Below are 144,179 nucleotides of genomic sequence, written 5' to 3'. Positions count from 1 at the left end.
TCACCTCTCTGCTTCGACTAACGTTTCTGTTTTCACAGTTTCCTCTCCAAGGTTAAGTTATTTGCTCTTTGGCCTGCTCAGTGAAAGCTTCCTGCTTACTTCTGTCTCACTTCACGAGCAGGTGTGGCTAATCTGCTTCTAACTGTCATTAAGTTCTTATGAGGTCTGTTTTGACAGAAAGATTCCTTTGCCATCACTCCATGTACAGCCAATTGATAGCCTTTCATTTATGGCCAATTATAACAGTTAATTAAGCTTCAGTAATTTGATTTTTAAAACCCTTCTTTTTTATAAAACAAAAAGTAAATCAGTTTAGTAGAAAACATAATTTTTCTTTCTCTTCTATTATTTAAAGATCCTGTGAAATAGTACTCATTCTCTTGTTTTCTGAAATTACAAAGAGCTTTACAAATATTTTAAGTGATTTAATTTTGATTCTTTTCAATTGATTCATTTAAATTTCACACGTTTTTGGAACTCCAGCATGGAAGCCCAACAAAGGTACAATATGCAGGTTCTGACTTCAAGAGTTAATGATCTCTCAGGGAAGATCATATACACAATTATAATGGGGGACAGAATCTATAAAATTTTGGAAAAAATAACATACACTGCAAAAGATGGTCATTAAGAAAAGTTCAATCCAGCTTTGGGGGAGAAGAATAGGGAAGACTTAAGAGATGAAGTTGGGGAAAAAAGGATAGAATTTTGAAAGAAGAGCAGGAATGGGATAGAGAAGGCATTTCAGGTGAATAGAACAGAAAAGACAAAGAAATGGAGGTGGGAAAGAGTAGCTGTATCCTGGGAGAGCCTAGGTTAGCCAGACCTTGGAAGGTGAGGGAGAAAATGTCTGGAGGTGCAACTTGGAACTTGGTCATGAGCTGTGATGTGTTTATGTAACCAGTTTATACTTCTTTCCACAGTGTGTGCAGAGCTACTGAAGATTTCTAAAAGAAATGATACTGCTAGAGTGGTGCTCAGAAAGCTTAACCTGGTGATACTGTTTACAAGCCTTGGTTATCTGTGGTATTATTGCATGCAGGGCCATTAGCAGTGGTGGGCGAACTACAGCCCATGGAATTCAGCCCACCTCTTATGAGCTAAAGAATGGTTTCTGTATTTTCACTTGGTTGAAAAAAAATCAAAAGAAGCATAATTGTGACAAATGAACGATATGACACATGAAAATTATTTGGTATTTAATTTCAGAACCCATAAATAAAGTTTTACTGGAGCATAGCCACACCCATTTATTTACTTACTGTCTATGGCTGCTCTATTCTACTCTGGTGGGGTGGAGTGATCTCAACAGAGACTGTATGGTTCACAGAGTCAGAAATAAATGCTATCTGGCTCTTTACAGAAAAACTTTAAAACCCCTGGTCTAGAAATCTAGTTAAAAGAAATCATATAATGGACACCTAATAATACTCATAAAAAATATAAAATATTTCATTTTTACATTTAGTTTTTTGAAGCCTAAAACTTATGGCCCTATCCTAAATTATCCAATTAACCAGCTTACTCTTAAAACTGAAGACTCCAAAGTAGAAAACAAAAGTATAATCTCTAACACTGAAGGCAAAGGCAAAGGAAGCACCTACTTTTCCTTTCCCTTTGGAAAGCAAAGTTAGGGTTGAGGTGCCACCACTAGCTGTGGCTTGGGAAAGCCACATAACTTCTCCATTCATTTTCTCATCTATAAATTGGATTAACAAAGTCTTCCTTTCCTACCAGAAACCAAGTTAACAAAGTCCTTCCTTTCCTTACAGAGAATGAGATTAATACAGGGGACAGTGGTCTATAAACTTCAAGTCGAAACACTAAACATAATGGTTCATTCAACAAATGTTGAGCAACTACTGTATGCCAGGCACCATTAGAGCTTTGTGAGTCTTGTAGAACAAAATGAAGATGCCTGCTCCTATGGGACTGTGTTCATGGTCCAGGAGATGACAGTCTTGCCTCTTTTTCTCTTATCTATCTGTCCCTCTCCACTGGTAATTCCAATGCTGTGGACAACTGTTCTGATTAGACTTAATTGTAATAATCTTCTATTGGAGTTATTACATGATGAATCCAATGGACTCTGACCTGACACAATAGTGCTTTCCCCAGTTACTAACTCTGAGCTGGAAGTGAAACTGCTATAAATTATTGTTGACTTCAGAGAGGGAAACTGGGCAAATTTTCTATCCCTGGTAAGAATCAATCTAGTTCGTTCAGATTTGTCTGAAGCTTTTAGTCATGGAAGATGTAAAGATTCTTTCTTAAGTGTGGACAACTTTAATTTCTCTTTGCCAATAGCAGATAGCTCAGTGATGCCTTATACAAACTCAGATGGGCTCTCTGGAAATGATCCCAAAAGACATATTCTAAGATTATGATGCAAAGTAACAAGTTAGCTAAACAGTCATACTGAAGTGTTTTAATAAAATTTACACCAAGAAGACAACTTCTGCCAAAATCTTCTTTTAGATGTACTCTGAATCCCTAAGTTGGGAAATATTTTCTATTTTATTTACTTTCATGACTTGTTCAAATATGAATTTTTTTCTCCTTTTGGGGGAGAATGGACATGAATCACACAAGGCAGAAATTTATCTCAATCTTATACAATTTTCTCTAATAAATCAAGATCTAAGGTAGCACTAAATTTAGATTGTGATGTCCTTAAGATGGAGTCTGGGAGGCAGTTGTATTTTTCTAGTGGTTGGGAAAGAGATATGAGCTGGAGAAAGAGGGGGACTTACAAGATGGGCAAGGATGAACTCAGCCAGGTAGAGCAGGCAGAGTGAGAAAGGAAGAAAGCTAAGCTGGAGCCCAGACCCTGACATTTAAGGGAAAGGTCTGGGGCAGGGTTGGATCCTGAAAAGTGGGCTGAAAAGAAGCTGAGAGGCCAGTGGGAAAGCCAGGAACATGAAGTGCTGTCAAAGTCAAGAGGAGAGAGTGTTCAAGAAGTTCATGGTCTCAAGAGTCAAATTCTGCTGAAATCTGACATGGGTAAGACCTGAGAAGTGCTCTCTGGTATAGCACTAAAGGGCTCCTGGGACGACTTCCAAAGAACATTTCCAGTGGTACGTTGGGTGCAGCCAGAATGTGGTGGTGGGAAGTGAGGGAGGGAGTGAATGACAACTGGACAGATGGCGTTAGGGAAAGTGGTGAGCTCTGGGGAGGAAGAAGCAGCAGATGCTCACTAAATACCTATGATGTGGCAAGAGGCGGAAAAAAAAAAATAAGAGATGAGAAATGCCTTCCAGTATTTGCACTCAAGGAAAATGTAAGAAGTTTGTATTTGAAATGCAAACATCACTGACATTGGCTGAGGTAGAAATATAAAGAAAATACTTAAAATACTAGAAAGGGCACAAATAGAGAGATAATCGCAGTTTGGGGTTCACACTGGAGAACTGTAAGGGACAGTGTAGGGTGCTTTGAGCTGAGTTTTGGAAAAATTAGCTAAAATTAACCAAGTCATCAGAGTAGGGAAATCCAGAAGTAGGAACCCTGGTTAGGCAGCTGCCTGACACAGACACTCATTGGTTCATTTAAACATCTTTAGACACCTCCTGTTTTCAGAGTCTTCACCACCACCAACTGGACTCAGTCATGTTCTCCTTTCACAATGAAACATTTTGAAACACTTCCCACTCATACATGCTGCTCTCCTTCAAGTCCTTACTAGTCAGAAGTTTGAGGTCCTATTATTTACCCCAACCTATTTTTAAAGTTGTAGCTCCAGGTGCTTGTCCACGGAGGCAGTGGGATGGAGCAAGAACAGGGAGCGCCACCCAGCATGGGCAGGCTTTTGAGCTCCTGCCCCATGGTGGAGGGGTTCTCTCTGCTCCCCTGACTGCTGCCATCAGTTCCCGCCTCTCTCCACCCTCAGTTTTCATGTCATCCAGCTCCCTTCCTCTTCAGTCTCCCAAGTAGTTTTAGAAAACTTTGTTCAGTGCTGGTCCCTGTCTGATATCTTTGCTGTTATAGGTTTATTGTTTTACTATGGGGCATTGGGAGGGATTGATTTTACTTTTTGGTATTGGGGATTAAACTCTGGGTGCTTAACCACTGAACCACATTCCCAGCCTTTTTTATTTTTTATTTTGAGCGAGGGTTTCAGCCTTACTAGGTTGCTTGTAGTCTCGCTGAGTTGTTGAGGCTGACTTTGAACCTGTGATCCTCCTGCCTCAGCCTCCCAAACTGCTGGGATTATGGGCATATGCTACCACATCCAGCTTGATTTTATTTTTGAAAGTACTCTAAGAGAATAGGAATAAAGAAGAAAATAGTTTTCTTTCCCTTTCCAAATTCCTAATAGCATACCTTACGGTGGAGTTATATCTAAAAAAAACCTCATCTCCAAGTTCTAGGCTGCCACATGCTAAGCTTCTCCCTCTTTAGGATCTATGCTTCAGCGGCTCCCTCTGACAGGTTGATTTGCTGCCTCCTTTCATTCAGGACTCTACTCATCTGTCACCCTTCAGAGAGCTCTTCTTTAATAAACAGCCTATCCCTGCCATTGCCCGTGTTTGCTATCTGGGAAGCAGTTATCACTGGTCCATTCTGAAACATTCTTAGTCTAGCTATATTGAAAAAAATTTAGAGAGCCTGTTTATAAGAGAATATGAAGGGTGTAGCCAAATTACCATCTAACAAGATTAGCCCATTGAGATGAACTTGTAGGGATCTTGCCACCCTTGTTCACTGTGAAGTCCCAGACCTGGGATAGTGACTAATCACCTCTGTGTGCAATCAATATTATATTTAATTGGTTCATCTTACAGGGTACGTTCATAATGGTTATAACTTTATGGAAAGCTTTGGAAATGGGCGATATCCTTTCCCTCCTTGTAAAAAAATCAGAAAATGTGGTTTAAATGGTCAATTTTAAGTCCTAGTTTTCTCTGAAAGCTTCAATAATCATGCCATACTTCAATTCAATGAAAATTTACTAAACACCTACTGAGATGAGGCTTAAGACACAGAGAATTAAGGGACAGTCACTGAGTTCCACTGGATGGCTCATGTTCTGACTTGGCTCCAGCCTTCTACTCTTATCACTTGACCACACAACACTTTCCTTCAATGTTAGGCAGGTGCTTGAACACCAAGCTACATCCATGTCCCAACTCTCAGATAAAATATCACTTAAATCAGATATGGGTGAGACACACTCAAGATGTGATTCATTCTGAGGCAAATTGTTTGTTATCTGTGAACCTATGAAATCTGACATGTTATGTGCTTCCAAAATGCAATGGTGGGACAGAAAGTCCCATTCTAAGGGAGAAATAGTAAAGAAGGGTGACAGGTCCCAAGTGAAAGGAAAGCGAGAACCAGGAGATGGGTGAGCAAGAAATGAAAGATGGAGACCAGGCAGAGATACACACAAGAGTTTATTTGTCAGAGTTGATGAATAAAGGCATATCTCTCCATAGACCGAGAGAGGCAAAACAGGCTTGGGGCTTGGGACTTTTATTAGAGCAGGCTCAGGGATTAGACCCCGTGGGTCCTGATGTGGGTGGTTATGTGTGGGGTTGGTATGAGGAGTGGCAAGCCTTTCTCAGAAAGGTCCTTGGACAGAAAAGTGGAAATTTTCTTAAAATGGGGGCTGTCACTTAGGATGGCCGTCTAGATGCTAAGCAAGGACCTTACACCAAGAAAGTCCGAAACCTTATGGTTCAAGAATCATCTTTGTCTCCATGCTCTGCCCTCAGGCCCACTGGGGCTGTGGCCTCACTTTCCAGATGCAGAGCATGGAGACAAAGACATTGTCCCAACAGGGGACTCTGTGGTGACCCTGTGCTCACTGGGAGTTTTTTACTCTGAATTTGAGATAGGAGCTCTCTGAATTGTTTTGGGGGATCATTTTATGTCTTGGACAATACATTGTAGCATTTGTTTAGATTAGTGACTAATCTTGTTAGATGGTAATTTGGCTGTACCCTTCATATTCTCTTTTAAGCAGGCTCTCTAAATTTTTCCAATATAGCTAGACTAAGAATGTTTAAGATCTTTTGGTTGCTGTTCCCTTTTGATGATTAACAAGTCCATCTTTAAATAGTTTTTTACTTCTTACATTTTACTACAAGTCGTCGAAGGAAGCCAAGGTGTATCTTCAACATTTTCTATAGATATTTTCTCAACCAAATACTCAATTTCGTGGGTTGGAAGTTCCACCTTCCATAAAATGTTAGACACAAATGCAGCTCCGCCAACTTCTTTCCCACTTCATAATAAGGATGACCTTTCCTCCAAGGTCCTATACTGTGTTCCTCATTTCCACATCTGAGACCTCATCAGAAAGGCCTTTGTCATTCATATTTGGATCAAAATTCTCTTCAAGATTATTTAGGTATTCTCTGTGAGGACTGAAGTTTTCCCTACAGAATTTTTGCCTTTTTTGGGGGTGGGGTGGGGAGGTGGAGCGGGTGGGAGTGGATATTTGTTTGTTTTTCCTGAGCCCTACCAGCATTGTCCTTAATTGTTTATTTGTGGCAATGTGGGCTTTTTTCTAATACACCCCTCAAAAATTTTCCACCTTTCACCACTAATCAGTTTCAAAGCCACTCCCACAGTTTTAAATATTTGTCACATTAGCGACCCACTCTTGGTCCCAATATTCTGTTGGTCCATTGGTGTTGCTATAACAAAATACGATAGACTAGGTGGCTTGTAGACAACAGAAATGTATTTCTCACAAGTGTAGAGGCTGGCAGTTCCAAGGTCCTGGCACAGGCAGATTTGGTGTCTGATAAGGGCCTGTGTTCTATATGGGCATCTTCTCACTATGTCTTCACCTTATAGAAGGAGGAGTGATTCTGGCACCTCTTTTGTAAATGCACTAATTCCAATCATATTGGGAATTAGGATTTTGACACAGGAATTTGTAAGGACACAAATGTTCAGACCGGGGCTGTGGAGTCAATGGGGAGAAATGAGTTTGCAGCCTGCTTGTGTTTTACAAGTCAAGCACCTAAGCATATGTGTGTGCGCTGCCCAAATTAGTGCTGGAAAAGAAAGAACACCAGAATGGTTGGTGTCATAACGCCAATATGAACATCTGAACAGAAGAAGAATTCAGTCAGTTTTGCAGATGTTTCAAATACAAAATGCCAAATATCCCAAGCTGTGGAAACATCCAATGGTGATTTTTTTGATGTTTTGTTTTTGTTTGTGTTGTTCCTGAGATTTTTTTTTTTTTGGCAGGCTACAGTTGCAGTCTGATTTGTCAAGTTGAAGAGCTAAAATCACAACATTTTCTATCTGAAATTATCAGGCTGAAACTCTGAAAAGGATTTTCGTACCCTGAAGATTCATATCTTTTTCTCTTATAGTATTCTTCAAACAGGAATTATTCACCTTATTTTTATTACTTATTTAATCAGAACACAAAAAATATCAACAATATAAACAAATTCTCAGAAATTGCTGTAGAAATAAACAAATATGCATTCCCAAAAACAACTGGTATAATCTAAGACAAAAAAGTTTAAATAGATTCAAATGGCCCCAAGTGCAGGGGATGTATAGGAAGTAGAAACTTATGATTACATTTTCTCACATCAACATATTAAGTGTTGACAACACATCACCTCCAAACCCCAGTCTATTTCAGGAATGCTCTAAGTTGGCTCTAACCATCCAGGTCCTCAAATACCTGACTCTCAGATTCCACAGTTCAATTTTATACCAGTGCTACTTGATCCTAGGGTTCCATCTGGAATTTTTCGTGCAGTTAATCCCACCCAGCCTCCCATCCCTGTCATGCTGGGTCACTGCCCAGATGGCAAGCGTTGGAGTCATCTACCCTCTCCTTTACTCTGCCCCAAACTGCATTTGGTTTTCTCTCCCATAAACCATCCTACCAACATTCTCCTCCTACCTGAATCTCTGATTGGGTGGAGGGTGAGATGAGGTGGGGGGAGTAAGGAATGAAGTTTCCTCATGCTCATTTTTGAAAGTGTTGAGGTTCTTTCCGATTATTTTACTGTTTTCTTAAATAGATTTTATTGTCACTGTGATTAACTAGACATGCAACTGTTTCCAAGGCACCCATGCATCTCTCTTAACAAATTTCCTCTGCTTGGCAGCTATTTTTTTTTAAACTTTTCTTCCAAAATTGGATCCTAAATATAGAAATAGAAAATTTCATGCTATCTTTTATACCTAAAACTATCTTTGGGATATCCCAGATGGACCCTAAAAAATTATAGGTATCATTTCTTTCACTGTGAAAAAAAAGAGACAGTGGAAATAACTACATCATTTGACAAGGGCGAGAGTTTTCAAGTCACAAAGGACACTTAGCCATCCCTAAGTTAACTTTGTAGAGGTAAAATTTTATTAATATATATTTATCAGAAATTGTGTGCTTTATGGGAAATCCTGATGTTTGTCAGTACTTTTCCTGGCCATCATGTTTTAATACTCAGGGATTACACTGACCAAAGCTCTAAGAAGCTGTGTTGAGTTTTCTATAGATATCAAAGTCCTGGTAGTGTTTTGCTCAATGACCTGATGGTACTAGGTAACCACAGTGTTATTGGTCATCATTTCAGTTATTATTTTCAAGTTTTATTTGACTTCAACGTCTTTCACTTTAACGTAGCACCTTCTGGTCTAGCTGCTCACAACTAGGAATGCACATCAGACTTATGGAGCTTTATGATTATAGAGCTTTCTACATTTTATGCAGACTTCGTGAATCTCTTGGTATTCTTTGTGTATAAATCAGAATGATCATATATTATATCTCGATTCAGCTATAGAACAGGTAATTTCAGGCTGCCATTCGCCTGTGTCTCACAGACAAATTACTCAGGCTCAGTGCTAAAGAACCCGCGGAAACTGCTTCTTGGAGCCAGCTCCTATCAGAACATACACCAAGCCCGGAGCAGCCGAATTCCAGCTCCTGGGACTGCTCTGGCCCAGGGCTAAAGAACCCGTGGAAACTGCTTCTCGTTCTGGGTCCTGCTGAATACTGTGGAGGTAAATACCAACCGAGCCTTCATAGGCAGTGGCAACAGGATTGAGATGGGGCTTGTGAGGGCCAGTCAGGACTCACCTGTTGCTTTGGTCACCCGGCAAAGGGAACGAAATGCTGCCATTTGCATGGGATACCAACATGGCAGAGATCTGATGTCATCAGAAAGTGGTGGAGGAGATAACTTCATCGATACCAGCAGTGACAGAAACAGTTGGTCTCCTGGTAAAGAAAGTGAGTCACATACATCCGAGTCTCTCTCACTTTGTCATCAAGCCAGAGGGGCAGAGCAGAGCCACCGCCTGCACCTGGAAAAGGCCCAGCGACCTGCCGGCGTGGTAGTCATGTCACCCTAATTGGAGTAGGGGCAGAGCAAAGCTGCCGCCCGCGCCCGGAACAGGCCCAGTGACCCGCCGGCCTGGTATCACGTCACCCCAACTGGAGTAGGGGCCGAGCAGAGCCGCCGCCCGCGCCTGGAACAGGCCCAGGGACCCGCCGGCGTGGCAGTCACGTCACTCCATTTGGAGTAGGGGCTGAGCAGAGCCACTGCCCGCATCTGGAACAGGCCCAATGACCCGCTGGCGTGGTAGTCACGTCACCCCAATTGGAGTAGGGGCAGAGCAGAGCCGCCGCCCGAGCCCGCAAGGTAGGCAGACCTGTGACCAACTGGCGGAACAGGCCCAGTGACCTGCCGGCGAGGTAGTCACGTCACCCCAATTGGAGTAGGCGCAGAGCAGAGCCGCCACCCGCGCCCGGAAGATAGGCAGACCTGCGACTGACCGGAGGAAGAGGCCCAGCGGCCTGCTTGCATGGTAGACAGGTCACCCCAATTGGAGTAGGGGCAGAGCAGAGCCGCCGCCCGTGCCCTGAACAGGCCCAGTGGCCCGCCGGCGTGGTAGTCACGTCACCCCAATTGGAGTAGGGGTAGAGCAGAGCCTCCGCCCGCACCTGCAAGGTAGGCAGACCTGCGACCGACCGGCAGAACAGGCCAAGGGGTCCGCGGGCGTGGTAGACACGTCACACCAATTGGAGGAGGGGCAGAGCAGAGCCGCTGCCCGCGCCTGCAAGGTAGACAGACCTGTAAGCGACAGGCAGAACAGACCCAGCGGCCCGTCAGCGTGGTAGACAGATCACCCCAATTGGAAGAGGAGCACAGCCGCTGCCCGCCCTGCAAGGGAGACTTTTCAACTATACAAGAGCAATATAAATATATAGGGGGAAAATTTCAAAAACACAACAGTTTCACCAAGCAGAAAGAAACGTGAGCAGTATGAAACGACAAGGAAAGAAAGGACCACAAGCAATGCAGGTCAACTCAACTTTAGAAGAGATAATAGCTGCAGCAGATGGAATGTCAGATAAAGAATTCAGGATATACACGCTTCAGATGATCTGGAGTCTCAAGGAAGACATGAGACAGCAAAATCGGACAATGAAAGATCACTTGAACAATGAATTACATAAACAAATCCAAGAAGCAAAAGATCAACTATACAGGGAGATAGAGGTTATAAAAAACAAACAAACAGAAATCCTAGAAATGCAGGAAGCAATAAACCAACTTAAAAACTCAATTGAGAATACTACCCGCAGAGTAGAACACTTAGAAGATAGAACATCAGACAATGAAGACAAAGTATTTCAACTTGAAAAGAACATAGACAGCTCAGCAAGACTGTTAAGAAACCATGAGCAGAACATCCAAGAAATATGGGATAAAATAAAGAGACCAAACTAAGAGTCATTGGGATACAGGAAGGTATAGAGGTCCAAACCAAAGGAATGAGCAATCTATTCAATGAAATAATACGAGAAAACTTCCCAGACTTGAAGAATGAGACAGAATCCCAAATCCTAGAAGCCTACAGGATGCCGAATGTGCAAAATCATAAGAGACCCACACCTAGACACATTATAATGAAGATGCCCAACATACAGAATAAGGAGAGAATTTTAAAAGCTAAAAGAGAAAGGAAGCAGATTACATTTAGGGGTAAACCAATCAGGATAACAGCTGATCTCTCAACACAGACTTTGAAAGCTAGAAGATCCTGGAATAACATATTTCAAACACTGAAAGAAAACAGGTTCCAACCAAGAATCCTGTATCCAGCGAAATTAAGCTTCAGGATGGAAGATGAAATTAAAACCTTCCACGATAAACAAAAGTTAAAAGAATTTGCAGGTAGAAAACAATCTCTTCAAAACATCCTTGGCAAAACATTACAGGAAGAGGAAATGGAAAATAACAATGAAAACCAACAGTGGGAGGTAGGACAGTAAAGGGGGGAAAATAATCAAAGAGGAAAACAAACCATGTTTAGTAACATAAATAAACAAATATGGCTGGAAGAACAACCCATATCTCAATAATAACCCTAAATGTTAATGGCTTAAACTCACAATTAAGAGACACAGGCTAGTAGAATGGATCACAAAAGAAGACCCAACAATATGCTGCCTACAGGAGATGCATTTGATAGGAAAAGACATACATAGACTGAAGGTGAAAGGTTGGGAAAAATCATATCACTCAAATGGACTTCGGAAACAAGCAGAATTGTCCATACTCATATCAAATAAAATAGATTTCAAGCCAAAGTTAATCAAAAGGGATAAAGAGGGACACTACATACTGCTCAAGGGAACCATACACCAACAAGACATAACAATCATAAATATATATGCCCCAAACAATGGTGCAGCTATGTTCATCAAACAAACTCCTCTCAAGTTCAAGAGTCTAATAGACCACCATACAATAATCATGGGAGACTTCAACACACCTCTCTCACCACTGGACAGATCTTCCAAACAAAAGTTGAATAAGGAAACTATAGAACTCAATAACACAATTAACAACCTAGACTTAATGGACATATATAGAATATACCACCCAACATCAAGCAGTTACACTTTTTTCTCAGCAGCACATGGATCCTTCTCAAAAATAGATCATATATTATGTCACAGGGCAACTCTTAGACAATATAAAGGAGTAGAGATAATACCATGCATCTTATCTGATCATAATGGAATGAAACTGAAAATCAACGACAAAAGAAGGAAGGAAAAATCAGGCATCACTTGGAGAATGAACAATAGGTTACTGAATGATCAATGGGTTTTAGAAGACATCAAGGAGGAAATTAAAAACTTCTTAGAGTTAAATGAAAACACAGACACAACATATCGGAATCTATGGGACACATTGAAAGCATTTCTAAGAGGAAAATTCATTGCTTGGAGTTCATTCCTTAAAAAAAGAAAAAACCAACAAATAAATGATCTCATACTTCATCTCAAAATCCTAGAAAAAGAAGAGCAAAACAACAGCAAAAGAAGTAGAAGGCAAGAAATAATTAAAATCAGAGCTGAAATCAATGAAATCGAAACAAAAGAAACAATTGAAAAAATTGACAAAACTAAAAGTTGGTTCTTTGAAAAAATAAATAAAATCGACAGACCCTTAGCCATGCTAACGAAGAGAAGAAGAGAGAGAACTCAAATTACTAGCATACGGGATGAAAAAGGCAACATCACAACAGACACTTCAGAAATACAGAAGATAATCAGAAATTATTTTGAATCCTTATACTCCAATAAAATAGAAGATAGTGAAGGCATTGAGAAATTTCTTAAGTCATATGATCTGCCCAGATTGAGTCAGGAGGATATAGACAACCTAAACAGACCAATATCGATTGAGGAAATAGAAGAAACCATCAAAAGACTACCAACTAAGAAAAGCCCAGGACCGGATGGGTATACAGCAGAGTTTTACAAAACCTTTAAAGAGGAACTAATACCAATACTTTTCAAGCTATTCCAAGAAATAGAAAAAGAGGGAGAACTTCCAAATTCATTCTACAAGGCCAACATCACCCTTCCTAAACCAGACAAAGACACTTCAAAGAAAGAAAACTACAGACCAATAGCTCCAATGAACCTAGATGCAAAAATCCTCAATAAAATTCTGGCAAATCGGATTCAAAAACATATCAAAAAAATTGTGCACCATGATCAAGTAGGATTCATCCCTGGGATGCAAGGCTGGTTCAATATACGGAAATCAATAAATGTTATTCACCACATCAATAGACTTAAAAATAAGAACCATATGATCATCTCAATAGATGCAGAAAAAGCACTCGACAAAGTACAGCATCCCTTTATGTTCAAAACTCTAGAAAAACTAGGGATAACAGGAACATACCTCAACATTGTTAAAGCAATTTATGCTAAGCCTCAGGCTAGCATCATCCTGAATGGAGAAAAACTGAAGGCATTCCCTCTAAAATCTGGAACAAGACAGGGATGCCCTCTCTCACCACTTCTGTTCAACATAGTTCTCGAAACACTGGCCAGAGCAATTAGACAGACGAAAGAAATTAAAGGCATAAAAATAGGAAAAGAAGAACTTAAATTATCACTATTTGCAGATGACATGATTCTATACCTAGCAGACCCAAAAGGGTCTACAAAGAAACTATTAGAGCTAATAAATGAATTCAGCAAAGTGGCAGGATATAAAATCAACACGCATAAATCAAAGGCATTCCTGTATGTCAGTGACAAATCCTCTGAAATGGAAATGAGGACAACCACTCCATTCACAATATCCTCAAAAAAAATAAAATACTTGGGAATCAACCTAACAAAAGAGGTGAAAGACTTATACAATGAAAACTACAGAACCCTAAAGAGAGAAATAGAAGAAGATCTTAGAAGATGGAAAAATATACCCTGTTCATGGATAGGCAGAACTAACATCATCAAAATGGCGATATTACCAAAAGTTCTCTATAGGTTTAATGCAATGCCAATCAAAATCCCAATGGCATTTCTTGTAGAAATAGAGAAAGCAATCATGAAATTCATATGGAAAAATAAAAGACCCAGAATAGCAAAAACAATGCTAAGCAGGAAGTGTGAATCAGGTAGTATAGCAATACCAGACTTCAAACTATACTACAGAGCAATAGTAACAAAAACAGCATGGTACTGGTACCAAAACAGACGGGTGGACCAATGGTACAGAATAGAGGACATAGAAACCAATCCACAAAACTACAATTATCTTATATTTGATAAAGGGGCTAAAAGCATGCAATGGAGGAAGGATAGCATCTTCAACAAATGGTGCTGGGAAAACTGGAAATCCATATGCATCAAAATGAAACTGAATCCCTTTCTCTCGCCATGCACAAAAGTTAACTCAAAATGGATCAAGGAGCTTGATATCAAATCAGAGACACAGCGTCTGATAGAAGAAAAAGTTGGCTATGATCTACATCCTGTGGGGTCAGGCTCCAAATTCTTCAATAGGACACCCATAGCGCAAGAGTTAATAACTAGAATCAACAAATGGGACTTACTCAAACTAAAAAGTTTTTTCTCAGCAAAAGAAACAACAAGAGAGGTAAACAGGGAGCCTACATCCTGGGAACAAATCTTTACTCCTCACACTTCAGATAGAGCCCTAATATCCAGAGTGTACAAAGAACTCAAAAAATTAGACAATAAGATAACAAATAACCCAATCAACAAATGGGCCAAGGACCTGAACAGACACTTCTCAGAGGAGGACGTACAATCAATCAACAAGTACATGAAAAAATGCTCACCATCTCTAGCAGTCAGAGAAATGCAAATCAAAGCCACCCTAAGATACCATCTCACTCCAGTAAGATTGACAGCCATTAGGAAGTCAAACAACAACAAGTGCTGGCGAGGATGTGGGGAAAAAGGTACACTTGTACATTGTTGGTGGGACTGCAAATTGGTGCAGCCAATTTGGAAAGCAGTATGGAGATTTCTTGGAAAGCTGGGAATGGAACCACCATTTGACCCAGCTATTCCCCTTCTCGGTCTATTACCTAAAGACCTAAAAAGAGCATGCTACAGGGACACTGCTACATCGATGTTCATAGCAGCACAATTCACAATAGCAAGACTGTGGAATCAACCTAGATGCCCTTCAATAGACGAATGGATAAAAAAATGTGGCATTTATACACAATGAAGTTTTATTCTGCTTTAAAAAATGACAAAATCATAGAATTTGGAGGGAAATGGATGGCATTAGAGCAGATTATGCTAAGTGAAGCTAGCCAATCCCTAAAAAACAAATGCCAAATGTCTTCTTTGATATAAGGAGAGTAACTAAGAACAGAGTAGGGACGAAGAGCATGAGAAGAAGATTAACATTAAACAGGGATGAGAGGTGGGAGGGAAAGGGAGAGAGAAGGAAAATTTCATGGAAATGGAAGGAGACCCTCAGGGTTATACAAAATTACATACAAGAGGAAGTAAAGGGAAAGGGAAAAATAATACAAGGGAGAGAAATGAATTACAGTAGAGGGGGTAGAGAGAGAAGAGGGGAGGGGAGGGGAGGAGAGGGGAGGGGAGGGGGGATAGTAGAGGATAGGAAAGGCAGCAGAATACAACAGATACGAGTATGGCAATACGTAAATCAATGGAAGTGTAACTGATGTGATTCTGCAATCTGTATACAGGGTAAAAATGGGAGTTCATAACCCGCTTGAATCAAAGTGTGAAATATGATATATCAAGAACTATGTAATGTTTTGAACAACCAACAATAAAAAAAATGAATTAAAAAAAGGAGAAACATATATCTCATGATTTTTTCTCTATAAGAATTATGTTCACCCATTTGTATAAACCAGATATAACATTAATTGATAATGTACTTAATTATTATCCATAGAGACATTTTATTTAAAAACTTAATAACTTTATTACTTTTGCTATTTAGTAGTAACCTAATTATACAAGTAAGTTTCATCATATTCACAGGTCCCACCCACATCCAAAGGGAGGTGATTATATCAAGTGTGTACACCTATGGACAGGAATATTGGTTTTGTGGGTAGTGAAGGGAGTACTGGACACTCTAAGTATTGAACACAGGGACACTTTGCCACTGAGCTATATCCCCCATCTATTTCATTTTTATTTTGATATGGGTTACTAAGGGTATCACTAAACTGATGAGGTTGTTGTTATTTGCAATCCTCCTGCCTCGGCCTCCCACATTGCTGGAATGACAGGCATGAGCCACCATGCTCAGTCTTGGGGCAGGAATCTTGGAGGCCATCTTAGAATTTGGTCTATTCCACTTCTCCATCCATTCCCATCAATATTTATGTCAGCAGAACTTTTGTCTTTTAATTTACAGTGCAATTTCCAGCCTTAATTTTGATGATTTAGTATTCATTTCTTTCTGTAACCTTGTAATTGCAGGTTGGAGGAGACATAAGGGTGATGTAACTTTTGCTTCCTCGTGACACCACTCTCTCTAGCTGTCCTCTCCTTTCCATTCTGTATTGTTGTTGCTCTCTGTCCTCATCACTCCTCTCATCTTCTTGGATTTAACTTTAGCTGAATGATGTCATCTCCTCTTCAGCTCCCATCTCCATGTAATGTTTCTCCACTTGGTATCCCTGGCCCAGGCATCTCTCCTATTTAAATATTATTATCTTGATTTTTTTTTCATGTAAACCAAGCCAGCTGTTAAAATGTTATTCACGATGTTTATATGTCAGAGATTCTAATAATCTGCACTTTCTATGACACTTATAATCTTGATTTATTTAAAAATCATTTTAATGTTGCTATTGATTTTATTAATAATTTTATTAATAAAGTTTTAAAAAGTTTTAGTCTATATTTGCTCAGGAACTGATAAATGGCATAATTATCATATGAAAGCTATGCTGGAAAACCAAGGAGCTCCTTAAGACATTCAGATAGGACAGTTAAGAGGCATTGCCACAGGAAATATTTTATTCCTGGGAGTCTTTGTATTATTCTCAACAAGGCTTGGAAGGTATTCTCTATCATTAATCAAAAGGTCTAAAACAAAAGGTTTAGGATAGTAATTTTACAAGACTTAGGTACCAAAAATAAAGGGCAGACAGGTTCTTTTCCACTACACCTCTGCTTCATTCTTTCTGGTATTCCAATGCCCTCTGTCACTCACTTGGAAACACAGTTTGCATTCTAGAAGGATGTTTAGCAGGCAGCTAGAAAATGCAGTGTTTAGAGGATGAGAATTTTCAAACTAGTTGGAAATAGCAAACAGATCAAGGCAGTGAGGTTAGATAAGGAGAAGAAGTTAAGAAGTCACACAAAGAGACAGAAAAATAAAGAAGGGAGGCACCCTCAGAAAGAGCCAGAGAATACTTTGCAGGAAAATCCTCTAATAGTCACACAAGACGGGGATCTGCTTCAAAATTATGATGTTCCAGAATTAGAAAACCATCAGGCCAAAAAAGCCTTGTCAGAATGAGTCAGTATGAAATGAAGTGGAGAAAGAAAATCTCATCAGTCTTCCCAGTTTGCATTAAGAACAATTTTTTTGATCTATTTTGTCCAACACATTGAAAAAAATGAAAGTTAATAAATAGCAATAGATGCTCAAAACTTAATATTCTTGCCACATGTAAAACTATGAAAGACAGATAATAACTGACTAGGCATCTATACAGTGCCTCTTCCAAAGGCCAAAATATCCTTTAGATCTTAAGGTTAACTGCAAAGAAGATTACACAAAGCTGACTATGTACGTGCCCTTCTAAATTTTTTTTTTTTACTCAGTATGCTTGTAATTTTATTTTACTTTTTTTTTATTGTTGGTCGTTCAAAACATTACATAGTTCTTAATATATCATATTTCACAGTTTGATTCAAGTGGGTTATGAACTCCCATTTTTACCCCGTATACCGATTGCTGTATCACATCAGTTACACTTCCATTGATTTACATATTGCCATTCTAGTGTCTGATGTATTCTGCTGTCTATCCTATTCTCTACTATCCCCCTTCCCCTCCCCTCCCCTCCCCTCCCCTTTTCTCTCTCTACCCCCTCTACTGTAAATCATTTCTTCCACTTGTATTATTTTTCTCTTACTCCTCCTTTCCTCTTATATGTAATTATGTATAACCCTGAGGATCACCTTCCATTTCCATGCGATTTCCCTTCTCACTCCCTTTCCCTCCCACCTCTCATCCCTGTTTAATGTTAATCTTCTTCTCAAGCTCTTCCTCCCTACCCTGACCTTGGTTACTCCCCTTATATCAAAGCAGTCATTTGGCATTTGTTTTTTAAGGATTGGCTAGCTTCACTTAGCATAATCTGCTCTAATGCCAAGACCACAATCTTGCTATCATGAATTGTGCTGCTATGAACATCGATGTAGCAGTGTCCCTGTAGCGTGCTCTTATTAGGTCTTTAGGGAATAGACGGAGAAGGGGAATAGCTGGGTCAAATGGTGGTTCCATTCCCAGCTTTCCAAGAAATCTCCATACTGCTTTCCAAATTGGCTGCACCAATTTGCAGTCCCACCAACAATGAACAAGTGTACCCTTTTCCCCACATCCTCGCCAGCACTTGTTGTTGTTGGACTTCATAATGGCTGCCAATCTTACTGGAGTGAGATGGTGTCTTAGGGTGGTTTTGATTTGCATTTCTCTGACTGCTAGCGATGGTGAGCATTTTTTCATGTACTTATTGATTGATTGTATGTCCTCCTCTGAGAAGTGTCTGTTCAGGTCCTTGGCCCATTTGTTGATTGGGTTATTTGTTATCTTATTGTCTAATTTTTTGAGTTCTTTGTATACTCTGGATATTAGGGCTCTATCTGAAGTGTGTGGAGTAAAGATTTGTTCCCAGGATGTAGGCTCCCTGTTTATCTCTCTTATTGTTTCTTTTGCTGAGAAAAAACTTTTTAGTTTGAGTAAGTCCCATTTGTTGATTCTAGTTGTTAACTCTTGTGCTATGGGTGTCCTATTGAGGAATTTGGAGCCCGACCCCACAGTATGTAGATCATAGCCAACTTTTTCTTCTATCAGACGCCGTGTCCCTGATTTAATATCAAGCTCCTTGATCCATTTTGAGTTGACTTTTGTGCATGGCGAGAGAAAGGGATTCAGTTTCATTTTGATGCAAATGGATTTCCAGTTTTCCCAGCACCATTTGTTGAAGATGCTATCCTTCCTCCATTGCATGCTTTTAGCCACTTTATCAAATATAAGATAGTTGTAGTTTTGTGGATTGGTTACTGTGTCCTCTATTCTGTACCATTGGTCCACCTGCCTGTTTTGGTACCAGTACCATGCTGTTTTTGTTACTATTGCTCTGTAGTATAGTTTGAAGTCTGGTATTGCTATACCACCTGATTCACACTTCCTGCTTAGCATTGTTTTTGCTATTCTGGGTCTTCTATTATTCCATATGAATTTCATGATTGTTTTATCTATTTCCACAAGAAATGCTGTTGGGATTTTGATTGGCATAGCATTGAACTTATAGAGAACTTTTGGTAATATCGCCATTTTGATGATGTTAGTTCTGCCTATCCATGAACAGGGTATATTTTTCCAGTTCGATTCTTGACACCGGTCGGACCATGGAGGAGGACAGCAGCCGCCTTCTAAATTATCTATATTTTTGAATGGGAATTCCTGTATCAGGAGCATAGGAATTGAGCTGTTATTCACACAGAAAAGTCTCAGTATTTGAATGACATTTTTAAGAAGTGACATTATTTGTTCTATGGAAACTTGTTCTGGAAGTTTTATGCATCTGTCCCTAAAAATATATGCCAGTTGCTAAGTGTTATTGCTTGGATTTGAGGTGTCTCCCCAAAGCTCATAGGTGACACAATGCAAGCAAGGAGACTTAGAAGTGAAATGATTAGGTAATGAGAACCTTGACCCAATCTGTGAATTTATCCCCTGATAAGGATAACTGATTGGTAACTGTAGGCTGGTAGGGTGTGGCTGGAGGAGGTGGGTCCCTGGGTACATGACTTTGAGGTATACATTTTGTCCTGTTGAGCAGAGCTCTCTTTACTTCCTGGTGCCATGTGCCCAGCTGCTTTTCTTCGCCACACTCTTTGACCATGATGTTCAACCTCACCTTGAGCCCTGAAGAATGGAGCTGACCTTCTATATAGACTGAGACCTCTGAAACCATGATCCAAAATAAACTTCTCCTCCTCTAAAATTGTTTTTGTCAGGTCTTTTGGTCATAGCAGTGAAAAAAAACTAACTAAAACACTAAGTATGTCAACATTGGATTTTTTTTAACCTCAGAATAACAATAACAACAAGAATAATTGCCAACATTTACTGAGCACTTATAACGTGGAAGGTATCATTCTAAGCATTCCATGTGTAATAGCTCATTTAATTCTAACAAAAGCCAAACCGTGTTCAGTATTAACATTACCCCCATTTTACTGATGTTAAAAGTAAGACATAGAGGGGCTAAGTAACTTGCCTAAGGCTACCCTGTTACTTATAAATGACTGTTTGGATTTGAACCCAGGCCCCGTGTCTCACAGTGTGTTCTTAATCAGGCTCTTCAGTCTCCGAAGGCAGCCAAGGCTGTTTTGATATCCAATAACTCTTCAGAGACATTTTTGGAAGTGCTTGGCTCAATAGTGACAGTGTGATGTGTGCCCAGTACTAAACCAACTGTGTTCCAAGAGTATAATTTATGACTATCTTGGGGTGGGGGGTATGTGTGTGTTTGCACATCCATGTAACATTTAGTCCTGGATCTACTATCATAAAATACAACTTGTTTTTCAAGCCTGAGTCTTGCTTAATTCTATAGTACAAAGGCCTGGCTTACTTTGTTAATTCCCCAGGATCACTCTGATTTAGAGATTTCTACCCCCACTCTCCCTTCCCAACCTTAAACTCCACAAGCAGATGTCTCCTTTTTGATGTCTATCCCCAATGGAACCACTCAATTCAGACTATTGTTACTTCTTCCCTGAAACGAGAAATGACCTTATCATTCTCAGTTTTTGTCACCCTCTATATACTGATTCCAGGCATATTTTTCCAAAGCACAATGATGATCATTAAATCTGAAAATTTTTTGCATTACCCCTAATTTTCAAACAAAATTAAATGATGTTGTTTATACAGCTTCTCTGCATTCTGGCCTCTACCTGTGCAGTTTTGCCTCTATTTGCTACAAACACCTGGTACTCCAGGTAATTTGGAATTTTCTCTATCACACCGTTTAGTCCCTGTAGTTGTACTTCTGCTCATGCTGGGACATATGCTTACAATATCTCTTACAACATTTCTTCCATTCGGTACCTGGTGTGGGTTGGATATTTGTCCCTTCCAAAACTCATGCTGAAAGTTAATCACCAATGTCACAGTATAAGGAGATGGGGGTTTAAGAAGTGATTAAGCCTCTTGGATGGGCTCAGTGCTTTAATAAAGGGTTTTTATTAAGAGCCCAGGAGTGCCCTGTCTTTTTTTTTCCCTTCTGCTATGTGATGTCTTCCACCATGTGATCACACATCAAGAGGGCCCCTGCCAGAAGCCAGCGTCTTAATCTTGGCTTTCCTAGCCTCTAGAAATTTCTGTTCTTTATAAAGTATCCAGCGTGTTAAAGCACTCTGTTAGAGCAGCATCACATGAACTGAGACAGTCTCCAACTTATTTAGTTCCAAAACTAATATCCTCTCTAAAACTTTTCCTGATACCTCTGGCCTTACTCTCATCCCCAGGAGAATGAATCACCTCCTCTCCCGTACTCCCCTGGGACATTTTCATCCTTGCTGTGTAACTTTGTCTTATACTTTGGTTTCCCTAGTGTAGTGTTTTGTACAGTACTCAGCAGGTACTTCACAATGCTGAGTGCACACATCTCCTCCAACGGGATAGAATTTATTCCTCCTCAAACCACAACATTTAACAATTTTTAAAATCCAACTTACTTTAACCCTTTTTTCTGTGGTTTTTGTTCCCTCATCCTTGAACAAGCTTTCCCTACAGTCTCCATGTTTCTTGACACGAGGATCTTATTTGATTCACAACACACAAAATCTGCATATAAGGAAGGCACTTGGTAAATATCTGTGAAATGGATGGGAATGAAATCTACTCCTGTCAAAGAATTCACAATCCTAAACAAGGATATTTTTAAAACAATCCATCCTAAGATAGTGTCTCCTATGCTAGATCCCTAATGACCTTATGCTCTGCCTGGCTGGGGTGCTATGGTTCAGATATGGTTTATCCCCCAAGAGTTCATGCACTGAAAGCATGGTCCCCAGTGTGGTAGTGTTATGGCTGTGGGAGCTTTAAGAGGTGGGGTCCAATGGAAGTGAGAGCTCCACTTTTATGAATGGATTAAACTGTCTCGCAGGAATAGATCAATTCTGATAGGAGTGCATTGATTCTTGTGAGATCAGGTTGTTAATTTTTTTTTAAGACAAACCTGACCCCTCCTCGTTTTTCTTTTTTCTTGCTTGCACACATGCAAGGAAGCCCTTGCCAGACATACTGCTATGTCGTTTGGAATTTTCAAGACTCCAGCATCGTAAGCCAAATAAAACTCTTCTGGGGGATAGTAGAGGATAGGAAAGGCAGCAGAATACAACAGACATGAGTATGTCAATATGTAAATCAGTGGAAGTGTAACTGATGTGACTCTGCAATCTGTATACGGGGTAAAAATGGGAGTTCATAACCCACTTGAATCAAAGTGTGAAATATGATATATCAAGAACTATGTAATGTTTTGAACAACCAATAAAAAAAAAATAAATAAAACTCTTCTAACTGGATATGTTGGCGCATGCCTGTAATCCCAGCAGCTAGGGAGGCTGAGGCAGGAGGATCACGAGTTCAAAACCAGCCTCAGCAACTAAATGAGGCCCTAAGTAACTCAGTAAGACCTTGACTCTAAATAAAATATTAAAAAGGGCTGGGGATGTAGCCCAGAGGTTAAGTACCCCTGGGTTTAATAAAATAGATGAATGAATGGATAAATAAATAAATAAATAAAAATATGAAACCCTTCTCTTAAAAAGTATCTAGCCTCAGATAATTTTTCATGGAAACATAGAAAATGGACTAAGAGAGTTAATTATATGAATATTATAATTATGCCCCTTTCCACTTTAGGCAAGACCCATGCTCTAAGGTTGTATAGATATAAGAATTTGCATATATTTTAATAATGCAGTAAATAGAGGTTATCTGAATGAGGGAACCTAGGAGTCCCAGAGAGTGTTAAGTGAGAACCTGTCTGAGAAGTTCACTCTTTTACAAAAGAAAGTTAATAATGCATTGGACCAAGAACATAGGAACCCCCAAGAATGATAAGCTATGGCTTTGACAAGGGTAGGCAAATTGTTGTCTTCAAAGATTGTGGCATCCAGGGGACTAAAGAATAGGAATGTGTAGGGATAGAAACAGTTGGCTCTTCAACTAAGAGTGGACAAGTTCTTCATCATGTCAACAGGAACTGACAGAGCCGGATGAACACATTAGGTCACATGAAATCCAGAGTCCTGACTACTTTGGGCTGGATGTGGTTTGTGCAGTGGAATCCTCAAGTTATGAAGGAGCTGATTGCTTATGTGTTGGGATTTAGGATGAAGGCACCTACTGAAGGGGCAGTCATGATTATTAATCTCAGGTGATCCTAAAGATCTGGTATGAAGAGGGCAATTCCATTGTTCTCCTCCAGATAGCATGGCCTTGCAAGATTCAGAGAGGATGAGACCAGGGTGTATACTGATGCCAGGGTACTTTTAACACATGGCCCCGGGCAAGCCCCTACGGTGACTATTGCTGCCTGCTACTCTGCACTCTGTCTTGCTTATTCTTCTACCTGGCAGCTCCAGGCTTTGAGACTGGCACGTTGACATAGCCATCCTCTGTTTTATTCCTGGAGTTCCTCCTGATGCACACTGGTTCTTTTATGGGAAACCTTTTCCTGGTTATAAAATACCTCAGAGAGCCAGTATTCAGAGGGCTTTTCTTAATCATGGAATGTCTGTCTTGTAATCTAGAACTACTATTCTTGGATAACAAAGAAGTCGATAAAAGGTCTATATATGTTGTGGTTAAGGATCTTTTCCAAGATAGTTCAAATTGAAACAGTTTGACTTTCATTTTGCTGATGGTCTTCAAAAGAAAGGAGTGTGTCCGAGAAGGGGAATAGCTGGGTCAAATGGTGGTTCCATTCCCAGCTTTCCAAGAAACCTCCATACTGCTTTCCAAATTGGCTGCACCTTTTTGCAGTCCCACCAACAATGAACAAGTGTACCCATTTCCCCGCATCCTCGCCAGCACTTGTTGTTGTTGGACTTCTTAATGGCTGCCAATCTTACTGGAGTGAGATGGTATCTTAGGGTGGTTTTGATTTGCATTTCTCTGACTGTTAGAGATGTTGAGCATTTTTTCATGTACTTGTTGATTGATTGTATGTCCTCCTCTGAGAAGTGTCTGTTCAGGTCCTTGGCCCATTTGTTGATTGGGTTATTTGTTATCTTATTATCTAAAAGACCTAACAAGAGCATGCTACAGGGACACTGCTATATCGATGTTCATAGCAGCACAATTCACGATAGCAAGATTGTGGAACCAACTTAGAAGCCCTTCAATAGATGAATGGATTAAAAAAATGTGGCATTTATACACAATGGAGTATTACTCTGCAATAAGAAATGACAAAATCATAGAATTTGGAGGGGAATGGATGGCATTAGAGCAGATTATGCTAAGTGAAGCTAGCCAATCCTTAAAAAACAAATGTCAAATGTCTTCTTTGATATAAGGGGAGTAACCAAGGACAGGGTAGAGACGAAGAGCTGGAGAAGAAGAATAACATTAAACAGGGATGATAGGCGGGAGGGAAGGTGAGAGTTAAGGGAAATTGCATGGAATTGGAAGGTGAGCCTCAGGGTTATACACAATTACATATAAGAGGAAAGGAGGAGTAGGAGAAAAATTATATAAGTGGAAGAAACGATTTATAGTAGAGGGGATGGAGAGAGAGAAGGGGAGGGGAGGGGAGGGGTGAGGGGACAGTGGAGAATGGGATAGACAGCAGAATACATCAGTCACTAGAAAGGCAATTTGTAAATCAATGGAAATGTAACTGATGTGACACAGCAATCTGTATACGGGGTAAAAATGGGAGTTCATAACCCACTTGAATCAATCTGTGAAATATGGTATATTAAGAACTATGTAATGTTTTGAACAACCAACAATAAAATAAAATTAAAAAAAAAGAAAGGAGTGTGTCTTTTCTGACAGCCTATGTTTATGTCTCTCTGTACCACACAGTGTGTTTTTCAGTGCTGCAATGCCCTAGTGGAATAAGAAAGACTTTATCCAAATTAATACATACCATGTTTTAAAAAACTAAGCAGTATGAAACACTTGTATTAGAAAACAGCAGAGGGGGTTGGGGCCGTAGCTCAGTAGCACAGCATTGGCCTTCCATGTGTGAGGCACTGGGTTCAATACTCAGCATCACATAATAATAAAGGCATGTTGTCCATCTGCAACTATTAAAAAAAAAAGAAAAAAAGAAAATCCAGCAGTGGTGGTACATGCCTATAATCCCATGACTCAGGAGGTTGAGATAGGAGGATCACAAGTTCAAGAACAACTTGGGCAATTAGTAAGGCCCTAACCAACTTCGTAAGACCTTGTCTCAAAAATTTAAAAGGGCTGAAGATGTGGCTCAGTAGTTAGATGCCCCAGGTTTAATCCCTTGCACCAAACCAGAAAACAAGAAATAAAACAAACAAACAACCAAAACCTCACAAACAACATCAACAACAACAACATCAATACAGAAGTTCCTTAACCCACGTCTCCCCATCACTCTGCAAATCCTTAACTTGCAGCTTCTTTGTTTCTTCTTTCATGTTTTTAAAATGTAACTTCTCTAACTGAATTTTTTTTCAGCTTTAGACAATATTTATTGTTGAGATTCTGTAACTGTTTTACAAAATCTAACCTCACTTAACCACTTCCACTTGTCCCATTCTCTCAACTGAACTATATCATAGTCTCTAAAATCAAATCATTATGACCCTATTGTAACTAGGTAAATATCAGCCACTGCAGAGTCAAACATTGCAGTCTGATAAGATTTCTTTCTAGTATAGCTCTGCACTTCCTATATTTTGTGTGTGTTTGTGTGTGGTTTCTCATGTGTCTATCCAACTGTTCCCTGAGACCTGTCAAATATCTATCAAATTATCAAAATGCCTACATTAGTTATTGAAGTTAGCACCTACCGCCCATCTCTGTGAAATCTCCATCCCTGAGTGAGGATTCATTTCTGCTGCTGTGATTGATGTGAGTTCATTTCTAGTCCAGAGCAGAGCTTATCCTGACCCCCCCTTCCCTTAGCTGCTTTCCTCTGGGGAGTCCCTGGTTTCCTGGAGCCCATCTTTCTTAGTTGATTTTTTCATTTTATAAAACATGTTCTTTGGTATTTTCCTAAGAAAGGGCTCTTGGGTAGTTATTTTTATGAGTTCTAATGTATCTCCCCTTGCAACCCCATTCGTACTAGGGATTGAGGGGCCTCGACACACACTCTACCACTGAGCTACACCTCCAGCCCACCTTCCACACTCATAGACAGTGGATAGACTGAATATAGACTTTCTGGCCTACAGTGTCCTTTATTCTCTGAATTTTGAACACATTGTTTCATTGTTTTCCAGTTTCCAGTCTAAAACTGAGGAGTCTGACACCAATCTTTCTTGCTAGTTTTATTTTACTTCCCTCCATTTCCCCTGCTCTTTCTTTCTACAAATTGTTGAAATTCCTGGGTTGATCCCCTCGTACTTTTATTTTCTCTCATTTGTTTATAGAACTTTCTCTTTTTATTCCACTCTTTGAGATGATTCCTTGATTTGGTTGTAATTGTGCTTTTATTTTGGGTCACTTTCTTGCTCTGTGGGTAGGTAGTCTTTTATTTTCCCATAATACCTTGGTCTTAATGTACCAAGTCAGTATTTTCTTTCTTTGAAGAAACTGATAAAATCTCTTATTTGACCTTTTTTTTTTTTTTCTGTTTCTTTCTTTGCTTCTTTTCTATGCAGGTTCATTTTTGTGGTTTATTTTCATTACCGTCTTTTGTGCTGGAGGCTCTCTACAGGTGTTTGATCTGTGACTGTCCCTTCATATTTCAAACACTTTACATACCATGCAGTTCGCCTCTTTAAAGTGCATACTTCTGTGGCTTGTGGTGTGTTTACACAGTTGTGCAATCTGTACTGTAGTAAACTGTAGCATATTCTTAAAGTCCCACTCAATGCAGCATTACTACTTTTTTTCCTTTTTATTGCTAAATAACATTCCAATCTATGTTGAGACCACATTTTGTTTAAACATTCATTAGTTTATGGATGTTTGGGTTGTTTCACTTTTTGATGATTATAAGGTTGCTGTGAATAGTCATGTACAAGTGCTCATATGGACATATGGTTTCATTTCTTTTTGATCTTTGTTAGGAGTGGAATTAATTCTAGGAGTGGAGTCAACTCTATTGGTAACTTTTTAAGGAATTTCCAGAAAGTTTCCCAAGTGCAACAGCATTTTGCACACCCACCAGCATCATGTGAGGGTTTAAAGTGTTCCACATTCTTGCCAGTGTTGTTATTATCCATCTTTTTGATCATAGTCATTCTAGTAAGTATGAAATGGCATGTCAGTATAGTTTTGATTAGCATTTCTCTATTGACTAATGATATTAAGCATCTTTTCCTGTGCATTTTGACCATATATGTATCCTCTTTGAAGAAATGTCTCTTCATATAGATCTTTTGTCAGTTTTTTTAAAATTATTGAGTTGCAAAACCTTTTTTATCTACCCTAGATGTGAGTTCCTTATCAGAATATATGCTCACATTTATTTTCTCTCTTTCTTTGTCCTGTCCTTTCAATTTCTTGATAGTATCCTTTGATGAGATCTAATTTATTTGGAGGAATATATATATATATATATATATATATATATATATATATATATATATATATATATATGGTTTGCATTTTGGTCATCATATCTAAGAAGACATTGCTTAACCTACATCACAAAGATTGACTCTTATACTTTTTTTCTATGAATTTTATAATTCTACATTTAGGTCTACCACCCATTTGAGTTATTTTTTTGTGGGTGGTATCATGGGGTACATTCTTTTGCATGTTTATAGCCAATTGTCCCTAGTATCATTTGTTGAAAAAGATTTTTTTCCATCCATATTCAAGAATGAAATACTAAAAGACTAAATACTAAAAGACACTAATTGGTCGTGTTGGGTGCACAAGAGGGGCTAATTAACTGGTAAGTTTCTATTTGAGGGTACCTGTAGTGTGTTGTCTTTTTCCTTGAGTCCCCTGAAAAGGTAATAATCAAAGATATCATTCGGTTTTGAACTCTGAAGCTTCTCCCCATTGCACCTTCTGCTTCCAGGTCCAGAACTTCTCCTGCTCAGTTTCTACAGAGAACTCGCTAGTGGTCATCTGGGGAGAAAAGAAGTAGATGGGTAGGAGAAGGTGGTCACCTGTATGTGTCGGTTGGAGAGAATTTGGGGCTGTTGAGTTCCATTAAATGCAGACTTCTGATGTGTTCTTCTGATTTTAATATTTTGCTATATCCACTGTTCGATGCTTGCAAGTCCTGGAACTTTTTCATGGAGCAAATGGGCTCTCTCCTCACCAGCCTTCCTTTCAAGAGGAACTTCATTTTTTCTCCTCTACTCTGTTAACTCACTTTCCCCACCTCTTTTTAATTTTGTCATCTGAAAATCTGCTGAAAGGCTTTGCTGATGATCCATCTCCCTTTCTTATTTTGGCCATTTGTCATTTTAATGGTGTTCAAGAGCTAAACAAGACATCCATGTGATAAATACACCACATTTAGCAGGAAGTTTCCCTGCAGTTCTGACTATGCACACCCCTAAAAAGGCCACATCAAATCAGATTATAGTGTAATTCATGTTATGGTTGGATATGGGTGCCCCCCCAATTCTTATGTTAATGCAGGAGATGAAGTGATTGTATTATATAAGCCATAACCTAATAGTCAATTAATCCATTTGGATTAACAATTTGAATGAATTACTGGGTGGTACCTGTAGATAGGAGGGGCATGGCTGGAGGAAGTGGGTCACTGGGGGCATGCCTTGGGGATTATATATTTTATCCCTGGCTCCTCTTGCTCACTCACTTCCTGACTCCCTTGCAGTGGGCAGCTTTCCTCTACATTTCCTTCCACCCTGATGCTCCATCTTACCTGGGTTCCAGAGCAATGGAGTTGGCCAACCACAGCCTGACCTCTGAAACTATGAACCCCAATAAATTTTTCCTCCTGTCAGTTGTCCTTGTCAGGTAGTTTGGTCACAGTGGACTAAAAGCTGACATACAACACTTCAGTAGGAAAGTCTGACCAAGCAAATCTAAATTTACACTTAAGTAAAGATTAGCAAGAGGAAAAAACCGTTTTGGTTTTTAACTAGAGTCACCATCCCATATTAGTACGATCCTATGATCAAAGATGTCAATAGGATGCTGCTACCCTGTGGGCAAGGCTTAGCTTCCCGACGGCAAGCATCAAGTGTCTGCTTCAACCTGGATTTTCAAAGCTTACTACAGTAGGGAGCACTCAATAAAATGTTCACTTCATAAATGAAGGATTAATAAACACCTACATGACATTGAGCAAACTTTCCAAATACCATCAGTTGCCTTTGGTTATACAGTAATTTTTTCAGCATTTAAGCACTAATTTGACTTTTACATCCTGATTTGGGGGAGGCAGATGTACTATATATTTAATTTCTCAACTACTGCTCCAAAGTAAAGCTGTATTTTACTAATATGGAAGTCAAGCCAGAGTGACTAGATGTAAGAATGTACTCCCTGTTCAAAAGAATCTGACCATAAAGCAAGTGGACCTTTTAAATTATCTTTCCACATTCTTCCTCCCTCCAATCCCGGAAGACAAAGTGTCATTGTTCACCAAAATAACTCTAAAACTGAATTGAATAAAATCAATCCAGCATGATAATTATAAAAGATAACTAAATTCATAACAGGATGCTCGTATATTACCACGGTGTCTCAAAATTTCTTATCTTTTTGATAAATAAAATAAGTTATTCAAAGTTGAAGAAACAGGAGAAAATAGGGAGTGTTGCAACATTATATGGGTATAATTTTATGTGGTTTCACTAACCATATTTACTAGACCTGGATTTAATCTACTCATAAACTCTGGAAATAGAAAATGCAAAATAGGAGGTGTTGATTATTTGAATTCTTGACATCCTTAGTTTGCTGAGAAAGTTTCAGGTAACTTTTAGATTCAGCTCATTTAAATGGTTAAGTAGGCCCCGGGGACCTTATCTTGGATTGCTGCCTAGAAATGTCTTCAGTATTTCTGGAAGGTGTTGTTGCTTGTCTTTTCAAGAATAGTTGAGACATGAACGCAAAAAGACCATGTTCCCATTATGCTGAAAAAAATGTAGAAGTAAGGATTTTTCTCCCTAAAGGGAGAAAAAGTTGTTTGATCTAAGTCAAGCTCTGCTTGATAACTGCAATCTACTTTGTTTTGTGTTGGCTTAAATCACTTTTAGTGGCACCTATTAATTTTCTTTGTTTTCATCCATTAGATATTTTCTCAAAATTATATAACTATGACTTTTCAAAATCTCAGATAATAATAGCAATTTGAAAATTGGTTTATAGTGCATTACTTCCAATACTAGGATTATGTAAATATTTTATCTATAGAGCCAAATACTAAGCTTGGAGTTACAGAGAAGTAAATATATTATTATCTTTTATATTTTTCTGAAGGGAACTTTTCACAAAGCTCCAGTCTAAAGGGTTTTCTTTTAATTTTTTTTTCTAGCTTCTTTCACTTCAAAGTTACACTCAAGTGTTGATACTTCTTGTGTCTCGGTCTTCTGTTTCTTAGAATAGTTTTATATTTTGCTGGTTTATCTATTTGAGGGCAATGGATGCTAGACTTTCTAAATTTTTGCATGTCCAAACGCCTTTCTTTTTCCTTCTCTTTTGATTAATATTTGTCTGGGTATAGAATTCTAAATCTGAGCCAGGCACAGTGGGGTATGCCTATAATCCCAGTAACATGGGAGGCTGAGTCAGGAGGATCACAAGTTCATAAACCAGCCTCAGCAACTTAGTGAGGCACTAAGCAATTTAGCAAGACCCTGTCTCAAAATAAAAAATAGAAAGGGTTGGGGATATGGCTCAGTGGTTAAGCATCCCTGGCTTCAATCCCTGGTACCAACACACACACACACACACACACACACACACACGAATTTTAAATCTAAAACTTAAGAATTTACAAATAATTATATTGTTGCTACATATGAACCATCTATGCAACTGATTTATAGTACTCTGTATACAGTTGTTTTTCCTCTCTGGAGTTTTATGGTTTTCTTTATCTTATCGTGCTAAAATTTCACAAGTATGTACCTCGACGTTTTTTTCCCCAAAGTTATTCTTGGGCCCAATGTGGTGGTGCACACCTGTAATCCCAGAGACTCTGGAGGCTAAGGCAGCAGGATTGCAAGTTCGAGGCCAGCCTCAGCAACTTGGTGAGAATCTGTCCCAAAATTGAAAAATAAAAAGGGATGGGATGTAGCTCAGTGGTGAATTACCACTGGGTTCAATTCCTAGTACTCTCCTTTACTCCAAAAAAGGCATTTTTAAGAATCTGCCGAATTTTTTCTCAGCTCAATACATTTCTACTGGTTTTTTTTTTTCCTCAATTATTTTCTTCCTTCTTTTCCCTGGTTTTCTTTTCAACCCCAGGTAGGTGGTTATTGGACTTCCTGAATACATCCTCCATATCTCTTAATCCATCTCCTACATTTTTTATTGGTTCATGATAGTTATCCATAACAGTGGAGTTTATTTTGAAATAATTAAAATGCATAGTATAGTTTGTTCTAATTAAGTCCCCAGTACTTACCCTTGCCTTCCCTCTTGTTCCTCCCCCTGTTTCCTCTCCTCTATTTTATTTATCTTTCTATTTGTTTACATTTTTTAAAAAAAATTAGAGTCTTGTGGATATACATAAAGAAAATAGACAATGTAGAATATTCATTAAGAGAAAGGTCTGTTGAGTCAGATTCCCTGGATTTGAATATCATTTCTGCTATCCATTATCTGTGTGACTTTAACATGTTCCTTAACCTTTCTGCATATATCATCATATTTCTTACCTCAGAAGGTTACTATCAGAAATAATTTGCCAGGTGTGGTAGCACACACCTGTAGTCTCAGCTACCTAGGTGGCTGAGGCAGGAGTTTGAGATCAGCCTGAACAACTTAATGAGACTCTATCTCAAAAAGGCAAACAAATAAATAAGCAAGAATTAAATAAGTTAACTAAAGCACTCAGGATATCCTGATATATACTCCTTTGCTCTTAAATCCTTACAATTGACTCTGTGTGTGTTCTAAAGAGTACTGTGAATTTACCTTTATATGATCAATTTGCTTGACTGTCCAATTCACTATCCAGCTCATTGACTAATTTCTTTTCATTTGGGCAGTTGTATTTTTAATCGCAATAAACTCTTTCTTTTTCGAATTTCTCCATTTTCATAGTAGCCTGTTGTGATTTCTGTTGCAAACTATTCTTAATTCTGATGTTCATATTTTTCAGTGTAAGTTCTTGTTCCCCAAATTATTAACTTTCTCTGGGGCTAGTTTTTCTTTTGTTTATCTTAGCCTTTGTGTTTTGAGGCATTGGTTTGGCTCAAATTCCTGGTGACTCTGGATCTCCTTTGCATGTTTACTACTGTCGGTGAGTGTCATATGAGCTCTCGGGTCCTCTTGCTGTGTTCAGCCACACTCCTTCTCAGTCTGTAATCAGCCAGAGTCCAATAGGAAAAGAGAAACCACTCTAGTATTTCAAACATTAATACAGATCAAATTTAATTCAGAGAGTCTTTCAGAGATTGTCAGAGATTCTGGAGGAGCAAAGACAGTAAGGTTAAGTTCCTCAAAGATAAGTAACTATAGGAAACTGGTACTTTTTATGTGCTGAAGAAGAAAAACTTTGCCTAAGGGCCAGGGGGCATGTGCTGCTGAGGTTCCTGCTGTTGCACACAAGTTGCAAGAGGTGAAACCCAGTATTTTAATCTAGATGGTTGGGAGTGGGTTCTACAAACTTAAGTGCCTTCAGGGGCAGGGCATGAAGCGTGTGGGTCAGGTGGCGGAAAGCAATGAGGGTGGTGGGGGACTGTGGCTGGCTGGAGAATGAGTGTCCTGCCAATGCATTTGTATTAAAATTTTACATTTTTACAAAATATTATGCTCTCGAACAAAACTGATTTTCATCTAGATCCTATGACTGCTGCTTTCCCCACCTCTAAAGAATATTTAGAGTCATTTCAGAGAAAAATTATTTTCATTTTTACTCTAGAGAGAATGAGTTTACTATTAATATTCATGGGGTTGAACGTGAGCATCTTCTATTTTATCTCTTTATCATCATCAAATAATATAGTATGTTTTGGTCATACTGATCTAAGCATTCAGTTGTTTTTTATTTAGTTATTTTTGAGGGCATGGGGAAATAATTCTGTTACTTTTAATATGTTATAATCTTTTCTGTGTAGTCCTAACAGTCGTGAGCTAGAGTATCATGGTGCTTTGGATGCTTTCCAGGTATGAATATCACTTTTCAGACCATAAAAGGAGCCTTAGGGGTTTTGGCAAATGAACTGGAGCTGACTGAACCTCAGAAGGACTAATTTTATGCTGACTGAAGCAACAGAGAAAAGAAAACAAGAAAAAGTAAAGGGGACCTGTCACTTATTCAACTTAAAATTTTCCATATGCTATTACACTTGGGGAACAATAAACTTACACCAAGACCAAGAAATTATTTTCGACCTGAAGAGAAAGGAACTGAATTATTGTATGACCATCTGACACATGCCGGACCCATATATGGGTTATTATGTTTTTCTAAAATCAATCACATAAGGCAAGGAATTTAGCCCATCTTTCAGATGGAAAAACTAAGGTTTGGGGAATTTAAGCACCCTGAGCAAACAGATATTAAAGTGGTGGCACTTCTGATATTCAAACCTAAATCGATCTGATTCCAACAATTTAGTCCTTTGTTCCATGTTATCTTTTATAAAGTCAGAAGTTGGTGAGAAATTTCATAAGACCTCAGGGAAAATACCAACCAAGAAGACTTTTCAAGAGCTGTCAATTTTCTTCTAACAATGTGTTGAAAAGTATTATAGTTTTTGTCATTTTGCTGGTTGATTTGCAAGCAGAGCTATACATGAGTAGAGTTTATTTCAATTTCACATGCACTCAGATAGCTATGGAGCCAAGTCAGGCCCCAAAGATCACCTGGCAGTCTTGGCCTATTCCACAAATAGAGTGGTGATGATTCATGCTCTTGTAGTTGATATTAAACGCTCACTTGCCCACATGCCCCCAGCCACAGTTCCCAATGACACTGCTTCTCTGAATGTCAGTGGCAGCTTCTAAAAGCACAGCTACTAGGAATAGAAGGATCCTACGAAACCAAATACAGCTCTCAACTTCCAGAACCCCCACAGCAGCATACTGGAAAAACCAGAGCAGGTTTCCTTCAATAGGCAGCTGCATGCTTAAGTTCTAGAATGGTGGTGTTCAACTTGGAGTGTGATTGTTCACAGGGCAAGCAATCCTGTGCTTGTAGTAAATATGAGGCCCCTGAAAGATGGCACTTCACAAGCCCTGTCTGGTTGTATTCCTTTCCAAGATCAACATGTTGATACCTTTATGAGCATATAGTGGGCACCACCTAACACCACTAATTGCCACTTAGTGTTAATCTTGGGCTTTATTTCTTCTGTGTACTTTCTGATCTCCTAATTGGTTAATTAGAGCAGCACTGGGCTGTTCAGGAGCTCAGCTGGTATTCCCATCTGTGGTTGCAAGTGAGGAGCTCCAAGTCAATAGCCACTACCCCATGGAGACTTCACCTTTGCCATATCCTGCTTTGAATTTAGGGGCACTTGGGAGGCCCCTCCTACATGTTATCATTAAATAAAGATATCCTACCTGACATCCTAACATACACTCTTGCCTCCCCTTAGTTCAATGGGTAGTGTGCCTGAGAATCATTCGGCACCCTTATTAAAACACAGATTTCTGAGTCCCACCCTGAGAGCTTCCCATTCATTAAGTCTAGAGTGGGACCCAACGTATGCATTTCTAGCAAGTCTCCAGGTGATGGTGATGCATCCCCTGGCTGGGGACCATCCTTTGAAAACCACTGCTCTAACTGGATACCTCAAAGCTTCCCTAGTAGACAAAGGCATGGCAGTCTTCAAAGACCTGGCCTTCAGAAACCCTTGTGGAGGTGAAGGGCTTTGTGAAAGAAACAGAGAAACAACCAGGATCCTGGCTTCTCTACCTTTTAAATGAATAGAAATGAGGGGACAGTTACAACAATACCCCCTCCCCCACCCCTGGCCATTCCTCCTTCCCTCTCTCTCTCTCTCTCTCTCTCTCTCTCTTTCTCTCTCTCCCCCCCCCACCCATGGTTATAGTAAAAGATATCTATTAAGGAAAAAAATATTAAAAGTGAATATTCCAGAACTTTTCTCCATACCAATGAACATTGAGATCAAACATATCTCACTCTCCCATGCTAAACAAATTCTACTTTTCTATTTTCATGCTAAATAAAACTGATGTCACACAAAAATACTTCAGCTCCTTGCTCCAGGAAAAACCTACTCCGTGGAGATAAGATTTGGACCTACAGCTTGCACATCAAGAGCTCTTTCAATACTCCTCCTCACCATGCCCACCAATCCTGGTCTAGAATGTCATAAAATCTGTAGAATCCCAACTAGTGTGCCCCCTTGAAATGACTGCCTTAAATTATCCTATAAACCTTGTAATTATTCTCTCCTGACAACCTCTTTCTCAGTTTAGACACTACTAAGACTCTATCAAGGTGATATTCTTGATCAATAGGTTTTTTTGTTGTTGTTTTTTAATTATTATTTTTGTGGTAAATTTTGGAGATTCACAGTTGAAAATCCTCTAGATTCTACCAACATGAACCGTCTCAAGATCCTGAATTGGAATAGTGAAAGAGGAGACCCTTTGAACTCCCGGTCCGCAGCCTCCCCAGTAGTGATGGACAGATAGTGTGTTCCTCCGTGTGACCTTCTCATGTAATGCTTCTCAAAGTGGTTCCCAAACAGAGTTTCAGCATCACCTGGGAACTTGCTAGGTAGGCAGCTTCTCAGGTTCCACCCTAGACCAGCTCCATAAGAAATTCTGGAGGTGGAGCCCCACAATCTGTTTTAATAAGCGCCCCAGGCACTCAGCGTGGGAAACACTGCTTCCAATCCATTCTAAACTTGACAATCACAGCAACCTCAACTGAAATTTTTGTACTAATCATAAATTCACAAGTAGTTGGAAGAAATAACATAGGAAAGTTTCTTGTACATGTATTTCAGTTCTCCCCAGTGGTAACACTTCGAAAAACTACAGTGTAATCTCATAACCAGGTTATTAACATGGATATAATGCACCTATTTTATTCAGATTTAATTTTGTGTACGTGTGTGTGTGTGTGTGTGTGTGTGTGTATTAAGTTCTGAGTTCTATGCAATTTTGCCACCTAGGTTGTGTCCCTAGCACCAGAGTCAAGTCCACACACAGCAAGTCTCCACTGGTTTGTCCTTTTATAACTGCTCACCTTCCTCCTGCACACTCCCACCTTCTTCATCCCCTGCCGCTGGCAACCACTAACCTACTTTCCATTTCTAAAACTTCCTCATTTCAGAAATGTTATATAAAAGCAGGTAACCTTTTTTTAAAAAAAATTGTTCTTTTTAGATTAATGGCAAAAAAAATAATGAAAATGATAAATAGTGTATCATACATTTCAGAATTGCTAACAAAGAAAATTTCAAATGTTTTCACCACAAAAATGTAAGTATTTGAGGTAATGGATATACTTATTTACTTGATTTAATTATTCTATCTGAATTCATGAAGCATAACATCACTTTATATCCCCAAAATATATTATTATAAATTATCAATTTAAAATAAAATTTTTTAAAATTAAAAAAAGCAGGTAACCTTTTGAGATTATCTTTTCCACTCTGCATAATCTCCTGAAGATTCATTCAAGTTGTTTATTAATAATTATTTTCATTGTGGAATAGGATGCTGTAGTTTGTAGCACAGTGGGTTTAATCTAAATTCCCATTAAAGGACATCTAGATTTATTCCAGTTTGGGGTTTTTACAAATGAACATGTATATTCTGGTTTTTAAGTGAGCATACGTTTTCATTTTTTCAAGGGGCTTAATACCCAAGCATGCAATTAATTGCTCAGGTGGTGTGAAGTTGCATGTTTAGTTTTATAAGAAACTTCCAACCTGTTTTTCAGAGGCTATACTGTTCCACTCCCACAGTAAACAATGAATAACCTGGTATTGCCTTATTCTCACTGGCACTTGGTGTTGTCACTACCCTTCTGTTGGGTGTGCAGTGATACCTAATTGTGGTTTTAATGTAAAATTGCCTTGATGGTTAATAATGTTGAGTATCATTTCATGTGATTATTTGCCATCTCTTTATTCTTTTCAGTGAAACATCTGTTCATAACCTTTTTCATATTAATTTTTAAAAATTCATTTATTATTATTATTATTATTATTATTATTATTATTATTAATTATATGTTCTGGGGCTGGAACCCAGGGCCTTGCCCATGCTAAGGAAACACTCTATCACTGAGCTACACCCCCGACTTTTTGTCCATTCTCTAACTGCATTATTTTGTTGTTGTTGCTTTTACTGTTGAGTTTTGAAATTTCTTTTTACATTCTAGATTCTAATCCTTTGTTGGATATAAGGCTTTCAAATATTTTCTCCTAGTTTGTAGCTTGTCTTTTTCGTCTCTTTCACATGTACTTTCACATGCATAGAATACAAGTTTTTTTTCTATTTTCATGAGGTCCAATGTACCTTTTAGAGCAAAGTTGCCCATAATGACTTCAGAAAAATATTGTGGTCAAGTATACGTGACATTGTGATCTTTTCAACTTTCTAGGAGGAACTTTTAAAGCACAAATCAAATTATGTTGCTTTTCTATTGAAAATCTTTTAGTGGTTTCCCACTGGCCTCAGGATAAAGTAAGGCCCCTAATGTGGATCACAGCCTTGCAGGATGTGGCTGCACCCCTGTCGCTCTTCTCTGAATTTTCAAATATTGGGAACTACTTCAGTTCCTCTGAGACCTCTGGCTTTCTCTCCCCTCCTCCTGGGACCATCTTCTTCTGTCACTCCCCCCTCTTCAAATTCTTTCAGGACTTAGCTGCTGCTTCATATTGTGAGGTACTAACATCTCCACTCTCGAGACCCCAATTAGACGTTAAGTGCCCATCCTCTTGCCACCCCCTTTCACTAAACTCCTCAAAGGGAAGAACTGTTTCTTCATTTCTGTCTCTGCATTGCCTGTCCAAATGCCCGCCACATAGAAAACCCAGATCTACATGACTTACTTCTGGGACTTGCAAGCCTCCTCATAGCACCAAGCTGCAAGGAAAGGAGAAAAAATCTAACCACACTGTTTACTCCCAAATTAGCATCACTCACATCATTCTCTGGTCAGCTTTCAAAACATTCTGCAGTGACAAAGCAGCCTTTATTTTTGAGCCATTGGGTGGTATGGTATTTTGGCAAAGTGTTTTATAATTAGCTTGTCAATTGTCTCTCTAAACCCTTAATGAGAAATGTTTACCCTGTCTCAGGGATTAGGGAACTGAGCCCAGATGGATCAGAAAAACCACATCTAAAATCAGATGGCAAATCATTAAGCTTCACCAAGGTGGCTTTGTCTCCCCAGCTTTGACCCTGACATGTATTGCGACAGCATTGGCAAAGTCCATGAAGCCCTGGGACACCCAGAGAGGATCATTCGATAGAACTTTATCTTTTAGACCAACAAATATTGAGTGATCATTTTAATTGACGGTTGAATATATGAATTGAACAATATATCCTTATTTTTTTTGTTAATTATTTAAAGCAGTAGACCCTTTCTGCATCCTGGATTACTGGATGGTTTCTCATTTATGGAACAGACTTTAAAAATTAGTGTAATTGACTGGGCAAAGTGGTGCACTCATGTAATCCCAGCAACTCGGGAGGCTGAGGCAGGAGGATCTCGAGTTCAAAGCCAGCCTCAGCAATTTAGCAATGCACTCTAGCAACTCAGTGAGAACTTGTCTCTAAATAAAATATTAAAAAGGGCTGGGGATGGGGCTCAGTGGTTAAGCACCCCTGGTTTCAAGCCCCAGTAGCTCTCCCACCAAAAAAATTAGTATAATCATAACTATAGCTTTTATAACATTGAAAATAGAGAAAAAAATCTTCAGAAATGGAACTATTTTTCTTTATTTTGCAAAATTTGATCTGGATTTCTTCTTTATTAGCTGATAAATATTAAAGAAAATCATTATAAAGTTAACCCACCCACATTGTCGGACCAACTTGAGCCTCCAATGAGGCCCCTCATGAGAATGAAAGTCCTTCTCAAAGGGAATATTAGACAACAAGAAAAATTTAGAATACACACACCTAGCCTCCTCATTTAGATCTAAGGTAGCCCATTCCAAGAGTCCAAAGACTCCCTGGGCACAGCTGTGATTCCAATTAATGTAGGATTAGGATCACTTCTTGCATCCGGGTTGGACTGCTAGTACATCTCCATCCCTACCCCCTCGTCAAGAGGGAAACCAGAAACAGATCAGTCTGAAAGCATCATCTGATGCAGTGAGCCAGGTCCAACAGCAGCCCCAACCCACTAGGGGCAGGTCTCACTCTTCATCCACCTACCCAAGTAGCACCTGCTCGTCACTGGTATATCTGCACCAGGGCTCTTGCATCAGCAGCAGAAATTCACTTTGTGTACATAGATTTTCTTTCTCCTAAACTCACTCACCCTGAAATGGGCTCAATGGTTTGAAATTGCTTGTCTGAAGATAACATTTAACTAATATTGGATCTCAAAACATTTTTGGTCTGGTTTTATTGACCAATATAAAACTGTTATTCATTTATTTATTCAACATTTACTTACTGAGGACTCCCTCTGTGCTCCTTCTCTCTATTTGGCACGGAGGCTAAAATGGTAAACAAAATAAGCAGGGCCTCTGCTCTTTTGAAGCTCACAGTGAGGTAGGGGAAGAGCCTAAAGTTTACCAACGCCACTAGTACACACACACATCTCCTTTAAAGGCAGCCTCTGCTGTGGCACTGGGTTGGGATAACACTGTTAACATCTGACATACACTCTATTGCAGCACCCCATTGTTTTCCTAGACTCTTTGAGAGCCAGCTTGGACAATGGAGATTCCATGCACCCACCACACAGCAAAGACCCTCGGCATGTGCTTCTCAGGACCACCACAATGGCCTTTCCTTTATAGGGTATTCTGGTGAGTCATTTTACTTAAAATACCTGACCAAAAATTATGATGATGTTCTACTGTGACAAAGAAATAAACACATGGCAAACTTATGTTAAACACCTAAGTGTGGGAACAGTTAGAATCCATCTTTAATGATGGTCAGGAATAGAGAGCAGTAGCCAAGAGGTGAGTGGACTTGGAGGATTTCCTCTGACATGACAGGATGTCAGAAGCATCCCTGAAATCTCTGAGGGTTGAATACTATTAGTGTGGTACGAGTTGTATCTGTTAGAGACTGGAAGAGACTTAATGGAACATGTCATGGTGTCAGGGTCCCTGAGGTGAACAGGAGAGTGCCTACCCACTGCAGTGGCAATAAAAATGTATCTTGAAAGTCCTCTTGCTGTTAGGAACTTAATTACCAGGGCATCAGTGGCTACGCATTGGAATCCACCACTGTGCACATTGGGGCTCTCCTGTGCACTTTTCCTAAACATGTGTTTGACCAATAATGAAGGGAAGATTATTACTCATTGACTGAGTGTGGTGGGCATAGACAGTCAGATCCCAGGAACATGTGTCATCAATCTTTGGCTCAAGAATTTTGTAAGGGCTTTTAGAATTTAGGAATTACTCTTTCTTAAGACTAATGCACCTGAGGTTCCATCCAGCCTTTTTGCCCTTTCTCCTTAAGTTGGAGCCAGGCTCCCCCTGATACTGACAGCTCTTTCAGCCTTCACCAGTTCCTTCTGTTCCTTTGCATCCAGTCTCTCTAATAAAGCTCTGGCATATTTAGTTCTGTCTTTATTTCTGTTTCCTGTAAGACCCAGACTAGAACACCATCCTACTAGGATTTAAACTATAACCACCAAGGACTGACTCCGTATGGATATTTCTAGGAATTCTTCCCGCCCCCCGCACTAAACCCTATAATTATAGATTGTTGTAAATATTATGAAGAAAAAGAGCAAGGTACTCATTAATAAAATAAAAATTTGGGACATCAGGGAATACCACTCTAAGGAAGTCACATTTAAACTGAAACCTAAAAGATAATAATGAATTCACCTATTCATTTATTCCATAAATGTTGATGGAGCACCTACCACGTGCCAGGCACTCATTGTTCTGTATGCTGAGGATACAGCAGTGAACAAGACAAACCCCTGCCCTCATGGAGCTTGTATTCTAATAGGGAAAAAATTGCCAAAACAAGTATTCAGATGGCTTATTTACATCTATAAGTTAAATAAATTTAATTTATTCCTTCTGTAGGTCTACAGAAGGAAAAAATAAAATATAAGGAGTCGAGGAAAAGAGGAAGACAGGGACTAAAAAAAAGTCTAGGCCTTACTCATAAGGTGACCTGTAAGAACAGTCATAGAGGCATAAAAGGAGGTAAGGAAATGAGCCATGATACTGAGAGCACAAAGCCCAAGGCATAGCATGACTGACAGTTTGGATAAACCAGGAACCAACAGGACTGGAGTTGAGGAAGAGTAGGGAGATGAAATTAGAAAGGTACTGGGGTGGCTGGGTGGGGGAGAGGTGACATCTTATAAGACTTTATAGGTCTCCCTCAGACTTTGTCTCTTTCTCTGAATGGAATGAGAAGTCCCTGAAGAGTTTTGAAAATAAAAGTGATAAAATCGGCATTAATATTGTTTAAAGATCATTCTGGTTGCTGTGTTAAAAACAGATTATAGGGATGCTTTGGCAGGCAGAATTTCAAAGATGTCCCCTAATAGTCCCATCTCTTAATTATTCTTCATCCCTCAAACACTAATCTAGGCCCTTCTCTGAAGGGACTTTGCAGACGAATTAAGTTTACGAACCAGAAGACCTTAAAATAGTAAGACTGTACTAGATTATTGGGGTGGGACCAATCTAATCACTTGGGACTTTGAAGAGGAATGAAGCCCTGTTGGCACCTTCGACTTCATGAAACCCAGAGCAGAAAGCCAGCCAAGCCTATTGGACTGCTATGAAGTTGTGAGATAATAATTAGTTTTGTTTTTAGCTGCTGAGTTTATTTAAACTATTACAACGGGAACTGAAAACTAATATAGGAGTAAGACCCTTAATTAAGAAATTATTGCAAACTTCTAACAAGAGCTAATGGCGTGGACCAGGCAATAGAATGGAAGTGACACAAAGTGGTCAGATTCTAAATATATTTTGAAATTAGAGCTGAAAGGATTTGCGGATATGGCTTATGACTGGGAGGAGCTGAGGATGACTCCAAGGTTTTTGTCTGAGCACATGGAAGGATGGAGCTTGCTATTGGTGGAGACAGCATCAGCTATGGAAGGAAGGGTTTGCAGAGAGGAATTTTGAGAGGCAGGAAGGAACCAACTCATATAGAGTTTTCTGAGACAAGAATTTTGAACTTTATCTTAAAAGTAAAGGAAAACTACTGAATAATTTTAAAAGTAGTCAAAAATAAGAATTGGATTTGGAACTTTAAAAAGAACTCTCAGGAGTCCTTATGGTGGTGAGTTGTATCTACACAATGAGGTAACTGGAGAGATTTTTTTATCCCATATTTAAGAAAAGCAGCAAAGCCAGGGTCTCCCAAAGAAGAACCAAGGAGAGTCTCTTAGCTCATAGGAATGGAATTTCTCAAATATAAGTAATAAAATGACAGGCTGTTTCAAGAAAAAAAAATCCTCATAGGGCTCCAGGATTTTATTTAAGCTATTTTAAGCATAATGAACTAAGCATAAACAATGTATAAATAGGACTCTTATACTTCAGTATACATATAAAGTGAACATTAAGAAAATTATAACTAAAATTTAAAACATTAATCTACATTATGTAAGATGTTTTGTGGAAACTAATTGTCAAAATTTGATTTAATAACTGAAAGATGCAATCTGGTTTCTTCTTTTTTCTGTCTTCCTTTTATTTTTTTCTAAACATCAACAATACAAATGCAAATGCCTGTTGAAAAATGTACGTGCAAAATGCTGTTACCAACATCAAAGTTTTGCTTGCTAGTTCAAAATAATCAGATATCATATTAGTCAAAATTTTGCCAATAGGCAGTCTTCAAATGGCATTTCTAATGAAGCACAATTTAATAATTTTGTAAAGTTTTTTGCTGCCATAAAGATGACATAGCATTGCAACATCTTAGAAATCTTCATTAGCATGATATTTAACAGTTTTGTTGAACATCTTTCATTATATATTTGTTTCTGCATGATTACCAATAAACTATTGCAACTGGACACATTTAAAGGTGGAATTTATGTGGTCCATCTACTTAACAACACAACAGATTTTTCAAATTTAGAAGTCAATAAGCAAAAAAGATTAAGAGAAGAAATTAAAAGGATTAGAAAGGAAGAAATGAAATTGAATCTATTTGCAATTGTTTCAATTTTGTGCATAAAAACTCTAAAAGAAGATTCAGATAAGTTAGTAGAATTGACAAGAAATTAGCAAATTTGCTGAAAACTAAATCAAATAAACATTAGTATGCATCTCACATACCAGTAGTGGTTGAAAAATAAAATTAAAGTGATATTATTTTAAATAGCACCAAAATACCAAATAATGAATATGACAGAAGATAGGCAAGTCCTTTCTGGAGAAATATGTAAAACTTTTCTGAACAATATCAAAGAAATTCTAATTATATGGAATGATGATCATGTTCATTGATTAGAAAATAACATTTTAAAAAGGTCAACTTCCTGTCATTGGTTCAATGAAGTACTAATCATATCCCCTATACACTTTCTTTCTTTTTTGGAAATTGACAAGTTGATTATGAATTTTATATATTCAAAGATCCAAGGATAAAAATGCATTTTAAAAGAAAAAACATATGGGAGTGACACCCCAAGTAAACATGTTTTATGTAAGGCATTATTGAGCTAAAGTAATTAAGACCATAGGAATTGTTATAGGCCGAGAGAAACAGACCCTAGAGAGACACTTGAAGCAAACCCATAAATATGTTTGAAACAAGATAAGGGTCATATGTAGATCAATAACGACATGATGCCTTTTTGAAAAAAAATATATCATTCTTAGAAGTTGGTTATCCTTTTATACAAAAATAAAGTTGGATATCATTCTTACATCATAAATTTAAAAAAATAACAACTGGATTAAAACCCAAGAAAGCCAAAATTACTGAACTTTAAAAATAGGAAATTTTGTGATGTCATGATAGGAAAGAATATTGGAAATATTACATAAAGAACATAAATCATAAAAGACTGATAAATTTAATTGCATTAAAGAACACTAGAGGGCTGGGGATGTGGCTCAGCGGTAGCGCGCTCGCCTGGCATGCGTGCGGCCCGGGTTCGATCCTCAGCACCACATACCAACAAGGATGTTGTGTCCGCCGAGAACTAAAATAAATGAATAAAAAAAATATTAAATATTCTCTCTCTCTCTCTCTCTCTCTCTCTCTCTCTCTTTCTCTAAAAAAATAAATAAATAAAAAAATAAAGAACACTAGAGCCAGACATGCACCTTAGTCTCAGTATCTCTGGAGCCTCAGGAAAGAGGATCACAAGTTCAAGGCCAGCCTCAACAACTTAGTGAGACCCTGTCTTCCCCCCAAAAAAATAAAATAAAATAAGAACTGCTATTTATCAAGAGACCCATAAAGAGAGAGAAATGGCAATGCACAAATTGGGAGAGGACATTGATAACACATTGATAAGATGGGAAAAATGAGGATTTTTTATTAACATAAGTGAGATGGAGGGTAAAGAGATGTGATAATCAGTAGACTGAGGCCTCTGGAGGGGACAAGGTAAAAACACCTAAGCATTGCCTTTGATAACAGTGGAAACTCTTGCCCACTAGCAGGAGGGAGGAGAAAGAAGAGGGCTACAGGTACAGAGTAGTCGTAGACTTGGTGTGAAGAAGCAGGAGCTCCTGAGTGATGGTTTCTATTTGTTATGGATTTTATGAGGTTGTCTCAAGTTAGCATTGAGAGTTTAGGGAGGTAAGATGCAAGGTTGAAGATCCAAAGAGGGGAAGAAGTCATGGAATAGTTGTAGAAGGAAGAATGATTTTACTTCTGAGCAATGTTGGAACATGTAGAGGTACCATTTTTCACAATTACATGAAAATGTTTCTGGTATTGTTCATTCTTTGAATATATGTTCAGAGGATGCCAATGTTTGTGTTTCTCTAGGGTTGGGTTTTTCCAGGTAGCCATGACAGCAAATACCTAACCTGTTGCAGGTAAAATTTAAAGTGTTTTAGATACACTGATATTTAATTCTCCTAATGATCCTATGATATAGGTACTAATATTAATCTCATGTTACAGATGAGGCAATAGGGTTTTAATTGTGGCAAAAGAGACTAGAGATTGCCAACGGAGAGAAAGTATGATGGGTCATGGAATCAGTGCCAAATAAGGAGCTAACAGAGATAGAAGGGGACTTAGAAATCATCTGGGTCAATGAAATGGGAGTCTTAATGAGGTTAAATATGATTTCAGTAAGAGTTCATAAGTAGGCCACCAAAGAGAGTGGGTTGTGCTGGAAGAAGAACTTCAGAACTTGTGATTTCAGGGGATGGCACAATGAAAAAAAAGTAAGTAAGTATCTGAGCTAAAGGAGAGGAGGTTACTGAAGGGTGTTGGACCTGGATTTCAGGTAGGAGGATACAGTAACCCTATGCATTGGGATGGAGGAGAATATGAACCAGATGCTGATGTGTCAATCAGTGAAACATTGTGCTTGGGAAGTTCTGAGATGAAGGCAATTAGACAGAAGTTGGTGTAGCCAGATAGCACAGCCTCAAAGATAGAAAATGCCTGAGAAAGAAGTGGAAGATATAAAGAAGACTATTGATTGCAGGGTGAGTGTTCAAAGCCATCACAGGGGCTGGGAATGGGAGGAAGGAGAGGAATAGGGATGGGGTTAACAGGACACAGAACACAGCATGGGAATGAAAACTCAATAGATGGTACATGCCTAGAGGTGTCTGCAGTTGCTTCACGGTGAACCATGTAAACTCAATCAGGAGGCAGGTGCAGGAGGTGAGCACCTAGATTGAGGTGAATTCAGCTGTGTCCTTGAAGGAAGCTCAGTGACTGTGTAGGGGCTCCATGTATGTGCTTTTATTAGTAATAGCAGCCACAGTAACTCTGGAGGAATTAAACAAAATACACAGGATGGCTTATAGTCATAGGTGAGAGATTGGGATCTTCAGTAGCCCAATTTACTCTTCCCATGAATTTTATTTGCTTCATGTGAATTCAAATAGTTTCCTATGTACATGCTCATAATTATCATCCCCCCTCCCCCAAGGCAAGAGAAACTTAACTTTTTAATCTCTCTCATTTAAATACTGGGAGTAATTTAAACTTGAACATGAATGTTTAAATTTTAAGAAAACTTATTATTTATTCTGGGTTAGTAGATCAAGATTGAATGGATATCAAACCTTCGCTAGTTGTATTATGTTTTGGGCAGATGCAATGGGTTCTTATTCAAGATAAAAAGGCAGTATACACATAAAAGTATCCTGCTATGTTTTAAAGGACATATAACACCGTGGAAAAGTTTATGGATATGAGTAGATAAGTGTGGTAACCTTAGTGTGTGTGTGTGTGTGTGTGTGTGTGTGTGTGCGCACGTGTGTGTATGTCAGCAAGGCAAACTCTAACTAGTTTAGGCAGAAAACATATCTAGCAAAAGAAGCACAAATAGCTGAGGTCCCTCTTTAAGGGTAGAGGCAGAGCCACCAGATGGTGACAGAGCCATGCACCTTTGTCTTTTTTACATAAAGGTCCTTAACAGACCAATTGTGGCACTGGGGGAGAATCTGGTATATGTGACAGAATCTGGAAAATGCCCCCATCACACCAGGGCCCTGGTCTGGAGAAGCCATCTGGGCTCTGCCCACGCCACAGGCGTTCCTGCCACTGTGGCCAGAGAGAGTGTCCTCCAAGTCTCTGGCTGTAGGGTGGGGTGGTTGGCTGTAGTTGCAAAGGAGGCCTGGCAAGCAAGTTTCTGACATAATCAACTTTATTAAGGAGCAGTGTGTGAACCACCCACCAAGGCCCAGAAGATGAGGAATTCCCCAGAACAGGGAGAGGTCCAGATGCTGGCCATCTAAGAAGAGAGACGCAGCACTTATTGTTGCTGTTGTTTTCTGCCCTTGTGTTTTCTCATTTTCTTTTCTTTTCTTTATTTGCTTGCTTGTTTTTGAATTTACTTTTACTTTTATTTTCCTTTACCCTGACATTCTAAAACACAGGCAGATGAGATGGTGCTTCAGTGCAAAAGAAGACAACTGGAATCAGCCCAAGGTTGAAAAAAGGATCAGCCTATGGATAAGCAAGAAATTAACTGAAAGGAAGAACTGTTTTTGCAATAATCATATGGTGCTTTAGACTACTGATATTCACTCCATTTACAGGGATCACTGCATGAATGAGGCAATGTGAAAACTTAGATGGTAGTTTTAAATGAAAGCACTAAATATGAATATGTTTAACTCGATTTTTCACTTATTAAAATTTGACCATGCAATATTATTATTATTTGTACTATCTACATCTATAGTGGATCATGAATGTAGGTGCCGATGTCCATACTTGCAAATGTCTCTTCATTTTTCTTCTCTTTTCTCATTTTGTCTTATCTTTTACCCCCTTTCTTTCCCTTAGTACTGTGGATTTAACCTGCCACCATAGCAACATGTACCTCAACCATCAACCACACATCCTTGATCCTGCCTCAATTTAAATCAGTTCAATAAATATTTATTATTTGCCTATTGTGTGCAGCACATCAGAGCTGTTATTAAAAATTCAGCAACAAATCTTTTCTCTCCTTGTCTCCCTCATCACAGCTTATAATACAACATACTGTGCCAAATACATACTTGATAAAAGCAAATTAGGTGAATGGAGAGATACAGTCAAGATGCACACAAAACAAATGAATCAAAATTATCCACAAGATATCAGCAAAACACTCTTTTTGTCACAGTTTCTTTTTTTTTCCTGTTGCTGTTATCTTTTAATACCCGAAAACACCCTTATTTTAGTACACAATTCAAGAGCAAACTATAAATGCATCTAGAATTCCCCATATAAAAGATAGAACCTGTGATGGATAAATAAAAGAAAGTACACTTCATACAAGAGAAAAATGTTAGAGATGGTCTTCTTATTTTTTATTTTCTTTTCTAATATTCTGCAAACATTCTCATAAAATAGTGAATAATTTTAAGAAATGTGTATTTGAGGTTAGGGAAAAAGTTCTGAGGCACTTATAATTTGTAAGAATGTAATTAAGAGGTAATTGTTAAAATATGTTAGTTGCAGTTAGAGTCCATTTGTTGATAATCCACTCTTGACACTTAACCATGGCGCTAGTGCCTATGCCCTCGGAATGCAACTGATAGAAGCTTGTCAAAGCCCAGGGGAACAGGGCTCAATGGCTCCTGTGAGCATCATTTTAAAATCTCATAAGGAACCTAATAAGAACACAGTTGTAGCTTTCCATCTAAACATTTATCTTGTCACTTAACAGGTCTATAGACATGGATTAGTTCTTTCTAGTACATTTAGTGTGAGTTGAAGATTATTTCTGCAAAACACAGCTGTTGGTAATGCTGGGATAAACACAGTGGTGACTAACAGACACTGGAAGGAAGAGTCTGCTGTTTTAAAGACAAACATGTGACACACATGGCCAGCTTGAAAACATGTTCCGGGGTTTAAATTTGGAGACATTCAAGCAGAGTACGCACACTCTTGTGGGGTTACACCGCCTAGATCTGCCTGGTCTCCCCTTCCGGAGAGCTGCCCTTTCTACCGTCATGTTCCTTTCAGGTCACCTATGGAATTCTATCACCCTTCGAACAAATCACCTTGCCTCCTGCCTACCAGTATGTGTCGGGGGGAGCTCTCAGGGTAGAACTCCCCTAAAGTTCCAACTTCATAAATAGGTGTGTGATTATTGATTTAACATCTTCATGTCTCCCTGGGTAATAGAAAGCTTAATGAGGTCAGGGATGAGCCCAGTTCACCAGGGTCACCAGAAGCTAGAACATGCTCTACCAGTTCAATAGGTATCTGCTGCATAAGTGAATGAACATATGTCCTTTGCTCACTTAAAATTTTTGTTTTAAAAACGAGTTTTTAATGTAATATATTATCCTGGCAAAATCCCCCCCCCCCAAGTACCACATTTTATTAAAGGAAATGTTAAACCCCTTCCTCTGTGCATCCTGCTGGAGCCCTGCCTTGGCCTCTTCTTCTCCAGCCTGAGAAGCCCCCCCTCCCTGTGTCCCAGATTTCCTTCTCTTGCTGTGATCTTCTTTGGGAAGCGCTTCTCCCCTGAGTGGACCATCAGGGAGGGGGCTTGGCAGGGCAGTTACTCAGAGTGGCCAAAGGAGTTGCAACAGCTGAGGGCGAGGGCGGCAGTGTGGCCAACAGAGCAGTGGCCAAGTGCCAGAGCAGCTAAATCAGTCATCGGATCTTCAGGGCGAGTGCAGGCTAAAGAAAATAAGAGGCAAAGCAAAAGGTCAGAGAGATGTAGGGGGGGTCAAGAATGTCAATGCAAAGTAAGACCCCAGGCAAGGGCCCAGGGCCACACAGGAAAGGGAGAGCTGAAGGTATATGTGTATTTGGTGGCGGGAGTCTGACTGGGGCTCATCAGTGGGTCACGGAGCTCAGGGCTGGCACCCTAACACCTCTTCAGATCTTCAATTCTGTTAATTATCCCTCTCCTTCCAGTGCATTGGACATCTTCCTTTCCTCTAATGAATTCTTTCTCAGACTATAAATAGTTGCTATCTCTTCTAACTAAAACAAACAAAAAGACCTCTCTCAACCCTGTCTCTCCCCCTAATTACTTCACCCAATCTCTCTTCTGCCAATTCTAGACACATTTCTTGAAAGAATAACATAAACTCCCTCTCTCTGCTCCTCCCTCCCACACACTGCTCAACTCCGGAGTTCTAGCTTCTGCCCCAACACTTTTGCTCAAAGTAAGTTTTGCTAATGTCACCAATAGCACCCCCACCCCCTTTCAGAAGCACAGATTTAATTGGGAAAGCAGATTCCACATTTCAAGGGAGAATGCAGGCTATCCCAGCGGAGAGATATCTTTGGGGGTAAAATAAAAAATACACCTTTAAGGGAAAATGCCAGCCATCTGGAGAGTGAGAGACTCCTGGAGTAAAAGAAGGGGTACACCTTCGAGGGAGAATGTGGGCCATCTCCAGAGGAAGAGGCAGCCACCCACAGCCTTCTGACTGCTAACATTAGATAGGGATGACGTTGCATTTCTATCTGAATCGACTCTGATGCAGTGGCCCACTTCCTCCTCACATGGCCTCTCTGAGATTCCCCTCTGCTGGTTCTGCTCTGTGACTTACCACTTCACTTCCTCTGTGGGACCATATTCATCCACTCACTTTTGTATGTAGTTGCCATGGACGCCCAAGTCATACTGTGTGGCAGACTGGTTGTATGTGGCTCGCCCTCTCCAGGCACCATTCCCTGGTATTAAACCTCCTCTGGGTTATTGTTCAGGATTGTTCCACCACTTACTTCCAGTTTTCTGTTCCTAGGTGATCTCACTGCCTCCTTTTTCTTACAAGAAAGCATCTTTGTCCATCATTTTTATCACATTATTTTAATGGCTATGGTTCATTGAACGCTTCCCGTTTGCTAGGGGCACATCTGGGGACTTTGCTGTCACTATTTATTCAGAATCTTTGGTCTACAGATACTTACCAACTCATTATGGTGCAGGCACTTTGTGGATATGTAATTCCTAGTTATCACAACTAATTTAGAAGTCAGTATTTTGTTATTTTACAGGGGATGGGAGTTGTATTGACCTCACCTCTGAAGATTACGTAACAGGTAGACCAAAGATTTGAATTCATAGCATTTTCCATTTCATTAAGATACCTTAAGAAAAGTATTTTATCTTTCATCAAGCTTTCTATGCCAGCACCTCTCCCAACCTTTATCTCATTATACCAGTCAGATCATTAGCCTATAATCTGATGTTAGTTTTAAAACATTGAAGAGAGAGAGATTCACAGCACTAAAACCCCAGAATTCCACAACTTTGTCATCAGCACCATCAAACGTGTTTCCACAGATCCCTGACAAGGCTACTCATAAATCAGGTAGCTTGAGATTCACTAGTTTATTCATGTTTTCCTGGAACTTACAACACAGTGATAGGGGTAGGGTGTATTTTTTTTTACATCTAGGAAAAGTACCAGGGAAGAAAACAGTACAATTAAATAAGAATGGATAACAGAGAGATCTGATCTCAATTGAGGGCTCAAGGAAGCTTTCTTAACAAGGTGATATGTGAGTCGAGTACTGAGTGTCTACTAACCCCATGAACAGAGGAAGGAACAATTCGAGATAAAGAAACAGGATGTATAAAGTGGGGAGGAGGAATCATAATATTTTTCAAACCCCAAAAGGCTACACCAGAGAATGTCAAAAGAGGCCAAGAGAGGCAGGCTGGGCCAGACCATTCAGACCCGACACCATTCTTAATATCTCAAGAATCATGGTCCAGCAGAATGGGGGTCACATCAGCAAATTTGTTTTGAAGAGTGGCTATGATGTAGAGAACCTGTTGAAGGGGCCCAGGAAAGATGCATAGAGAATGTCAGAAAGCTATGACCAAAGGCTGAACAGGAGATGGCAGGGGCTGGGACCAGTAGGGTAGTCACAGAGGAAGAGAGAAGTATATTAATTTGACACATATCAAGAATGTGGAATCAGTAGGACTTGCTGACCAATTAAATAAGAAGTGATAGAGAATGAGGTATGAAGGCTAAATCCTAGGAGTCTGAGATGCCTAAGGGTGAGCCATGGTGTCATGGCTAAGAGAGGGATAAATGGAAGTCAGTGAATGTCATGGACTGGTTGCTATGTGGGTTAAACTGAGGAGTTTGCAGCACAACAAGACAATCTCTGTTATGTACCAATGTGAAACTACAAGGAAGGTTGAGGGCATGGACTTAGGTGAAAGCAACAATGCTGTAATAATTGAGTCATGAACATGGATGAGATCAAGTAGGGAAGAAATACAGAGTGAGAAGAAGAGGGCCCAGGGGGAGTCATCCAGAATGCCTTCCTCTACAGGATCACTCTTACTCATGGAAAACATTTTCTGAAAAGATGCGTGTATTTATTAAAATAAAATTTCTCTTAACTGCTTTAAAATCTTAACCTCAACAAGAATTTTTAAAAAATATCTGCACCTACCTGTCCTCAAATGACTCTGTATTGCCTTGTTTATTAAAAAATAAAACTTGCAAAATATTGGTATTTTTAAAGTCTGGGGTGAACACATGGGTGTTTGTTATAGGTCTCTGTATTTTTTTATATGAATAAAATATTTCATAAATAACAAGATCAACCACAAAATATCCTAGGAAATAAAACCTAAATCAATAAAAACTCAGGATAAAAATAAATGCCAGAAGGCAGTTAAGTGAAGAATAAAGGACTAGGGACATTGCCAAGGAGCCTCCTGGCCCCAATAGGAAAGGCTTTAGGCTCAATATAAGAAGATGTACCCTGAAAGATTCTACTGGTAACTTCATAGGACAGCAATTTCTATTGCTATAGAAACCATAATAAAAACCTTGGCTTTATTTATATTTCAGGGTAATTAGGACCAAGAAGTTGGCCAATATTATTTGCTTTGGCTGTGAAGGAAGGCAGTTAGCCAGTCTGCCTGAATGGATGCTACTTTTGTGAGCCATACGCATGGGGATATTAGTTAAAATGTGGGGCTTGAAATGTAGCTTAGTGGTAGAGCACTTGCCTAGCAGGCACAAAGCCCTGAGTTCCATCCTAGTACCATAAACACAAATAATAATAATAATAATAATAATAATAATAATAATAATAATAATAATAAAATGTGAAGCAAACTTGGTCTAAAAGAAGAGCAGTGATCTCCAACTGAGCTCTAGTTGGAAATAGCTTGGTAATATAACCAAAAACAAAACTACTCTCTCCCTTATCATCTACTGCTACCACCACTACCACCATCCCCTCCTCACCACTATCCCCAAGAGATAATTTTAAAGGAGTGCTTTCTCGAAGGCCTTACTCAGGCCCGTAGAGTAAAGGGCATGTGACTCAGTATTGCACATTTTCTCATACTACCTAAAAGAACATAAACTCCACTACTTTGATAAACTCTCCTTAAGAGAATGACAGACAATGAGCAGGGCCGGGGGAAGGAGCACAGCTGTAACTTGCAGTGGTGTGATTATTTAAAAGGAACCAAGCATGGAGAGCTACACCTTGCCCAGATTATTCTATAGGGGTATAGGGGTAGGGATTCCCAAGCCCACCTTGAACACCCCGTTCCAGGCATCCTTGAGATACACTCTAGTAGTAACCAACTCAGTCTTTAAAAAATAGCCCATGATGATGATCATTCCACAAACAATCCAGTGGGGAAAGGAAAGATTCCCAGGGCAGAGCCAGGGCCTGGAGTCCTGAACTGTGAAGGCTGAAGAAGGGAGCCACCCACAGGGCTCCCAGACTCAAGGAAACGGGCCTGTGTTAATCCATGGGGTGATGGCTGTGAAGGTTTAATTTTTTGAAGACTCTTACTAGGTACAGGAAAATTAGGTGTAACCTAATTATTTTTCCCTCATGTGTTGTAGCTCCTTTTGATTTTTACCAAACTTTCTCAAAACCTGATTTATCATATAATAAGGGTAGGCCAAAAATGGAAGAATTTGTTCACCCCCTCTTGTTGGGGATGCAAATCAAGTCAAGATGGCACCTGGCAGTTTGCCAGAAGGAGTGGTTTGTGAAGCAAAGCCAGCGAGCCATTAAGACGATGAGGATTCCTTATTGGCTGACTGCTGTATCTAGATGATGTTAATTGAGTCAAGCTGTGTGTAATTAGTTAGGTATATATACCTCTGCTGTCCCGCAGAGAGGTGGTCCCGCTACCTTAGGAGCCCGCTACTTTGAGTTCTCCCTCAGTTCTGGCTGAGTTCAATTGCAATAAAGTAGTTCCCATTTCAACCTTCAAGTTGCTTGTCACCTCCCGGTTACTTTGCCCAGCCAGACTTTGGCACCCTCTGACATAATCATATATACATAACGAAAGGATCTCTGGATGAGATCATTCTGGATGGGGTGGGCCCTAAGTTCAAAGACTAGTGTCAATATACACAATAGAAAATGGGAAGACACAGAGACAAAAAAAAAAGAAAAGAAAGAAAAGACTATGTGAAGATGGAAGCAGGGATTGGAGAGATCCACACACCAATAGCCAAGGAATGTCAAGGATGGTCAGCAGCCTCCAGAAGCTGGGAGACAGGCGTAGACTTTTTGGAGGATTCCGTGCCTCCAAAAAGAACCAACCGTCAGGCACCTTGATTTCAGGCTTTTGGCTTTCAACTATGAAAGAAAATGTGTCATGTTTTAGTAAATCATACAGTTTTTAGTACCTTGTTATAGCATATTTGGAAAACCAATCCACAGAGATTCTTGAGGAGTGACTGAAATCATTGAGTTTGGGGCTGTAAAGAGCAGGAGACTAGGCAGTGGCCCAGACCAGTGTCCAGGAGCCAATGGCCTAGAGGAACATGCAGCTTGAAGGCTCAGTCGTCCACAAGACCACTGCTATAGTTTGGATCTCAAATGTCTACCAAGTCCTACATGTTGAGGCTTGGTGCCCAGAGTGGTGCTCTTGGAAGATAGTGTAGCCGTGAAGAGTTGGGTCTTAATGAGAGGTTCTTAGGTCACTAGGGATATGCTCTTGAAAGGAACTGTGGGACCACAGGAGCTCAAATAAACTCTTTCTCTTTGTGAGTTAATTATCTAGGGTTATTTCATTTTATTTATTTTTTACAATAACAGAAAGCTGACCACCACTTAAGCAGCCACAGGTCAAAGAGGAAAGCGTTCCCCTTTCCCAAAAAAACGTTAGAGAGAGGGGATTCAAAGAAAGAGGAAAAAGCCAGTGCCTGTCTTCTGTTAGACTCTCCCTTCAGATTGCTGCGTGATGCTCCTCATATTCTCCTCCCTTCCTCTTTTCTTCTAATGACCTTCAGACCTCTATGCTTGGTGGATGCATATGTCTCACTTATACCTACATTCGTCTTGCTCTGAAGATTATAAATAATTTGGGGTAAACAAGCTTAAATTTCTACTAAAGTCACACAGAATTTCTTGGGAATTGTCAGAGACCACAGTATCCAGAAAAGTACTATTTTTTTTTTTACTTAAAAAGAAAAATACAACTTTATTGAGATCAAATCATATACCATATAATTCACAATGTATACAATTTAAAGTATACAATTCTATGGTTTTTAGCATGTTCACAGAGCTGTGCAATGATTACCACACCGATTTAAGGACGTTTTCCTCACTCCATAAAGAACTGTTGTATTCATTAGCAATCATTCACGATTCCCCCAACCCCCATCAACAGCCTAAGGCAACCACCCATTTATTTTATGTCTATGTAGTTATTTATTTTATGTCTATGTAGTTACCTCTTGTGAACATTTCCAGTAAATGGAATCATACAGTGTGTTGGGGGGGGGGGCTAACTTATTTTACTAAGCATAATGTTTTCAGTGTACATCCATGTCATAGCTCACATCAATATTTCATGCCTTTTATTGACAAATATATTCCATTATAAGGACATATCAATTTATCCATTCATAAGATGATGAACACTTGTGTCTACTTAATAGTTATTATAAATAATGCTGCTATGAACATATCGTGGACATATATTTTCATAGGAATGAAATTTCTAGGTCATGTAGTAATTCTGCTTAACTTTTTGAAGAACTGCCAGGCTGTTTTCCAAAGGAGCTGCCCCAATTTTATGTCTCCTCCAAGAATCTACAAGGATTCCAATTTCTCCATGTCCTTTCCCACACTTGTTGATTAAACTTACCCTGTGTGGGAAGTCATACCTTATTCTGGTTTTCGTTTTAATTTCTCTAATGATTAATACTATTGAATATCCATTTATGTACTTATTGGACATTTGTATATCTTATTTTTGGAGAAATGTCTGATCAGATCCTTTGCAAAATTTTAAGTTGGGTTATTTATCTTTTTATTATTGAATTGGAAGAGTTCTTTCTGTTTTTTAATGCCTAATAAGGTAAGTCATTTACCAGAATTTTCTCCCATTTTATATGCTATCTTTTCACTTTCTTATCTGTATCATTTAAAACACAAAAGTTTTTATTTTTCATGAAATTCAATTTATCAGTGTTTTTCCTTTGATGGTTGTAATTTTGGTATCATATATAAGAAAACAATATCTAATCTAAAGTCATGAAGATTTCCTTCTCTGTTTTTGGGTTTCCTTCTCTGTCTTAAGGGTTTTATAATTTTAGATCTAACATTTAAGTATTTGATCCATTTTAAATTAGCTTTTGTACATGGTATGTTGTAGGGATCCAGCCTCATCTTTTAACAGGTGAATAATCAGTTGCACCAGTATCACTTGTTGAGAAGGCTCTTCCAACTTAATTGTCTGGTCACTATTATTATTATTAGCATTATGTTGTATTATATTTTGGGGGAACAGCTTCTAAAGAATTCATTGGCACTGATTCCTCTGTAAATGTTTGGTCTGGAGCTGGGCTATCTAGACTTGGGCTTTTCTTTGTGGATGGTTTTATGATTGCTAATTAAATATATCACTTGTTATAAGTCTTATAAGATTTTCTATTTCTTCTTGAATCAATTTTAATAGTTTGTGTCATTCTAGGAACATACTCTTTTCATCTGGTTTAGCCAGCTTTTTTGCTGCTGCAACCAAGAGACCTAACAAAAATATTTTTATTTTAAAAATAAACTTTTAAAGAAGAAAAAAGTTTATTTGGGGGCTCACAGTTTCAGAGGTCTCAGTCCATAGACAGCTGGCTCCATAGCTGGGCCTAAGGTGAGACAAAACATCATGGCAAAAGAGCATGGTGGAGAAAAACAGCTCAGGACATTGCACCCAGAGAGAGAGAGAGAGAGAGAGAGAGAGAGAGAGAGAGAGACATGGACAAAATATAAACCCAAAGGCACACCTCCAAGGACCCATTTCCTACCTGCCTATAGTTACCACCTAGTTAATCCCTATTTAGGGTTTAATGCACTGATTGGGTTAAGGCTCTCTTAACCCAGTCATTTTAGCTCTAAACTTTCTTGCATTGTCTCACACATGAAGTTTTGAGGAACACCTCATATCTAAACCATAACATCATCTAAATTATCTAATCCATTGGTATTCAGTTTCCTTGTAGTATTTACTTATTTTAATAGTTCGTGTCATTCTTTGTGTTTTTCATTTCTTTAAGGCCTGTGGTAATATCCCCTTTTTGTTCTTAATTTTAGTGTTATGAAATTTATGAATCAAAAAAAAATTTGGATCTTCCTTTCTCTGCTCCTTCCTTTGGTCAGACTAGATAAAACCCTGACAATTTTGTTGTCTTTTTTTCCCAAAGAACCAACTTTTGTTCTTCATTTATTACTTTCCACACTAATCTTTATTATTCCCTTTCTTGTCTTTTTTTTTGTCCTTCATTTTCAGTGTCTTAAGCAAAAATTAGATTGAGTTGAGATATTCCTTTTTCTTTTAATATAAGCATTTACAGTCATAAATTTCTCCTTAACAACTAGCTTACACACTTCTCAAGTTTTAGTATGTTGTACCTTCACTTTCACTCACTTAAAAATATCTTCCAAACACCCTTATATTTTTTTAAAGTGTATTATTTAATTTTCATATATTTGTGAATTTCTTAAAATTTTTTCATAAATGAAACTGAAAAACATATTTTATATGATTCCAATCCCTTTAAATTTATTGAGATGCTTTTTATGGCCTAATATATATTCAATTTGGAGATTTTTCCACATATACTTACAAGAATATGCTTTTGGCTCTTGCTAGGCACAGTGCTCTGCTAATATCTGTCAGGAGCACTGAAGTCTTCAACTATTATTGTTGCATCATCAATTTCTCCCTTTATTCAGCCAGTTAGTTTCCTGTATTTGGGGGCTCTATTGCCAGATGCATACATATTAATGATTGGTATGTATTCCTGATGGATTGATCCTTTTACCATTGTAAAATGCCCCTCAAGCTCCAGAAACATTTCAAGCATTTCTGATATTAATATAGCCACTCCAGGTTTGATATGCTTACAGCTTGTATAATAGAACTATTTCCCCATTTGTATCTTTGAATCTAAAGTGTGTCTTCTATAGACTACATACAATTTAATCTGTATTTTAAATCCAATAGGATAATCTTTGCCATTTTATTGGCTTGCTTAATCCGTTCACATTTTGCATTTTTTTTTAGATTATATATATATAATTTTTAAAAATTTAAATTATATATATATGTATATATAATTTTAGCTGTTGATGGACATTTATTTTATTTATTTATTTATATGTGGTGCTAGAAATTGAACCCAGCACCTCACACAAGCCAGGCAAGAGCTCTACCACCGAACCACAACTCCAGCCCTACCCTTTGCAATTTTGATAATAGTTGGAGATACGTCTTCCCTTTAACTTTTTTTCTATATTTCTCATGTCTTCTGCTCTTCTTTTTCTCCTTTTCTGCTTTCTTTTGCATTGAAAGAATATTTTCTCACGTAAGATTTTAATTCCTTAAGGAGTGCTGCCCCCAACCTGTGCAGGCAGCTGAACTTAAGGTCGCTGGTGTGAATTCCCAGGGACACCAAATAAAACACAGATACACACTTTTCCTTTACACAAGCTTCAGGAGGGATTCTCTTCTCTTGGCCTCAGGCTCCCCAAATGGGAGAGCAAGAGAACGTCACGAGAGGCTGGCCAGAGAGAGGGAGCACGTTTGGAAGTGGGCTTTTATTGGGGGGACGCTTGTTCTTAGAAAGTTCCATCCAAAAAAGGCCAGAAGGGTCAGGGTTACAAGGGACAGGTGAATGTAATTCAACCCAAGGAGTTTCACCTACATCTGAAGACACACCCTCAACTTTCTGAACCAGGACAACGCCTAAGTCACTACAAAATGTAATTATCCGTCAAAGCCTCTCGCTTCAGGAGGGACGGCGGGAGTCATTCAGAGTGGCTCCCCACAGAGGAGTTGTAGGACTCTAGGACTCACCCTACACATCCTAATTTATGAGACTTCAATTCAGTTTTATACTAACTTAAGTAAGATACAGAAATAATCCTCTAAAGCTCTGTTCTTTCTTCTGAGCTTACTGTTATGTATATTGCATTCATATATTTGAAAGATCCCAAAATATATTGTTATAATTGTTACTTATATTAATTTGTCATTTTTAGAGAAAAAGTGAAATCAAGAATATTTTTATAGAGTATGTTCTACTAACCTTCTTATTTTCCATTTGTGGTTCTCTTCCTTCCTTTCTGTGAATTTGAGTTACCATGTGAAGTAATTTCCTTAGCTCACTACAGCTGTGCTCCTAACCGCCACTTTTCAGCTGATTTTGTTAAATATATTACATTTCTGTATGAGATAAGAATATAATAAATATTGTTTTATGCAGTTACTTCTAAATTCAGTTAAGATAAGAAAAAAGACTGAATATGTATTTATTTTGTCTTTCATAATTACATAATTACCCACAGTACTCTTTGATTTTCAATTATTCTTTTGAACCCAAAGAACTTAATATATTATTTATTGTAAATTGAGTTTTCCAGCAATAATCATTCAGTTTTTAATTTCCTGGGACTTTCTTTATTTCACCTTCATTTTTAAAAGATAGTTTTGCTGAATGTAACATCCCTGGTTGACATTTTTTTTTATCCTTTGAGAACTCTGAATATGTCATCCCACTGTCTTCAGGGCATCCATTGTTTCAGGTAGGAAATAGGCTGTTTATCTTATTATTCTTCTCCTATCTATAAATCAGTTTTCTCTAGTGGCTTTCAAAAGTTTGTCTGTGTTTTTAGAATTTTCACTATGATGTGTCTTGGCATATCTCTCTTTGCATTTATTCTACTTAGAGTTTTTTGAGCTTGTTGGATATATTATTTAATATCTTTCTCTTAAATTATTGAAGTTTTCAGCCATGATTCCATCAAGTATTTTTATGGGCTCCTTTTTCTCTCTGTCTACCACTCCCAATACTTCTATGTCATATGTTTAGTAGTATTTCACCTTTCTCTAAGACTCTGTGCATTTTCTTTAATATTTTCCTCTGTTCTTCAAATTGCATAATTTTGATTAAATCATTTTCAACTTTGCTAATTTCTTATTTTACCAATTTAGAATCAACTGTTGGGTCCCTCCATTCAATTTTTCATTTCAGTTCTCTTACCTTTTGTCTTGAGAATTTCCATGTGGTTCTTGTGAATAATTTATGTTTCTCTATGGACAATCTCAATTTCGTGAGGCATTGCTATCACACCTTTATTTCTTTAAACATAGCCTCCTTTTGTCCTTTGAATGTGTCTATAACAGTTGTTTTGAGGTCTTTGTAAAATTCAATATCTGGGCTCGTCAGAGGCAGTTTCTATTATCTGCTTATTTCTACTGGATATGGCTTATGGTTTCCTTTATCTTTGCATATTTCATAACTATTTTTATTAAGAACTGCATATTTTAAGTAGTAATTTTGGGTACTGTTCTCTCCTTTCCCTAGATTTTGTTTCTCTTGTATTCACTTGTTCATTTGTTGGGTGACTTTGGTGGGATGTTTGTAATGGAGTCTTCTTCCTCTGCAATGTAAAAGCTCTGATGTTGTTCCTAAGAGCACAGTCTTGGGCATGAATACATTCACCCTGGGATTACAGTGATTTGGGCAGAGCTCTCTTTGTCTCTTTTCCTGATCTCTCTATTATGTTGTCTGCCTCTTCTGGTATCACACCCAGATGGTAGACTTCACTCATGTCTGGATGTCTGCTCTATTGTTTTGATAATGTCCTAGAGCATACACTACTCCACAGTATTATCCAATTAAATTGAAGCTCCTTTGCAAGGGCAATCTTTGAAGCCAAACTTTAAGGCTTGTTCTAATCCCTGGAAGCCTCTTTTCAATTGTCTTTTTCTCTGGTTTTCTTGGCAAACTTTCTGGCCCACAGTTTAACTTAATGCTTTTATGAAACTATCAACCTCCTCTTAATTGCTTAAACCTAAACTATTATTTTTCAGAATGTTTGCACTTAAATTTCCCCACTGCCTGTTTTAAATAAAATAAATTTCTCTTGGGAGAGCTTTGGAGCTGTTCTTGTGGACTCTCTCCCTAGGCAAAAATCTCTTGTGTCTGCCCTAGAGCTGGATACGGAGATAGTTGTCCACTTCTCTGTGACACTTCTCTCTTTTATAATCAGAGTGCTAAGTGAGGGTGGCCCTGGTCTTCTCTGCTGGTGAACTTTTTCTCCAGAGTGAACTATTATGAAGGTATTCAGGCCCTGGTATTCTTTGCTGTGGCACCTTCTGTATGCATCTGTCTTCTGTATAGAGGCTGGATGGAGGAAGGGTCTGCAGACATCCTTATTGCACTCACCAGAAGTTTAGCCTTTGAAATCTGGTGCTTGAGGTCAGAAGAAGTGCTGGCCGTTCACCCTTCTTCTGAGAAATCCTATCCCTTGACTGGGATCCAATGGAGGAGAAAGCCCCATATTCTTAGTCTCATCCCCACCGTGCAGCTCCCATCACAGTGAGCTTAGAGTTGGGGAGCAGGTCAAGCATGGTTCAAGCATCGCAGACTCTTTATTATGGTTTGCATATGAGGTGTCCCCCAAAAGTTCCTGTTAATGAATGAATATTCAGAGGTAAAATGATTGGATTATGAGAGCTATAACCTGATTTATTCAAACTAGGATGAGGCAGGTGAGGCATGGCTGAAGGAGGTGGGTCCCTGGGAGCTGCCCTGGAGGGGTTGTTCTTCCCTGTGGCCTCTTCCCCTTCCCTCTCTGCTTCTTGACCCCACCATGAGCTGAGTGCCTTTCTTCCACTGGTCTTTTCCCCCATGATGATCTCCTTCAACTTGGGCCCAGAGTAATGGAGTCAGCTGTCTATGGATTGAGATCTCTGAAACCATAGGCCCCAAATAGCTTCTCCTCATCTAAATTACTCTTGTTGGATATATTGGTTATTGAAACAAACAAACAAAAAAGCTGACTAGAACACTCTTACTACTCTTGATGAGATTTAGTAGATTTTCCTGAGTATGTGTTTCTTTAATCGTTGTATATGCTTTAAAGACGATTTTCAGAGTCTTAAAATTATCATTTTTATTTTTAATACCTTTAATAGGTACTGTTACTTCTCTGAAGAATAGATCTGCAGAGTTCCTCAAGTTTCCATTCCTAAAAATAAGTCCTTATACATATTTTTTTTAAACTTTTGTTAGGAAGGAATCTTCCATGTCATAAATTTAGCCGTATTAAGAATTTTTTTATTATTGTTAAATCATTCTCATTGTGATAGATTCAATTTGTTTTCAAAGTTTTGACACTTTTATCATTAAGAGGTAGGGCCAAAGGTCATGCTCTGTGACTTCATGACCAGTAGAGTACGATGGAGGTGACCCAGTGTTTTATTTCAGGTCCTGATAAAAGAGATCAGGATAATTCCTGCCTCTTGCAAACAAGTTACCCTGTTGTGAGAAAGCTCAAGCGATTCCCTGGAGAAGCCCATGAGGAGGAAAATTGAAGACCTCAGACAATCACTCTGATAGTCAGCATTTTGTTAACTGTTAAAACTTTTTTTTTTAATGAGACAATCAATTTAAAAAGAGGAAAGATTTATTTTGGTTCAAAGTTCTGGAGGTTTCTGTCCATGACTAGTTGTCTCATTGCTTTTGGGCTTGTGGCAAGGTAATATATCTTGGTAGGACATCTGGTGGAGGAAGCTGCTAACATGGTGGCTGGAAAGCAAAGAGAAAGTGTGTGAACACACATGGAAGAGACAGAGCCCACAATCCCCTCCAAGGGCACACCCCCAATGACCTTCAGGGGCACACCCCCAATAACCTAAGACCTCCCTTGGAAGCCCCACCTCTTAAAGTTCCCACTGTCTCCAGGAGTGCCGTGCTGGTAACCAAGCTTTTAACACGTAGGCCTTTGGAGGACATTCTAGACCCAAACTCTAGAGATAGCCATAAACCGTCAACACCAATCTACCACGTGGGTGACCTCTTTCAGAAGGGAATTCTTACTATTAACACCAGGTAGAGCAGAGGCAAGTTGTTCTCAATAATCAAATTTATATGTAAAACAAGTGACCATTTTTATTTTGAACCATGCTATGCAGCAATAGATAACTAGAGCATTCAAGAAAATCATTAAATATTATGACATAGTTTTCCATCACACACGCTTCCTTAACTCTTGTCCTCTGGCTCTCCTTGGTAAATCTGAATAGCAGTTGCAAAACAGAGGCTCAAAAGAGGTTAGTAAATAAAGATGATTATTGGCACTGTAATAGTTTCCAAAATATCCATTCTGTCACTTTATCATTGATAGCAGCAAAGTGGTTTGGTTGTGATTGACTTTACTCCAATATGCAGAGGGGAGGTGCTGACTGGCAATCAATAAGATATTCTGAATTCCTTTGGCTATACTGATTAAGTAGTAGCAAGAAGAAGAAGGAGGAGGAGGAGGAGGAGGAGGAGGAGGAGGAGGAGGAAGAAGAATTTGGAGTTTGATTTCTTGTTTGGCAACTATTTTCAATTGCCTGACTAAGGGCTAAGCACTTTTATTCATATATTCTGGCCTCCTAAGTGTCCCCTTAGGTTAGACTTACCATTTTGTTTATTATTGTTGTTGTTGTTAGCTGTGCTGGGGATTGAATTCAGGACCTAGCACATGGTAGGTAAGTGCTCTATGACAGAGCTATATCCCCAGCCCCAGTCTTACCTTTTTAGGCTTCAATTTATTCATCTGTAAAGGATAGGATAATGAGATTCGACTAAATTATTTTGGAGATCTCTTCCTGCTCTCATGTTTAGACTTTATTTTTAATATAAATACTGTCATCCCTCCAGCATTGGTAATTCAATTACCCACTCATTAACTGAAATCAATTGGGTATTTACTAGTTATGTGCCGAAATTAAAAGGATAAATAGGACATGATCCCTTAACTTAATGAGTTCATAGTCATTAGTAAAATAGATATGTAATATCACTTATTGCACTATATTAACTAACTCTAATATAGTGCAATAAGTGATATTAAATATGTGCATAACAAATTTAATAACTGTGGAGTATGGACCAGGAAAGCTTTCCAAGAAGAAATTTAAAGAAATATACTTGCTCTGGGCCATGCAGAGGAATATAAAGTTTAGATAATAAATACATAGAAAGTTTAGAAGAAAGAGAACCTATTTTGGATATAGATAACATTAATTGCAAATGGGAGAAAGCACTCATAATTAATGATAACAATAAGATAACATCAATAACTAACGTTTTCTGAGTGTTATGATCTGAATATGTCCCCAAATTTCACACATTGGAAACCTGGTCCCTAATGCAGCTGCATCAAGAGGCAGGATCTTGCTGGGTGCAGTGGTGTATAATTGTAATCCCAGCGGTTCTGGAGGCTGAAACAGGAGGATCTTGAGTTCAAAGCCAGTCTCAGCAACGTCAAGGCACTAGGCAACTCAGTGAGACCCTTTCTCTAAATAAAATACAAAATAGGCTGGGGATGTGTGGCTCAGTGGCAAAGTACTCCTAAATTCAAGCCCTGGTACTTCCCCCTCCCAAAAAAAGAGGCAGGATCTTTGGAAAAGATTGGTGGATCCCTCATGAATGGACTAATCCATTTATGGATTAATAAGTCATTTCAGGAGTGACCCTGTCAGGCACACTTGCTCTAGCTTGCCATGTGATACCCTTTGCTGCCATAACCCACATGGGAAACCTTCACTAGAGACTGAACAGATGTTCTTGGCTTGGAGACAACACTGTGGTTTTAGATTTTCCAGCCTCCAGAATTAAATAAATATTTTTTTCTTTATAAAATACTCAGTTTGTGGTATTCAGTTATAGCAACAGAAAATGAATTAAGGCACTATTTATCACATGCAAGTTACCATTCTATTCTAGTTTAGGTGTTTCCTTATTCTGTACTTGACAACCTTATGAGGGACACCATCATTATCCCAAGTTTACTAATGAAAGCCCAGAGACAGCTTGGTTATACAGCAAGCAATCAGTTTAGGCTACAGCTTAGGCAGATTGCTCCTGAGCCATTGCACTACACAGCTTGTGTGAGGAAACTCCAGCAAGATACTATATTGGAGGACTCTTTTAAACTAGAAAGTAGGGTATATTTTATCAAAAAGTCAACAAAGGGAGCATAGGTGTTTGAAATATTAAAAATAATTAGGATGTGATAAATAAAATTAAAGAAATAATATCAAAGGCATTGCCTTTGGCAGAAAGATGAAGGGGTGAGTGCTCCCAGTGCAGCCTTCACTCTTTGTAAGACAGCCCACATTTCGTGTGCTATGTTTGCAAATGTGAACAGCACAGGCAGCGCCAGTCACAGTGCCCAGCACGTAACAGCTAGCTCATAAGTTCTTGTTTCCAAAGGCTAGGCAGTTATAAAGAGAGAATGTACACAGAGATAAAACCACAGACATAAAGAGAGAATGCACACAGAGAGTAAGTAGTTGGGGAAGGACAAAATATTCTTCATACGAGATACCATTACTTTCATTTGTCAAGTGGCACTTATAAACTAGAGAAAAGTTGTTTTCCACAAAAGCATGATTTCAACTTTTCATCATTATAAACAAGCCTCTTTATGTTTGCTGGGATATTTGTTTTCTCACTTTAACAATCAATAATTGTAGTTACAAGGCTTGAGTGAGTATAGTTTTGAACTAAGAAACAAAAACTAGAAATATATATTTTTTTAAAATCTTACTAAGTATGTCCTCTGGAAACACATTCTGCTTGGTGTTCTCTCGAAGAAGTAAGAAAAGAAGTATTACTTTCAATCTCACTCTTTAGAACTCTGGTCTAAAGAAGCACATGCTCTGGATTCTTTTTTTTTTTTTTTTTTTTTTTTGGCACCAGGGGCATTTATCCACTGAGCCATATCCCCACTACTTTTTTTTTTCTTTTTGTGACAGGGTCTCACTAAGTTGCTTTGGGCTTGCTAAATTGCTGAAGCTGGCTTTGAACTTGTGATCCTCCTCACTGGGCTAACAGGCATGTGCCACCGTGCCCAGCTGGATTCTTAAGCAAACTTGATCTCTTAGCAGGATTTTCGGGATGATGTGCCTGGCAACCCTACTGTCATTGAGTCCTTGAGACTCAGATTGATGTTAGCTCTGTGGAAGTCCCTCTTCCCTTCCCACAGGAAGAGAAGTGTCTGTCATGCCTTTGGGTGCACACTTTACTCTTAGATGGCCTGTCAAGCTTACCCCCGGAACACCCACCTGTGTCTGCCAGCTGCACAGGTGATGAGCTCCTTCCTCATGCTTGTGCTGTGTCACCCAGCAGGGAGAAGTCAGATATCCCAGACATGTTCATTGAATGAATGGGAAATATGAAATTTAAACTTTGCAAAAAGAGATATAGTAAAAGGAGACTACCTGTGGCATTCTTCAGACTGTTCCTGTTCCTCCTGTGTATATTAATGCCATCAATAGTATCTCCATGGAAGGAGTTATGTGGGAAGTTTAAACAGCAGCTGGAAATTCCATCTCTACAACGTGGAAGCATCTTTCAGCAGGAGGGCCAGGTACACCATCTATCCTTGCTGGTGACCTAATGCTGGGTTCACAAAATCTGACTATTCCAGTTACTCAAGAAAACAACAAAGAAAGCACACAACCACACAGAATTACCTTTTCAATAATCCAGAGACATCTCTTCGAACTTAAGGGTCCTTGGAAAGAGAGAGAGCCACCAGAATTCTTTATTCTTATATAGGGAACACACAAGAGGAGGTTCCATGGAATATGATATCCCCAAAAGGGCAAAGGGGGAGGGTTACAAAGAAATCGGTAAGTAGCTCAACCCCCTTGGGTGATACTTACACCTGGAGCCATGCCTTGCTATCTGATCTGGGACAATGCCCAAGTCACCACGAAATGTAGTAATTGGTCAGAGGCTTGTGTTTCAGGACTAGAAGGCGTGGTCATTCAGAGTGGTTCCCCACAGCCAGACACTTAGGCAAATATGTTGTTGATGGATCAGTTCTCCAAAAGAGATGGGTAGAGAGGTAGAGAGGTAGGAGAAAATGCTACAAATCAGGAAATTATTGTACATTTTCTTTGCCAGGAGACTCTAAGTAGCTCCCTTTTAAAAAACTTATCCGGGCTATATGTGTGTGTGTGTGTGTGTGTGTGTGTCTTTGCCAGTAGCCCTGCATCATGTCTTTTTTTGTTAACTTTAGAAAACAAATGAGCTTATTATTTAGGGCAGGAGGATGGCACCTAGGGGAACAGCAAAGTTGCCTGGAGATAACCCCCTAAAGATCTGTCAGTGATCATCACAGAGAACTGAGAACTAGAGTCTCAGGTGTTCCAAGGCCAATGGAACCCCAAAACCAAACAGTGTGAGATCAGGGAAACAAAGCAAGCTCCTCCAACTTCTCTCCTCTGTGCTATCCTCCGAGCACTGACAGGACTCCTAAATCTGGTGCCTTTGATGTTCTGGCCCAGACAGAGGAAGGGAAGGGTGGCTTTGTATCCAGAGCGGCTGGGCCTAGGCCCTCTGCTTCCTGAAGTGAAGTGCTTTGCCCTCCAGATTCTCCCAACACTCAGCAGACCCCAGACCCCACAGTGTACTAATCATATTGTAAGAGTTAAATCACTAGCTACTGTACTTATTTGTGAGCTGATAATGTGCAATGGTGGGAAGTCACATTCTTTGGAGGAGGAGGAAGAGAGGAAGAGGAGAAGGATGAAGAGGAGGGGGAGGGGAGAGGAAGGAGGAGGAAGAGGAGAAAGAAAAGATTGTTCTCCACAGTGCTAAATCCTAGCCCAGGCATGGCTTCAACCATTGAGAACTTACACTGGAGGCTTGGGCTTCGATCCTGCCAATGTAGAAACCACCAGGCTCCAGTCCCTTTCTCTTCCCTGCCCCCAGCTAATTTCCTGCCATTACCTTGCAGGAAGGCTTTTATGGCAAGAGGGAATGGGGCAGAGCAACGAGGATGGGTAGAGGAGGATGCAGCTGCCCAAGGAACTAAAGAGCCCTTTCTCCCTACCATTGGGTCAGCCCATCCAGGGTGTGGCCCCATTGGCTGGAAGCTTGGGCATCTCCTGACGACAAGCTCTGGGTGTGGGCAAGGATGTCTTGTTCTGAATTTTTCCAAGTAGCTCCATAGAAGCTATGGTGAAGTAGGTACCAGAGCATAGGGGGAGAATCAAGTTGGTGACTGGCTGATGGGCTGGTCATGTGCGTGTGACATATTCCCTTTAGACATGCTCAGAAATAACTAGGGGAACTTTGAAAGAGGGGAAACAGACCTTAGTTACTGTGATGGAAAAATTTTTACATATGTATCTGTCTGTACATATGTGTATATGTATGTGTGTGTGTGTGTGTGTGTGTGTGTGTGTATACATATATAATAAAAGCATGCTACATTTTACTGTATCAATATGACATCTTATTATCCCTTATTAAATTTAAGCTTACATATAGGTAAGACTTTATACAGGAGAACATATAGGGAAAATATTTATGAATAAAAGAATAGAGTAAAAATATACCTTTTAGGACACTGAAATCTCATGTACCTTGCATATCAAAAGAGACAATAGATGAGTTGATCCTGTTGCCTCATTTTGCATTTAAAATTGTTATCGATTCCAATTTACACAACAAGTTGCTGATAAAATATCAATTTTTTAAATATCAATTTTTATAAAGCATGTCCAGCATGAGATTGTTTTCACTAAAGTTCCTGTCTTTCTCTTAGCTATATGATCATGGTGTTATTTTATAATCATTTCCTTTAGGACTGAGGGTCTATGAGAAAATCTTACCATGAATGATTGCACCAGAGTTCAAGTACATGACTTTCTTTTCCCAGCTGCAGAGATGCTGGCAGTTCCCCCTCTCTACAGGGACCTTCCCTCCAGACAATGCAAAGCTGCCTTCCTAGGCTTCAACCTCTTTTACTCAGAGCTGCCACGTTATTTTCCACCTGGAGAATCAGTTTTAACTCAGTCCAGAGGAACCTTACACTTGGGAAATCTACGTTGAGTCACTTGAGTACCCAGAGTTCACAGCAGATTTCTACATAGTTTCATCTATAACAGGGGCTCCTTTAAAATCAGAAAATTTAAAAGACCCAGCCATTGCCCTGACAAACTCCATTTTGTTTCTATGATCTTTTCTTTTAAGTTATTTCTCTGACCAAGTTTCCTATAGGCAGACATCTCGTGCTGAGAATGGAAGCTGAACAGAAACTGTTCCCCAAGTCCTGGTACAGGGAAGACACCCACACAACCTGCTGAGCCAGGTGTGCCACAGCTGGACCAGACTGCAGGTACATATGCACATCTCTTGGCTCCCTGCTTTTGCTCTTCCCCTCTGTGATTCTGAAGCTGTCATCAGTATGGAGAAGACAGATTTCTAGGCTAGCTCTTATCCCAGTTTTGGCCCAGCTGAGAATGAATTCATTTCCTGCTTCAACATTGGTTCACTCTTCGTTAATGAAACTCTTGATCTTCAAGTCAAGCCTCTGGTTGGGGTCCCCAGTAATACTTCTACCTAAATCTTCCATTGGACACTAGTGTCTTTGTTATCCTGTCCCCAATTTCCAGTTCCATGATCAAAGAACTCTCTGACTGAAGTGTCCCTTTAGTTTTCTGACAGGGTCTCTTCTTTGTCTACTCTTCCCCCTAGAATGTCCCAACTCTTTCTAGAGGTCAAGGTCTTTAGGCTGCCTCTCCTACTTGGTCCTCCTACTCCTCCACACTATGGCTAGTTGTCACCAGGTTTCTGTATTTGGCCTACTAGACTGCCCCCCACCCCCAATGCACCACTTAAATCCCTCTCCTCAGTGGGTTAGTCTAGTCTAGATAGCTTAACCTTAATGGGATCAAAAACCATTTAGGGAACCTGTTAAAAATTGGATTCTTGGGGCTCATCCCAGGGATTCTGATTCTATACGTCTAGGGTGAAACTAAGGAAACGTTTACATTCCCATTCAGGGTGTCTGTCACAAAACATTGATGTGGTCCCAGGTTTTATGTCATTTGGACCCATCCTGCTGAAGTTCATGGGCCTGGTCTCAGGAGTAAGCAGCATTCATATAGTAGGAATGGACCCTGAAACACAAAGAACCCAACACTGTTTGGGCCTGAGTTATTCCCTGAAATTGTTAGGGTCCTAGGATAGGATGAGAGCTGACCTTACAAATAGACATCTCCCTCCAAACCCAGAGTGGTTTCAGGCATTTCAAGAGTTTGAAGTGTGGTTTCCAAACCTAGTCACACATTAGAATGACACAAGGTATGTGACTGAAATATAGATTAAAGGGCCACAGCCCAAATTCTCAGTGAATTGACTTCTTCTGAATGGATTCTAGGACTTCCTGATTTACCCCATGCTTTTGATGAATCTGAGGCAATCCTGTGGTTGTTGGGTCTGCAATCAGGTTCTCTAGGGATATGCACATTTCCTCCTGCTACCTAAAATTCCACAGTTAGAGGTTTATCACTTTGTCTTAAAGGTTATTCTGTTAAACATACTAACATCCATGGGATAGAGGGTCTCTTCAAATGTCAGAGAATATAAATAATTAACATGAAATTATAACCATGATGTTTTGGGGAAGGTATTTAGGTATATTCCCCTTAGAACCATGTGGCTGCTTAGTTCTGCATTGCTTCACACTTACCCACTGACACTGCTACCTCTGTAGCAAGTGCTTTCGTGTAGAATATTTCTTTTTACATATTTGCACCCCTCCAATAGACTGCAAAATCTTAAACAGGAAGCATCTAATTAATTTCTGTATCTTAGACATTGTTCAACATGTGTGTTCAGTCAATTGTTGCTTAATCAACAGCAGAGAGCACCTTAGTCTACACACCCCAATGCTAGTGGGTTTATCAGTCCTTTTCCTCTGAGTAGATTTTGATATGGAGAACCTGAGGACATCAGGATGCCACCTCCTCTGGGATGAGAGAAAGCTGAAGACACATTAGACAGATGCCAAGTGGTCATCTCTTTCGCTGAGGTCAGCTCTCCCATGGCAGGATAGTTTTTAGCTGCCATAACACAGCTCTGCAAGGTTTGCTTTATAGACAAGCAGGAGAGGTTCCTAAGGCTTGTTTGCCCCCCAAATATTTAGTTGTTGATATCTGAATAAAAAACATCTGATAAAATGAGAAAAATTTCATTAACGAGGTGGCCAGCCATTCCACATCTGGAAGCAAAGTAGGGAGTTGATTTTATATTGGGGCAAAATACTCTTTCTTTCCTGAAAGAAAGAGGAAATAGGACAATGGACAGTAATGCAGGGACCAGTTTAAATAGGAGGACAATTAAATGAGAAGGCAGGACGGGGTACCAACAGTATATTCCTTCCCATGTACTCTTCTGTCTAACGCCAATCTAAGGAAGAGTGTGCTTTACCCAGTAAGATGATTTTGAAGTGAGAGAAGTGGTCACAGAATATAGGTTTATAAACAAAAGAGTCAATCTGAAGAGGATGTTTGGAATTTATATTCAGAGACCAAATGTCATGACCATCCTGACCTTACCTTTGAATAGGTAAGGTCCTTGCTTAGCATCTGGATGGCCATCTGAAGTGAAAACTGCCATTTTAAGGAAAAAATTTCTCTTTCTGGCCCAAGGGCATTTCTGAGAAAGGCTCACCACTTCTTCATATCAAGCCAACCCCTAACCACCCACATCAGGACCGGCCTGGCTCTGAATCCTGAGCCCTCCCCATAAATGTCCTGGAACCCAAGCCTATTTTGCCTTTCTCCACTATAGAGAGATGGCCTTTATTTGTCAACTCTGACAAATTAACTCTCTGCCTGGTCTCCATCTTTCATTTCTCGCTTACCCATCTCTTGTTCCTCGCTTTCCCTTCAATAGGGATGGTCAAGTTTATCTGGTAAGATTTTCCCTTCATGCTGTGAATTCAACCAGTAACATGAAAATTGCTTGCATTAAAAGACACAAGCAGAACCTAAGCTAGAGGTGTGACTTTGTCCTTTACACATTAAATATTGCAGAATCTTGCAACATGTCTTTCCTAACAAACTACCCACTGCAATATGTCAACATAACTCTAAGAACAAATGTGGGATTGACTGTAAATCTCAGTCAAGTTGCTTTTTTTCTTGCTTGTTTGTTTAAGGCTTAAAGGAACCTCTCTAAATTTTAAGTACCAACAAGCAAAACCTCACACTCATCCTCTAGTTGTTTCCTCAGTGAAATCTTCCCTCAGGCTCAATCTTTCCTTCACTGCAGTTTTGTCATTTTATATTTATTTGTGCCATGACTTGGATTAAAATATTTTCTCCTACCAAACTGTAAACTTCATGAGGACAAGGATTGTGTCTGTTCTTCTCTATTCTATCCCCAGTACCTAGCTGTTAGGAGGTACCCAATAAATACCTGTGATATTGGAGGACGAGTAAATGGGATTTTTCGAGGGAGGAAGTGGGGTCACCAGATCCAAATAATGGGAGTGCCCATGGGCAAGCACAGTAAAGGAAGCCATGTCTCAAGGGAAGGCAGTGTCCGAGGGGCTCAGCCTCCTTCAAGAGGTCTTCATATTCAAGCCTTCCTTTGCACAGTCATATCAACCAGCATTTTAACCTTTGATTTTCTGGTTGGAATATTCTTCTGAGATGTGCCCCACTCTTCAAAACTTGGCACATGTACATAGTCCTGTGTTTATGGGCTGTTGAAAGCTAACTAGGCAGGATGGCTATTATGGTTCAGTATATGTATAAGGCTTAGTCCCCAATGCAGCCATGTTCAGAGATGGGGCTTTGGGAAAGTTATGAGATCACGAGGACTCTGATTCATCTATTTATCAGTGGGTTAATCCATTGATGGATCCATAATTCAGTGAACCATTGGGAGGTATGGAAACTATAGGAGATGGGATCTACTTGGAAAAAGTAAGTCACTGGGGGAGGGGAGTATACCTGTAAAGGGGATTTCTTGTCCCTGACTCTTTTCTCACTCTCTCCGCCATACCCTTCCCAGCCATTTTGAAATGAGCAAATTTGATTGGCCATCCCCTTTCACCATGATGTTCTGCTCCACCATAAGCCCAGAAAAAAAAAAAATGGAGCCAGCGCTAATGATGAACTGAAACCATGAGCCAAAATAAATCTTTCCTTCTTTGAGTTGCTTTTCTCGGGTATTTTGTCACAATGAAGAAAAGCTAAATAATACAATGACTATGAAACACAAGAGCCAGGCCTGACCTCCCACTTTCCTGGCAACCTCATCGGAGAAGGGACTAAAAAGGGCATTGGTTTCCTGAGCGAAGTAGGAGACAGAATCTCCCTTGCTCAGTAGAAGTTGCATAGAGGGGCATAGAAGGTGACTCTGTAAGACTTTACTTCTCCAATATCTCATACAGGTTAGGAAGATGCCCTCTTTCAGTCTGAAATAAGATAAGCACCCACCCCATACACAACATAAAACCACTTAAGCATTAACATGCTAACTAGGTCTTAAAAGATGAGAAAAAGTGAAGTAGAAGGCAGAGTCCCATAACAAGGGCTTCCAGGAAGAAGGGACAATATGTTGAGAAGTGCTAAGGGACGGAAGACCATGGCATTGGGAAGCTAGAGGACAATAAGAGGTTTATAGTGCTGGCTATACGGAGGGGTAAGATTGGTGCCCTGAGTGTAAAGCTGGAAAAGGAAGTAGAGGCCTTGGAGGACTTGACTGGTATATAGTATCACTTCCAGAGCAGTGAGATGAAAGCCAACCTCCTTGGTGCTGGGTGTCGAATCCTAACCACATGGGCACAGATTCCGCTCTCTGAGATTTATCCAGATGTTACATAGTCTCAGCTCTCCCTTGCACCTCCGGGATGGGACCTCACAATCTTCATCCTGAAACCCCAATCTTGGACACCCGAGTTGAACTTGTTAGAGTCCTGATCTAGTCTGGTATTTTTGTTTTTAGATCAGTATCTGTTGGTTTCATCATATGTGAAACTGAGACAGTGAGTGATCTATTCAAGTATTCTCAGCAAGAACTAGTCAGTGGCATATTTAGAAAACATAACACTAAAGAAACTCGACAGAAAGACAGTTCATGGATTTACTTCTTAGCAGAGAGATTAAATTCACATTTATATAAAAGAAAATCATTAATCATTATATTGTCATTAGAAGATATATAAAGGTTCAGTAATTGTGATAAAATGAGATAATTACCTTTTAAGAGTTATATTTCAAATCATAATTTTATGGTTAAACATGCCATTTGGGATTGGCTTCATTGTAAACAGAAAAACAATAATGGGTCTTAATAAAGAAAAGGCTCAGAAGAAAGGAGGTGAGCTGTGGGAGGGAATACACTGAATTTGGAGTCAAAAAACCTTGTTCATGCTCCAGTTCTGTCATTCTTTGGTTCTAAGTCCTTGCATAAGTCACTTAACATCTCTGAGCCTCATTTTCTTTTCTCTTTAAGGGGTGGGGACAATAGCAATACCTACAGGACAGGTTTGTTTTAGTACAAAATGTCATAACACATGTGAAGATGCTTTGTAACTTAGAACAATTTTACTAATTGTGATAATCACTGATTGAAAAAATACTTTGTTAAAACTCCACTGCCGAACAAAACACCATTATAGAAACGTCCAATAAATCAGTGCTATCAAACTTGACAACAATAATCCACAAACCAAGGAAATCTATAGCATTGTCATGGTATTTGAATTGTATTTGAATAATAATCATGTTCTATTTCTTTCCTAGGGTATTTTTTGTATTACTCCCTATTAATGGCTGCTCTCTGTATTGTTGGACCTGAGAGATATTCCTCTAGAAGGGCCCATGATCACAGAGAAATACTGCAAGCTTCTTACCAATCCAGAAAGTCACAAAGATTTTCAGCGACTGAAACCTCTGGGAACTCACACGATAACTACAACATGATGTTTGCCAAATTTATGGGAGCATAGAACTCCATTTCCTAGTATTGACTTTAGTTCTAAAGAATATGTACTGTGAATTTTTTGTATAGGCTTTTCTTAAAACAATAGTGGCCACAACAAAACCAATAGCCACTCTGAGGACCAGTGTGCTAATAAAACTTTAGAGTAGAGAGCTGCAACCAATTCAGCTTTATCAAAATGATGAATAAATTCTAATTGCTATGTAAGCTCTTCTATTTGTTGCAAACATTTAATTTTCCTCTATCATTAGGTGAATTTGTAGTACTATTTGTAAATAACTTTTTCCAGAAAAGCAGGCTTTTTGTTGTTGTTGTTGGTAGCACAGAAGATAAAGAAATATCAGCTGTCTCCTACCGCTCAGACATTGCTCTGAGATGGTCTCCAACTCTACTGTTATGGAAAATAACCACAGAAGATGACAAACTTGATCATTGCTCAATACTTCATTGTTTTATAGATGAACATAAGACTCTTTTTACCTCAACCCGCAACTTGATTAATATTACCAGCATATAAAGATGAATAACCCATCGTTCTTCATTAAACTAGGCAATGAACCAAGTTTTGATTTCTTTTGAACTAAAATATATATGCCAAGAACTGATTATATAGTTCATTAAAAAGTTGAGTAGTTGCACAGGAAACTTGTTTCTGTCTTAGAATTGCTTTGATCTGTTCTTCACTTGGTATTTTCTCTGGAATAGCCTTTTGTTTTCTAAACCTGACTTTTGCTTTTACGATATATCAAGTTAGTCAAGGAGGAATACATATCTACCTTCACTTCTTGCTACTCCTCTCCTAATCTTGCCTATTTTTTTGGACATTTTAGTGCCTTTATAAAATATACTTATATTTTTAAAATAAGAATCAGTGTTGCTGGCTGCAATGGAGCACACCTGTAATCCCAGAGATTTGGGAGGCTGAGACAGGACGATTGCAGGTTCAAGACCAGTCTCAGCATATTAGTGAGGCCCTAAGCAGTTTAGCAAGAACCTATCTCAAAATTAAAGAAACAAAAAAGGGGGGGCTAAGGATTAACTCAATGGTAAAGTCCCCCTGGGTTCAATCCCCATTACAAAAAAGAAAAAAGAATCCATGTAGAACCATGATAGTTTAAAGACAGTTTGCTTTTAGCAAGCTTAAAAGGACTTTAAAATTATTCTGATATATGTAAACTTCTTGATGTGATAAACTGAAAAGGCATATCATATATGGTCAGGGAAGCTAATCAATTTATAAAACTAAACATTTCTCCTATTTTTTTAAGGTTCCAAAATGGTACATGAAAGTAAGTATTGCCTCATCCTGCTATTGAATTTGTACTATTGGATGGTTTTAGTCTAATCTGATGTGTGTATGTGGTGTATATATGTCTATGCATGTGTGTGTGTGTTAAGGTAGTGTTTTTGTACTTTTTCTTTTCACATCTTTATTAGTGCATTTTAGTTCTACATAACAGTGGGACTTATTGTTACATATTCATACATGCACACAATATAACAATATAATTTGATCAAAATCACTCCCCACCACTTCACCCTTCCTCCCCTTTCCCCATCTCTTCCTCCCTAATCTTCCCACCTTTCCTCTTCTAATCCCTCTTTGGTTTTCATGAGATTCCCACCCCAATCCCACCTTTCTTTTCCTTTTTCTTTTTCAGTTTCCACATAGGAAAATACATGGTTCTTGACCTTCTGAGTTTGGCTTCTTTCCTTTAACATAAGGGTCTCAATATTCCTGATTACTACACATCATCCAGGTGTATTCCTGTTGTTACTGTGTTTTTTTAAGTGTTAAAGGGCAGCTGGTGTTACAGGTATTGGAAACTATGAAATGAATGAGAAGGTACTAGGTGTTCATGATATGGATAAATGGTGAGACTCACCATTCTGAATAAAGTTAAATTGGATGTGTGAGAATTCAGAAAGTAGTGCGTGTTTCCTGTTGAGTTTTGCTCAACTGTGGGTCAGGTCTCCATTGGTGATTTTCTTCCCCCTAAAGAATGACAACTGACTACTAAATAAACAGGTTTCTGAGCATATTTGTTACATAGGCCTTTCTTTGAAACAATAATTTTGCCAAACATCAGAATATGATTTTACTTAGTTTTCTTTAGGATGATAGGTAGAAACTTTAACAAGCAGAATTGAAGTGTTATTCATTATAGCCTAATTTCTTCTTCACATATATTGAGGATTATGCTTGATCTAGAATTCCGGGGGTGTGGAGAAGTTCCCACAAAAGACCCATGGGTGAGTACTAGCCAGCTGTCCCATTTTGCTCATGAATGAAGTGACTTTTACAGTGCATAACAGGTTGTTGTTTTTTTTTATTATTATTTTGTATTCCTTCTCCATATTTTTTTTCTTTAGGTAAAGTTCAAGTTTGCCCCCCAAACTGTGAAACTTTACTGTTTCACCTACCCTGAACCCCCTGAAGATCAACATGTATTCCTGCACATAGGAACATGCAATAAACGCATCTTTAACCAGTGAAGAAAACTAATCGTTAAAAATAAACTCACACTCAGTTCTTCTCTGTTATTAGGGACCCAGGAAAGAGGTAGCAGGGACTGAGCTCCAGGGTTCTCTAGGGGGACAGCTGGACTACTCGGCCCCACCTGGGAGGATGCTTTTGTTTACATCTCAGGTTGCCGCCCGACGATTGGTGGCTGGTCTGGAAGGGAGGGTCCGCAGGAAACGCGACACTGGGGATGCTGCCCCCTATCACATGATGGAAATTTCCACCCTTTAGAAAGGCGAAAAGAAAAGAAGGAAGGGTCTTTCAATCCACCCTTTTCCGATACTTCCCCTGGATTCCAATCGGAAGAGGGTAGAAAAAGAGGCGGGTGAGTGAAATTTTGCACATTTTCTGTTAAACTTGGAGCTTGTTGGTGTGTAAACTTGTGGTTGGGTACTAGCCTGGATGGGCTGGTGTGTTAGCACCGGGACACGCACACGTGTGTAGCCCTGTCTTTTAGCCGTCTGGGGCTTAAGTTAGGCGGTGTGGCTCTTCGCAAGTTGTGGATAGTTCCCGGTTCTTCTTACTTTCCAAAGGACCACACTCTGGGTGGGCTATTGCAGGCTAATGACTGGATTGACTTGAAATAAAGTCAACCCCGCACGCGGAAGGAAGGAGATTGCCTGGAAAGGCTCCTGCGGGACTCGCTTTCCAAAGGGAGGTGATTATGCCAAGGTAGCCTGTGGGGCTGGGGTGGGGGTGGGGATGGGGCATCCCGTGCCTGCCCGGGTCGGGGATTCCCTTGGCACTGGGGTTTAGAGTCGGCTGTATGGGGATTGCCTTCCACTGCTGTGGCCACGCAGCTGAGGGGTCCCACCGCGCTAGGGGAGCGGTTTCGCGTCCCCTCAGGGTATTGCCGGCTAGGTGTTACCCGAGTCGTTGGACCCGTGCCCGTGTCCTCAGGATGGGGACACCCGGCGCACGGTTTAAAATAGACCCGGCGTCCCTAACAGCTCGGGCGCCCCGATGGCCAGTGTGATTCTCCGGGTGGGGGGGTCCTAGCCTGGGGAACTTCCCAGAGTTTCTCTTGCCGTAGAGGAAGGCTAAGCGGTTCTGGGTCCGGGGACTCATTTTGGGATGGTAGGAGGGTTAGCCACAGAGCAGCACCCCCGGATTTGGGAGCCTGTTGCGCGCTGGAGCCAAGGGGAGGGGCGATGCAGAAATGCCGAGTCCAAGGCTGCTGGGCTCGAGGGGGCGTCCGGGGGATGAAGAGAAGAGGCGAGAAGTCCAGGGAGGAGGGGGAGAAGTGGTAAGAGGCCAGATCGGCGGGAACAAGGGCAGAAAGGAAAGCAGAGCCAGGAGTAGCGAATGGAGGAAGGAGGGAAGGAATGGAATGAAGGAAGGGAGCTGGTCTCAGGAAGCCCCAGGAAAGGTGAGCAGGGAGCACCTCCAGCTCCGGGAGAGGCGGGAGGTGAGCGCAGCAAACAGACAGCTGTGCTCTGAGGGCAGCGCGCAAAAAGCGAGCCTTTGTCTACTGTTGGTACAGGTGGACGCTGCACCCTGGCCCCTTGGCGAGATGGGGGTTGAGGGAGGAGCGAATCTTCCTGCAACTCGTCGTCATCCATCTGGGAGAGGTGGGCAGAAAGCCCCTTCTATATACGCGCCGCCGTGGCCAACTCAGGAGATGCGCTCCTGGCTGTTGGGTTGATTGGAGGAAGAAGGGGGGAACTAAGTTGAGAAACTCAGGCGAGGGAAACCTGGTCATGGTTATGTCAGGGTGTCTGCAGGGGACTTGAGAAACTAGACTGAGGCCTGGAGATCCCAAGCCCCAGACCATGATAGACCCTTTAAGGGAGGACAGTTGGAGCTTGAAATCTAATGCTCAGAGCAAAAGGTACATCACCCTACATGTCTGGGGTGAGGTGGGGAGGGGAACTTAAATAGAAAAAGAAGCCTAGAAGCCGCCCTGGAGTAGCCAGGGCACTTCTCACAACCAACCTCCTTCGCTGTGTCCCATCCCCCAAAAGGGCTGGATCAATTCCCCTGGTTATCTACGTGGAAGCTCAGCTTCTGGCCCAAAGGGGAAGTAGGAACCCACCAGGACTTAAATTTGGATCGCTTCCTTCCCCATTTGCCCATTTGCTGGTGTTTGTTTGTTTGTTGTATAGCCATCCTTATTTGCTTCGGAGGACTGAAACACGATCATTAGATTATTACGAGTAGATTGCCTTATGTTGTAAAAAAAAAAAAAAACATCTTACACCTGTGTCACAATTTCCAGGGCCTAGAAGCTATGTGGTTAGGGTTTGCTTCAATTGCCTTTTTGTGGACCTTCATTTTTGGGGGATTGTACGGTGAGGAAATCAGCCTCTAATTGTTGTTGTTGTTCCCACTTTTAAAAAGTAGTAAAATTGTTAGACTTTCTCATGCAACACAAGAATTGTGGGGGTGGGAAGGGAGGAGAGAGAAGGAGAGACTCAAATTTTAACAAGTGAATCTACAGAAAATTTATGTTTTTGATAAAAATCTGTAAGGATAGAGACACTGAAGAGAATATGTAATCTTCCCAAACTGAAAGTACCATATGTGTTCAGAGACCGGAAACTTTTACTAGGATAATTTGTCACAAAACAATAAAAAGCTAGGAGACTTGTGTGAAGGGGAAAAGAATTTGTTTCTGAAGGCTGCTGCCATAGGAGAGCTGGAGGGCAGACTTTACTAGATTAATGATGGTAATAGCTCACACATACATGGTAATTAGGTTTCTTCTTGTTACCACTTCCTTTGTATTACTATTTGACCAGCTTATGAGAGAAGGTCTATGATTGCACTATTTTGCAGATAAGGAAATGGAGGTATAGAAATGCGAGAAACAAATGTTTCTGGAAATTTTATTTGGGCATTAATTGTTCTTAAATGTAAAGGAATAAATCTCTTTGATTTTATAATTTATCATGGGCACAATTGGACAAGTAACTTCTAGGGATCACCCTAGAAGCTGACTTCTTGGTAGGTTACAGACTAATTCAATCCTAAGAGAGGCAAAGATGTGATTTTGGAGTTTAACAATAAATGACATTTGAGAAATGGATAGTATACCCACGTATCTAAACCTTTGTGGTTTTCTGTGAGCTAGTGGAACACTAAGGACAAGCACAATAAGCAGCCACTTGTGAACTTGGGTGTTTTCTTTTTTTATGGCATTGTCTTTGTTCATTTCAGTAGTGTTTTTCAGGCATCTGTGTATCAATTCTTTTTTCCTCCTTATTCCATTTTTAAAAACGTAATCCCCCTTTTATTTTTGCTTTTTACATATCCAAAGTGATGATTTCTACTTTAAAAAGCCCAAAGGTTTGATGTCTAATTGCATATTCTTGATGTACATCAAAATATTAATATATTAAGATAATAATACAGCCTCTAAAAAGGTGCTTCCATCTACCCCATAGGAAGGACTGGGGTGGAAGAGGGGTGACACTCAAGAAAGGAGAGGAAGCTCTTTTAAGAGCCAGGCTTTGTGCTATTAAACCCTTTGCACATGTGAATCTCATCTAATCTTCACATAGTACTTTCTGCTATAGGTATTTGTTATCTCCATGTTATAGAGCAGGTGTTGCAAGCTCAGAGTAGTTAAGGAAGGGAGCCAAGAGTCACACAACTAGGAAGTGACATTAGAACCAAGTCTGCTCAAATCAAAGCTCCTGCTTATTACAGTAAAGGTGGCAGAAAAATACAGATACTTGGAAGGGAGAACAACAATTTAAGAAAATAAGAGGGTTAGAAATGTTGTTACACAACATAGGATTTGAGCAATGAGAGAAATGGAAAAAAAAATCCTTTTCATGTGACCTGCTAATCTTCCTCTGGTCTTCCTCCTGCTATTTATATAATGACCTAATTCCACTCATCCATTCCGAGAATAATCATTGAACATCATTATCTTCCAGGAAACATAGCCCTAACACCTAGCATGGTGCTGGGTTAACACTAGGTGCTCAAGAAATATTTGTTGAACTATGAAGTAGACTAGTAGAAGAAAGAATAAACAAGTAAACAGTTGCTCTACATAATGATAAAGACCAGGGAAAATTCAGATTCGAACACTTTACCATAAAAATCTAGCTTTATAATTGGTCAGGGAATAATTCCAGAATTATTTGAATCATTGCCTCAGGCAGGTTTGGAGGCAGAAATAATAGACAAAGAATTGGAGAAAGTGGGAAGAGGACCCTCAATGAAGAGACCTCCCTGAACAAAGAAAGAATGTCAGAGATACTTTAGGGATTTAGGAGTTCAGTACTCAGGAGTAGAGAATGGGGTTGAGTATGGTCAGGGAGGTGGGCATTGCCTCTGCAAATGTCCCTTTGGTCTGCCCTTCCCTTGGATTTTGGAAGTGACCTGTGCTAACAAAACAGAATATTTAAATACAGGGATAGCAATACATTTTATCATTTCATCATTTTATTATGGCCTCATAACAATGTGTAGATTTTTAGACTCCATATAATGTTAGAATTTTTAAACCTATGCTCAGATGGGAAGACTAGGCCTTGTTGTCTACTATGTGGAAATGCCAAATTATTTTTCTTATTATTGAGGGTATATTCTACTCTAGTGTGGATACAGTCTACACAACCACAGAAAAGATGTCCAAATAAAGTTATTCTGTTTTTCTGGGGGACTACTGGGGGTGTTTTCACTCCTGATTTTAGTTTCTTAGTGGCTTTATATTTAATTTTAGTGTGTTATAGAAAAGTCAGGAAGTAAGACTGTAACAGTGAAGAACATTACCCGCCTATCTCCACAGTAGAGTGTTTATGCCAGTTAAGATTTTTGCCTTTTCATAACTTACTTTGAAAATTTAACTCCCAGTGTCTCTTCTTTTTTAAAGGATATTTTATATACCATTTTGCATTATAGGCCCAGAGGTCTGTGGGAGTCTTTACCACATCCACACTTATAAAACACCCTTGATCAGAATGTTATTAGGAAGGAAATTCTGAGAATAAATGACGTCTACAGATTACTCAAAACATAATTTCAGTTAGTAGATTAAATACTCCACATATTTTAACATTAAATCCTTGGGCAGATATCTTTATATTTCTGAGCTTCAGTTTACTCATCTGTAAAATCAGAATCATAATGGCATCAACCTCATGGGATTTTGAGGATTAGATGCATTATCACATGTAAATGTTTAGATGAAGTCCAGTGCATAAGAGGCACTCACTACACACTTATTGTTATTACTTCTGCCACCCAAAGCATTACTTGCAATGTTAACAACAGCTGTCTACATCAAATGTTTTTGATAACATGTTTTTCTCTGTCATAACTAAAATGAAGGAAATAAGAGAGGAAGTGAAAAAGTGACTAAATAATACTCATGCAGGACTGTGCAGCTCAGAGAATGATGGCATTCCCTGTATGACATGAGTGAAATGTTTCCTTAGTTCCTGTTGGTTATGTCATGCTGTGGCTCCTGACCGATCTAGGATGTATCTGTCATTAAAATGAACATCATCTTCAGTTCCCCTGTTTGTTTCATTTTTGTCTCTTTTGTTCACTGCTGTTACCCACTGCCTTCTCCAGTGTGTGGCACAGGCACACACACTTCCTTGTGGAAGGAAGGAAGGAAGGAAAGAAGGAAGGAAGGAAGGCAGGGAAGGAGGGAGGAATGAAGGAACATCTGCCTCTTTCCCTTTTTAATGATAGTATTTTTCTTCCAATAAACACTTTTTTTAAAAAAAAATTAACAATTAAATGTCTGTGCACTGTTGACAGTGGAAATATTTTAAAATTAAATTATTTATTTAATGTGGATTATTGCTCATGATTAAGGATGCAGGCTTGGCAGCGGCAGTGCCCCAGTGCCATCAGAGAGCTGTTTCTGAGTTCAGAAATCTGAGTTCAGGTTGTGAGTTTGGCTGTTTCATTTGAAGTCTCTGGGTTCAAATTTTGGCTCTCCCACTTTTTACCTGAGTGACCCTTGAGCAAGTTAGTTAACCTCACTGCTTCACTCCTCATCTGTAAAGTGGGAGAAACAACAATTCTTACCCCACAGGGATTTTACAAGAAATAAATGAGTTAATATTTGCAAAGTATTTGGAATTGTATGTGGCACTCTTATGAGTAACATTAGACTTGTTTGTTAAACAATTAACAGAAACCCTAGTTTCCCAATTAGACATAATAGTACCTACCTTATGAAATTATCACGATGACACTGCCTGGCACATAAAAAAAAAAAAACCAATCATATGTTATTTCTACAGATCTTATTGCAAATCTTTATTTCTATAATCTGCAGTAGTGATCTGGGGTCCTGATTTAGCCTTTCCATTTTTTGGTCCATGAAAGTCTGATTGATTCTATCTTACCTTTCGCGCAAACTCTTTTCACCCACCCAGTGTTTATCATGTCATTTTGCCGTGCGTCATTCGCTCCTTTTAATCTGCATACTCCTCAGGACAGGGACTTTGCTCTTTGTTTTGTAATAATTTTTATAACACTGGGTACACTCTGGGTACTATAAAAATATTGAAGAAGAAAAGAAAAATAAAAGAGAGAGATAGTTCACCTAAAGGCAACTTCGACCCAGAGCTGGCCCGACGCACCAATGTGTGCGGTGTTGGTCGCTGGAGGCGCCCTGTGGCCTGTGGCTCGCCGGCTGCGTGGCAGTGCAGACTGTCGGGCATGCGCCGCGGGGGTGCGCGGGGAACTTGAGCTGGGAGGCGGCGCCCCGGGACACTGCGAGAGGCCGCTGTCTGGGGACACTGCACTCACACAGGTCAGCTTGCTTCTTTTGCTAGGATCAGGCGATTTAGACAGGGACTAGGTGAGTGAGTGAATGAGTGAGGGAGGGAGGGAGGAAGGGAGATGAGAGTGGAAAGTGAATTGAAAAAGGAGGGGAGAGGAAAGGACTCATTAAGGATGGAGGCTGCGGAGGCTCCTGGTTTTAAGAAACAAGCTATATGGGGTCCACATACTGTGGTCTTGTTTGAAGTTTTTTGCATATAGGAGGGTTGTAATACATGGGTTGTATGACCAATCATTTTAACAATCATTTCTTGTTAAAATGATTTAGTACTTAAAAGATTGATCTTTGCCACCTCGCTTTGTGAATGTGGGAAAGCATTCAAATGGTTGAGAAGATTGGAAGGAAGAGCTGCTCTGTTATAGTCCCCCAAACATGTTTATTCCTCTTTTGAGGCAATTCTTTAGTAACAGCACACTTTAAAAAAAAAAAAAAAAAAAGGAGGAAAAGTAAGTTTAACATCTCTTTAGCATATGTGGCTGTGTTATATATTCTGCTGTATTTAATTATTCTTTCTGTATAGTGGAGTCTATGCTGTTGGTTGACATATATATTTAAAATTTTATTTTGAAATCATTCTATAATGAAGTTGCAGAGCTAGCACAGAGAAGCCCCCTATACTTTTTACCCAGTTTCCTCCAGTAGTTACATCTACATACTTTCACTACAGTATCAAGGTCAGGAAATTGATATTGGTACAATATGTGTGTATAGCTTCTGTGTCATTTTATTGCATGTGTAGATTTGTGCAGGTATCTTCATTCAAGATTCCGGACTTCCATCTCCATGAAGAGCTCCCTTGTACCACCCTTTTATTGTCACACCCACCTTCTCCTCCTGACCCTTGGCAACCATATGTTTCCTGTCTCTGTATTTTTTTATCATTTTTGAGAATGCCATGTAAATGGAATCTTGGAATATGACTGTTTTATCTTAAAATAAGATTGCATTTTTTTTCTCTCTGTTTAATGCTCTTAAAGATCCATTCAAATTGTTATGTAAACCAGTAGTTTTGTCTTTTTTCATTTTTGAGTAGTGTTCTAGGAATATATTTTTTTTTAATCTAAGGAGATACTTATTTGGCACTCAATGGGACTGAATTTCACCTGATGAGGTGGAAAGTGGGAGGACACAATTTGAACAAGTTTTTCTTTCCAAAATGGCATTTTAGTGTTATAGTGCGAAAGAATGTGTAATATGCCTTAATTTAAAACAGATCCCTGGCTATGCCCAGTGGTGCACATCCATAATCTCAGTGACTGGGGAGGCTGAGGCAGGATGATTGCAAGTTTGAGTCCAGCCTTGGCAACTTAGCCAGACCCTCAGCAATTTAGTAAGACCCTGATTCAAAAGAAAAAAAAGGGGGGGGGGAAAGTGGGTTGAGGAGGTAGTTCAGTGGTAAAATATTCCCGGATTTGTATCCCAGGACCAAAAATAAAGAAATAAATAAAACTGATCACTGAAGGATTAAAAAGGAGAAAAGGAAAAGGACAGAGAAATGTATGTACTCAGACAATAAGGCATAACCCTGTACCTTGGAGGTTTTTCATATCCTTATGACAATCTGTTCTTTGATGGTTACCTTTAGTTAAACAACTCAGGTTTCCTGAAACTAACAAAAACAAAGCCTCTGCCTTAGGAAAATTCCTGTCAGCCTTTGCTCTGTCACATCACCTGACAAAAAAAACTGAGGAACAGGCATGACTGTAAATGACAAAGAGTAGCTCTTTGGGTTGACAGCAGTCACCAAGAACACAAAACAGCATCTCTAGCCCAAGGGCATCTATCAAGATCAGGATGTTCTTGGAGACTGTCAGATAACACTATTCTGGCCCTTTGCCCCACCCACCAGTGGGAGGGACATTTCTCAGTAGTCGATTTTGTCTCGTTTTAGTGGAAGCTGTTATCCTTCCCATGTGCACTAAAGCTTGAGCAATCTGAAAACTGGAAGCTGCCACTAGCTAGGGAAAGTATGTCACTGCAGGATGGTGTGCAGATGCCATAGGCTCCACCCCTCCCTTCAGCCAGTGCTCACTGGAAAGCTTCCTCACCACACCCACCCCACCAGCAGAGGGGAGAAGAAAATACCCACTATGATTCGATGAGTTTGCAAATAACCCTTTCTTTGCAATTTTAGAATTTTAAATTTTAGAATTTTAGAATTTCACATTCTGGACTTTCAGAGTCATGTTGTTAAGTCACAGAATAAAAACCTATTATCAGTCTGGAACCCTGACTAGTCTTGCATCTAACTCAGTGCACTGTCTTAATTCTTCATTTTAATGATTTCTGTTACCAGAGGACTATTCCTTATCCTACACACCCTGCCAGAGAACAAAGGATAGGTAGAGAATGGGTCTAAAATCTAAACATGAAGAATTGTCACAGCTAAAGTAATTTATAACTCCTTTACAGGCAGTCTGCTTTTCTGAATCTTGCAAGATGCAGTTGAATTCTTAGTCTTGTCTTTCTTTATGATTTATTTTGAGTAAACATTAGATACCTGTGTCACTTTGCCGTGACACTTCTGGGGCATAGCTGCTGTGTGGTCCAAAGTTCCCTCAGCATGGGCAGGGGAGTTAACTTAGTCCTGTAATCTTGAGGGAGAAACTACTTTGTTGCAAGTCAGGCGACTGAATAAAAGCCCACTGACTTTTGTTAACCTCTTTCATGTTTTGCTGTTTACTTATTTGACTAATGATTACAGCCATTAGGAAGGTGTGCTAGGAAATGTAAATATATTGATTATGTTTCCAACATTGTAGGCATTGATTTTTCTAAAGGATCATGGGAGGGTGGTTGTTTTCTTTTAAACCACTTCATTCAAAAAGAAGAAATAGAGTTTTCTGAAGTAAAACAGAAATGTCACGTTTACTATGTGGATGTAGACAAAGATCAAGTATTAGTTGCATAATTACTTTGAAACTAGTTTGTAACATTCTAGCCATATACACACTTTGAAGAATGAAATATTTAATGCTTTACGTTATTCTTTATTTCAAAATTTCTTAAAATTTAAACTTCTCAACCTGGCAGTCAAGGTCAACCTCAGCCAAATTCTATGTAAACATTTCATTTTAGCTCAAGTAGATGCCTTTTGTTTTGGTGTTACTTGGGTTAAACTTCTGATCCCATTTCTCCTTCCTTGGATCCTTTCTCTTCTGTCAGAAGTCACACATTCTTCCTACATGAAATCTGCTCACCCTTTTCTGTCTGCCTCAGCTATCATGCTGAGCTCTCCAGTTCAAGTCACAAAGATCTAAAGGCTGCTTTATAAATAGTGTCTGCTATGGCTTAGATCTCAAGTGCCCCACAAAGACCCATATGCTAAAGGCTTGGTTACCCACCGGTGGCCCTTTGAGAGATGGTGGAACTTTTAGGAGGTGGAGCCTAGTGGTAGGAGTTGGGTAATGGGGGGCGTACCTTCAAAGGGGATATTGGGATCCTGGCTCCTTCCTATGTCTTTCTTTACTTTCTGGCTGCCATGAGATGAAAGGCTTTGCTGCACCACATGCTTCTCACCTTGATGTTCTGCTTTGCCACAGGCCCAATGTGACAGACCAACAGAGATTGGCAATTCATGCCTTGTGATATAGTTTTTCATGTTTCAAATAAAAAAAAATCTGCTTTGAGATACAAAGGATCAGGCTCAAGAAATATCTCATATCTAAGCCTAGAAGATAAATTAATGTTTCTAGAAATTTCTTCATGTTTAGCATTCAAATTAGTCCTGTTCCTGGGTTCACACTGGGAGGTAGAAAGCAACCCCTCTATGCCATGAGTTCAGAAAGGCATTGGATGTTTTGGTGGAACAAGATCACAAAATGTCCCCTGGTATCTGTTTGTTTATTTACAGCAAAAGAGTGGTTTGCAATTATTGAAGCTCTGGGAGAGAAAGAAAGACCTTGGAAGTTTTTATTGAAAAAAGATGGTAAATTTAAAGATAATCGTATTTATTATTGCCATTTAAAAGTGTTTAAAAATATTATTTTAATTTTTATATATAGAAAAATATTTTAGTCTTGGTCCCAACCCTGTATACTCTGTCTTCCTCATAAACTATTAAGTTATTCAACCTCAAATTCTCCTGTCACAGACTTTTCAGGAATTTTATTTTTCAACTGATGAGAGGTATTCTATACCAAGATCTCCCAATTCTTCTCAACTGTTATTTTTGTACATAGTCACTTTTTAAAACATTTGATCAGAATTAAAATAAAAAGTCTATTGATGCCCCTTTGTAATTCTCTCAATAAGGCAAACACAAATAACACATGCATACACACACAAGCACGTGCACACACACACACAGAGGAATATGCATATTTGCACAGGTATATTTCAAAATTTCTAGCTTTGTGAATGCTTGTGATTTATAAAAGATTAGAAAACTGGTTCAATAACTATTGTGAATACTTAAAAAAAATTATCCCTTTATTCTCCACCAAATTTAAACTGAGAAAAACAAATGTAGGAAGCACACTTTTTTAAAGTCAAGAAATAGTGAAAAGGGAAAGTCAAGAAGTAGCTGAGTGTGGTGGGCCTCAGTTTGCCCAGGACTTGGTCCATTGAACATACCAGCTGGGATGAACAGAAAGCCCACCCGATTATAAAGCACAAACGCTTTCCCTATAATAAAATAGAATAAGGGTTTTGTACTTCAGAAACAAAGGATTTTGTTTATTTTTTTCTTAAAAGTTCTTTAAGATTTACTTTTGACAAATAAATCTCAAACATACAGAAAATGTCAGGCAGAATAAAAATAAAATATTCTATTTACATATCATGCTCTTTTCTAAGGTGATAATCATTAACCCGAATCTTCATATTTTTCTGGTTGTGTGCTCTTTGCTGCCATCCTAATATTTTTAAACTCTAATTTCTTTTTGTTAAAAAACAATAACAATAGCAAATACTTAGAAACATTCTAAGTAAAGGATTTAAAATATTCTGTGGTCTCGTATTAAGATATTACTGTGCACATTTCCACTTTGTAGAATATCCAATCTGTGCCGGTATAACTAAAACATATTTGTAATTTCTTTCTTTCTTTCTTCTTTTTCTTTTTTTTAAAAATAGTCTCCTTATCTTGGAAACACATATGTATAAACTCTGTGCTGCACAGGTTGCTAGGGCAAGTCCGTATAGTCTATTAAATATCAGACCAGAGTAAATAGACCTTGCAGCAGACCAGAGTCTTCCAGAGTCGCACTGGAGGCCTGTAGACCATGTCTGCATTTCTCTTATAAATATATTGATATATATTTTCAGAGCTTTCTAGACCTGGAATGTTAACTCCTTAACTGGTTAACAAGGCAACAAGTGCTAATGCCCAAGATGGTGACATTTTAAGGGGCCTACTAAATGGAGCCAGTTCGCCATAGATCTGTCAACATTACAAATATCAAAAGTTTGGGAACCATTCTTTTGCCAGAAGGCTTAGGAATTAAAGTTGCCATTTAGTTTTTGGCCAGGGAAATGGAATAAAATTTTTGAATTGGAATTTAGTAATTTCATATTTTATCACTATTCTGAATCAAAAATAATCTATTGCTAGTAAATGTTCATAAAAATATTAAGTACCTAGGTTCTTTTATGTGGTCTACTTATTTAAAAGTACGCAGCCAGAAATAACAAATACATATTTATGTTTTATGTATATCCCAGGTGTGTGTAGCTTTTTACCTGCATTATCTCATGTACCAGCTACTGACCCTCTGGCCACTTAGAGTCCTTGAAAAGTCATTTTGCCCCCAAATCTACTTAACTGAGGCATGTTATCTGATGTGTATTTTGTAGTTAATTATTCTCAAATAATATTAGTGATCATAACATAGAATAAATAAATGTGATTATGTGAGGTAATGAAAAGCCTTGAAAGAAAATCGGTTTTTAAACATGTTAGCTTTACTCTTGGTAAGCATTTTAGATTTAATTCATGTGGCACAAAGCCATAGTATCGCAGCTATTTCTGTATACTGAAATGAATGAAATCCTTCATTTCTGTATTTCAAAGGATGAGTCAAACTGGATCTAATAAAGGATGTGACACCATAATCTTTCAGACTTCAACTCAAATTCTAAGCAGTCTTATCCAGATTAACCTCATGTTAATGGAAAGTAGCATATATGTAAGACTTCCCTGTATTAAAGCTAAAAGATGCCCATCAATTATGTGTTTGGTCAAGAAGCTGCCTTAGAGAGAACCATTATTGATTCATGTAAGCCAACTTATCCATTCACCCATTCATATTGATTAAAAAGTTCTTACATTTGATTCAGCTGACTGTGAATGACACCAAACCAGTGTGGCCAGCCAAATTTGGGAATGAGTACTGAAATGTTCAACAATTTCAAATCTTAAAGTATAAGCAAAATGTAGGTCACTTACTTTGGCATTTGGAAAATGTGTATTGGTACATCTTTGAGTCTTCTTATCTGTCAATCTCACCAAAAAGAACAATAACCCAAAGCAAGATCAAACCAACCCCCCCCCTAAAATCTACCCACACTTTTGCATGTTTAAACACTGACTAAAGGATGGATTTAGGGGTAAATAATACCATGGTGCTGTTCAGCTTCACAGGTTGGTTAATATTAAGCAAACACATATTGCAAACTGTCTTATTACAAGGTTGTTTTCTGAGATTCCATGAGTCAGGGTCAAAAATCTGTCCTTTTCTAGCTGGCAGCAGTGCTAATCGATAAGTTTAACAAGAGAAATAATGGTCTAATAAACAGTAATAATACACTTCCAAGCAAAAAGTGTTGAAACTAATTTAATTATCTAATTAATTTTGTGAATATCACATCACTCTTATAAAAAATATCAATAAAAATTTATAATGCTTAATTCCTAATATCTCCTTTAATCCTCACAGTAATCTTGCATATGTTTTTTTATTAGATCCAGTTTTAAAAGAGAAAACTAGGTTCCAGAATATTCCCATTCTGATTTAATCTCCTTCTTCAACAGAGGTTTATGAAATAGGCACCACATGAGACATTGACATTAGAGGCAATTCTTTAGATATAATCTTCTCTGTGTTCCAGACACTCTGCTGAATGCTGTATAAATATTAACTTAGTTAATCCTCATAAGAGCAGTGTGAGGTAAGCATTATTATTATTTCCTTTCTGTAGATATGGAAACTGAGGCAAACAGAAAAGTCAAACAAGAAAAGGCAAACAACTCATCCCAAAGTCAGAAAGTTAATAAGTGACTGAAATCGGATTTAAGTCTAAGCAGACAAGCTCCTGAATCTATACTGTTTGACTCATGTGTGGTAAATAAGACACAGTGTCTGCTTTTGAAGACTTGAAAGTCTAGAAGGACAGATATAAACAAATACATTTCAGTCTGGTCTGTAGGAGGCAGAAACAGGAAAAAGGAACAAAGGATTAACTCCACCTTTTTAAACTCTCAGCAGATTGGCAGCAGAGTGGAGGTCAGATATGAATCCTTGAATTTGGACTCCAGAGGCAATATGCTGTGCATTTCATTGGGTGCCCCATATTTGATAATGAGTTTGAAATGACAGTGAGAAAACAATAATGCATTTACAGGACCATTGTATGGGAGCCAGAGGATAAAAACTGAGCTTCTTTGAACAGGAAAAAAAAAAAAAAGTACTATACCTCCTAGTAGGTAAGAATAAAAACATAGATGTCTAGATCTCTCTTCATACATAGAACATAGTTATATGTAAATATTGCCAGAATTCTGTAATGTCAGCTTGACTGTAAAGTTCCCTAATTACTCTAAGGTTTATGGTCAGTTGGAATGAAATACAGCCAGAAATCAGGAAGCAGAAAGCAAGCCTCAAGGCATGAAGACACTGATAAGCCCTGTTTGGGAGCATCATAGATATATGTTGATTGAATAATTGGTTGATTAATGGCTGAAGACAGGAAAGGAAAATAAAAAAGGGCTAAAGACTCTTCATTCCACTCTTCAACTTTTAGTGAAAATTTTAATGAGAATTAAATTGAAAAATTAAAATTGGAATTTCCTATGAACATAGAATTTTATGTCCAACAACTTTTCCTAGTGGATAACCCACTTTAATATTTCTTTGGCCACTGTGTAAGTAGAGTTACCATGTATTTACATTGCTAAGTTTGTGTAGTCCAAACAGTGGAGAAGGAATTCCATGAGAAGAAAGAAATTTGATCCTTTGGAAGTTCTGTTTTATTTATAGTGTATTTAGAGCTATAGGTTTTTCTCTTTTTTTTTTTTCATTAATAAAATAGGGCTTGGCACAAAGAAGGTCTGCAAAAAAATAAGTGTGCGACTTTCATTTCTACTTGCAAGGGTCCTATTGTCGCCCTAGGAATAATCTACAATTTGTATATGAGGAAATGGAGTTTACTGACTTCTTGATAGTACAGTTGATAGTTGATGGAGTCAGAATTGACTCAGGTACCTTCTGAATTGAAGCCCCAATCCCATGCTGAGTACTGGCATTATAAAAGACCTTCTTCAGCCTTAGGGATCCTTACATGTCCAAAGACTTCTCCTGTTGGTTGGGAGGGGGTAGGTACAGCTTCAAGACAAAGGCAGTGCAACTTCTCTGTCTTCTTCAGGAAAAGCTAATACTAAAAGTCTTAAGCAAACTTCAAAGGAAATACCATCAACTTTTGAAAACACTTTTGAGAGAAAAAAAAAACACAAGTTAAATTGCTTGAGTCACTATGATTATTTTCTGTGCATCTAAAACTCAGACCACCCATCCTAAAAAAAAGCACAGATCGGTCACCCACTTGTTACCCTGCCACACTAAACTGTACCTTATAAAGAAGATTTGGAAAATAGAGATTCTTGCAAAGAAGGACTTGTGTGTTACTGGAAAATGGTTCATATAATTTGTTTAAGCATCAACCTCAGGTGAATTTTAAAATTAGAAAAAATATAAATATGTTAAAAAATTTAAATATGTTCTTACTTAAAAAATAATTTCCAAATATCTTGGAAGGAGTTAGATAGTCAAGATATCTATTGTTAAATATTTAATTGCTATAAGACCTGTGATTAACTCCTTTTTAATATACAATATTTTGTTTTATGATTACTTCATGATGGTATGAAAGTGATATATATTCAGTAGAAACCATACCCGGGTTTTTATCTTTTCCCAGGCTAGCAGTATGTGGTGTGATATTCTTAACAATGTCTAACTGTAGGCTAAACTGAGTGAGCACATTCCAAATAGGCAAGGCTAGCTTATAATGTTTGGTAGGTTAAGCATATTAAATGTATTTTCAGTTTATGGCGGGTTTATCAGGACATGACTGTATCATAAGTCAGGGAGCATCTACCTCATGAACCTGAGTTTTTCTGTTCTTAGCTAATTTATAGTACAATAATCCTTGTGGTCCAAGCATAGAGCAGGGGACCAAGTTCACATAAGCCCTCTTTCCAAGGATGCACAGCAGGGAAAAATTGATGCATGCTATGTAGATGATGTTTACTGTTTACGATAACCTTGATTATCACAATTTCTAACAAAGAATGTGTTCTTGACGTGTCTGAAGTCTTGAGCTCCATGAGGCACTGGTGAGCTAGATTTGTTTGTTCTTATTATGAACTCATTTTAGTTGAACAACAACAACAACAAAGACATGGTACCCAAAGCCTTCTGTGACCCCCTAGTGACCTCTCCATTTGAGTCTCCTCATCCCAGGAACACCTGGCAGCCAAGAGCCCCTCTCACCTCCTTACCTTGCTGGTGCTGTCCCCTCTGCTTACAGTCTGCTCTCCATCCCATTCCTCCTCAGAACTCCTGTCTACTCTTTCAGCTTGAGCCCAGTGTCACCTCTTCAAACAAGTCTTCCTGCCCCATCAAACTGAGCTGGGAGCCGTGCTTCTACCCCTTAGATCCCAAGTGCATTTCATGCACCATCTTGTGTCATCATGGCCTAGTTAAGCAACAGATTCATTTGAGAGATAGCAGGAAATTGATTCCCCCTCTCCACAGTGTCACTTGTGTTAGCTTCTAGCATAAAGTCAGGCATAGGTGTTCAATATTTTTTATTGAATGAATAAATGAAGCTGTCTGCTTATAATACCATAATAGAAGTTGATTATTTCCCAGCATTATGAAAAAAAATTGATCTCCATTTTTCTCAACGGTATTTTGAGACCTCTTGCAGATTGGGAAGAAACAATCCATCTTTTTGGAACAAACTGGACACATATAATTTTTTTTTTTTATCTAGATGCTAAATAGCTCATAAGTGCCCATTCAGAATCAGAAAATTTTTAAGGGAGAGTTTGATTGTTTGCTTGTTAAGTACCCCCAGATATTTTCACTAAAAATAGAGGGTTAGCTGATGGCTGGGATTGATTAACAGTTGTTGAAAAAACTGAGAGAAGCTTTTTATTTTTGTAGGTTTTGTTCTAATTATCTTTGTTATTTTCCGAAAAACAAAAATATTCTATATTTTTTAAAGATCAGTCAGCACATGTAGATGACAAAAAATAAATATTATCTACCTTTCCTCATTCTGGAAACAGCCACTATTAATATTTTGATATATGTTATTTCAAGTATTTTTTCTTTGTATGTATTTTTATATATTGTATACATAGTTCTTAAAATAATTTAGGGATCATGTTATTATGAGATTTTGACTCTTACATTTTACAACTTATAATTTTCCTGTGTTCTTATTTTCCTGTGAACCCGTGATTTTCAGTGATTCCTTACTATTCCAAGAAGGCAGCTCTCTCCAAAGGAACCAAGGAATCCTTGCATATAAGCAGGAGCATTTGCTTTACCCTTTTACAATTGACCCTGAGCAGAAGGAGCTATTGCATTTAATATGACAGGACCCATCAATTAGAATAATTAGAATGTCTCTTGTTGCAGCCTTGTAAGTAAGTTCTTTCTTTAGAAAAGTATTGGATGCACACACTTTGAATCAATGTCTTTAATAAAGACTTTCATTCATTCAATATTTATACAGTACCTAGTATGAACCAGACAGTCTATTATTAATCAAGGTAAACAAAATAGGTTGTTTAAAAACAAATATAAATTGGCTGTCTAGACAAAGTTTGAATCTATCCTCAAATCTAAATATACCATCTGCCTGAATGTCTCCCTTCTGCTGTTGTCCCACTGAGTAAGGTCAAGATATTTATTTTTTCTGAGTCAGCTTTGCTATATTTAAAGAAAGACTGGTGCTACCATTTTTATACCAAGCCCTCCAGGAATTATAATTCTCTACTAAAGCAACTGAATTATAATTCTCTACTAAAGCAACCCATAAAGAACAAAAAACTGATTTAATGGTGCCAGAGCTGGCACTGCCAATTCTTATAGCAAAGGACAATCCCATCGCTCAGTGAGTGTGCTGTATAGGGCTGGGTTGCACCATGACCCCCACCAGCAGTAGAAGTGACCCCTGTATAGAAACCCAACTTCTCCTCTATTGAGGAGTCATGCATGATTCAGGAAATCCAAAGTTCTCTGAAAAGTGAATTAGGAAATTATTTTTTCTATTTTCACTCAGATTCCTTTGAACAATGTGTTTTGGTGAGTGTGCATTTCTTATTTCAGCATTCTGAATAGGGTACTAAAAAGGCAAACTAGAGTATGTCTTTGGTCAGTAGGGATGCTGATTCTCTTACAGCATAGTTTGGTGTTACCATCATTTGGGATGGGACCTTCCTTTCAAAAGCCCTACTGAGTGCTCCCAGCCCAGCTCCTCCCTAACAGCCTATTGGGTTACAGCTTCAGGAACTGTTGAGAGTTCAAATTCAAGTCAGATGACACCAGGATTACAAAGTCCAAGCTCTAATGAAGCTTCAAAAATCAAAATTCTTCTGGTAGGAAATTTGGTTTTCAAAGGAATAGGATAGTGGGAATACAAAAGAGAGAATAGGAATTAATATATTGTGACCCAAAAAGAATGCAATTTTTAAAACAACCAATTGTCCTTAATTAGAAAAGCAGTCAACTCAGCCCAGTACTGTATTAATATTGCAATCATTATAAAGAATTGAAATTGACAAGGTGATTTAGCTGTTTAGGAAGTGTCACTGTAATAATATGTGTGATTATACATCTCTTAGACATGCTATTTTCTTTACTAGGCATTTTAAAGGCTGGAAATCATTCTTTAAAGCAAGCTTTTAAGAACTCTTAATTTAACAGAATATCAATGTATTATTTAAATTGTAATTACCCATAAGTTTCACAGAGCTTGTAATCCTTCTTCACCATAATATATCTGTTTAAGCAGAAGTCTGGAATGAACTTGTAATACTTTTCTCTACATCATTTATATGTGGGACTAAGAACTGATGTGGATGGGTCTCTTTCAAAGAGGAAAGACAGAGACTGTCAATGTAATGGACTATCCCCTAACTCGCCTTTTTTTTTTTTTTTTTTTAGTCAGCTGAAGTGAAGTGCATTTTTCTGTTTAGGTCTATGGCAAAGTCAATACATTTGTTAACTTGCACCAAACTTGTTTGCTGATTTTGCAATACCATAGTTAACTATTCAAACATTTCCCAAATGCTGCATTGTATAACTGTAGAGGTAGTTCAGGTTGGATTGAATAGAGGGTGATGCCATAGACTGAGCAGTTCCTTAGAGTTCATGGGCCATTGCATTTCCCTTTGTTTGGGCTAAAGAAGCTCTTCAGGGCCTCATATTTGGAAGGGTCTCAAATTGTGACTTTTTGAAGGTGTCATCAAATGTGGCTATTCATGTAGTCATTTCAAATATACATGTGTGAAGATCTTGATGCAGTGATGCAGACAAAAGTATCTCAAGCCCATTCCTGGCTTCTGCCTAGGCAGATATATTATGGTGAAGAAGGGTAATAAGCTTTATATGTGATTGAGACTTAAATAATGTACAGAAATTCTAAATGTTAAATAGAAACATTTAAAATGTGCTACATGAAATCCCAGCAGCTCAGGAGGCTGAGGCAGGAGGATCACGAGTTCAAAGCCAGACTCAGCAATAGAGAGGAACCTAAGCAACTCATTGAGACTCTGTCTCTAAATAAAATACAAAATACGGCTGGGGATGTGGCTCAGTGGCTGAGTGCCCCTGAGTTCAATCCCGGGTACAAGCACTACAGTTTAGGAACCCTATTTTAGATTTTAGAAGCATTTAAATATATTTGGTGCTCAAAGGCCCAAACTTCTATGAACATTCAGAATTTCAGCTGAAGGGAGATTAGAAAATTATTTAATTTCTGCTTGTAATTAATTGTATATGTGTATATTATCTTTGGGGATAATATTAACTTTATCTTCTTTTACTTATTTTTATTCTGTAGGTTGAGGTGAGTAGTTAAGGAACCATGAAAAAGAAACCCATAATATAGTTCAGCTTTTACCACCTGCAAGAAGGTAGAGAGGATAATATACCAGTACAGAGTGCTTGACTCATCTTTGTGATAATATGGAACTCTGCTGTTTGAATAATTTAGAAAGATTTCTGTAACATTTCTCTATGGATTTTTACCTTTCTTTTTTTTTTTTTAATGAGAACCAACATTTAAAAAGAGATAAGGCAAAGAATTTGGAGTGCCAAAGCCCTGACATCAGAAAAGATCACAAATTCCCTTCAGTTCTCTAAGCCTGGAAATGAAAATGCACAGGGTAAATCCTATGTTAAAGAGAAATCATAAAAGTGTTTTTAACTGCAGTTCTGTTAGTCTTCCATTTTTTTTTTTTTTTTTTTTTTTTTAGGAAAGACTTAGTCCATCCAATAAACATTTACCTACAACACTATAAAAACCAGTTGGGTTCACATAAGTGTGGTCCGAATTTGAGAGCTGCAGGATGGGGAGAGACGGGAGGTCTATGGACTTAATCTACTTTATTAGATTCTGAGTTCACAAACCTAAGGGCTGAAATGATAAAAGACAACTCTTCTGGGGAGAACAAAGCATCATAAACACAGTGTAATAAAGAGAAGATAAAAAGAAACAGAATCGAGAAAAAGGTAGATAACTTAAAGAGCCGGTGAAGTGAGAGCAAAGAAAGCAGTGGATACAGTTCAAAATCACTCAAAGTTAGGTCATTTGGTTTCTTAATCATTACTGGTTCTATACCTCTTCTTCCAGTTTGGCTGTAACCAGAGTCTATTTCCAAGTATTATTTTGTCCCATGACTAAAATTAGCAATTTGGGTACAATCGAGATGAGAACAAGAGGTTATCTTTCCCTGTACCATTGCAAAATGCCAGGATGGTCTGACTAAGGTTTCTTTTTTGCTTTTAATTGTTGACTAATCTTGATCTAGCTGCAGGTCTCTCTCTGAGGACACTTTTGAAGGTAGAGATTTTAAACAGGATGACCAGAGATTTTAAATATGGGTGAGAAAAAATATAATTCAATGCATAGGTATGAGCTAAATCAGCTTCTTCAGAGCCATCAGTTTTATACTCTGAATAGATAACATTATACTGGCATGTGCATTCTAGCACCTTCCCTGTACTGATTTGAAGATGATAGGCAGAAATCCACGGAAAAGCTGCTAAAATGGTTGTATTATCACCACGTATTCTCTTTCTCTGTGTGAAGAAAAATGAAGATTTTATTGCAAGGTTTTTGTTTCTTATAAAATGATCATATAAAACTCATAGCATGTATTGAGAACTAGTGAAAATGACCAAAAGAAATAGTAATACAAGAAAAAGAGCCAAATTCCGTTAACCCCAATTTAAACTCTATATCCATCTGCCTTTCTTTCAGCCATTGTTCTCAGATAGGCGTATGTCACCAAACCCAAACTGTCAGTCAGCTTCCTGGTGATCCTCCACCACCCATCTTCTCCCCTGCTTCCCTGCCCTGCTAGTTTCATTATGTTCTTCAAAAACTTTTCAAAAGATCTCCATCACTAAAAATTGGAGTTGTAGGCATAATGCTCTTTTCAGTCAGGATCATTCCATTCTCTTCTTCTATTTTGCTTCAGAAAGTTCCCCTCTACAGTCAGAATGACTTTCACTGTTGTCAGAATTTGCTTTTAGAATTTCTGCCTTTTTCCTGCACAAAGCTTTTCCGTCTTCTCTGCTTACTGGAATCTCACATGAACTTTCAAGGCCCTGCTCAAGGCCCAGGAGTTCCCCGAAACCTTCTTGCATGGCCAACCCCAAGAAGGGACTTTTCATCTGCTGGAATCCTGGAGCACACTGCAGTCATCCTGGCATTAATTATGTCAGAGTCTGGGAAGCCAAGCATCTCTTCATGTGAACACATCGTATTCCTCAGCCCCAGCCCTGGAGTGCAGACCAAGTCTTGCACACCTGTTCATGGTGGCACTTACTTGAATTTCGTTTATGAACAAGTGGTGTCTGTCACCTTGTTGCCCAGAATTGCTTCATTATGCCCTATCACCCTGCTTCTCCTTTTGTTTATGTTTTTAAAAGGCTGTACATATTGTGTACTGGAACCAAATTGGAGCTTGACTGAATATGTTGCCTTTGCCATGTTTTAAAAAATTTAAAAGAGCATAAATCTATTACCACATTATGTACAATCATATTACAGTATGATTTTGAGAAATATTCAAGGCTTTGGGCTCAGTGAGAGAATGCTTGCCTACCATGCATGAAGCCCTAGGTTCCATCCTTAGCACCATTAAAAAACAAAAACAAAAAGAAAGAACTATTTAGGGCATTAAATTATGTTTAAGTTTGTACTTTCCTTACAAAAGAAAAGTTATTATGAGGTGTGTCAAGGCCAGACCAGACAAACATTTCTTCATTAATTTTGGTCACATCTAAACATGTCAAATGATCTAGGGTAAAATGACACACGAGGATCTTAGTTATTTAGTTCATTTAATTTCTGTGAAATTAGTTTTTCTGTACATAGATTTGATTTTTAAGAAGTATTAGAAAATATTTTTGTGATAAGAATTTTGCTATGTAGAGCAGGTTCAAAAGGAATATAAGAGCCTTTATAGAAATCTCTAAGTGTGCTTTTAATTTATAATCAAATATGCTATTTGCTACAATTATATAATAAATAATTATATAGAAAGGTCAGAATAACAAGCAAAATTTTAAGGGAGGAAAAAGCTTTTGAAGATTTATGCATTTTTCACTTCTTTAATATGAAGATATAAAATAAAATTCACTAATTGGAGTACATCCACTCTTGTTTAGTTGACCCACTATTAAATGGGATTTTACCAGAATAGAAGTCTTTAATTTTCTAAAAATTATTGCTGGTCTTTGCTCCATCTCACATTCATGAAGTAATTTTGCAAACAGAGTGAAAACCTAAGTTGGAAAGATCACAACTGGATGATGGAAACAGTAATTTAAAATGGAATATTATTTAGATTTTCCTGATATTAAAATTAGGACTTCTTTTACTATTGCTTTATTCCCGAAACCATAATAATTCTCATCTGAGTAAAGACAAAGCTACCAGATGACTCTAAAAATGGAGAATATGTTAAGAGACAAGTATAACACAATAAAATCAAGTATAACACACTAAGTTAATAGATCAAATAGGCCACATTTGAAAGGAAAAAGAGAAATGGGTAACTAGGCATTTTGTTTAATGTTTAATGTATTGCATCAACTTAAGAATTTCTTAATCAGAGAACAATGTCTAGGTTTTTTTTAAATAGAAATAGGAATTGACACAACTGATGTAACCTAGCATTGCTTCTGATTGGTTATCAGATTGTGCACTCACTTCCTAAATATTTAAAAGGCAACAAACCCTTAATTTTGGATTGATTTCTAATCTGTTTTTCTCACCTTACTTTCAGAATAGTGTCTAGCTGACAAATTTTCGTAACAGAATAAATTATTTGCTAACACATTTCAACCCTTCCTTATGTATATGGAGAGCTATGTGGGTTTTTTAAGCGGAGAAAAGTGTCCATTTAGAACTCTTTCAAAACATCAAATAGCCTTTGCTTATTTTGAGGTTGGTAGCAGTGGCTGATAATGGCATATGCTTTTCAATCTCCCACACCTTGGATAGATAACTTGACATCATTTGGAAGTGTATGTCATTCTGTAAAATTTCCTCCAAACAGATCAACAATTCAAAAGAAAATAACTCCTCTACTAGGTAATGAATTTTTTTTTTTGCTTTTGTGATTATGTCATTTCATTAAATAATCAGACCCCGTTACTGTGGTTACTGGTTTGACTTGTATTCATAAACCCCCCAAAATCAGCATTTCTAGATTTATCAGCCAACCAATCTATAGCATTTTGTTGAAGAATGACACCCAAGTAAAAATTTCAGTGAGTATTTTGCTGTATAAAAGCCAGAATTCTAAAAGCAAATAGAAATTGGTGTAACTGATGTTTAATCCAGTTGTACAACAGTAAACTGAGTTTGCTGCTGCTTCTTTTTTTTTTTTTTTTAAGCTGACGCAAGTTGGGCAGAGGGAGGTGTTGGAGAAAGGTGATGGTGTTGATTGGCTTGTCTCGTTCACTCCCACTGGTCTTTAAATCATTGTCTAGGTCTCCAAAGGTTCATCTCAGTCAACTCTGTTTCAGGGGTCTGCCATTCCAAACAATTCAGGAAAGACTGCACAGGACTGGATAAATAATTAAGGTACAGCTATTTTTACATATAAATGTTTGCAGTGTTAAATAGTGCTTTCTTATTATGTTGCTTTTTTATTCATTACAAATTAAAATGTTTGAAAATACTACTTGGGTAACTTTTTTTTTCATTTTAAAAAAGATCAATCAATGTCAAACATTGAAATTATTTGCCCAGATCCTGAATGCAGTTTTCTTTTGTAGATAATTTTAGATTTGAGCATAAAATCAGAAATGTGGATAAGAAGAAAATGAAACATTATAAAGACAATAGGTTTAGTTTTAGTTATTTATGTCTTCTGGTTGCTCACTGAATGTAATAAAGTGTTGACATAATTTGTCTTAGGATCAAACACAAAGTTGTAGAAGTACAGTTTAATGTTACACCATTAAGGATTTTCCTATATTTTGAAAACAAAATAAAACAAAAACAATCTAAAAACACTGAATCAAAAGAAGGAACATCACATGAGTACAGCAGATGTAAATGACTAAAGATTTGGGCTAAAACATAATTGAAGGAAAAAGAAAAAGAGTTATTCTTACCTTATCTTCTCAATTTGACCATTTTAAAAAGAATTTTTAGAACAAAGTTACTAGAAGAAACTGGGGAATTGTATAGAATATAAACATAGCTTTAGTTTTTGAAGGGCTAGAATTGATTACCTAAAAATAGGGTTGTTTGCTTCAAATTTATTAATCAGAAAGGGAAAATTCCCAGTGGATTTAAGTATAGTTGTGTCTTAAGCATCTTACAGAGTATATGATGATGATCTGTATTAAAAGCCCAGGCAATAGCAAAATTGAAAAATATTTGAACTGAAGGAATATATCATACTCATGGACATTGATTGGGCAGCACAGAGGTTGTAATATTTGGACAAACTGAAGAAATTTAGGTGTGTTTTCTATAAAAGATTGCTGTTTATTTTACAGTTCAAGAACCTCCTGTTCATATTTATATTTACATCATGTTCTGGGATTTTCTTGATAGAATTTATACATAGATTCCTAAGAAGTACATTGGCAATATTGGAAATTCTGAAAAAAAAATTGTACTTTTGATCACTCTTGGAGTTTTCTTTAACCATGTTATACAATACATTTTAAAGATTGTGAATCATAATGGCGTAGGGGAGCATGTGAGGAATGGAGGAACTTCAGATAGGGCAAAGGAGAGGGAGGGAAAAGGAGAGGGGATGGGGATAGGAATGGCGGAATGAAATGGACTTCATTCCCCTAGGTACATGTATGAAGACACGAATGGTGTGACTCTACTTTGAGTACAACCAGAAAAATGAAAAATTGTGCTCCATTTATGTACTAAGAATCGGAATGCATTCTGCTGTCACGTATAACAAATTAGAATAAATAAATTTTAAAAAGATTATGGAAGCAATTATTTTTAATATGATTTACTTTAAATAAAGTAACAACAATTTTTTTTCCAAAAGAAAAACAAGTACCTGTGGGGTGGCCTACTATCTATTATATAGAATATAAATATTTCAGAATTTACTGCATCCAGTTTATTAGCTGTTATGCATTTAAAATGTATAGCATGAAGAGTCACAGTGATAATAACATAGATGCTACATATCCTTGAATATTCTGCAAGCTAACTACTGTTTGGAAAAATATGATCTCAAATTTATTTCAGAATTAGATGATTAGAAAAATTTATGTCTTCTAAGAACAGATCTGGAAAGCCTGTCTGGGGGAAAAAAACATTCAAATATAATGCTTTAATTCTTATATTAGCCAGAAGGTAGTGTTTTAGCTCAGGGAAGAGACCTCAGCATAGGGTTAGTTATTGTGCTTTTTCTAGATTTTTCCAGATGCTATTTCTAAGCTGCATCTCAGTAGGGGAAAGGAATGGAAATGCTAAAATATTAGCACCAGCAATAGGAAATAGTCAAGTAAAGAAGGCCCTATTGTTATGGGCAAGTTTCCTCTCTAAGACATTCCACCTCAGGCTGAATGGAAGCTAATTTCTGTGAGAAACTGTGCCGCAGACTAACAGGCTACCTTACTGTCGAAGTGTGACTAGAATGGAATTGCTGGGATATTAACGGAACTTAACATAATGGCAATATTAGATAGGCTTAAAAGTTAAAGCCGGAGTCATCTATCTGAGGTATAAGTTAGATGTCACTTTAAATTAGTCCCTTGGATGTAAGATACTTGACTTTCTGAAGTTGCATGACCAGCTAGCCTCACTTGCTCAATGCTAAATGCCCTGTGGGGCTGTCTGCTACCTAAACCCGATCTCAGAGTAGACTTGTGAGTTCTGGGTTGGTATGAGAGATCAGACCAGTAGTGATGGTGGGAAGTCTATGCTGATTATGATAGCTCTCTTTCCACCTGGATTTACCAGCAAAATAAATGTTTGCAGTACCTACAAGAAGGTCATAACTTCTGCTTCTTTTTTGCTTACCTGATTTGGTATCTTTCTTTCAAGTTGAGCCACGCATGTAAAATTTGAGAAGTTTACTGTTTTGAGAATCTTCCATCCTCAGTGTGTTAGGTAACCACTCACACAACAGAACATTAAAATGTACTAGAATTTGGATGTAAGGAATCAGTTACTTAGGGCATTTAGATATTTCCTTTTCTTTTGATATTGTTGTTGTTTTGATTTTTTAGGTAGTCCTAGGGATAGAACCCAGGGCTTCACACCTGCTCAGCAAGTACTGTACCACTGGGCCACATCCCCAGCTCCTAGATTACTCTTAATAAATGTGATAAAAATGGAAGTCTTCTAACCTGATAGTATTCTAAGTACTTTTGCTTCAAGCTTTGATTTTCTAACTCCAAGAATGAGTCAATTGAATCGGCAGTGCTGTTGACCTCTGTATTGGTATATCCAATCGTTTTCTGTAAGACCTCTTTGTATCACAGGGAAACTTAATGGGCAGGAAGGCTGAACTACAAAAACTTCTGTCAAATCAAATTTGATCTTTCTTTTAGAAATGCTTTGACTTTTAGAAATGCTTTGAGCAAAAAGCTGTTCTTTTTCCTGGTGAGCAGGAAAACAGTTCCATTTTATCTTGAACTATTAATCCCTACAACTGCAACAGGAGTGCATGCCTGTATCTATAATGGAGATCACTTCAAAGGATGTTGGTCTTAGTAGAATATGGCATCAGGCACCATGCTAGATGCTGGGGACAGGTAGAGTCTACAGTCCCAGCACTGTTCTACCCTTGTGAAGCTTCCTGCCTAGAGGGAAAGACAATTCTTTGTCAAATAATTACACACATAAAAATGTAGGTACAGAGAGTGATGAGTACTCTGAGGGAAAGGAGAACATGCTACAGGAGCATATGATGAGGATCTAGCTTTGTTGTGGGGGTCAAGGAAGGATTCTCTGACCATACGGCCTTTAAAGATGTTTCGGTTGTCTTGGTGAACATCAGGAGACACCCGGTTAAGAATGTGTAGAAGTTCATACCATGCAGGGAGCCCCACTGGGTTGAAAGGTCCTGAGGTCATGATGGGGAAATGAAAGAAGCCCATTGGATTCAGAGAAGGAGAGACGCTGTGATTCTACCTGGGGCTAGATGGCTGTGCCTGAGTAAGAGGATGTAGAGCCTTACAGGATATGAGGACATTTGACTCAAAAATCCAAGAGAAAATCACCACGGGACTGTTAGGAAGTTATCTGGAATAAAGGCAGCCATGGAGGTAGAAGCGGTGGATTTTAAACATATGTTGAAAGAAGGACTGATCGGACTTGGTGATAGGTTGGAAATGAGTAGAGAGGTGACAGACAACGGATGAGAGGTGTCAATGATGATGGCTAGATTTCTCCAATGGGTGAATGGGCGAATGGAGGCGCCATGTACTCAGACGGGGAGCAGTGGAAGAATTTAAGCCTGTGGAAATTGTATCTTTGAGTCAGTGGTGGCGTTTGTCAACATCATGCTTTTCTACTCTGCTCCTGCAGTGATTCACTGTGTAGTTCAATAAGAATTTATCCAGAGGAAAAATAGCAAAGATGTTACGATGTATATTATATAGTTTATTCCAAACTCTGTTTTCACTCATAGGCCGAGCTCCTCAGGTGCAGGAATTGTCTTATTCATTTTCTGTAACTTTCATAATTTCTGGCTCATGTTTCATTCTCAATATTTATTGAACAAATGAATAAATAAGTACCATCTGTGAAACACTCCAAAATTGAAATATAATAATGTGAGTAATCATGCAACTAAATTTTAGCATTCACAATGCAGGCTAAATACTTCAAGGTACACCCTTGGTGCTGCAGGCAAAGGATTCAGAATATTTCATTTCTCATAATGTTCTAATGATTTTTAAAAATGTGCTTTGGGCTGCTATTCCCTTAAAATAGGCTAGTAATAGAATGTTCAGAGGCAAAAATACGAGCTATGAAAATGTTTTCTAACTTTTGTGAGAGTTCCCATGACAAGGACCAAAATTAGGACTATGGGCTGAGGTCTTAAGCTACTATTTCATGGGATGTATCACCGTCAAAAGAGAACCAGATGAATGTTTCATGTATGGTAAAAATAGCAAAAAATCAGGTCTTAATTTTCTTATTTGTGAAGGAGGACCTATCTTGCTTGCAATGTTAATGAAAATTATGAGAACTATAAAGCCCTCCTTTAGAAGTGCCAGAGATAAATTAAGCATATGAAATGCGTTGTCTGTTTGTGTGCAGATGCAATCATCCATAGGATTCTGAGGGGAAAAGAATGTGAATGTATTGAGGGGCTAGTAGATGCCAAACTTTGACATACATTATCTCATTTGGATCCACACAGTGTTACTTTTGTGGGAAACAATAATACCCTCATTTTGCAGAAGATGAAAAGGGCAGAAGTTAAATAACATGGTCAGGATTTATACCCAGCTCTGTGAGTCACTATGGCCAGAATTCCTGTTCCCAGTACAAACTTTAATTCTCTTTAGGAGAGATAGCAATACAGAGATGGCAGAGTGTGGAGTCCACTGAGCCTGTGTCTCCATGACTCATCTGGAATAAGAACAGAATTAGCCACTGTGAACAGCCTGTGCAAATAGCCTGACATGTTAGAGAACATAGTCCAGTGCATTCCTGAAACTCAAAGAATAGTGTATCTAGAACACTGAGAAGGGAAGTGTCTAGCTCAGAGAGGTGGGTGGACTATGTGGAACCTTGCTGGATGTTGTTTAGATATGTGTCCCCCACAGACTCATATATTGAAGGCTTGGTCCCCAATGCAGCAATATTCAGAGGTGGGACTTTTGGGGAGTTATTGGATCATGAGTTCTCTGACCTCATTAGTGATTAATCTGTTGATCACTGAATAGACTATTGGGAGGTAGCAGAGGCTGAGGGAAGTGGGACTTAATAGAAGGAATGGATCCTTAGGAGGGGTCATGCCCTTGGGAACATCATCTTGTCCTTGGTCCCTTCTCTGTTCCTCAATATCTCTTTCTCTGCCTCTCTTCCTCCCTCCCCCCACTTCCTGGATGCCATTAGCTGAACAACATTCCTCCACCACACCCTTCCGCCATGGTGTTCTCCCTTGCCTGAAGCCCAAAGCAAGGAAGCTATCCAACCATGGACTGAGACCTCTGTAACTATGAGCTAAAATAAATCCATCCTCCTTCTAAGCTGTGTATGTCAGTTATTTTGTCATTGCAATGAAAAGCTAACACACTGGGCTTGTTGAGAGTTTGGGATTTTATTTAAAAATAAAGGGATGACATTAAAGGGTTTGAAGCAAAGAAATGTCATAATCTATGTTGTTGCTGTTTGAAGATCACTTTGGCTTTTGTGTGGAGGATGAATAGGACAGTTAGAGAGGCATCCAGGAGCTCAGTTAGGAGGCTATTAAAGTACACACTAAGAAATGATGGTAGCTTAGCAAGAGTGATGGTGGAAGAAATGGAAAGGAGACGAACTCGAGAAATACTTCCATTAGCTGTAAAATCAATCAGACTTTCTTAAGGACTGGATGTTGGGGATAAGGAAGAAAAATTTCTAACAGAAGACTCTTGAACTCTGGCTTAAATAATTGAAGAAATAGTGCAGCAGTTTTTGAATAGGAAAGAAGGGAACTATCACAAGGTAGATTTTAGGCACATTGAATTTAAACTGTCTTGAGATATGCAGGTGTCAGCTACGCCACTGGACTCAGGGCAGGCGCTTACATCAATAACTCTGTGGTCCTCAAAGACTCCTCAAGTTCCGTCTTCAGCCCAGGCTTTTCCTAAGTCCCTGAATATGAAGCTCTAAGAACAGGATCTCCAATGTCTAAGGGCAAAGGATGGATGTCCCAGGCCAAGGAGAGTCAATTTGTCCTTCTCCACCTTTTTATTCTGTTCAGGCCCTCAACCCCTTGGATGATGCCTGTCCACATTACTGCCGGCTGATATTCTTTACCAGGTCTACTGATTCAAAGGCCAATCTCTTCCATAAATACCCTCCCAGACACATTCAGAAATAATGTCTTACCAGCTTTCTGGCTGTCCTTTAGCTGAGCCAAGTTGACATATAAAATTAACCATCAGTGTGTGTTAAGTCTTAGAAGTCGATTGAAAGAAGAGGGCTTAGGATCTAGCCTTGAGGAAATCAAGCAATGAAACCTCAACCAAAATTATACTTCTTAAAAGAACAAGCCCACAAAAACTGTGAAAAATAATAGCAGTGTCATCAACAAACAGATTTTTTTTTAAGAATTCCTAGAAGCTGGAAATGATTTAGATAGTTTGAGAAATAGGAAAGGAACCAGGATAAGTGTGTTTTTTTTTTTTTTTTTCCCTGAAGGGAGCTCTGTAGCAGCTCCAAGTTAAGTCAACAAATTCAAAGAGGCATAGATTAGAGGAAACCAGTGATAGGACTCAGCAAGGAACCTCACTTTGGATGTGATGGTCTGTTAGGGCTGCTGGTTTTGCCCATAAAATAAATCTCTGATTGTATTTATAAAGAAAAGCTGTAAAGAAAAGACTATAGAATTAGCATTGGGGCCTCCATAAAAGACAAAGAGGTCTAACAAGCAGATATAGATACTCCACTCCCTGGATAATATATTTCATCCCCAGAGTAATCTCTCCTAGAGTGGCAGCTGTGCCCAGGAGTGAAGTTCTTACACACACACAAGCCACAAAGGAGCCACTTACAGAGACCTGCAAGGAAGCAGTGAAATGAGCTGATAAAATGTCTGAGAAACCCCAAGCGCTAGCTGTCTAAAGTAACCAGTCCACTCCTTCATTCATAACTATGAACAGACAACCAAGGATTATAAGAATTTTAGGTAAACCAGCAGCATGAAAGAGAAAAACAACAACGAGCAAACAGAGTAACTGCCCCAGAAGAAACAAGGAACTTCTGAAAGCTTCCCATCAATATCCTTATAAAAGATTTGGGAAGGGGCCAGGGATGTGGCTCAGTAGTAAAGTGCTTGTCTCACATGCATGAAGCCCTGAGTTTGAACCCTAGTAACACACACACACACACACACACACACACACACACACCAAAAAAAAAAAGAAGAAGAAAAGAAAAAAATATTTGAGGAGATGTTGCATTCATAAAACTAAACAAAAGAACAAATTATGAATAAAAATTAAAAACATGATTAAGAAAAATAGTTGCTTGAATAGTTAAGTTGAAAAGTCAAATGGATATGGTTGAAGATATGTTTGTTATTTTGGATGTGACATAGAGGAATTATACTTGAATATAATCAAAACCCCTCTGACTCAGTTTATCAATCCCAGACTGGTAACTAAAAAAATATAAGGACATTAGTATACTTCTTTCTACCCTCTTTCTACACTTCTAATTATTTTAGTTAATAAATATGTTTACAATGATTCATTTATTATGTAGTCAAATACTCCATTTGGTTCTTTGGATGATTCTATTTATGCGATCATAATATAAATCTTGGTTATTGGTTTTCTGTGTTTAGAAGCAACCTACAGACAAATTATAACAGATAAAATTGCTTTACAGCAATCATGTGTTGTAATTCTCAACATTGTCCTATGGTGAGTAACAAAGCACCTGGGTCAGAGGGGTTTCAGTGAGTTATTTAAATTTAGAACAGCTAACTTTAAATGAAGAAGTAAGAACAGAAACAGTTTGGGTGCTGCTGAGAAGTGAGGCTGGTAATGTATGATAGGTGAGGGAAACCTTCATACTCATTTGATATGAGTTTCGGTTCTTTTTTTTTTTATTGTTGGTTGTTCAAAACATTACATAGTTCTTGACATATCATATTTCACATTTTGATTCAAGTGGGTTATGAACTCCCATTTTTACCCTGTATACAGATTGCAGAATCACATCAGTTACACTTCCATTGATTTACATATTGCCATACTAGTGTCTGTTGTATTCTGCTGCCTTTCCTATCCTCTACTATCCCCCCTCCCCTCCCCTCCCCTCCCCTCTTCTCTCTCTACCCCCTCTACTGTAATTCATTTCTCCCCCTTGTATTATTTTTCCCTTTCCCCTCACTTCCTCTTGTATGTAATTTTGTATAACCCTGAGGGTCTCCTTCCATTTCCATGCAATTTCCCTTCCCTCTCGCTTTCCCTCCCACCTCTCATCCCTATTTAATGTTAAACTTCTTCTCATGCTCTTCGTCCCTACTCTGTTCTTAGTTACTCTCCTTATATCAAAGAAGACATTTGGCATTTGTTTTTTAGGGATTGGCTGGCTTCACTTAGCATAATCTGCTCTAATGCCATCCATTTCCCTCCAAATTCTATGATTTTGTCATTTTTTAATGCAGAGTAATACTCCATTGTGTATAGATGCCACATTTTTTTTATCCATTCATCTATTGAAGGGCATCTAGGTTGGTTCCACAGTCTTGCTATTGTGAATTGTGCTGCTATGAACATCGATGTAGCAGTGTCCCTGTAGCATGCTCTTTTTAGGTCTTTAGGGAATAGACAGAGAAGGGGAATAGCTGGGTCAAATGGTGGTTCCATTCCCAGCTTTCCAAGAAATCTCCATACTGCTTTCCAAATTGGCTGCACCAATTTGCAGTCCCACCAACAATGAGCAAGTGTACCCTTTTCCCCACATCCTCGCCAGCATTTGTTGTTGTTTGACTTCCTAATGGCTGCCAATCTTACTGGAGTGAGATGGTATCTTAGGGTGGTTTTGATTTGCATTTCTCTGACTGCTAGTGATGCTGAGCATTTTTTCATGTGCTTGTTGATTGATAGTATGTCCTCCTCTGAGAATTGTCTGTTCAGGTCCTTGGCCCATCTGTTGATTGGGTTATTTGTTATCTTATTGTCTAATTTTTTGAGTTCTTTGTATACTCTGGATATTAGGGCTCTATCTGAAGTGTGAGGAGTAAAGATTTGTTCCCAGGATGTAGGCTCCCTATTTACCTCTCTTATTGTTTCTTTTGCTGAGAAAAAACTTTTTAGTTTGAGTAAGTCCCATTTGTTGATTCTTGTTATTAACTCTTGTGCTATGGGTGTCCTATTGAGGAATTTGGGGCCCGACCCCACAGTATGTAGATCGTAGCCAACTTTTTCTTCTATCAGACGCAAAGTCTCTGATTTGATATCAAGCTCCTTGATCCATTTTGAGTTAACTTTTGTGCATGGCGAGAGAAAGGGATTCAGTTTCATTTTGTTGCATATGGATTTCCAGTTTTCCCAGCACCATTTGTTGAAGATGCTATCCTTCCTCCATTCCATGCTTTTAGCCCCTTTATCAAATATAAGATAGTTGTAGTTTTGTGGATTGGTTTCTGTGTCCTCTATTCTGTACCATTGGTCCACCCGCCTGTTTTGGTACCAGTACCATGCTGTTTTTGTTACTATTGCTCTGTTGTATAGTTTGAAGTCTGGTATTGCTATACCACCTGATTCACACTTCCTGCTTAGCATTGTTTTTGCTATTCTGGGTCTTTTGTTTTTCCATATGAATTTCATGATTGCTTTATCTATTTCTACAAGAAATGCTGTTGGGATTTTGATTGGCATTGCATTAAACCTATAGAGAACTTTTGGTAATATCACCATTTTGATGATGTTAGTTCTGCCTATCCATGAACAGGGTATATTTTTCCATCTTCTAAGATCTTCTTCTACTTCTCTCTTTAGGGTTCTGTAGTTTTCATTGTATAAGTCTTTCACCTCTTTTGTTAGGTTGATTCCCAAGTATTTTATTTTTGGGGGGGATATTGTGAATGGAGTAGTTGTCCTCATTTCTGTTTCAGAGGATTTGTCGCTGATATACAGGAATGCCTTTGATTTATGTGTGTTAATTTTATATCCTGCCACTTTGCTAAATTCATTTATTAGCTCTAATAGTTTCTTTGTAGACCCTTTTGGGTCTGCTAGGTATAGAATTATGTCATCTGCAAATAGTGATAATTTAAGTTCTTCTTTTCCTATTTTTATGCCTTTAATTTCTTTCGTCTGTCTAATTGTTCTGGCCAGTGTTTCGAGAACTATGTTGAACAGAAGTGGTGATAGGGGGCATCCCTGTCTTGTTCCAGATTTTAGAGGGAAGGCCTTCAATTTTTCTCCATTCAGAATGATGCTAGCCTGAGGCTTATCATAGATTGCTTTTACAATGTTGAGGTATGAGTTTCTATTTTTTTTTCTTTTAACTATATGCAAGTCTTCATTCTCTCTGGTAGCTTTTAAGCATCTTCTTTTGACTTTTAATGTAATGAATTTAGAGTGCCTGGTATTAGTGATAAATGATTCCTCCTCCTTGAAATACCTGTGCTGTTTTAAATTCTGAGAGTTGCTTCCTCTGGATGATTCTTTACCATTTTATATTTGTTCCATCTCTTTTATTCTTTCCCCACAATATCTCTTAACATCTCCTTCAATATCTTTCTTCTTTAGCTCCTGTGCTATAATTTGAGTAATTTCCAGGGGTCTATTACTATTGCTTTTTAGTCTAATAATTTAAAAGTCTTAAATCGCTTTGCTAATTGTAGTTCCTCAAATGTGAATATTACTGTTTCTTGTGCCTATTGACAATCATATGAGAGAATTTCCCCTGTGTGGACTTTTGTGACTTGTAGTTTGGGGTTATGAACTCATCCCAAGTGTGAGCTGCCTTCCAGGTGCTCAGTCTGGCGCTGCATTAAGGAAGCATTGCTATATGGTTATAGCAATTGCTATAACATTTAGCATTGCTAAATGTTTGTGAGGGGATTTATGGATTTTTGTAAGTTCTAGAGCAACTTTTCTGTTAGTTTCTCTGCTTGGATTTCCTGATCAAACGTGAAATCACATTTCAGAACCACTCCTTTCAACAGTGATCATATTTCTCCCATATAATGGTTCAAGAATGATTGAATGAATTAAATAGTAAACATTTCAGAAGACGTTGTATCAACAACATAAAATGGATACATGGCATTTAAAAAAAAAAAAAACACAAAGCCATTTTCACTTTGAGAAAATGAGGCCCAAAAAGTTAAATGACTTGTACTGAGATCCAGTGAGCAGAACCTAAACGTTGTCATTTTCTGGTTGTTAAAATGCATTTTAATTTGATATGGATGGTGACTGATGCTGATTCAAAGGTAAACCTGTGCTTTCGTTTGTTGCTATTCTTAACTTTGGCTTCAGGATACAGATGCCTAGAAAGTGGCTTCCTAACCTTGATCCTATTCTGGATTGCATGTTCATCAATGTGTAGGTTGTTATAATTCTTTCACACTCAGTTAAATTCAGGCAGTAATTTTCTTTCTAATTATTGCTAATTATTGTTAGATCATATTGTTAGATCTTCCTTTGTCAACAGGAAATCATGCAGTCTGCTTACAAATACCTAAATCCTTGTGATGACTGCTGCCACATTTTACAATTTCTCTTTCTTCCTATGGTGACTAGCAAAGCACCTGTCATGTTCATTGTGCATAGGCACTTGCTAATTATCTACTGGCTTAGCAGCTTTTTGTAAGTTTTCTTCTTCTTCTTTTCTATATGAAGCCAAGGAAACTCTGGGGATATATTTATGTAAAGTTCTTAGGAGTTTACTTCTTTTCCATGTTTGACAGCAAGCACCTTCAAAGTAAGAGATTCATATTTATTATTCTAATTTAAAGAAAATGATTTATTTTGTGTCCTGTTTGCAGAACACAGCGTTCTGAACATCAACACAAAGTAGAAGAGCCTTAAACTGAAGGGTCAGTATATTATTTACACTGAAGGAGGCGTCTGTGGACAGGAAAGCGCTGACAGGTCAAATGGATCCCATGGAGCTGAGCAATGTCAACATCGAGCCTGATGATGAGAGCAGCGGTGGAGAAAGTACTCAAGACAGCTACACAGGGATGGGCAGTTCAGAAAAGGCAGCAATAAGCAGGTATGGGGTTAAAAATCACCTGCTCCATGCAAAAGCAAGACTGACTTCTGGATGTGGAAAACAAGGGTGTCATTGGGAAGAATTGGATTTATTACAAATTGGAGATCACAATGGCCTGGATGTCAACATACCAATTCCCTGATATAGTAATAAAATGTCAACCCTTTGTGTGACTTCATGTCCTTTTCTCCACTAATAATGTTGCCTATAGTTTGATTATATTAGCCGAGCACTGAACTTCATTTTAGAACTATTGTTTCTCAGAGTCTTCTTCCCTTGCTTGCCCTTGAGTGTTGCTTCATCCCCAGGGTTCAATAGCGATCCTTTTCTAGGTGTCCTCTGAGCAAGCTCATTGTAACCATCATGGGGTCACCCACTCAGATGCCACATTCCCAGCCTGTTATTTCACAACCAAGTTTCAGATCATTATATTTAATGGTCTACTGATACACACACTTCTACTGGATGACTAATGTGTCTGAAATACTTCATTCCTAAAGTCAGACTTGTTTAATATCAAATTCCTGTCATTCTCTTCAAAACCTGTTCCTCCTCAAGTTGATGCTGAAAATCACCATCAACCTTGGAATCAATCAACTCAGGATCCATCGTAGACGCGTACCTTCTCCCAGACCACACATCCAATGGCCGTCTGTATACAGTCATTTTTACCTAATTAATATTTCAAATCACCTTCTTCTCTCTATCCATTCCATTGTCATCTTTGGGCTCTCATCCTCTCTCACTTGTCTGTCAGAGCAGCCCTGCTTTGTCTGTCCATCTAACATTCTGTTCTCTTTTGTCTAGCCCTTCTCACTTCCACAAGAGTAATCTTCTGTAATTGCAGATTGGGTTATATTCCATCCTTGGATAAAGCTCTCCCATGAATCCACCTTAGCTATTAGATACAACTGTACACTGCTTGGCATGTGGGACCCTTCATGACCTGCTCCTGACCGACCTTACCTGTCCTGTTCTTGCCCTCCTCTTATGTACCCGCTTGTCTTCACTCATTCTGTTCCATCTGCTAGAATCCACCCACTTCCCTTTTCTTTCTTGTGATACCTCTCGTTCTTCAAGAATCAGCTCAATGTCAGTTCTCCTGGGAAGCCTTCTCCAAATGCCTCTACTCCCCCAGTGACCATCCCTCCTTTGTGCAACCTCCCCTGCAATTAGATAATAATCATATCATTTTCACAGGTTAATGACCTCTGCACTATAGTTATTTAATAAGTAAGTTAATTTCCCACAAAGCATTATATAACACAAGTTGTACATGATTAAAGATGCTCAGAAGGGAATCTTTTGACTAAATCTAAGCCTGAAGTAAAAAATATTATCCTCAAGGTCTTCTTCATTCACATCATCCTAGAAGGGCTTTCAGGAGGAGGCACTCCAAGTAGGTCAGTGCAAGGAATTTGAGGGTTGTTGAACTAGAGAGGCCATTGAGATATAAATCATGACAATTTGTAAATTGGGTAAGTTTTGTGGTAGATTCTGTGGGGTAGGGACTTGACTTTAGAAAAGATCTATCTTCTTTGAGCTTCATTTAAAAGTATAGACTAGAAAACCAACATCTACTTTTCTAAGGATTAAATGAGTTCCTGGAATACAAATGGTATTCAATAAATGCTTGTGAATTTTCTTTCATGTCATGTCCCTTAGTAAATTGTTCAAAATCTGCAGGCTTTTTTTATTTTGAAAGGAATAGACACAAATAAGAACTCAGCAGAGATTGCCTGAGCTGAAGGGGATATTGGAGCAATTCCATTTGGCCTTCAAAGCCCTAATGAAAAGAACCACAATGTTTTTGTTGTGTTTTAAACAAGGACCGCACACAATGACTTACCTTTAACTCCTGGCTCAAGCACAGATCATCATTTTGCAATTTTATGATCACTTTTCAAACATAGGTTTTGTTTATGATTGGTTTGGATTGAACCTTTAAATGTAAAGTTTTGAGAGATTCAACATATTGCATTTATTTGGGATCATTTTACTGATGTTTTCAATACATTCTGGGTTTGGTACCAAAAACATTTGACACACTGGGGACATTTCTCATGTATTTTATATAATCTTGGCATGTGCTATGGCTATAACTCATCTCATACCAAAATAGGAATATGCAAAATGCCTTAAAAGCGATCTGTTTTCTTTTAAATTTTAAAAATTACGCATGGACTAGAAATTCTAGTTTATTGAGTAAAGCAAAAAATAGAACATTGAATATTCCTGAGTTTAAATTCCACTTTTAAGTGACACTTGTTTTTATAGTCCTTGGTCCTATTTTATCATCTTATCTCAGTTTCCGGCTAGGAGCCCCCTATAGCAGTTCCTCATAAAGCAAGTATATGAACTACAGACTATTAAAGTAAATCCCAAAAAGATGGTGGAGGAAGTGTGGAAATGAAAGAAGGCAACAGGTTTGAAGGCATTGTGTTTGCTGAGAGAAACGTGGGGAGGGAGAACAGCAGGAAATGTTCTCAGTCTGTACACTCAGAGCTCTCTACCCCTGGAGGCTCCAGGAATATAGCACATAACGCTTGGTGGGTTTTGTCTACTGTTTCTCTCTGCACCTTGTCTTGCTCTGTATCCTCAGAGAATGACTCTGTCATTTTCATCCTCACCAGATGATTTTCAGGATTAATTCTTAATTATGAAAGATAATTCATATTTCTCTCTAATAATAATTCTTTTCCACTTCATTTCTAAGGTTTATTTTAGTAAAGGGTGAAAGATTTATATATTCCGAAGAGAAAAGAGAGCATTATAAGTGTTATTTTCATAAAATACACTCCAATTATTCTATCTTACTCTGTAATGCAAGAAATTCCCCTAAGAATTGCAATCTTATTCATAAAGCATTTTTTTAAGAATTGTGCACAGTTGAATATTTTATGTAAAACAACAAAAAATCCTGTGGTATTTTGGTGGGTAAAAATGCAACACTGGCAGCTGTTTCATTAGCCAAGCCTTTGGAAATGTGGCTGGTCTCCTGTCTATAGCCTCTAAGCTTCTGGCATGTAACTCCAAAAGCTTACCAGTACAGTAAGGAGGTGGCATTAGGAACAAAGTGTGCAGCTTCCAGGCTGTGCCCAAGTAGACTATAATTGCAATGTTCTCTGCCTAGCAACATTTTGGAGTCCCATTTCCCTCCCAACTCCTCTATCAAGTCATTGAACTTTTTTTTTTATCAACAATTTTCTTAGTTTAATTCTTTATATAATAGTAACTCAGGTACATTTTCAGAGTAACCAGCACACACACACAAACAACCAAATTAATACAGAGCTACCATTTAACTACTCTACTACTCTGTAACAAGAAATGCATGTATATAGACACACACACACACACACAGATACACATACATATGTATCTATAGATATATATAAACAGAGCCAGCAAGGAGGAAATGCCAGCTCTAGGGCTCTGTCCAGGCTGTATGATGTCATGGAAGGCCATGGACTTGAGTCTGGCAGTGGAGGCAGGGCTCCTACCCTTTTCTGAGCCACAGTTATCTCATCTTTGGAGTAGGATCATGAAAGTTCCTCTCACAGGGATATTTCGGGCATCTAGGAGAAGAGGATCACAGTGCCTAGGCATTTAACAAATAGCTGTTAAAGTAATAAAATTATCTGATTATGGCATGGTGGTAGTTTAGAAAACTCAAAATCATGATCCTGTACCCTTTCTTTGGAAGGGATATAAGTGGGTACAAAATCAGTTCCAATTCGTCTCTTCCTTGCATAGTTAATATGGGAAAGAAGAAATGTGGCAGCAGCAATTTTTCACTAAAAATAATATTTCCTTCCTTCATGACATCTTCTCTCCCTCCCCAAATCACTTCATAAATGGAGCTCAGTTGTTAGCCTGGAGGAAACACTGGTATGAAGGAGAAGAAAACAGGTTCTAGGTGTTTTGTCTCCTACATTGATTTTTGCTCTCCTATTTCAGTTACTTTGATCACCCAAAACATAAATATTACTTAGAGTGAGCATTCACATAGATTTTGTTACTTTCTTATTTTCCCTTTGTGTTTAGTCAATTTGCTAATGAAGATGCTGAAAGCCAGAAGTTCCTGACAAATGGGTTTTTTGGGGAAAAGAAGCTGGCAGATTACGATGATGAACATGTAAGTTGAATCTATGCTTTCAGGAAATAAACAGGTCTGAGGGTGTCTGATGTACCTAGGTCTCTGTGGGAAAACAATGTGACTGAAATTTTCCGAACCTTGGTCAGCACATTCTCTGTTTATTCAGGCCCTTACTGGAATAAGGACTTGTTTTTTCCTGTTCGCCATATGGCTGCATAAATCATTTATGAAATTTATTTGTTTTTTGGAGAAATCATTCTAACCCAAATGTAATCTGCTGTCATACATGTTTTCTCTTTTATATTACACCACCTGTACTTTTTTTTCTTTTCTTTTTTTTTTACTGAGTTCTATGTTGAAATCAAGCATCACATTCCATTTTAAAAGTACATGCTTTTATTGAAGTTGAGTAATAAGATGATTTTATCTTAGTCTTTGATTTGGTACTGTAATCACCAGGAGAGGTAATGTGAAAATAAGAATGACCCAGGAAAAGATGGGTCCTTTGGCCAACGTTTGCTTATGGTACATTCCTTTCCTTCAAGCATCCTGGAACGACTTCCTTTGGAATGTCCTCATTCAACCTGAGCAACGCCATCATGGGCAGTGGAATCTTGGGCTTGTCCTATGCCATGGCCAACACAGGGATCATACTTTTCATGTAAGTATCTGGATTGGGTGATGAGGTCTGTCCACACCTGCTGCTCTTTCAGTTAACACTCTGAAATGTGATCTTGATGAGCAGGAAGAATTTGAGAAAGTATTAGCCAATTTCTCTTGCTTTTGGATAAAACAGCAGCCTGTGAAATAACTAGAGCCGTCTAATCGTCGTACTTGCTCCCCCAACTAAATGGTAGACACTGGCATTAGTGGAGACACTGGTGGAGCAGCCCTACCAGTCCAGAGAAACCATTTTACAAGGATCTCAGTGTTTAATAGATGCCTAAAGTAATTGTTTAGTAGTCAAAAAGATATTACCCAAAAGCAAACCCGATTTTTTTCACATTCTTAGAGAAAGTAGCCCATTCAGTCCAGGCTTAGGAGTCCTGCATGCCTTGATGATATCTCATGCCCTGTTCCCTGTGCTCTTGGGCATCAGATACAGGGAGCACACTTGCCTTCTCTCTGTCCCATGAAAGTGCAATGTGCCTTCTCACCACTGGGCCTCTGCACATGCTTTGGAACACTCTTTCCTTTCTTCTTCATCAAGTTAACTTTTCATATGTCATCTCAACTTCACCTTAGTGCAGCCTTCCCTCACTTAACCTAATCCATTATATACGCACCACAGCTTTAGTATTTTAGTGTGTCTGATTCACTTGATTAATGTCCATTTCCCTTGCTAGACTATAAGTTCCAGAGAGTTGAGCCCACCTCCCCAAGACCTGGCTCAGTGCTTGGCTCAGAGAATCTTTGCTAAGTGACAGAGCTTATTCCTAAACCTGTGAGCTAAGGGTAGTAGCCTCACTTAGCTGACCTGTAGAATGGATGAAACATCATGACAGACACAGGCATTTATGTGCAAAATGGACATTCTGGTATTTGTCAAGACACGGTTGACAGCAGTGGAATTCTTCACAAGAATAAAGTCTGAAGCATCAATGTGAACACAAATCCTGATCCCAAATGCAAGCTCAAGAGTTCACTGTCTAAGAATGCAACATTTATATTATAGATATATGCTATTTATGTTCTGAACTTCACATGTGATTAGATAATCATACAGCTATTTGAGGGCCGAGGATCAGGACTATAAATATTTATCTTGTGTTAGTTCTTTAAATTATTTTATACATAATATTCTTTAGCTGAATGAATTTTTATATCAACTTAACTTTTATAAGCCATGGTTGAAACAAAGTTGCTCTTTTGTTATCAGATTCTTAATGCCTGGAAATGTATTCTACATTTGTATGCTTTTGCAATGTGTACTACCTCTAAGACAAAAAGACTGCCTTCTCCTTATTAATTATACATGCCATTAAAATTAATTAGGAAGTTAACACAGATCATTGATGAATAGAAATAGGAAGCACTTCCCCCAATTCTAGAGCCATAGATCATTTTTACAGGAGGAGAATATTCTGGTTTTTGAAAGGGGCTCATTTTAAACCTATAAACATTTAGTAGATTAATTCAGCAAGAGTAAATAAATCACTAAACACATAGGATCTGTTTTGTGTGTCCAGTTAGCTCAAAGTAGATTTAGCTGTCTCTCTTTGTTCACAACAAGTGACACAGTATTTCATTGGTTTTACTGGTGGTATTTTCTGCCAAAGTAAGTACATGTTTAAAATACAGGAGTGCTTATTTTTCCATTGAACAAAATTGTGTAATCTGATTTACATAATTCTTTAGAAACAGGTTAAGTTAATTAAGCATATGGGAAAATAAATGAATAAGTCATTGATTAGACAGTTCTGGAAAATAAGAGCACAATAAAGCTTGAGTACTTACAAAATGTTTAATTCATGTTCTAAATGTGCATTTGCAGCATTGATCTCATTGGGAATTACGAAAGGATTGAATCAATTGTTGGGAAAATGTTTAGTGTTCTCATCATGCAAAATAAACACTAAGATTTTTTTTTTTAATTCAGGTAAAGGTTTGTAATGTCCCTTCATTTATTATGTAGTTAATTCTTCTACACTCTTATTTTTGTACTGTGTTCCAAGATTTAGAGAAATATTGATCAGTATAAACTAAAAGAAGTAAAGAAACAATATACACATACTTTGGTTTCTGGATTCCTAGATTTTAGATTTCTTGAATAGCTCTTCAATTCTAAATGTTGTTGCAAATATGTTAAACCTATTCCTGCATGCTGAGTAAGCAAATGTAGTATTTGCTAATTTTGCTATATGTTTAGTTTCTAAGTTATAATGCAGATTCTGTAATTGTACAACCCTAAAAAATTTTAGGAATTTCAGCATGTAGGTTTAGACTTGTAAAATATAGACAATTCTAGATGTGTGACATATAAGGAAGAATGTGGCATTCTGAAAAGAATTTCTCAGTGTTCCCCAAGCACACATAGTTTTGAAAAGCTATTGATTGAAAGTGATCAGTTATTTTAACATCTAACATTACAATATCTCATTTATTATAGAAATTTTATTTTTTACTCTCTGTTCCCTTTACAGAATCATGCTGCTTGCTGTGGCAATATTGTCACTCTATTCAGTTCACCTTTTATTAAAAACATCCAAGGAAGGAGGTATGCACACTTAAATTCGTATCTTAAGATAATAAAATATCTTCGTATTTTTTGATTCTCATAAAAGAGTATTTCAGTCTATGTAGCTCCATAGCCAGAGATGATTTAGTCAGTTTCACATTTCCTTCTCTTCTAAGCCACAGTGACAAATCTCTCAAGGTTTTTAGTTATTTGGGCAAATTGCTCTGGTTCAAGCCCAATAGACAAAGAGAGACTTATCGTGGATGACAGAAATAACTATTTTGACTGATACTTGCAGCTCAAGTGCCTGAAGCAATCACTTCCTATCTGGGCAACATTTTACTATATTGTTTCTTGATTTTTGACATTGCTTCATTTGGGTTTATAACTTCTAGGTAATGTTTACTTACGTGTTTGGTACACTGGTGCAGAAATACTTTAGTATTTCTTCTAACAAGGTTATTTTATCTTTCATTGTAGGGTCATTAATTTATGAAAAATTAGGGGAAAAGGCATTTGGATGGCCAGGAAAAATTGGAGCTTTTATTTCCATTACAATGCAGAACATCGGAGGTAAGGGGGTATAGCTTTCAATAAACCACATAAACTTTCCATAGAATATTCAATAGATAAGAAAACTCTTATGGCAACGAACAAGCACCTTAAAGATTAAAAAAGAAAAAAATAGCTGTTTAGATGGTTCTTAAATCTTCGAACTAAACTTTCTGGAATAGATTTGCTATTCATTTATAATTAAAAATAGCAATATCTAGGAATCTAATGGTGTATAAATATCCACCAACTGAATTTTTAAATTTTTTTTTTAGTTGTAGGTGGACACAGACCTTTATTTTATTTATAGGTGCTGAGGATTGAACCCAGCGCCCCGCACATAAGCTAGGCAAGCACTCTACCGTTGAGCCACAACCCCAGGCCACACCAATTGAATTTTTCAGTTTATATAGGATAAAACCTTTCTTGATTTCAAATGCTATTATGATGTTATGACTTTTTAAGTGAAAGCACTAATACTTGTTACTGGCATTGGCAAAATAGTTAATATGCCATAATTATGGCTGAGTTCCTTTCATAGGGTAAGTGGGGGCAGGAATAGCCAAATGCTGTGGCCCTTGAGCACAGTTGGCATAGAGCCAGCCCATGGAAGAGGCTTTTTAGTTGTCCTAAGGCCAACACCCATCTTCAGAAGCTCTATAACAACAGATTGCTTGGTCTACAGATTCTTATAATCCCAGCTGAATTAGAATTCCCATAGTAGAGCCTAAAAATAAATATTTCTATCAGTGTTCTGGATGATACCCACTAGCTTCATATGAGTTCTGTGATGTCTTTGACCCCCAGAAGGCATCTTATAAGGTGTCCTGCTGGCTACATCTCTGATGTGGTCCCAACTATATCCCCACATAATAGCTCTTATTTCCTTGCCTCCTACTCAGTCCCCCCACCTGCTGTTCTATTCCTGGGTTCTTTTTTCTATAAACACCACCAGCAACCATCCAGTTTTATAAACCAGAAATCTTGTGTCAGCCTAAACTTTTCCATCTTTCCCTGACTCAGCATATGCCATCAAATATCACGTCCTGTCCACTTGATCTCTTACTTCTCAAGTCCCTCCTCTCCTTTCATCCTCATGACCATAGAGATCTGCAATATCAGCTCATACTATTGCAATAGTCTTCTGGTCTTCCAGCATTGAGTTTCCCCTCCTCCATGTCTGACTCATCCTCAAGATAAACTTTCTCAAAGTCAGATCAAGTCCTGTTTCTCCTATGCATAAAATTCCTCATTATTTTTAAGGTAAAATTAAACTCATTGGCCGGATATAAGGGTCTTCATTACGTTCCTCTGCTGACCTTTTTATGTCCATATCTATCCCCCCAATATCAATCCCATACATTTGAGACAGGCATCAAACCATATCACATTGTATTCAGTCTCTCAATAATACTAGTATTAATTCACCATGTTAAAAATTCCTCTATGAGAGTTTCTTTACACTCGCTGTTTCCTCTCCTTCAGTGTCTCTTGAAGACCTCCAACCCTGACAGATACACCCCAACTAGTCTTTTCTCCTCTCTCTCTTCTCCAGGTCCATAGCTTTTCTAGGCTATTAGATTCCCCTAGGCGCTCTTGGTCCTGTTTGTATATATTTGTACAAATGTTACTTTTTTAAAAAGGTATTTTTAAAACATTTGAGGAAAAAAATGTTTTTGGAGTCTATTGCACCTGCTCTTGAGACTTTTTCTATCATTTTCTGTGACCTTGAGAAAAATCACTTTATTCCTTTGAGTTTAATTTTTTCACCTATGAAAGTGAGTAATACTCTAACCTCATAAGGTCAATGTGAGGAGGAAATAACATAACATATGGCTAGTTCAGAACCTGCTTCCCTCCTCCCTCTTCTTAGCTTCAATAGCCACATCTCTAGAGCCCCTCTGATCACTTTAAATGGGTATTTTTATAATTATAAAAATAATTGTAACTAAAACATTATATAAATATATAAAATACCCAGAAAAGTTTGTGCAAGTCACCCTCAGAAATAACTGCTCCAGATTTTCTTCTACTCCAAATTTAACAATTGATATTGTTAATACTGGATGATCTTATAAATACTGATTTGTGGCTTGCTTTTTTTCTTTTTTTATTTAATAGTGTGCCTTGGATGAATTTGCATGTTATTCTTCTTTGTGACTTTCAACTTTTGCATTATCAATATGTATCATGTTTGGTTTACCAAATGCTTTTTGATGAATAGTTGAATCATTTCCAGTGTTTCACTATTACAAATAATGCTGCAATCAATAAATCGGCACAGAGACTTTGCAAGAAATCAACCCTTTTGATAAATGAACTCAGTGGAGTTACCTAGGATTTCTGAAATGTAGAAATTCCATTAATAACCTCTATCCAACTATACCTGCCCTTGAGAATGGACAGCTGTAATCAGATAAATAAAATCTAACCATATCTTAATTTGTTTTCTTTCTTATCTTTTTTCTTTTTGGTACTGGCGATTGAACCTAGGACTTTGAACATGCTAAAGATGCACTCTACCACTAGCTTAGCTCCCAACCCCCAATTTGGTTTATTTCTCTTCATAGCTTTATACGTTATTATAGTCTTGGGTAGAATTTGGCAGTAACACCAAGATTGTCTCATTCATTTTACTGGATTTGGGCCATAAACATCTAAGTCCCTGAATCCCACCAAATAGACTGCTTTACATTTGGTTCACATATTTAGCCTTATCAAGATTTAAAGTATCAAGCATCTCATAGGATCACCTCATAGTTGATCTAATTTATTTGTTTTGACAACTAAAATAACCAGACATAAGCATATTTTGCCATGAACTCATCAAGCTGTGTGCTGGCAGCAGCAGTCATTCAAAGTGTAGCCACTGTTATGCTTCTAAATATGGAATAAACTATGTAGTGGGCTGTGTCAAGCCACACACAAGAAGTGTGGCTTTAAGGGAGTGAGATGAAATTTCATAATACCACTGCAAAAAATGCTCTCACTTTTTTTTACTTTATATGATTGGTGTATATTTGGCTTAAGAAAAACCACTTGTATTTTTTGATTAAGCAACTCCATGTTTGGAACACTTCATTTCTGCTATATTGAGTACCAAAAATTTGACATTCACCATAGATGTTTTAACACTTAGCAGAATAATGTTGACATTACCCAAACAGATCTGGATAATTCTGAATTTTCAAAGGCCAAACACATTAACAGTGGTGACATCACTGAAAGTCAGCAATTAATAGCTCTAAAATTGGATGGGACCTCACTGAGTCAGTTAATCAGAAATATCTCCTGTTTACGCTCCATAAGACTCAGCTTTAGCCAAGGTCTTTGTAAAGATTAACTAAATAGTGTGTACAGAAGATGCATCTGGTATTATAGAAATCATTTCACTTCAACAACAGAGCAGCACTGATCCAGAAGTCAAGAAACTTGTAGTTTAGATGTGTTCTCCCCTTTATAAGCTGTGTGATCTTGGATATGTCATTGAACTTCTCAAAATCTTTATCCTCAGCTGCAGAATAGGATAACAACATATACCTCATCATCTCACAGGACTTTTTGGATGATCAAATGAAGTAATTTGCAGAACTAAACAATGCCAGGAAATTTTTATCACCATTATTACTTTCATTTAAAGTTAAGGAAGTATTTTAAAACTGTAGTTCAATTTACAACTCAGATATCTGTTTTAAATAAATGTCTATTAGCAAAAACTCATGAAGAGGATGTAGCATACCTTCAAAGCTTCTATGTAAAATTTGTTAGTTTTATTTTAAATTTTGACTTTGTACCTTGTATCAAATAACAATTTAGTAATGTATTTCACTGAATGGATAGATCTGGTAAAGGGATGTTGCATAAATCTCTACAGTTTTCACAAACTATGTTTATATATGAGAAACATGTTTGTTATGTATATAACATGTTATATATAGATAGATATTATATGATATATATATATATATATATATATATATTCATTTTCCCAGATTTTCAAAACAATGCATCATCATTCATATATTACTTACCAAGATTCTGATGGAGTTTTGCCACTTTGTGTGATTTCTTATTTGGACAAAGGGAGACTAGAATATGGAGTAGAAAAGGAAACTCCCAAAAAACTTACTTGGCAAATAAGGGGAGAAACTGTCATCTTTTATATTTTTTTTCTTGGTGCTAGTCATATATAATAGTGGGGTTCTAGTCATATATAATAGTGGGGTTCATTTTGGCATATTCATAAATGCATATTAGATGATTTGCTCCATTTCAATCCCTACTACTTCCCCTTCCTCCTCCAATCACCTTTCTCTATTTTGTTACTTCCTTTTATTTATTTAGTGTTCTTAATTGGTACATTATAGTACCAAAAACTTAACATTCACCATAGATGTTTTAACTCTTAGCAGAATAATCATAAAAGAGGGATTCATGTGTGAACATAGCATAATTTGTTCAGTTTCATTCCATAGTTCCCTTTCCTATCCCTCCTCCATACCCTTTGATCCTCTTCCTCTGTTCCACTGTTCTTCCTTTTCATGAAGTCCCTCTTTTCTTTAATTTCCTTATTTCTCTTTAGCTTCTGCATATGAGAAAAAAAAATTTGATCCTTGACTTTCTGAGCCTGGTTTATTCCACTTAGCATGATGTTCTCCAGTTCCATTCATTTACCAGCAAGGGTCAACAATTTCATCCTTCTTTATGGCTGAGTAAAATTCTGTCATGTATATATACCATTATTTTCTTTATCAGTTTGTCTGTTGATGGGCACATGGGCTGGTTCCATAACTTGGCTATTCTAATATTCTTTTATCAATCCAGGAAGACTCTATATCTAATCACCAGTGGTCTGAGACTGCGTGTCCCTCAGGGAGATCACAGAGTATCAGACAGGTCTTCACCTGGGGAAGGTCAGAGTGATGTAGAGTCTCTTCATCTCTGCCCTACAATTCCGCCCTTAATCTTTTGGCCCATGGCTTATGTTGTCAGACCCTGACACTAAACCTGGATCACTCAATACCATAATAATTTATAAGTAATGAGGGCAAAAGTTTGAAGTTGAAGCTTCCCTGAAAACTTGGAGCTGAATCTAACACAGAATTGACATTGACCCCCTGAGCAACGGTCCACATGTGAGAGCTACAGGGCCAAGAGTCTATTTTAAAAGAGAATTTGGAAGCACTGCAGAATCCATGGTGGCTTCTCTTTCTGTTTGGAGGATTAGATGATCATCTTGCCAAGAAGAATGGATGTTCCAAATGTCATGACTCCTTAAAACTTGCATGTGACTATAGTGCCATGCACACCACTAAGCTGTCACATTTTCCATTTTAGCAATGTCAAGCTACCTCTTTATCATTAAATATGAACTACCTGAAGTAATCAGAGCATTCATGGGACTTGAAGAAAATACTGGGTATGTCTTATGTTCTCTTTATAACATCAAGTGACTCATTCTACTTCATCTTTTCTGATCCTAATATCCTCATCTCTTTTTCTGTCCCAGGGAATGGTACCTCAATGGCAACTACCTCGTCATACTTGTGTCTGTGGGAATTATTCTTCCACTTTCTCTCCTTAAAAATTTAGGTAAAATCATTTTCTAATTGAAACTATTTTTACTTTTATTTCATATTCTAATAGGTAAGCTGTTTGCGGATGCCATATTCACCTTCAAAATATTTCTGCTAACTCCTAGGTTACCTTGGTTATACTAGTGGATTTTCTCTGACCTGCATGGTGTTTTTTCTCAGTGTGGTAAGTGACTTGTGGTCCCAATCCTTGTAGCTTGGGAATCAAGAAATGGTGTGTGTGACTAAATTGATGTCCCCATTTTTTGTCAAGCACTTCACTAGTTAGAAATAGTTCTTGCATCATGAGCAATTTTATTGTATTTTAATTTGGAAAAGGAAAAGAGTAGTCACAAGTTTAAAAATAGTTGCGTTATAGTTAGAATGTCAAGGCCACTGCTAATGGTATGTTGTAGGCACACTGGATGAATATTTGGATAAGAGTATATGATATTAATCCAATGTTTAGAAAAAGGGAGAAAAAAGTGAGGAGGCCCATAGGAGACATGAATAGGTGATACCATATCTGCACGAACCAGCTATTTTCTTTTCCACAATTCTACCCAGAGAGGGCAACCACAGCAGGATTAAAAATGAAGTTCTACCCCATCTTAAAAGGAGAAATTTCTTGAATTATCATGGATGCAAAATGTATAAAGCATTTCCCCAAAGAAACAAAGGAGGAAGGAATCGTTGACGGCCCATGTTGTTATTAGTTTGAAGAAATAAAAGATATGAAATGTAGCAAGGAAATGATCATCTTTGTCATGAAAGGGCATGAAAAACATAGAATGGGCTCATGGAAAATAAGGTCCTGCGGACTCGAGGGGGCAGTGCTGCCAACCACAGTTCCTGCCCTTTCCTTAGGAGAGAGACTAGAGGGAGTCCCCATCCATAGTCCATTAATCTAAACGGAATCCACAGTTGAGTTCCCTCACCTCCGCCCAATGAGCCACACATAGGGATATTTATTTCACTGCTTTTCCTTGAAAGCTTGAATCTGTGTTTCTTTCTTTCTTTCTTTTTTTAATAACTGGGTTTAGGTGATTTATAAGAAATTCCAAATACCTTGCCCACTGCCTGTTTTGGATCATAATGTTGGAAATCTGACATTCAACAACACACTTCCAATGCATGTGATCATGTTACCCAATAACTCTGATGATACTGGCGTGAACTTCATGATGGATTACACCCATCGCAATCCTGCAGGGCTGGAGGAGAATCAGGCCAAGGGCTCTCTTCATGGCAGTGGAGTGGAATACAAAGCCCACGGTGATGACCAGTGTCAACCCAAATACTTTGTATTCAACTCCCGGGTAAGTGAGAGACCCAGGCTCTAATAAGCCCAGTAATGCAGGTTCTGAGTTTTTATTTCATGAACTTAGATGGTCTGGAATTGCCATCTGTGTTGAAATGCCAAACATGTGGTGTTGTCTTTGTTTTACAGACGGCCTATGCAATTCCTATCCTAGCATTTGCTTTTGTATGCCACCCTGAGGTCCTTCCCATCTACAGTGAACTTAAAGAGTAAGGCAGCCATCATTTTAGCTCTTAATTTACTATGAAAATGTGCTCATATGTTCAATGGTGCTCTACCTGGAATCATGGTTTGTAGCTCTCTTGTGGGAGTCAGTGCTATAGCATTCATAAGTAACATGCTTCAACCAGCAAGGTATGGGTCAGTCTGTGCACTTCATTACCTTATCTGCTTCCTTGTCTCCTCTCCCTCAACCATAATGGTTCAGGGGAAGGGTTCAGGGCTGGTAGAAAAGGAGCCAATGGGTTTAATGATTTGGGCAGGTGTAGGGTATTTAAATAGGAATTTTGGTGGGAAGTAGTGACATCAACAGATTGGAAATGACAATATGCATGAAGACCAAAACTTACGATTATAGTAGCCTTAATAAGCCATAGATATCACTTATAGTCGGTTCTTAACCTTTGTCTAAAGAGATGAGCCATTATATGGCCTACATTGTCTTTTTCTGTCTTGAAAATCTTATTTCTTTCAGCCGATGACCTATGATTCATTCATAGTCTTTTGCCTTTGAGGTTGTTGGCACCTACATGGGGACCAAGTGGGTATGAGTCCACTTTAGGAGCTTTCCTCTTTACCTTTTAGTTAGGTTATCACTCAGTGAGTCTCCACATTTTTATCCCCAGACAATAGCGTTACTTTTCCCCATAATTCTGATTGACCTCATAACAAATTTTTGGAACACCTTCAATTATTTTGATATCTTTGATTTACTGTGAAAACCACATATAGCACATACCTCAGAAACCTAGCAAGTGACTCTAGGTAGGTGCATCCCTCTGGAGTGGTCTCTAGAAGTGGTTCACATAACAGTATCAAGCTTTGTCATAGTCTGAGCTCTTGGCAGTAGCAAGAGGTGGTTCTTTTCCTCGTTAAACTCATCTCATCATGAAAGGCAAAAGCTTTCTACATTAGGATCCAGTTTGATTCTTATGTTAATTACATTTTTAATTATTTAGTAGATAAGTTTACTTATTGATAGACCCTCTTCTAGGGAAATCATTGTTTCTAAAACTAAAGAAACAATGTTTAAGAAAAAAAGAAAAAAGGAAACAAATCATCCTTAGCTCTTTGATAAATTTATATCAGCTGTAACACCAGAAATGTGGTTTCATAATGAGCAACAGACATAATTATTTTTTCTTTTAATTTTAAATAGTGATGTTTCACACGTTTAAGAAATGAAATTCAATGTTCTTTTTATCTTTAGTCGGTCCCGGAGGAAAATGCAAACAGTGTCAAATATTTCCATCACAGGGATGCTGGTCATGTACCTGCTTGCTGCCCTCTTTGGCTACCTAACCTTTTATGGTAGGTCACTCTGTCAAAGTCATTTGTTTGTGCACATCCTGGTTAGACTGAAAATCTACCTGGGTAGGTGTAATGCTTTTAATTACCTCTATAAGCAGCCTGATGAATAGATGATGCACATTCAATTAACTCAATTTTACCTTTGTCATCTGATCTAAGGAAATGAGCCCTGGACCAGTCTAGCTAACAGGTTATAACAATTTGTGAATTTTTGTGTTTTTTATTTTTTATTTTATTTTATTTTTTAAAGAGAGAGAGAGAAGAGGGAGAGACGGAGAGAATTTTTTTTAATATTTATTTTTCAGTTTTTGGTGGACACAGCATCTTTATTGTATTTTATGTGGTGTTGAGGATCGAACCCAGCACCCCGCGTATGCCAGGCGAGCGCATTACCACTTGAGCCACATCCCCAGCCCGTGTTTTTTATTTTTAATATCCACATATTAAATCATTTTCCTTCAGATATAAGTTGTATTTCTTTGCTAGACTTCCTGGTCCATCTCAGGCTAGAAGCAATGAGAAAGAATCCATTGCATGTGACAAGGCTCTTTTGATGGAATACCTACCTAACTGCCAGGCAAATGGCATAAAAATTATAAATTCTTAAGTTTGAACCTGCTTCTTATTTATTCACTACATAAAATCTGGGAGATTGTAACACTAAGAATTATTTCTGGTTTATGTTATTCTCTTCTATTATAGTGAGGGGTTTACTAAGAAAGAAAGGCTATAGCAGAATTTTCTTCAATATGGGAATGTTCTTAAAAAATAGCATTATGCATTATACATTTTCTCTTTAGCATCTTAACAATACACAAAAGGAGTAGAATTTTTATATTCCTTCAATGAAGCCCAATAGAAAAATTACATGGAAGCAAATAGACCTAGAGCTATATTCACACTAGTCATGCTAGTCAATATCATCTGGGGTCTAACTTTCCTGACTGAGTTGGTAAATTAAATTCATTGCATGACAAGTTGGGGAGGAGATGACTCAGGAGTAGGCCACTATTTGCTTAGCTTTGTTTTCTATTTGACTATTAATCAAGCACTCACTTTAGATTGGGCATTAACTTATTGTTGCTTATGGGTTAATGAAAGTCAGGGCCAAGGGCTGAGGCTGTAGTAGCTCAGTGGTAAAGTGCTTGCCTCACATGTATGAAGCTCTGGGTTCAATCCTCAGCACCACATAAAAAACAAATAAAAACAGATACTGTGCGTTCATCTACAACTAAATGTTTAAAACAAAAGAAAAGAAAGAAAGTCAGGGCCAATACCATTGAAATCCTTTTTATCCCTTTGTATCTGATTTTGAGAGGGGTAATGGGAAAATCAAACTACATTTGCTTCCATAAATATCTCCATTTGTGTCTGGGATGCTGAGTGAATATATTTTCAAGATGAGCATCATCTTAATCTTAGAGCAATATTCATGGGAAACCCTATAAAAATCATACTAATTCTTTCTTACATGTTGCTCTAATGAGTTTCTTAAGACAAATACAAACTTTAAAAAGTCTAAGAGTATATGTGCCAGTGTCATGATGGAGTTGTAACTGTTGAAACTGAAAAAGTGTTAGAAGTCAGTAGTCCCAGAATTACCAGAATGTACATGGAGAAGCTGTGTCAGGGGTGGCTGGACAGAAGGGATGTGTGGATAATATGGGATGGACAGTTTGGTGAGGTCTGGACCTTTTATCTCTTTCAACAAGAGTACCTCCGCATGGTTTGTGATGCTTCTCTATTGCAGACATTGATTTATTATGATGCAAAACAAGTTAAGAAACACCTGATCATTTTTCTTTTAGCTTCTGCAACTTTTTTAAGCTTCAAGACTCCTTTGTTCATTTGACCAAAAGCCTCATGGCTTTATAAGGTTAAAGATAAGATACAAATGTGGGCATCTGGATTCCCAGACCTGAGTCTTTTTTCCCTATCCCAGGTTCCCTGCATAAAATGTGTCCTTGAATAACCAGTGACAAATTGGTAACACTAGGCAAACTCATTCTCTTCTTGTAGGAGAAGTTGAAGATGAATTACTTCATGCCTACAGCAAAGTGTATACATTTGACACCCCTCTTCTCATGGTACGCCTAGCAGTCCTGGTGGCAGTAACACTAACTGTGCCCATTGTCCTGTTTCCAGTAAGTACATAAAGCTTCAATGAAAGAACCCTGTTTAACCCATAGATCAGTACTATGTTCTGACTTGATGAAGATTTAATTATCATGTGAGTTTGCAATTGCAATGCCCAAAGACATTATGCTTTTTACAGCATTTTGGAGTCACTCGGAGTTAATCATTTAAGATGTATACACAGCCAACATTTTTAAGCAGTGATTTTTAGGTCTGGGAGAAAGAATCATGAAATTTACTTTTAAATTCAAAAAGCAGAACTTAAGCTGCTATCTTGTGGATTAGTAAAACTGAGGAGGAGTTCCGATGACTTCTGAAACTTGAAAGCAAAGACCACTTTAAGTGTCAGATCACATTGCATTTTCACAACAGTTTTAAAGGCATTTCATTTTTTTCTAGTTTCTTGTGCTGCAATAACATCGAAAAATTGTTTTATTTAATCCAGTGATTTGAAGGCCAATGAGAAGGGGATTCATGTTAAGTAAATTAATTACTAGAACAGAAATTCTTAAAAAATAGTTCTGTTATCCATCATGTATCTTTTCCCCCTCCTCCCCCACCAAGACTGACACATGCCTCTGGCAGGACTTGGCCCGGGAGCATTCCTCCTGAGCATTTGCCATTGCCATCAGTCTGTTGTGGGATGACGGAGGAGAGCTGACGGGGGGGGGGGGGGGGGGGGGGGGGGCTGGGGCTGGGTGAGTTAAAACCACCACATATGGATAAACACAGGTCTTCACCCGCCTGCCAGCTCTTCTCCTTTCATAAACACTGAATTTGCTCATTCATTTTAGGGGCAAAAAAATAAGTGACACAGTAGCTAGGATTATTATGTACAGAATGTTTCATAGAGGACCTGGTGTAGGAGGACTACTTATATAATGACACTGTGGTCACTTTAAATGCAGCTTGTGTGCTGAAATATATTTTGGCACATTCCTTTTTCATGAGCACATGAAATCAGATCCTTATTACTATGGTGGCTAATAATTTACTCTTAAATAATGTCTTGCCTGTAATGCATCTGAAAGTAATTCAAATGACACACACATAGAGCTTTAGCCTAAAATCAGCTCCAGCTTGCATACAAAGCAAAAGACAGCTGTAAACCAGAAGGTGTGCTACAGGATAAAATTTCCAAGCAAGCAGTTTCAATGAGAAAAGAATATTTGGATTTCTTCTTTTTTGTGGGTCAAGATACCACTGAATTTCGGAGGAGGCACTCACAGCCTTGTTGAATCAAAGCATTCCATGAAGGAACTCTGTTATATGCTTCTGTGTTTCTTTATTCATAAGCCTTAAACAGTGTTTTCATGCTGGGTCGTCAAGAGATTGATGGATGTGGCCATGATCATGTAGCTAGGATGTGAAGCTTATTGCATAATACCACCAATGGCTACTACTATTGGAATGGGAAGTCAAGTCAGCCTCTTTATTTATTTATTGGTACCTAGGATTGAACACAGGGGCACTTAACTACTGAGCCACATCCCCAACCCCTTTTTATATTTTATTTTGAGACAGGGTCTTACTAAGTTACTTAGGGCTTTGCCAAGTTGCTGAGGTTGGTTTTGAACTTGTAATCCTTCTGCTTCAGTCTCTCCATCTGCTGGGATTACAGACATGTGCCAGTGTGCCTGGCTAGCCTTTCATTTATTGGTGAGCATTTCACCTCACCATCAAAAAGCCTCATCTCCCCATGTGAGAGAGAAAGCACTGGAATACATCTGATCATGAGGAACAGTAATAGTTTGTAAACATTAAAAGCCATTGAAATCAAAATTGGTCATGTACCAAAATTGAGAAGAGTAACTAATCACTATCTTTCATTATGCATTTTCACTCAACATTAGCATTTAGGCACCATTTTGCACAATGTTATGATAAAATGATCTGCATAAGTACCCTCTTCCCCACTGGCTTACAAGTCCCTGGAGACTGGGTATGTGAATGGTGACTGGCATAAAGGATGGGCCCTGTAACATTTGCAAAGGAACAATGGCTTTTAAAATTTACCTTGCATTTTCTTGAAATGTATAAACTGCTTTTTCTAGTAAAAGCATAGGCTGTTTCCCTTGCTGATGTACCATGAATTCAATTTGGGTGGGGATATGAGTTAAGTGAATCAAATCCCTGTGAATGTGATGGATTCATCCATATCTGTGATGGTGACAGATAAGTGGGTGAAACCTCTTTGTCCCAATCAAATCCTACAAGACTAAGTTCAGAGACTTTTTCGCAGTGATAGACGTTGTTAAGTGTTGGTTATTTGCTTTCTTATAATTTAGGACCAAGATTTTCAGTGTGTCAAATGCTGAACCCTAGCATAGTTCTGCCAGGATTCTTTGCATTAAGAAATCCTTGACCACTAAGAATTTTACTTGCTTTGATGTTCCCATGTTCAGACAATAAAACAAATAAACCTAGTCTGGATTAAAATGTATCAGTGTTAGCTATTATTTTGTGTTCCCCTTCTTTCAACAAATGATAACTGGGGGCTCTCTTTCTTGGGAGCTCAAGAAGATAGAATAGGGTTTGTTCACTTGTTTTCCTTTTAGTACACTATTATCTTCTTTTCCCCAATTGGATTAGTATTTTTCCTTATTTGTATGAGGCACATAATTATTTCATGTCAAATGCATACATGCATAAATGAAGTGAATTAGGTCAGCTTTTTCCCTAGCAGCCCCACATTTATTTCCTGAGTAGTGGGAAAGGGGCCTATTACAGGCCTGTTTTCAGCTTGTGCTTCCCTTTATGTAGTTAAGTTCACATATCACCATAGTTTATCGTAAACACACAGACTCGAATTCCACCTGCTGTATTTTATTTTAAAGAAGTGATCACATCTCAAATTCTTTAGCTACTTCTATTTCATCTTCTTGTAGTAAAATCATTCTTCTTCTCACTTGTGTTGCCTTCAAATCCCCTGTTTTGAAGCCTGCACAGATACTGGCATAGAAATATGGCACAGGTTGCCATGAACTGCAGTAGTGTAGGTATTTGCAAAACTCTTGCCCTAAGCAATCCTGCAAAGTGAAAGAGTCTAAACCATGGAAGAATTTAATTGATTGATTGATTAGCGTTCTCTTTCTACAATGCCTCTGGGTTTCTGACCTTCACATTGGGTCCACTCCTCAGAACACACCACCTCCTAACTGGCTGTACTTGGCTGGCTCTCAATAACTGTTTTTTTTCTACAGCTGCACAGAACCTTTCTGGAATCACGCTGGGTCAGAGGCCCTGGGTGTTGCTGGGGACTTTCTCCACCTGCAGCATCTGACCCACATTTCCAGATTCTTATCAGTTTATGTCAAAAGAGAAAAGGGCACATGGAAACATAGAAGAGCAGACAAGCCTTTGTGGGTAATAAGAGTTGTCTCTGTCTCAACACTAGTGAACAGAGGCCCTGAGGACCTTTGGTCCCAGACTCAAAAAGGGCAGCGTGTTAACATAGGATGAATGTTCCCTTCCTGTTCCCTTCCATCACCACCACCACCAGCCTCCCTCACTCTTCACTCTGTTGCCCTCTTCAGGAATCTGTTGGCAACTCCATATTCCTTTGGTTTTGTTCAGGATTTTCTTAATCCTTACTCAGTAAGACAAAGCTTTCACCCTTTACTCCAACCATCCTACCTATTATTCCTGTAAATCTTCTGTCCTTTATCATCTGATATTTTCTCTGAAACTGCACACAACCTACCATCATGAAACAAAACCTAACTCTTTTTGGAAGCCACTAGACTTTAGGATGCTGCATTTATACTCAGAGGCCCTATACCTATATAGGATTGCTTTAACTCGCTTACTGAATTGAATGCACCATTGTAACAAAGATTACAAAGCACATAAGTGTGACATCTGCCTGAAAACAGAACCTGTCTTTGATTTGTTTGTAAGTTTAGCACTGTCAGTCGAGTCCTTAAGCACACTGTATGTATCACAGAAAACTTATTTTAAGCCTGCTAATTAGATCACTCTGGACAATACTGATGAAACACTAATTGTAAGACATAATGTAGAACTTACAGCCTGCTGGGGGAAATGACATCAACCATTTTCCTTTCCTTAGTGTGCTTTTCAAAATGAGTTTCATAATTTTCACTGATCCAGTTTTTAAAAAATTCCTTGCAAAGTCATTCCTAAGCCATTTTCAGGGATTATCTGGTTTGCCATTCTAGAAATGAAATTCCCTTTTCAACCTAAACAGATGGCTTCAGTTTTTTGATGGAGAGGTATGAATGGAATGTCGCGTGAGAATCTGTAAGCAATGCATTTTTTGGTTGTTCATGCATGTTGCAAAATGTATCTCACATTTTTTCTTTTAAATGAGTTCCCATCTCAACATCCTAAAAAGACTTCAGAACTAAAATTATTTAATGAAAACCAGTTCAGGCATTTCTAAAAAAGTGGAGTCTGAGCTTAACTGAAGTACTCATGTATTAAAACGCCAGTAGAGTAATTCCACTAAGTCAAAGAAGTGTCTTCTAACAGATTCCAAAGATAAGCAGGCTTCAGCTTTGCTAAGCTGTACAAACATAATGCACTCCCTCCCTCTGCCCACAGGGATCTCTCTATCCACTCACACCACAGTAACTTGAGCGGCTGCTGCCAACGGAGCCTCTCTTGACTCTCTGCCCACTTGTTTCAGCTGCTGAAATAAAGCTGAAATCTGTCGAGGACTCTGAAGGGAAAAAAGAGACTCCTACTGTCAATTTATTTCAGCATTTACTGTGTGCCTGCTACATGCCAGACACTAAATGAGAAACTGTGAGGAATGTTGAAATTATTAAATTCTTTCTATTCCTTGCCTTTTGTGGGCTTATCCTATACTAGTGGGGGAGGTAAGAGGAGATAAAAAGAAAGGAACAAGCACAAAAAGTACATTGTTTTAAATATCAGAAGGAAAACAATGCTAAATAGAAAGGAAAATTAAGAAAAGCCCAGGTTTGTAGAAATTCCTTTTACACTCAGGTGTAAATCAATTCAGTGCATGCCATTAGTGTTTAACCAGTCTGATGAGATGCCCATCTACAAGGCTTTTACTGTCTCTGAATTGTATATCTTATATGTTCTTTTATCTAAGATAATTTTTAACCACAATTCTGAAAAATAAGAAAGTGAGCATACAACCACAGAAAAATAACATTATCCTCAGACATCAAAAATCAGCATGAAATGGGCACAACATGAGTGTACTTAATGCCACTGAACTGTATACTAAAAAATGATTGAGATGGTAAATTTTATGTTATGCATATTTTAAACACAATTAAAATATTGGGAAAAAGCATCAGGATATTTTCTGGGAAACAAGGGAAAAAGAAATAAAATGCTTTAGATGGATGAGAATGCTGAAAATAATAGAAAAGGTCAAAAACAAAGAAATGATCTTGCCATTGAACATTGTGCTTGCAGATTCGTACATCAGTGACCACATTGTTATTTCCCAAAAGACCCTTCAGCTGGATAAGACACTTCCTGATTGCAGCCATGATTATTATACTTAATAATGTTCTGGTCATCCTTGTGCCGACTATAAAATACATCTTTGGATTCATAGGTAAGTTTCAGTAAGACTTTTAGTCAGCCCAAATTTATACCTTCTTACATGGTGATCAGGAAGCCAGTGCTGGGTGCTCAAAATCCCTAGTCCATCTCAGGCTCCCAGCAGCCCTACTAGATTCCAGTAGCTGTGCCAGTCACCTAACCTCCCTAGTGACACTGGGAGCTACTTTTAGAGGTCACTTAGCCCAGCTGCCTTTTCTAAGGAAACTAAGCCTCAAAGAAAGCAAGTCATACACCTTGGGATGGACCCAGGATTTGGAGGTGGCTCCTATCTCTGTCATCAAGAAAAGAGGAGGACAGATTTTATCAACAGAAACTCTCTCAAACCTATAAGTATCAGCCAAGCATTAAGGAGCTCTTTGGAGGAGTAGGAGGTTGATTTTTTTATAGTATACTATTTCTATTACCTACATGGTCTATTAGTATAGTTAATTTTTTTGTCTGATGATTAAGGATTTGCTCAAATTTTAAATGTTAAACTTTATAAAGAATCAGGTATAGGCAACTTGAAAAGTAAGAGGTGGTTAGGGAGGGAATGTGATGAGCTGTCTCCTTAGTATGTACTTGCATTACTAAGCCTTTGTAAATTCATATTATTTTGGCCTTTTATTGCTTATGATACATTACATGTACTTGTGCAGTTATGCTGTTAGGTACACTTTAATTTTCTTTATAGACATACCTTCCATGAATAAGCAACCAAGATGAACTTATGTGATTTAAGCACGTGCTTTTAGAAGAACAGGAATAAGTTTATATTTGGTTTATTTATATTGGTGCTTTTCAGGGAAGATCTGCCTTGCGAGACCGTAACCTGCCCTGCATTTCCCTCCTCAGGGTCTTCTGCTGCCACTATGTTGATTTTCATCCTTCCAGCTGCGTTTTATCTTAGACTTGTCAAGAAAGAATCTCTTAGGTCACCCCAAAAGGTCGGGGTAAGTAAGGGCTTGCAATTTATCCCATTATAAGTTACTCTTAACTACATAGAGTAAACCAGAGAATATGATTGGTATGGAAAAATGAAACAAGGAACAAGAACCCAAAACCAAAGATGGGCTGGAACTTTCTGGTAGGAGGAAACAGGAATGAGTTCTGGCACTTGAATGATCTAGGATATCGCTCTTCAAATAGCAAATATTTTGTGTTGAGTCCTCTCACATCAAATGCTCATGGAATTTTCCCTACAGGAACATGTGCTTTATGTGCACACCAGTTTCCAGTGCCAAGCTGCAGCTGCACTGTCCACATGAAATTGTCAGGAAGGAAGTTGGCGACCCACCAGTGTTATGGAGCAGTGCAAATGTTTCCAACATGTTAGTTAGGTTTGCAAGGGCCAAGAGTTGCCTTGATTTTTTTTTTCTCCTTTTATAGTTCCCTGCTGTTCCCTGGTTTGAACTGAGATCCCAAACAGAACTCTTTGTTTTTCAGTTAACTTATTTACATACAAAATATGATCTTATTAAACTAGGAAGTACATATTTCTTTTCCATATAGTACTACAGAAACATATACTAGAAATATTTTTTTCCCAACAATTAAACATGCTCAGTGACTGCTTAAGAAAGTCTTCTATTAAGGTTTGAAAAGAATGGTTCTTACTGAATTACTCTGAATTTTTGCCTTGAATTTTTTCACCTCTTGGGATTGTTCAGAGAGTTCAGCACAGTTTGATATCAAAAGCTCTTTCCACCATCTTACCCATGAATTTTCTCTATATAATCCATCTTGCCTAGACTTTGATAGCAGTATTATCTGGGCAAGTGATTTGCCCTAATGGTGACCCATGTTTAGTTTGATTAGATGTAAAATTAATACCTAGACCTTTTCTAGTTTAAAAAAAAAAAAAGCTTCTGTTTTCCCATACATAGAATTAGATTGATTCTATGTTAAAATTTGAAACAGTGTATATACATATGTATGTGTAAGTAGTCGTAAATACAAAGATATATACACACTAACATATGTTAGTCTGTCATTTTTATTTGCATGCTTTATAAAATTAGAATTGTATTTCTTTATGACCAGCTCTTATTCACCTAAAAGATTCTGTAGGTCCTTAAATTTTTTGTCACTTTTTTTTAAATTTTTTTATTAGAGCTTTATAGTTATTTATAGTAGTTGGGTTCATTCCAAAAAACTCATAGCATGGAATTCAATTTCAGTTCATAATGCCCCTCTTTTCCCTTCTTCCCTTCCCCCATTCCCCTTCCTCTACTGTAGTGTACTCCTTACACTTGTCTATTTATTTATATTTGGTTGATTATTTTTATTTATGCATAAAGGTGAAATAAATTCCCTATGGCATATTTGCATAGGCACATAACATGATTTTTTAAGAATTCATTCTTCATTGCCTTCCTTTAACCATCCCTTCACTCTGCCTCTTGATCTCCTTTTTCTACATTATTGGTTTTCCCTTTATCTTTATTATATCCTATCCTTCCCTCCCCCTTTCCTTTTTTTTTTTTTTTTAACTCTGGCTTCTGCATTTAAGAGAAAACATTCAGTATTTAAGTTTCTGAGTTTGGCTTATTTCACTTAACAGGATATTCTCCATATCCATCCATTTACAGGCAAATGCCTTAATTTCATTCTTTTTTATTTTTTAATGATCATAAGATATTCCATCCTTTGGATGTACCAAATCAATTAGCCATTACTCTGTTGTTGAAATTTTAGGTTAAATCACTACACTGTATTCCCCTTCTTTTCCCAACTAGGGTTCAAAATAGATTTGTTGGACATCTAAGTTATTAAGAATATTACAATTTAGAATGCAAATAGGATTGCCACCTTATGTCAATAACTTATAAAAACAAACAGCTAAATATGGTTTTCCTGTTCCCTAACAAATTCTGTCTGAATCACAGGCTTTAATTTTTCTTGTGATTGGAATCATCTTCATGATTGGAAGCATGGCACTCATCATACTTGACTGGATCTACGATCCTCCAAATTCCAAGCATCACTAACCTAGGAGAAAATGCTCTTTTTCTGTCGGAAGTGGTTGCAAGTTATGCCCAAATCAAGACATTTGAGTTATCTTGATTGGACTGTTACTCATAGAAAATAAAAGGAAGATTCCCAAGACATTTGCTATTAATATCACCAGACACCTACGAGAAAGAAAATCATGGTTTCTGTTGAGAATGGTTGTTAATGTATTTAAAATCCATGGTGCACATTGCTACCCAGGTCTGACTAGAGCATTGTGAGATGATGAAGGTGTGTTTTTGCTGCTATACAAGCAGAATAAGTGTGGCTGCATTTAATGGTCATCAGATAAACACCTTTTCCTTTGAGCTGGCTCCCCACCCTCCACCTTCCCAAAGTAACAGATAGTTGTATTCTCAGAGCATTAAATTTAAAATGCCCTGGTGGCAAACTATCAACACTTAATGCCTTTCCACATCTTGCACCAAATTCTTTGGGGCTTTTGGCTAACAGAGAGAAGCAAAAGACACCTCTTGTGAGCTTGTCCCTGTGAGGTAGATGAACTGTCAGACTCTAGCCAACAGCACTTGGTGTCCCCACTAAAGGGATAGTTTGCCCATCCCGCTTGTGACATTGAATTAGTGACTTCTTCATTCAGTGGATTGTTAGGTAAACATTAAAACATTTTATTAAACATAGAGAGGGGCTTTATTTAAATTTAAGCAACAACAAAAAATAATGCTTACAGCTCAGCTGCTTGCTGTGGAAGCATCTGCTTTGAAGTTGTTCTTAGTCGTCTTGTCATACTTTTGTCCTTGAACAATGCTCTCCCTCTCGTCTTCCATTCTCATTTAGAATGTTTAGAATACCACAGGTCATGTGGAGATACACTACCCAGTATTGTCTGATACATTTTTATTTGATAAACATTCAGTGCAGGAAACTGTAATTTGCTATATGTTTATGTATATAATCTTATTCTATAGTCATCAGAATGTTAATGTATGCTACATTTGATTCTGATTTTTTACATGTGTAGTTTTCTTTCTTCACAGTCAAAACATTTATATTATTGGGATGGGAGCAGGGAATTAAGTTGGTGGGCTCAGAAATCCATTTGTATGCATCTGTCTATTGGAGATATTCTAAATTTGAAACCTAAGTTATACATAGTTCAGTAATGCTCTTCTTTGATGTTTACAATAATAATCATCTATGAGAAAATGGGCTCCTTATTTGTAATTATCAATGCTAAGGTTGTTCTTTTAATTTAGCACATCTAAATAGGATTTGGTTCATTTTAGCTTGCGGAGGTGTTTGCTGACATTCGTGTGTCATTTAATACAATGTTGAGTGATTGTCCGTAGAAATAAAAGTGCTAACACTACAGAGAAATGCAAACTATCATTCTTGCTCATTTCCAAAACATACTTGTGTAGAATGGATTTAAAAGTTACTACTCACTGCCTAGAACTTCTAGAGTTCATTTCTTTGTCAAATCAGTAGCAAGAGCATTTGTTGTATATTTTATATGTTAGTAAAGCCAAGTATGAAATATAAGTATCATACAAGTATCTCAATAGTACTTTGGGAGTGTACCAAAGAAAAGAAATATTTGTTTTATGTATTATTTTCTAGAGACATAATACTATAAAATGGTGCACTTTGCTATGAAAATTGAGTATTACTAGAAACTATCATAACTTTTAAGTCACTGTTACTTGGAAAAAAATTTGCCAAATAGCATCTTTAAGATATATTTCCATCTTCATTTCTCTAAAGAATATATCAAAACAAAGTTGAAAATGTGTCTTTTGAATGTTAAAAACTGTTTAATCTGAATTTATTTAAATGTAAATATTAAAGATTAATCCAAAAATATTGAAAAACTGTAAAATCTGTATATATTTTGAATCCTTTTCATTTAAAATACTAACTTGAGAATATCAATTGTATTCTTATATAAATATTCAAGAGCAGTCCTACAGTGCCAAATAATAAAGCACCATTTTTTCCTCGTGGCCATTTTCAGGATTAGAATTCACATATTCTGCAGGGCAGACATACAGATGGTACCTTGTGCTGGTTAATTTAACCCCATTTGTAAACAGATGAAATTTTTATTTTCTTATTTCATTTATAAGATGGTTCAATGTATTGGGAGGCTTTTTTATTACAGGAAGTGTATATTGGTATATAATAAATGAACTTTGCAAATGACCATGTTGTGATTTTCTTTCTCTTTTTAAAAAAGGTCATGAGTTGCATATACATGAAACAAAATTTAAAATCTAATTATTGCCCCTCTTCTATTAGTATAGGATGCATTTCATTGTGCATCATCACAAAAGCATGATTTCTCTATTCCCTGTACACACAAACTCCCAGATTGATTTACCTCACACAAACACACACATCCTGTATTATAAAATATTTGTATAAAAGAATACAAATAATTTATTTTCTTACAGTTCTGGAGGTCAGAAATTCCAAAACCAAGGTGTTGGTGGAACGGCCTTCCTTCTGGGATCTCAAAGAGAAAATCTAATTCCTTGCCTTTTCCAGCTTCAGGGAGTCACTTAAATTCCTTGGCTCTTAGCATCTTCCTCCGTCTTCAAAGTTAACAGTACAGCATCTTCAAGTTCAAATCTCTGTCTCACTCTCTTTCATCACATTTCCTTCTCTGTCTGGCCTCCCTCCTTCTCTTTTTAA

At 38.3% G+C, this 144,179-nt stretch overlaps 1 protein-coding gene and 1 long non-coding RNA gene across 9 annotated transcripts; one reads left to right on the top strand and one right to left on the bottom strand.

The window, feature by feature from the left end:
• Positions 1-62,091: 62,091 nt before the first annotated feature.
• Positions 62,092-126,455, bottom strand: LOC308658802. Of its 3 annotated transcripts, XR_014024245.1 has the most exons (8): positions 126,437-126,455; positions 84,092-84,118; positions 67,336-67,497; positions 67,144-67,184; positions 66,889-67,001; positions 66,733-66,780; positions 64,194-64,217; positions 62,095-63,202 (listed from the first exon to the last, which is right to left on the bottom strand). It is a non-coding gene; the product is annotated as an uncharacterized lncRNA (long non-coding RNA). The 3 variants fall into 3 exon arrangements; XR_014024244.1 differs by lacking the exon at positions 84,092-84,118 and having other exon boundaries at positions 62,092-63,202; positions 66,889-67,069; positions 67,144-67,219; XR_014024246.1 differs by lacking the exon at positions 84,092-84,118 and having other exon boundaries at positions 62,099-63,202.
• SLC38A4 (solute carrier family 38 member 4) lies at positions 77,978-141,738 on the top strand. 6 transcript variants are annotated; one of them, XM_081311707.1, is made up of 17 exons: positions 78,255-78,273; positions 102,207-102,264; positions 114,347-114,576; positions 118,624-118,714; positions 119,221-119,336; positions 121,819-121,892; positions 122,334-122,426; positions 127,743-127,824; positions 127,915-127,997; positions 128,107-128,165; positions 129,022-129,297; positions 129,429-129,508; positions 130,729-130,829; positions 132,849-132,973; positions 138,384-138,528; positions 139,371-139,468; positions 141,404-141,738. In XM_081311707.1, the coding sequence occupies exons 3-17, from the start codon at positions 114,458-114,460 to the stop codon at positions 141,503-141,505; spliced, it is 1,644 nt and encodes a 547-aa protein (XP_081167833.1). In that variant the 5' UTR covers positions 78,255-78,273; positions 102,207-102,264; positions 114,347-114,457; the 3' UTR covers positions 141,506-141,738. The 6 variants fall into 6 exon arrangements, with proteins under 6 accessions (XP_081167830.1, XP_081167835.1, XP_081167833.1 ...); XM_081311704.1 differs by lacking the exon at positions 102,207-102,264 and having other exon boundaries at positions 77,978-78,273; XM_081311706.1 differs by lacking the exons at positions 78,255-78,273; positions 102,207-102,264 and adding an exon at positions 78,294-78,620.
• The last annotated feature ends 2,441 nt before the right edge of the window (positions 141,739-144,179 follow it).

The sequence above is a fragment of the Spermophilus citellus genome, assembly GCF_964194105.1.
Source record: "Spermophilus citellus genome assembly, chromosome: 10".
In the NCBI taxonomy this organism is placed as follows: domain Eukaryota; kingdom Metazoa; phylum Chordata; class Mammalia; order Rodentia; family Sciuridae; genus Spermophilus; species Spermophilus citellus.
This window is presented reverse-complemented; position numbering and strand designations above follow the sequence as displayed.

Bases quoted from the DNA above. Each gene is read 5' to 3' on its own strand.
- SLC38A4 (XM_081311704.1), top strand. From the start codon at position 114,458: ATGGATCCCATGGAGCTGAGCAATGTCAACATCGAGCCTGATGATGAG. The intron at 129,298-129,428 runs GTAAGTGAGAGA...TTTGTTTTACAG, and splicing joins ACTTTGTATTCAACTCCCGG to ACGGCCTATGCAATTCCTAT. The intron at 129,509-130,728 runs GTAAGGCAGCCA...TTTTATCTTTAG, and splicing joins ATCTACAGTGAACTTAAAGA to TCGGTCCCGGAGGAAAATGC.